The sequence below is a fragment of the Leptodactylus fuscus genome, chromosome 1 (genome assembly GCF_031893055.1).
Source record: "Leptodactylus fuscus isolate aLepFus1 chromosome 1, aLepFus1.hap2, whole genome shotgun sequence".
Lineage (NCBI taxonomy): Eukaryota > Metazoa > Chordata > Amphibia > Anura > Leptodactylidae > Leptodactylus > Leptodactylus fuscus.
Window position 1 is genome coordinate 279,055,762 of NC_134265.1, and position 124,860 is coordinate 279,180,621.

General features: G+C 41.2%; 1 protein-coding gene across 4 annotated transcripts; it reads left to right on the plus strand.

Moving 5' to 3' along the window:
* The first annotated feature begins 39,813 nt into the window (after window positions 1-39,813).
* On the plus strand, window positions 39,814-121,277 carry GAB1 (GRB2 associated binding protein 1). Of its 4 annotated transcripts, XM_075288210.1 has the most exons (12): window positions 39,814-40,351; window positions 83,956-84,250; window positions 90,915-91,125; window positions 95,945-96,022; window positions 98,210-98,799; window positions 100,806-100,885; window positions 100,977-101,280; window positions 111,891-111,980; window positions 114,269-114,356; window positions 115,260-115,383; window positions 116,591-116,713; window positions 119,086-121,277. In XM_075288210.1, the coding sequence occupies exons 1-12, from the start codon at window positions 40,247-40,249 to the stop codon at window positions 119,242-119,244; spliced, it is 2,247 nt and encodes a 748-aa protein (XP_075144311.1). In that variant the 5' UTR covers window positions 39,814-40,246; the 3' UTR covers window positions 119,245-121,277. The 4 variants fall into 4 exon arrangements, with proteins under 4 accessions (XP_075144311.1, XP_075144326.1, XP_075144319.1 ...); XM_075288225.1 differs by lacking the exon at window positions 111,891-111,980; XM_075288218.1 differs by lacking the exon at window positions 95,945-96,022.
* Window positions 121,278-124,860: the final 3,583 nt, after the last annotated feature.

Below are 124,860 nucleotides of genomic sequence, written 5' to 3' on the forward strand. Positions count from 1 at the left end.
TTTTTGAAATTTTCCAGTAGCTGCTGCATTTCCCCCCTAGGCTTATACTCGAGTCAATAAGTTTTCCCAGTTTTTTGTGGTAAAATTAGGGGGGTCGGCTTATATTCGGGTCGGCTTATACTCGAGTATATACGGTAAATTAGCTTAAACCATAATGTATAATACTGTCAGGGCTCCTAGTAACCTATCTATCCAATTTCTAGCTCTCTAAGGCAAACACAAAGTATATCAAAGTTAAAGGAAAAACTGATGGCCATCAGTGGATACAAACTCTGAGTTTAACCATATATTACACTGCCATTCGCTTTCATGCATTTTACATTGTAAACTCTCAAAGAAGTATCCTTTTGGGGGGTAAAAGGTTCTTGCTCATGTTTTTTAGACACACATGGCAGTTATATTGTATATTATAAACCTTACACAAAGAAAACAAATACCAAAAATAGGACAAACAGCAACAGACAAAAAACAGAGGAGGGTGGGTGGAGTGAACAGATGTCATAGACCATGTAGCATACAATAGGTGTCCCAGTGCAAGCAGACGTCATGAAATGCTTCCACTGTGTAGCTGAGAGTTGCAGGCAAGAATTCAAGGGTACGGACATCCTTCATGCGGATGGTGCAGGCCCCGTGGGAGGGAGCACCTCCTTCCAGTGTAGGACAACAAGGGTATATTTGTCCATTTTGATGACTCGTAAGTGCTACGACTTAGTTTAATTTGGGAGACAATTTTGTGTCTGTGAGCCTAGTTGAAAAATTATCAAAAATTGACTTTGGAATGATATGTTGGAACAGGCCGGAGGACATCTGTCTGGCTGAGTGAGGGCAGTAGTGGTAGATGTGGCAACATGAGTGGTGGTACGGCACAGAATTTACAGTTGCTTCTTTTACTCCTGATGCTAAGCTGTGACACTGGCAGAAGAGGTGGAGCACAGACTGAGTGGCAAGGACTGGGAGCAGGCAGAGGTCATCAGGGTACGTGTTTGACTGGCACTCTTTCCTTTGGGAGGCAATGAAAGAATTCCCCCATTTTAGCTTTCTAGTGAGGGTCTCAGAGCACTGCATCCTTGTACGCATCCCTCTGTTTGATGCTAATAATACACTTGTCACTGTGTAGGTAGCAGAGCATACAGCTGTCATCAACATCATCATCATCTTGAAAAAAATGATGTGAATAGCTCCCATTTACTATGTGAATAATGTAGTTTAAATCAACAAATCACTTTCAGGCTTATTCCCACAAAATAGCAGAGACTATGTTTTGGGTGAACACAAAAAAATGCTTAAATAATAACTATTTTTTTTAGATTAGTGCAGGCAGAATTAGCATTTTGCTATTAGAATAGGAGTTTCTATATACTTAGGAAAAAAATGTAAAGTCTTCTTCAAAAAACCCTTAACAAAAGATTTTCCATTTTTCAACACTCTCTATACAGATGAAACTGCTCTACTGCACAACAGACAAAGACAAAATTAGATTATTGGGAATAAAAAGGTTTACTACTCTTTGTCTGTATTAGTGCAATAATGCTGCTGTCAGTCTCACATAGCTCCCATATGCTCCTTCACTCTATCTTATCTATGATTTCTATCACTAATCTGCTGATTAAATCTGACTACATTCTCCTATTCCTAACATTCTCCAGCTCCATTTTTTGCAATGAGATAAATCACATCAAAGTGCGAATCTAAGTGCGCAGACCAGAATTAGGCCAGAATGTAATAGACTGTCATCCAGCATTCGAAATTCTCATCTGACCCTGTCTTCCATCTTTTTTCTCCTATCTGGACTCAGCATCTAAATTCACTCCTACTTCAACCATAACTACACCTCTGCTTGCTGTTGAAGACACCGTCTGTATTCCATGCTGTGTCCTCCTCCGTTTTTCTCACTTGATTGTCTTTGATTCTGCCTCTACCTGCATGTATCCACACCCATATTCACACCTGATACACATTATACAAATTATACAAATGTTTGATAGTTTGTATAAATGCAAATGATAGGTCAGTCTGACCATAGTCAGTGTGATATTAAAGTGTGAATCTACTGTACTTCCTATTCACAGACACCTCCACCATCATCATGGGTAATTTCAACATCCACATTAACACAAACCACCCCTCCACTTCCAGTCTCCTGTCCCTCACTGCCTGGTTTGGTCTCTCTTAATGGTCCTCCTCTGCCACCCACATAAAGTAGCACATGCTGGACCTCATATTCACCCGCCTCTGCTCTCTATGCAGACTCTCTAACTCTCCATCAACACTCTCTGATCTCAACCTGCTTACATTCTCCACCCTCTCCTCTGTAATAGACCCCTCAACCCCTAAACCAAGATGCCCCCACAAGAACCTTAATCGCCTTGACATCCGCATGCTCTCAGACTACCAGACTCTCTCCTACTACTCACTGACATATCCTCCCTCCTCCCTGGGAGACAGCGGAGCATTGGGGACAGATAAGGATGTTTTTTTGTTTTTGTTTTTTACCTTCCCTGGCCTGAAATAAAAAAAATATATAATTATCCTGGACAACCCCTTTAATGGGTTAACCAGGCACTCAACATTATGGCAATGCCCTCAGTTCACTGCAGGTAATGCACTTCAACCTCTACTCTTTTTTCTGAGTGACAGTTCTAATGGGCTCCTGGATGAATGCTAGAGCCATAACTTAATAGCAAGGGACAGGGCTGTGGAGCGCTTACTATAGAGCTGAGGGCACTTCAGCATTAGGGAACATCCAAAGGGCAATTTTCTTAAGTGATTCTGATAAGAAGAACATACACAAAGCTATATTTAAGCAGGTCACCAGGTCTCCTATCTAGCGCTGCCAGCAGTTTTGTGGGATCAAAAACTGCTCACAGACCCCTTTAAAATACTTCATGTACGCACAGCATGAAAATTACATGAATGCTTACTTATAGCTGATTTATGCAATATTATGCATGCTGTCTTATACTTGTCAGTTTTGTTCATAGATTTTTGTGCAGGTGCCCCTACTGCAAGAGGTTAATTGAATATGTGCATACCATTTATTAGATAACTACAGATCTGGTGCCATTGCCTCTGCTGAAAAGATTCTCAGTAAATCTTGGCTGTGATCAGTAACATTCAGCAATTCTCTATAGTGGCATTGTGCAGAATAATGTTGTGGTTGTGAACAGAAGCATGGAGGATTTGTTTGTGAATAATTTAACAGCCAGCTAAAATAAGGAGCTGATTATATTACTACTCTAGAACAATTTCTCTCCATCGATAAGAATTCACATTTTCTTTTAAAACAATACAGATTCCTGTTATCCACATAAGATGTCTTTATTATTCCTGTTACATCTGATAGAATTCTCACATTGCTTGACAAACAGCTAACATCTAAGCTATGTCCTCTTTGAAAGCAATGGAAGCTAAAATTAACCACAGGCAGCCTTCCTGAGCATGTGATGGTGTCCCTGGATAGACAGGAAATGAGGAAAGGCTATGCAGATAAAGGGTGTAGATGCTCTAGTGGACTGATGGGACATAAAACTAAAAACTGTCTAAGTAACCCTCTTGTATAACGCACATGAGGAACTGGTACCTGCAGCATCAGCTCTATCGGGATAAATTTATAGAAATGGAACGTGATCTCATAATGTATGTTGTACTCTTTACAATTACATTTCACCTTTATCTTCTAACATGTAAGTGACATATCTCAGAATATGGGACCTGAAGGTAGCCTATAACCCCCATTAATGGATTGAAGGTAGTTGCAAAACAAGATTTACATATCTCCAAGCTATATTGAAAGTGTTTGCACTATTACTATAATACAAAAAAGAACAAGTTTAAAAAAGTATTAATAAAGTTTGTCATCTTTTATTCTCTAAAATGGTGTTTTCATTTTGAGTACCTCTGGTTTAATGTTTGTGTGTACTCTATTACTATAATATCATAGACTATTATGAGTATTATCTCCACAAATTACTCTAAGATATAACACAATATTGATAACAATGAGCCTTTACTTAAAAGGCTATTCCCAGTTTTGCAACCAGATTTACAGTGGTTCACACATTAAGGGGGAAGGGGCAACCAGCAGGTCCCCTGGCAATCAGGAGAATAGGAGTCCAAAAGTTCTCATAAATCTACATTGTGAATGGAACGGTAGTCACTTGCATGGCCGGCATCCCATTCACTACTACAGGGCTATGAGTGCTGACAAATATTACACTCCCAGTAGCCCCATAGAAGTGAATGGAGTCCTGGTCACACAAGTGCACTGGCATTCCATTCACAAAGAAGCTTTAGGGGGACTTCCGGTCTCTCATTCTCCTGACCGCTGGAGGAACCACCAGTCAGACTCTCAGCAATAGGACATGTTTTCCCTATCACATGGATAGGGGATAAATATCTTTAAAGGGGTATTCCCACGTCACATACTCACCAGTCTTCGCTGCTGTTAAATCTTTTTTCTTCCTGCTTTGTTGCATCATTGGTGGGCGGGGTTACATATACAAAGCCAGTGGCGAGATGACATCGCTTCTATGCCGCTGGCCCTGCGTGCGCGCTCATAGATGGTGAGACCAGTCAGTTCCCCAGCCTTCACAATGCCAATAGAGACCCGGCATCCGCTATAATAGAAAGGCGGATGCCAGGGAGGGTTAGACGCCGGCACAGGTGCCTGCGAAATCGCTACGCTCCTGCCCTGCATGAAGCCAGCAGTGGCAGGAGTGATGCTACTACTCCATTCCTTCGCCCCCCCCCCCTCCGGAATAGCAGCATCACTCCTGCCGCTGCTGGCTTCATGCAGGGCAGGAGCGTAGCGATGTCGCAGGCCCCGGCACCTGTGCTGGCGTCTAACCCTCCCTGGCATCCGCCTCTCTATTACAGCGGATGCCGGGACTGTATTGGCGGCCCCTTCCCCCCAAAGTGTAAACTACCCCCCCCCCCCTCCAGGCTTGCTCCCGTGCACTTAGCCCCTCCTCCCTCCCCCCTGAGAGCAGGCAGATACATCACTTGACTTTTGAGCAGATAAGTCAGGGATGTGTCAGCAATTAATTGAATAAAGTAAGATAGTGGACAAACAAAGCAGTTTTGCTGAAGCAGTGTATTTAGGAAAAGTCTTACATTCACATTAACAAGCAGTATAGATAGGATCCTTGTGATGGGACAACCCCTTTAACAGTACAATTGCTTTAATGCATCTAAAAAGGAAGCAACTTTGAAATTAGTCTTAATTAAAAAGAGTAAGGCTACAGTCATACGACAAAGGTGCAAAACTGCTGAGACTAACGTCTATTTTTCACTGCCGTCTTGCACCCAAGAAGCGCCAATGTTCATGGATCCCCCATACATTTGAATGTATGGAGGGAGATGTGAGAACTGCCAAATCTAGGACATGACCTATACAGTATTTTAACAGTCTATGACGATGGATCATACAAAATAACAGCCATGTAAGTAGCCCTCATTCACTGATACTGAATCTAAATCTGCCATGTGATGTCCATTAAACAAACGGATGTCACAGCCATTAATCACTGTTGTGTGAATGTAACTTAAATCATCAAATCCCTGTCAGGCTTATTTCCACAAAATAATCACAATCCCTGTGGAAGATAAGTGCACTGACTACATACAGTCCTATGAAAAAGTTTGGGCACCCCTCTTAATCTTAATCATTTTTAGTTCTAAATATTTTGGTGTTTGCAGCAGCCATTTCATTTTGATATATCTAATAACTGATGGACACAGTAATATTTCAGGATTGAAATGAGGTTTATTGTACTAACAGAGAATGTGCAATATGCATTAAACCAAAATTTGACCAGTGCAAAAGTATGGGCACCTCAACAGAAAAGTGACATTAATATTTAGTAGATCCTCCTTTTGCAAAGATAACAGCCTCTAGTCGCTTCCTGTAGCTTTTAATCAGTTCCTGGATGAAGGGATTTTGGACAAACAATTCAAGTTCAGTTAAGTTAGATGGTCGCCGAGCATGGACAGCCCGCTTCAAATCATCCCACAGATGTTCAATGATATTCAGGTCTGGGGACTGGGATGGCCATTCCAGAACATTGTAATTGTTCCTCTGCATGAATGCCTGAGTCGATTTGGAGCGGTGTTTGGACATTGTATTGCTGAAATCTCCATCCCCGGCGTAACTTCAACTTCGTCACTGATTCTTGAACATTATTCTCAAGAATCTGCTGATACTGAGTGGAATCCATGCGACCCTCAACTTTAACAAGATTCCCGGTGCCGGCATTGGCCACACAGCCCCAAAGCATGATGGAACCTCCACCAAATTTTACAGTGGGTAGCAAGTGTTTTTCTTGGAATGCTGTTTCTTTTTGGACGCCATGCATAACGCCTTTTTTTATAACCAAACAACTCAATCTTTGTTTCCAAAATGAAGCTGGCTTCTCCAAATGTGCTTTTGCATCCCTCAGGCAACTCTATTTGTGGCGTATGTGCAGAAACGGCTTCTTTCTCATCACTCTCCCATACAGCTTCTCCTTGTGCAAAGTGCGCTGTATTGCTGACTGATGCACAGTGACACCATCTGCAGCAAGATGATGCTGCAGCTCTTTGGAAGTGGTCTGTGGATTGTCCTTGACTGTTCTCACCATTCTTCTTCTCTGCCTTTCTGATATTTTTCTTGGCCTGACACTTCTGGGCTTAACAAGAACTGTCCCTGTGGTCTTCCATTTCCTTACTATGTTCCTCACAGTGGAAACTGACAGGTTAAATCTCTGAGACAACGTTTTGTATCCTTCCCCTGAACAACTATGTTGAACAATCTTTGTTTTCAGATCATTTGAGAGCGGGCTGTCCATGTTCGGCGACCATCAAACTTAACTGAACTTGAATTGTTTTGTAGAAAGAAATGGTCCAAAATACCTTCATCCAGGATCCAGGAACTGATTAAAAGCTACAGGAAGCGACTAGAGGCTGTTATCTTTGCAAAAGGAGGATCTACTAAATATTAATGTCACTTTTCTGTTGAGGTGCCCATACTTTTGCACCGGTCAAATTTTGGTTTAATGCATATTGCGCATTTTCTGTTAGTACAATAAACCTCATTACAATCCTGAAATATTACTGTGTCCATCAGTTATTAGATATATCAAACTGAAATGGCTGTTGCAAACACCAAAATATTTAGAACTTTTTCATAGGACTGTATCTGGAAAACACACAGAACACTGTAAGTTGTATTTTTAAATGAAACCTTTTGGCAGTACATAAGCATTAAGCAAAGCTATTATTTTTTGTGGCAGGAGACTAAAAAAAAATAGTAATTATTCAAAATTTTGGTTTATTTCATTTTATTCTTACATTGCTCACCATACGGAATAAACTACATGCTAACTTTATTCTGTGATTCAGTCTGATTACGGCAATAACTCATTTATAAAGTGGTTTTCTTGTTTTACTACTTTTGTACAATATTATATAAATATTTAGTTTTTGCATCGCCATAACTTTTTAGTTTTTCAATTTCAACAAGCCGTGTGAATATTTTTTGTGAGACGTGCTGTAGTTTTCATCTGTATTCTTTTGGGGTGCTTTCAACTTTATGATCACATTTTTTGGGTGATGAGTAACAAAAATATAAATTTTTGTGTTGACTTTTATTTATTTTTCTTATGGTGTTCACTGTGCAGGTTAACATACTACCGTAGCATTTCAATGTGGTATGTTTCAGCTGCGGTGGAATTATATGCTGGCTTTTTAATTATTTTATTTTTAGCATAATAAAGTATTTTATTAGGGAAAAATGGTGATATGTTTAATGATTTTTTTTACTTTTTTTTCTTTAATATTTATGCCTATCTTGCCTAGTTGTGCCATCTCTATTTGTGACATGATGTGTATGATATGTTTAAAAGGGGCGGTGCTATATTTTTCTATGCTACTGTATCTTTTGCCTCTTATTATTATAGAATTGATTTGTACTAATTGGACATTACTTTGTTAAAGGGGCTCTATCAGCAAAATCATGCTGATAGAGCCCCACATATGCATGAATAGCCTTTAAAAAGGCTATTCAGGCACCGCTAAAGTTGTATTAAACTACCCCCCCCCCACACGTTTTAAAATAAAACCCTAAAAAAGAATGTTATCTACTTATGCATTGTGCATGCTGGGTGGGCATTCAGGGTGTGTCTTCTTCTTCATTCACGCCTCTTCTCCCTCCGATGTCCTCGGGTCCTGTCCTCCTCCGGCGCTCGCGAACTGACACTGATATTAAAAAATGGCCTGGGCGCATGCGCAGTAGCATGCGGCTTCTACTACGGCTACTGCGCAGGCACCCATGCCATTTTTTTTATCAGTGTCAGTTCGCAAGCGCCGGAGGAGGATGGGACCGGAGGACATCGGAGGAAGAAGAGGTGTGGATGAAGAAGACGGTGCACCCTGAATGCCCACCCAGCGTGCACAATGCGTAAGTAGATCACATTCTTTTTCAGGGTTTTATTTTAAAACTGGGGGGGTAGTTTAATATAACTTTTACGGTGCCTGAATAGCCTTTTTAAAGGCTATTCACGCATATGTGGGGCTCTATCAGCATGATTTTGCTGATAGAGCCCCTTTAATGGTTTATGTCCACACAAACTCATGGCCATCGCATGGACGTTATTCACTGACATGTGAATAAGGACCATCTGTGCACTTGTATGGACATATGCAGTCGTTTTTTACTCAGACATTAGGTCCATGAAAAAACAGCATGAACATGTCCATAAGGCCTAGATCTGAACATATATTTCAGGTATCTGTCAATTATCAGCTATCCCCTCTACTACAAACACATTTATGAGGGCAACACGGTGGCTCAGTGGTTAGCAGTGCACTGGAGTCCTGGGATCGAATCCTGCCAAGGACAAACATCTGCAAGGAGTGTGTATGTTCTCCCTGTATTTGTGTGGATTTCCTCCCTGTCACGGAGCAAAGGTATACGTCCTTCCTCCGGAGGATATCTTGAATCAACAGGGACGCAAGATGTCGGGAGACAACAGCAATTTATTGTAATCCACAAAGTTAGTAGCCGGCGGCAGTCACATCAACCATAATAACAATAAGTCCACAGAAGTCACAACTCAATGATAGCTTTGGTTCTTTGGTCCTGTAACTAAATCCTGGCTCTCTGCAGAGCTGTGCACAGGCCGGCTAACACATACTAACTGCCAGCTACATACTATATACTAAGACTGTTACATCCTATATCTGTGGGTGGGAAGGGCTGAGTCACAGATCCTTCCCCCTCACCTATACCAAGGAGAGCAGACTCCCTGTCTCCTGTGGACAATGCACCATCCAACATCTTCTTGGGGACACCGAGCAGATTATCTCCACCCATTGTCCTCACTAGTTAGAGGTATTTGCATACAATGTGCTAACACACTAGACCCTAATCAGCCAACTACACATTGATGTATACAACAGGCTAGAGAATACATTCCACATGAAATATATATTACACATGGCCTATAGTATAGACTCTAAACACCCCGTGACAACCCCTCCCCCTCTCAAAACATGTGCAGGACACAATTGGCCTACACAGGTAAATTGTGGAATGCACATCAGTCTCTATAGCTCATATGTCCTCCTGCCGGGATAACCCATCTGCGTTCTGGTGTTGGCTCCCTCGGCGGTACTGAATGGTAAAGTTGTAGGGTTGAAGGGCAGAAAATCCGGTGGATCCATGTTGGCTTCTCCCTGAGCTTGGCTTCGGGTCACTGCTCCCACAAAGTGGCACTGTAGATTTCCAACATCGTTGCCTAACAGAACATCGGCCGGCAGCCCGCTCATCACACCAATTGTGCATCGTTTTGGTCCATAACCATAGTCGAGTTCCACGGTAGCTTTAGGAATACGTCTCCGAGTACCCCCTGCCAACTCGATAGAAAGGCCAGGGCCCTCCTCTAGGGCCTCAGGTCGCACAACTCGGGGGTCCGCTACCGTTAGGAAAGCTCCCGAGTCCCGGAATCCAACAACTGTTCGGTCATCCAGGAGGATCTCCTGCAAGTGCTTCCGCTGAGGGTTTGCGGGATGTGTGGCAGAGGGCTGAATCCCATAGACCCCTGGAGGTGGAACAGATGGGTCATTCATGGAGTCATCTGGAAATGGGGCCAAACTTTCTGTCCTAGGGGTGGTTCCCAGGTAGTGAATAGGCCGGGATGCCACTGTGGCCCGTGCCCCCATGTTAGCAGGGCAGCTAGCTTGCAAATGTCCAGGCCGCCCGCACCCAAAACATCTGCGCTCTAGAGTTCTTCCAGCAGGTCGTTGTCTAGGGACAGGGTTGTTCATAGCTGGAGGCCGATAGGCTGGGGCAGGGGTAGAGGGGGAATTGTAATCCTGAGGCCGGACACGAAAGGTGGGTGGCTGGCTGAAGTGTGTCTGGGGGACGGTGGTAGTTTTCCGCTCCTCTGCAAACAACCTCTTCCACTGCGGCTTGATGGTCAGGCCCTCATCTGCAAGAGAAGCAGCTTGCTCAACTGTGGCTGGGTTCCATTCCAGCACCCACTCACGGATCTCAGCGGGACACTGGGAAAAGAACTGTTCCTTAAGTATGACTTGGAGGACCTTATCGACTGTGACAGCCTCTTCTCCTTCTAGCCAGCGCTTGCAGGCTTGCTTCAACTTGTGGGCGAACATGTGGAAGGAGCTTCCCCCATTGTAAGACAAAGAGCGGAACTGAACTCGGTAGGTATCTGGTGTGACTGCATAATACTTCTGCACCGCTCTTTTAATGGACTCATAGTCCCGCTGATCACTAGGGTCCATGGCTCTGAGAGCTTCCGCAGCCCCATCTCGTAGGTGCCCCACCAGATACCGGACCCAATCCTTCTCTGGGACTTCCATCAGGTGGCACTGGTGTTCGAAGTCCTGAAAATATCCATCAACATCCCCAGCCGCTTCCTCAAAGGTCTTGAAGTGTTTATGGGAGACATATGGTGGTTCTCTCACTGTTGGGCTGGGGGTCGACGTTTGATTATAATTCCTCGTAGTTATCTCAGCCATTCGCATTTCATGCACCATTCTTTCCTTTTCATGCGCCATTCTCTGTTCCTCCTTCTCCGTTTCCTGAGCCCTCTGTAATGCTCTACTCCTTTGCTCTGCAGTTGCTTCTAGCCCCAGCACTGCCAATTCCTCCTCATACAAAACAACCCATCTGCTCTTTTGGGTCTGTACCTGCCACTCCCGTATCTCTACTGTCTCCTGGGGGCAGCCCTCCTCATGGTCGCTTTGCACGGTCATCTCCTCCAGTGCCTCGATCAGTTGCTCTTTCGTTCTTCCCTGGTAACTCAGGTTTAGTTCCCGGGCCCTTAATTGTAGACTTGCCATAGTCCAGTTCCTGTATTCTGAGGTTGTGGCTCCATTAATCGCTGAGCTGTTGTAGTCCATCTCGCTGTCCGCTGTTGATCCCACCGCTGCCAACCAGTTGTCACGGAGCAAAGGTATACGTCCTTCCTCCGGAGGATATCTTAAATCAACAGGGACGCAAGATGTTGGGAGACAACAGCAATTTATTGTAATCCACAAAGTTAGTAGCCGGCGGCAGTCACATCAACCATAATAACAATAAGTCCACAGAAGTCACAACTCAATGATAGCTTTGGTTCTTTGGTCCTGTAACTAAATCCTGGCTCTCTGCAGAGCTGTGCACAGGCCGGCTAACACATACTAACTGCCAGCTACATACTATATACTAAGACTGTTACATCCTATATCTGTGGGTGGGAAGGGCTGAGTCACAGATCCTTCCCCCCTCACCTATACCAAGGAGAGCAGACTCCCTGTCTCCTGTGGACAATGCACCATCCAACATCTTCTTGGGGACACCAAGCAGATTATCTCCACCCATTGTCCTCACTAGTTAGAGGTATTTGCATACAATGTGCTAACACACTAGACCCTAATCAGCCAACTACATATTGATGTATACAACAGGCTAGAGAATACATTCCACATGAAATATATATTACACATGGCCTATAGTATAGACTCTAAACACCCCGTGACACTCCCATTCTCCAAAAAAACAAAAACACATTTATGCTTGGTTTGACTAAGTGTGATATGTGCAAAATAAGAAGAAGAGAGTAAGCCGCTGGAAAATATGTGCCTGACAGGGGTGAGATTATGTTCCCTCAAATTAAAAGGATCAAGAAGGAGAAAATCCAGCTTCCTTATCCTTCTCTCTCAAAACATCTGCCATTGAGGAAAGAGAGTTAGGAGGCCCTCATGCACATCTGGTCAGCCAGTCCCAAAAAAATTGATGGGTTTGGATGACATTAATCTAGTATAAAAGACAGATGCCTAACATGAATCTTCTGGGCTCCAATGCAAAATGTATAACAGGGCCTCCACTTACTTTGTGCAATTTATAATATTGGTGTCTTCCTATCTTGTAGAGAGGCCCCCTGAGACTCCAGGGCCTGGTAATGACTGCTACCTCTGCACCCCCTATAGTTACGTCACTGATGCAAGATTAACTTAAAGCCTAGTTATGGTAAAATCTTCAAGGGATAATTGAAAAACAATAAAGTACCTTTACTTTTACCATACTACTGTAATCAAATTCTATATAAAACCGCATTGCACCATGAAAACATTTGGCATTGTGTTTCTTTGTCTGTCAATACTTGACCTTAAAGAAATGGTAGATAACATTTTCATGCTATTGGATGTTTTAGAATATACTTCCTGTTCATGTTGACATAAATGTTGTAAAAACAGGAACAAGCTACTACAGGTTGTGAAACTTTTGGAGCCTTTGTGAATAGAGCTATAAAGGTCACTATTCTTAGATTGAAAAATTGGGGCCGGCCTGATACAATGCTCAGCCTGAAGAACAGCACTCACCCAGAAGATGACAGAAATTTCTTTAATAACAAATGGAACAGCACAACGCGTTTCAGACATATGGTAGTCCTTCCTCAAGTGCACAGTCACTGGCCTGGATGGCTCCCAACTATTCTTAGATTGACTTGCATTAGATTATGCTACACATCTTGTGATTTGCTATATCTACAGCAACCTAACAATTACAACGTCCCACACATGGGTTTACAAATCTATACCCATAAATAAAGGGCGCATACACTATATAAATGTACTGAAAAGTGTAGTGGACTTTATATTTTTTTCATATAACTGTATGAAATTTTTTTTTACCCTGTAGCATACAGTTTTGTAATTGAAGTCTATGGCAAACAAATGCAGTCACAATATGGACAAAAAGTTTAATACGTCTAGGGCATACTTTTGGTGGAATGCTTGAAATAGTGAACGTGTAATCTAGCCGTGTACCTATGCCATGCCATCACTAGGATTTTAACTTAAAGTGGATATATCTTACCCTATGTACAGGCAGAATATCAAAGCTACAGGCCCATGCTACCAGTAGCTAATATGGCACAAGATTTTGTTCCATTTAGCTGTTAGGAGTGCTACCCTACCCTACTACCTAAATTTAGTTTACATGACAAGAAGAGAGCTTCCTTGTCTCCCCCATCCCTCTTTTGCACAATTACTACCCTGAGGGGTAGGAGGCAATGGGGTAAGGCTCCTCTATATGAAAAAACTGAAGTTCAACATAATCTTTCAATGCTCTTAGAGTCCAAATAATTAAACATTTTTGTGTAACAATTTTGACTTCAAGTAGTATGGACATGTAGTTTTAATATGTTACCTTAGATCATCAAACTGTTTGGCCTAATCTATTAACCCCTTATTGACCAAGAACGTAATAGTACGTAATAGTAATCTTGGCCACCAACTTCTTAAAGACCAAGGATGTACTATTATGTTTTTGGTAGCTCGCCTGCTCAGTATGTGAGGGCGTGGCATCAGGAGTGGATGTTGGGTGTAACCAACAGTTAACACCCTACTTCATAATCGTCAGTTGGAGTTGAACTTCAATTGGGAGTTCAAACATGACCACGTCATATAAGGGTTGCTTATGTAATGATCCCCGTCAAGAAACCCTCCCCTGCACAATTTCCTGGGGTGACTATATGTATTTTTAGCAGCCTGGGGTTTGACCAGTGACCCCCGGCTGCTAGGACCCCATATACCTGGTTGATCCTGCAGCAATGGGAGAAAGTGGCCTACTCATCTGCAATACATGTCCGTCTATACACTGCAATACACCTGAAACATTACTTGCAGGGTGAACATCGGAAAAAATTCCACTGGAAATAATGATTTTTCACCATCTCACCTTACAAAAAAAAATGCTATAAAAAAAAATGATATGAAAACTATTCCAGCAAAATCTGATTTTTCAAACACCCAGTGTCGCCCCTTCTCTTCCGTGCGCTGCTATGTGCCCAAACATCATTTTACACCCACATGTGGGGTATTTCTGTGCTAGGGAGAAATTGCAAAACAAACTGTGAGATGCATTTTCTCGTTTAACCCTTTGTGAATGTGTTAATTCTAGAGCTAACAGAATGTACTATGGAAAAAAAATGAAATGTCTTAATTTCACATAAGAATAATAATAATAATATTTTTGAAGCAATTCACTAATTGGGGCCTTAGCCTAAAATTGGTCATACAGCTACTATAGAGATGCATCTACAGCCAGGAGCGCACAGTTAATGAGGCGAGATGAGGTGGCAATGTTACCTTTTTTTTTCTAAACTAGCCCACATGATAGACCGCTCTGAAAACAAAACTGATTGGACCTGTCCTGGACTGGCTTAGACCTCAGTATCTCAGAGCAGGTGGCGATGATAAGACACCGTCACGCCTCCTGAGCTGAGACGCAGACGTCTTATGCGTGGCCGGGCCAATGAAGAGAAGGCGGCAGTGGCAGCTCCATCTCAGGATCATAAGTAGGTGAGAATACCTTTTTTTTTTCTTTTTTTTAAATAGACCACTACCTACTGGAGTATCACCAGCAAGAAACGGCCTATGTTCCTATCTATCTCCAGTCCCGCTTATGGCTGCCCATTTCCCCTTCTGCTATAGGATGCAGAAGAGGGGAGCAGAAACGGCTGTGAGCAGACCCAGGCCAGTGAACTCCAACAACTACTGCTATTATTATATTGCAAGGTCTTTTCAGACCCCTGAGTATATGATTATAATCAGTGACTCAAGGGAGGTGAAGAAACATAGAAAACACTGTTACTCAACTCTCCTGGATCCAGTGTTACTCCTAGCAGACTTAGGGCCTTTATGATAATGTCCCAGATGTCACATGGACGGTCCACGTGACGTCTGGGACATTACCATAAAGGCCTGTGCTAAGAGTAACACCGGATCCTGTAGCGGTGTGTTAGTAACAGTGTTTATTATGTTTTTTCACCTCCCCTGAGTTTCCAATTATTATAGTCAGGTTTCTGAAAAGACCCCAGAGTATAATAAAAGTTCATGTATCGGCTACTATGGGGCATAATAGAGGCTGTGTGGGCCACTGTGGGGCATAATAGAGGTTGCAGGGGCCACAGTGGCCCCTGCAACCTCTATTATGCCCCACAGTGGCCCCTGTAATCTCTATTATGCCCCACAGTAGCCCACCCAACCTCTATTATGCCCCACAGCAGCCCTCTGAAACCACACTCCACAGTCTATTGTGCCACTGTGGGGCATAATAGAGGTTGCAGGGGCCTCTGTGGGGCATAATTCCACGTGCAAGGGACATTTATTAACATGTTCATTAGGGGACATTAGGACTAGAAGGGGTATATATATATACATATATATATATATATATATATATATATATATACCGTATTTTTCGGACTATAAGACGCACTTTTTTTCCCCAAAATTTGGGGGGAAAAGAAGGGTGCGTCTTATAGTCTGAATGTGGCGCCTGGCATCCGCTGTAATAGAGAGGCGGAAGCCGGCAAGTGATAGACGCCGGGGCCTGAGACATCGCTCAGGCGCCAGCACAGACGCCAGCACAGGTGCCGGGGCCTGAGACATCGCTGCAATGTCTCAGGCCCCGGCACCTGTGCTGGCGTCTATCCCTCGCCGGCATCCGCCTCTCTAGTACAGCGGATGCCGGGTCAGTATCGGTGGCCCCTTCTCCCCCGGGACCGGTCCCCACTGGCCCCGTACCTGTGAAGTTGCAGGCCGGCTCCTGCGCGGCGATATCGCAGGAGCCGACCTGTTCGGGTGACAGCCGGGAGCCTAATGAGGCTCCCAGGCCTGTCACTGCTATATTAGTATTGCGGCTGGTCTCTATGACCAGCCGTAATACTAATATACAGAATGTCCCATAGACGGCAATACAGTTGTATTGCCGTCTATGGGACTTGCAATCAAGTGACCTCAGGTTCAAGACCCCGGGGGGAAATAAAATAGTTAAAAAAAAAAAAAAAAAAGAAAAAAAAAAAAAAAAAAGCTTTAAAAATATATAATAAAAATATGAAATAAATAAAAGTTCTAAATCACCTCCTGTTTTTTTTTCAATACAAGGTGATCTAAGAAATAGACATTCCCCAAAATGGTATAACTAAAAAGTACATCTGGCCCCGCAAAAAAAAACACTCTATGCGTCCCCGTACAGCTGCAGGGTCACCTGTCAATGTGGCCTTGCAGCTGTTGCAAAACTACAACTCCCATATATTAAATATTTTACCAGTTTTTGCTTCAAAAATTTTTTTCCCTATTTTCCTCCTCTAAAACTATAAGGTGCGTCTTATAGTCCGAAAAATACGATATATATATATATCCTGTATATTGTAATGGGATTAGCTCAGCGATCGTTCCCTCCTCAGTTAGACGAGAACATTTCAGCACAAAAATGAAAGTCCAGTCCAGCCAAATGTGGTGCAACTGGCTGCAACCAGTTTTATTAGAACTTCTGCAAGCAAAACAAAACAAAATAAAATCCTAGCCATTCTGCTTCTACTTTCAACACAGGTTACCTAACTACTGAGAGCTGGACCTACTGCACAGCTCCCTAAACACAAAATACAGCAATGTACTCAGAGGTGAATTCTCAAGAGCAGAGAGAGCCCTATACCTGTGTGCTGTCCGCCCTTATGTACACACATTTCAGCATACAAGGAATTAACACCACACATCCCATGGCAGTCCAATTGAAAGAGACAAGAAATGTGAGTGATTAGTCAGATGTCTCCTGTAAGTCATAAAATGTCACTCTATATTGTATTCACTGTAATGTTACTACTAGAAGCCCCAAGCGGACTCCCCGAACGGAATACCGTATGAACCAGGCCTAACATCATTTGAATTAAACATTGTATGCAGGTTCCTCCGCAAGTAGAAATCTCACTTTATCCAAGAAAAAAATATTGGTCTAGACTAAGAGTTGTGTTATCTGTACACTGTTCAGACATGATTTTCTTCCTGGATACAAATGTGTTATTGACTTTGCTTTTTTATGCTCAGTTGGCATGGTGAAACTTGGAATAACTTCTTCATTTTCTTAGGAATTCTTATATTGGAACTCCTGACTAAACAATTATTTTATGAATCATGAGTAACAAGAGTGCCAGGTCTATGTCACCCACCAGTCAGACTTTTTTCTCATATCAACCAATGGGACTGCTTGGAATAAATTAAAGAAGTTGTCATAAAAGATTGAATAGGGATGAGCATCAATACCAGCTCATGGACATATTGGTCTATGGAAAAAATAGACTTTGGACAACCCTTTTATTTAAATAGTTATTGTTGATTATAGTGTTTTATCTCAAAACAGCTACTGCATCTCTTCATAAGTTTCGATATTTTCTACATCCATGCATATGTAATAAAATAAATATATACAATACAGAAGAGATCAATTCTTAGCAAAATCTGAATTAAGTTTTAGAGTTTTTAGGCATTTCAAAGTACTTTCAATATTTGTTGCGTATCGATAAAAGTAGGAATCTGGTATTCATTCTGCAGAAGCCTATCAGGAATAACTGCATCTATATTTACTTCTAGTTAGTATTCTAATTATAGTTTTAGAGAAGCTGACGTCTGGAAAGAAAAATTTTGGTGCCTTAAAATATAAGAAAACATGGATGCTTTGCTTCAGAAATTGCTTCACTTCCTCTTCTCAGGAAGTAGCATGACGTCCATTGGTCACATAGTCATGGTGTCTTTTAGCTGTTAGGAGTCCTACCCAGATCTCATAGTTTATAAATTTAGTTTATTGACAAGAATAGAGCTCCCTTGCCTCCCCCATTTACACAATTACTACCTTGAGGGGTAGGAGGAGACAGAGTGAGGCTCCCCTTATGAAAAAACTGAAGAATGGTGTATTCTTTCAACGAGCAAAAGACGCAAAGAAAGATTGTTCCAGCTCACCATGTGTGAATAATAATCCAACAGACAATAAGGCACACGGAAAAAGCTCTCAGGACCAACAAGAGCACAGTAACAAGTATCCAAAAAGTGTTAAATTGTTAATACTTCGGGCCGGAGCCCCCGCTGCACTGCAAGGAGGTTGCTGGCCCGCTCTGCTGTCTGCGCGTATCTGCGCTTTCGGTCCTATGGAGGACCGCAACAGTGAACCTCCGCAATAGTCTGCAGGGATTCCAGTCTCCTCCTGGGACCGGAAACCTTACTTCCGGGGTTGGGGAAGTTAGTGGTGGGCCGGAAGCTATTTAGGCCTTATTCTGGCTCCAACCCATCGATGGTTATTCTGTTTTACTAGTGAACAGCTCTCCATGATTTCACTCTCACCTGACCCTGTGCCTCCTGCTCTCTCTGCTGTGCTTCTCGTGTTTTGACCTCAGCCTGCCTTCCAGACTACTTCTCCCTGACCTACTGATTTGATTACTTTCTGACCTCATGTGGATGACCTCGGCTTGCTTCTTGATTACTCCTACTTGACCTCTGTTTGACTACTCCGTGACCTCTTGTGTATGACCCGGTGTAGGACTGTTTGGCCTCGATGTTTGGGGATTCTGGTTGCCCAGGGCTAACTGTCTGTTGTTGTTGCATCAGGTTCCTAACATAAGTATCCAAAAAGTGGCTCCTTACCACTTAAGTGGGGTTTTTCATTTTTTCTGGTATGTTTTTTTTGTTTTAAATGTTTCATTAAAAATTATTTTTTTATTACAACATGACTTTGTAGTCATGCCAGTTTTTACCTTTTTGGATACTTGTATTCTTTCAATGCTCTTAGGAAGCCAAATTGCTCAATATTTGTGTGTAATAATATTGACTACAAGTAGTATGGACCTATAGCTTTAATAAGCTGCCCTGTATCATCAAACTGTTTGACCTTATCCATTAATCTGGACACGGTAAATTTACAATCTGCAATTGTACAACTCATTATAAACCTTTTAGTGTAGGTATTGTTCTAAGGCTGGGGCGCCACGTTGCGAAAAATGCAGCGGCAAATAAAGCTGCGTTTTATAGTACCTGCAAACTGGATGGGATTCTAGCTAATCCCATCCACACACTGCAGAAAATAATCTGCAGCGGAAAAGCTGTGTTTTCAAAAACGCTCGGACTTTCTGCGAAATGCACAGTGAGAAAAACCGCGATACGTTGCCACTACGGTTTTTCCCACAGAACTTTTTTCCAGAAGCCTGCTACATCGACCATAGCCTAAGAGGTCATACAGCTACTGTAAAGATGAATCTACAGATACTGTTACTAACTGTAAAATCTTTTGAAGTAGACATTGTGTGCAAGTTCCAGTAAAAACCCCACTTTATCCATAAACAATTAGCAGTCTAGAAAGAGAGTCACAATGTGTTATGTGTTACCTGTACATTAACATGTTATTGACTTTGTTTTTTAATGCTCAGTTGGCATGGTGAAACTTGGAATTATTTCTTCAGATTCGTAGGAATTCTTCAATTGAAACTCCTGACTAAACAATGAATCATGAATAACAGGAGTGCCAGGTCTATGTTACCATTCATTCAGATGTTTTTCATATAAATCAATGGAACTGCCTGGAATAAATTAAAAGGGGGTCCCGATTTCTGTGAATGGAGATATGGATCTATGGAAAAAATAGACCTCAGACAACCCTTTTATTAAATAATTATTCTTGACTATAGTGTCTTATCTCAAAACAGCTACTGCATCTGTTGATAAGCTTGGAGATTTTCTAAATCCATGCATTTGAGAAGGGTGGGAAGAGGCGTTATCGGAAGTCTTTCCTCCCCGCTGCAGTGAAGCTATACAACCAACACCGAGCTAAGCGGAGATCATTCCATACAGAGAACTGAAAGATCCTTAACCACTTCAGTACTGGGCCAATTTGTGGTCCAGGACCAGACACATTTTAGGTTTATTTTGTATGTGCAGTTTTGAGGGCTGTAACATTTTTCTTGTACGTCTCATTCAACTGATTTTTGCGTCTTTTTTCGTGACACATAGGGCTTTATTTTTATGTTGTTTTTTAATTTCTAATGTGTTTAAAAAAAATTTATATCTGGGAAAATATAAACAAAATAGGAGGGAAATTATGTCTGTTTTTCACTTTTATTTTATTTTTTTTATTTAATAACAAAAATATATAACACAAAGTGCTACTGAAAAACTTTATGAAATAGTTTTTTCTCTCTGTTATGGTAATTTTTATTTTGTATGGTGTTGTCAGGGGTGGGGCTATAACCTTTAATATCGTTTTATTGGTGTATTATTTTACTTATTTTTTAATTATTTTTTTAAACTTTTTTATTAATTAATTTTTTTATATATTTTTTTTTCAGATGGTGACCCATAAAGTCACAAGAGATTTTTTCTTATTTAGGGAGGCTGATTTCCCTTGCAACTGGGGCTGGTGCATTTAGCCCCAGTTGCAGGAGGAATACAGCCTCTTGCACACAGTTCTTTAGATTTACAGACCTGATCTGGGTCCTGTAAGACTCAGCAGCTCTTGTAAGACGCTGATCCCGGCGGATCACGTGACCACCAGGTCAGAGGGCGGCCCCATCATGGCGGCACGCATAGCTGTGTACAGGGCCGGCTCCAGGTTTTTATGGGCCCTTGGGCGACAGAGCCTCAGTGGGCCCCCTTGTAAAGGAGGCGGGGGAGTCGAGACACTGTGCGTCGCAGATGAAGCAAGTGACGTCATGCAGGAGTGTGGTGTCACCAACGCCATACCTCCCAATTTTTAAAGAGAAGAAAGAGGAGCAAAATGTGCGGTGCGCTTTGCTCGCCGCGGCAAATTTGTCTCCACCCACTTTTGTTGATTCCACCCATTCTCATTCATTTATCATGTGCTCCCACACAGTACAATCCTCCTACAGTCACCCGTAAATTATATGCCCCCCTCCATCCCTCCCCCAGTTTCATATACACCCTTCCTTTGCCCCCAGTTTCATGTCCCCCCTCCATCTTTGTCCCCAGTTTCATCACGTTTTCCCCTTCATCTGCCCACAGTTTCATGTCCCCCGTCTCTGCCCCAGTGTCATGCTGTTCCACCCCCCCATCTGCCCCAGTGTCATGCTGTTCCACCCCCCCATCTGCCCCAGTGTCATGCTGTTCCACCCCCCCATCTGCCCCAGTGTCATGCTGTTCCACCCCCCCATCTGCCCCAGTGTCATGCTGTTCCACCCCCCCATCTGCCCCAGTGTCATGCTGTCCCCCCCCATCTGCCCCAGTGTCATGCTGTTCCCCCCTCCCCTTCATTTGCCCCCCAGTTTCATTGGGCCCCCTCCATCTCTGTCCCCAGTTTCATGCCGTTCTCTCCCCACCACCTTCATGTTCTCCAGTGTCATGCCGTTCCCCCCCTCCCCTTCATTTGCCCCCCAGTTTCATGGGCCCCCTTCATTATGTTCCACCTTTATATTTAATACAAACAAACACTTACACTCACCTTCCATAACTCACCTTCCATCGATCCCCCGACGCTCCTCTCTCCAGTCACATACGCGATGCAGGAGCTGTGAGTTCAGCTCCTGCTTAGCTGCGGCCCGGCTTGCGTGTGTATGCGTGATGACGTCATCGCGTCTACACACGCAAGCCGGGCCGGAGCTTTAAAGTAGGAGCTGAACTCACAGCTCCTGCTTTAATCGCGTATGTATTCCAGCTCATCGGCGGACGGACGCCGATGAGCTGAAATCTTGACAGGCAAGTGCCGGGGGGCCCCCAGAGGCTCTGTGGGCCCCGGCACTTGCCCGACTATGCCGTGCGCTGACGCCGGCCCTGGCTGTGTATACAGCGCTCATTGAGCACTGTATACACAGCGATCGAGAAGGAAAGGAAGGTAATAAACCTTCCCTTCCTTCTCTCTGGGAACTCCGGCTTAAGTTACAGTCGGCTCCCAGTATCAGCAGCTGCATGATCTCGTGCAGCTGCTGTGTTCTTACAGGACGTACTGGCATGTCCTGTCAGAACAAGGCAACCACTTTCCGGACATAAATAGTCTATGGGCGGTCTGGAAGTGGTTAACTTGTGTTATTCCTTCTACTATCTTCTTTACCTTTATCTTTTTAGTTGTACCTACTGTCACTGCAATGCCTCTACCATGGTGCTTTTTGTACTCATAAGTTGTATTTTATATTATTGGAATTATCTATGCTGCAGTAACACACTGAATTTCCCCATGGTGAGACCATTAAAGGATTTTAAATTTATCTTATTTGTATTTTTTCATACCCATGCACATGGCTAAGATATTGTTATTGTGAACACCTGCAAAAGAAAATAAACTTTGAGTCACTTAATAGAAAGATTGATATTATGTTAGTATAACTGGTTATCACATAATTAATTGATCTATTTGGTAAAATTTACTTGTACCTATCCAAACCTATTTCCACAGAGTGTCAGCTGAGTTTGTATGCTATTTTCGTATAGCACAGGAGATAAGTGGCTGCTTTACACTGCTATAGCTGCCTATCCTTCGGAAGACAATAGAATCATTTAGGTTGATCATCAGTCAACCCCATTCAAATAGGCAATATCCACCAAGTAAAACATCTAATATCTGAGGCCAGCTTACGTTTTTATTTTACACAAAAGAAAAAGTATTCATGTTATAACTAGCATTAACCACAGGAATGTCAGAATATCCAAGAAAATTTCCACTAATTACAATAGGAAAGCTTATGTACAATCTAACTAGCAGACAATTCAAGGTATAATGCATTTCTCCTCCTACTTTGTGTCAAGGGAAGTCAAAAGTAGATTATAGGAAAATGTAGAGCCATTTGTAGTAAATAATATACAATAACATGTTGGTCCGTGTGTAAAACAGTTGACACAGTGAGAGGAATTTATCATGACCTGAATGCCAGAATTCTAGTGTCAAAAATATATGAATGAAATGAATATTACAAATTTTGGGCTTCTGTGAAAAATTCTGGCTAGCCTAGTCATCTGATCTATGCCAGATTTATTAAATGTGTTTTTTAAACAGTTCCAAAAATGGTTGCAATCTCATTCCATTAGAGGTATAGTATAGTAAGTGGAGTAATATCGCAGGACAGTAGTGTTAGACTTGGGTTGGGGCACGATATCGGTAAGCCCATCCAGACGTTGCGGAAAAAATCTGAAGTGGAAAAGCTGCGTTCTCAAAAACACCCATATTCTTGAAAATTGCAGCATGTCAATTATACGCTGGTGTTTCCTATGTAGGTATAATATGGGCAAATAGTCCACAGAAGAAAACAAAAATGCAATGAAAACCCTGTGAAAAAAACATGTTGCGTTTCCGCTGTGTTTTATTCCACAGATTCTTTTGCTGCGTTTCGCTACATGGGGCCTTAGCCTTAAAGTGGCAATGTCACCTTAGGAAGTTATTCCATATACATAGGGTGTAACTTGCAGATCAGTGGTGGGTCTGACTACTGAGACCCCAACTGATCAGAACACTGTGTTTTTGCTCTTTCCGCTGTTCCTATTAACATTAATGGAATGATGAATATCTATCCCGATCAGGGGACATTGCTCTGCCCGTCTCTTGATTAGTTGAGGTCTCAATGGTCAGAACCTATATAATTTATAGGAGATAACTTCTTAAGATGGGAATACACCTTTAGAGATGTGACAAATTTTACTTTTTTTTTTTAGGAATCTGGTATTTGCTCTCCAGAATCCAGAAATAACTTCATAATTTTTTTTACTTCTAGCTGGTATTCTAATTATAGTTTTACAGAAGCTGAAATCAGGAAGGATAAGAAAACATGGCTGCTTTCTTTCAGAGAGTGCTTAACTTCCTATTCTCAGGAAGTAACATTACATCCAGTGGCGTAACTAGGAATGGCGGGGCCCCGTGGCGAACTTTTGACATGGCCCCCCCCCCATCCCAACTGACGCCGAACACCTCGACCGACCCCCTCCTCCGCACTCTATTATGTCCCTTACTGGCCCCTGCACACAGTATTAACCTCAATAGTGGCCCCTGCACACAGTATTAACCCCAATAGTGTCCCCTGCACACACTATTAACCCCAATAGTGTCCCCTGCACACACTATTAACCCCAATAGTGTCCCCTGCACACACTATTAACCCCAATAGTGTTCCATGCACACAGTATTAACCCCAATAGTGGCCCTTGCACACAGTATTAACCCCAATAGTGTCCCCTGCACACAGTATTAACCCCAATAGTGTCCCTCTGTGGACACCCATAAACAATTATTATACTCTGGGGTCTTTTCAGACCCCAGAGTATAATAATCGGAGACCCGGGGAATAAAAACATTAAAAAAAAAACCACTGTTGCTTCTTACCTGTTCCCCGGCTCCTGTGCTGTGCTGTCCTCCTGTGCTGACCAGCGCTCGCGTCCTTCGTTAATGACGTCGGACGTCACATGACCCGGCAAGCATGCCGGGTTCATGTGACATCAGAGACGTCAGACAACAGTAGGACGGAGGCCTGGCACAATCGTGGAGAGGTAAGTAACAGTTTTTTTATGTTCCCTTATCTCTCCGGTCCGCCGATCATTATACTCGGGGGTGTGCAAAGACCCCCGAGTATAATGATAGTGTCTGTGGGGCCCCTGGTGTCACTTGCCGATCCCGGCCCAGCCAGGATCGGCAAGTGAATAGGGCCCGTAAAAGCCTATTTAAAAAAAAAACGCAGCGGTAGCGGCTGTCAACGGGCCCCCTAATGGCCCGGGCCCTGTGACAGCTGCTACCACGGTAGTTACGCCACTGATTACATCCATTGGTCGCATGGCTATTCTGTTGCTCAGTCCTATCCATGCTACCTAGCCTTGGATCCCTCAATACTTTCAAATATATGTAAATGGGAACCGTCTTACCTTTGAGTGTAATAAGGGATCCATGAAAACAGAAAAAAATTGGAAATGAACTATTTTTTGATGGTCCATTAAAACAGATGTAAAAAATGTGAACAGTTAATTTTTATACAGGTGCATGATAGATGATTTACGCTATCTTGTGAATATAGGCTTAGGGTATGTTTACACAGACAAATCTGTCTAAGCACTTTGAAGCAGATTTTGAAAGCGGATTTTGATGCCGATTCTAAAAAACACTCCATTACATGACTTCTCTTCATCTCAGTAGAACTGTCAGATAGATTCTGCCTGTACAATGTGTAGGCTACTTCTTTTGTTTTTCTTTCTACTAGCTGAAAAACTGCCTCTGTTTCTCTGAACAGGAGGCAAATTTTAGGCCGGATTTGGGGTTAATTTTGAGGCGGAATCTCCTTGAAAATCATCTCCAAATTTCTCTGTATGTCCTTAGCGATTATTCCCATTTGGGCATTTGTAGAATACTAGCCTTTGCCGGCGACTTCGTCTGCGTGTTGTTGGCATCAATGATTCGCCTATAATCAGCAAATTGCTGCCGTCGAAGCTTTGCCTGCTTCGGCGTTTCGGCAGCTGTTAAGCTGTTGTGCTGTTGAACTTGTTCTAGCACCATGCCTGTGATTGTTCCAGCATCTCAGCAGCTCGCTGGGACGTCATATAATGAGCATTTTGTTGGTGTTGATGATCCACCTGCTCCAGTGTTTCGACAGCTGTAAAGCTGGTCTGTCGATAACAGCCCTGGGACCTGAGATAAGCTGCTGCAAGAGCTGTGTAACATAGTATGTGAACATAAATTCATAGCAGTCGTGAAGCCATGTCATTTACCAGGATACAAAGTAGCCTATGTTTTATTCGAGGTTACAAACCATATATGTATCAAATTTCATTCAAATCCGTTCAGCCGTTTTTGCGTGATTGAGGAACAAACATCCAAACACACAAACTTTCACATTTACAATATTAGTAGGATAGTAGGATCCACAGACCATTCTTTGTCAAGAATTGGGACACTGATACAATTAGAGGGGCCACTGATCTTGAAAATGAAGAGTCTAGGACTTGATACAGGGCCCCCTTAGCCACCAAGCTGTGCAGGGATTAATTGAAGGAGCTGCTGTGCTGAATAATTGTTGCCTCCCCTTCATTCCCAGCATGAACGGGGGTCTCAAAAGCCATAAAGCATTGATATTTCATCAATTTATGAGATGAAAATTGCCCTTAAAGAGCCTGCAGTGAGATCAGATGTGCCAGTATTTAAATAATAGGCGTCCTGATTTATATAGATAGCTTGTTTACAGTACTGCATCAAAATGTATAGACAATATAAAAATAGCCAGATCATTTTCACTTATTTAATAGCATAGCATGACTTTAGTAAATTGATACCATGGCTCATATCCAACCGAATAAGTGATATATTTTCTAACGTGATCTTCCTTCTGTGAGCCAAAATACCTTTTAACAATATTATGTAACCTAGTAGTCAAAAGCTTAATGGTTTGTATGACTGCCCTTAGATCTGTACTGATGTTTTACTGCTAACGTATATTTAGCATACAAATCTAATTTATAGAGCACACTAATGCCTCACAAACTTGTAAATTGTATATCCCGCCATCTACTTCATTATTACATACTGACAAGAAAAAACAAAAAAAACACAGCCATGTAAAATATTTCACTTTAGTTCAGTGGAATACAGCGTTTCATTCTGTCTTCAATCTGAAACTGTGAACTTCTGCATCTGACACATGTACAAGTGCAACAGAACAACAACTCAAAATACATAATTCTCCGATTGTTTTGTCTATGACAGTGGTGGCCCAATATTAGATTGTACTGTACTTATATACTTCATAGCAGCGATCAGTAGATATTGTATGTATTTTAGACCAACACACTGTTCTCCTGTTAGCACATAAAAGTAAGAAAATTACATTCTCATAGGTTTGTGTTTTATTGTGTTTATCAACCCAATCAAATATGGGATTGTGATTTGTGAGCCTTGGCCAACACTGTTAGGGTGTCTTAACATGAGGTATCCAGACAGGAGATCACTAGAGCCATCAGTTAGAGCAGAGGCAGTAGTGAACCTAGCCTCTTTGTTGCCTGAGGCGGACTATAGAAAGGCACCCCTCCACCTTTTTTCCCCACTAGGAATTCAGCCTGATCTCAGCCAGGCTGAATATGGGTGTGTTGCTTGGTGGATGGATGAACACACGCTACCATTCTCTTTAATAGGAGTGCTGCAGATGGCCTATATTCAGCCTGGCTGTGGGTGGGCTGAATTCCATGTGTGGGGAAAAAAAACATATTCTCATGTTCAGTGGGGATCTCAGCAGACAGACACCCAAAACATCCCCCCATCATATATCAGATATTTATCCTCTAACCTATGGATAAAGGATAAATACTTTGAAAAGCAATAGTTCATTAATATATACTTACCTCAGGTACTTCAGCTGGAGATGAGCAAGGGGGGCACAGGTAGGGGGCATTCACATGATGTAACGCAGCACTGATTCTTGCACAATAACTCGCATAAGAATCAGCACTGCAAAACAGAATCCCATTGACTTCAATGGGTTCTGTTTAGCGCGCGTAACACATTGAAATCAATGGGTTAAAAAGCCTCCCATTGATTTCAATGTGTTACGCGCGCTAAACGGAACCCATTGAAGTCAATGGGATGCTGTTTTGCAGCGCTGATTCTTACGCGAGTTTTCATGCAAGAATCAGTGCCGCGTTACATCATGTGAATGCCCCCGTTTAATCCGGATCCATGAAGAAGCAGGCCAGCAGTAGCGCTAAAATCCTTGAGAGCAGGGACAAGGAGACTGCGCAGGAGCCACACTGTGTATCCTAGGAGCAACGTGACCTGACGTGATACACGATGAGTACTGTCAGGAGGGGCATTCCTCACAGGCCAGCTAGACTGTCAGGTACACCCTTCCGACAGTGGGCAGAGGTTGGTGCCGAAACTAATGATAACGGCATCAATATTTCCAGCCCCAGGGCACATAACGGGAATGCCGACCATGCACTGAATTCAGAGCATGGTCGGCTTTCTAGTGGTATATAAAACCGCATGTGCCTGAGGACATGAAAGGTCCTCTTTAACTGTTCTGTCCTATGAAGTTACTTCACTTTCTATGATTCTCTCTCACTTGCGACAATTTATAACTTTTAAAAAATTATATTCGATAAATCGGGAGTCAAAAGTGCAAAAAGTTGCAAACCTTTTTGTGTAAATAAGTTCTACATTAGGACGACAATTGAAAAAACACAGTATTTTGGTTGCAGCAGAAACACCACTGGAAAAAAGCGTTGCGTTTTACTTTACCTGCAAAGTGGACGGGAAAATCACAGCATGTCAACTATACCCAGAGAAATGCTGGCGTTTTCCATATAGATATAATAGGGGCAGAATGTCTGCAGAGGAAAACTATGTGGACTTTCTGTGAAAAATGCTGTGGACAAAAACCTGAAACGTTTCTGCCACGGTCTTCTCTGCAATGGTTTTTTTAGCGGTAGCACACTATATGGGGCCTACACCAGAGTTCTGAAGTGCTTCTTGATTCTTGATCATTCCTCCATAGTTGTCCAAAAGGATAAAATGCTGCGCAACTTTTCATATAGTTGGTGCACACACAGACTTAAAGGGGCTCTATCAGCAAAATCATGCTGATAGAGCCCCACATATGCGTGAATAGCCTTTAAAAAGGCTATTCAGGCACCGTAAATGTTATATTAAACTACCCCCCCAGTTTTAAAATAATAACCTAAAAAAGAATGTGCTCTACTTACCGAACGTGCACACTGGGTGGGCATTCAGGGTGTGTCTTCATCTTCGTCCACGCCTCTTCTTCCTCCGATGTCCTCCGGTCCCGTCCTCCTCCGGCGCTCGCGAACGGACACGGATATAAAAAAAATAGCCTGGGCGCATGCGCAGTAGCATACGGCTTCTTCTACGGCTACTGCGCATGCGCCGGAGGACGTGACCGGAGGACATCGGAGGAAGAAGAGGCGTGGACGAAGATGAAGACACACCCTGAATGCCCGCCCAGCGTGCACGATCCGTAAGTAGAGCACATTCTTTTTTAGGTTATTATTTTAAAACGGGGGGGTAGTTTAATATAACATTTACGGTGCCTGAATAGCCTTTTTAAAGGCTATTCATGCATATGTGGGGCTCTATAAGCATGATTTTGCTGATAGAGCCCCTTTAAAAAAAATCCCCTTGTGATAATTTTCACCATATGAGTGTTTTCATCAGAAGAGCATTTGTGACAGTCCCTTCTCAGTTTCTATCTTGAGAGGAACGGGAAGAAGGATCTGATGATTACACCGATAATTTTTGTGCCATCTGGCTAATAGGAAATTAGACTTGTCTTGTACTGTATTAGACAGAGCATCATAGTCTGCAAACAGCTCTGCTTTTAAATTATAAGTTATGAAGAAACAGAACCCACTGTCTTTAAATTATACAGTACTTTATCCTCTTACCCGAATATGTCAATTCTGCATGAGAACAGTCACACTGCGTCAACTTTAAAAAACGAACATTAAGTCATATTATGTGATGACAATGCTATGATGATCTATTGTTTAGGTGGATTCTATTAGATGTAATTTTCTGTTTAGATATGATGGTTACCATCTACTCAACTTTTTACTACTTATCATATCCAAAGGCAATCTGCCTGCTGACAGCAGGGTGTTCTGTAGGGACTATAAACTACACACTAACCATTGAAGGTGCCACTTTACGAGCTAGTTCACATGGGGATTCCGCGGTGCATATTCCGTCGCGGCTGCCACAATGGGATGCCGGTGCAGTGCACGGCATCCCGTCGTAGCGTTCCACTCCGGATTAGGCCCAAATGAATAGGCCTAGAACGGAGCGTGCTGCCGCGAGGCAGATGCCGCGGCTGAATCAGCCGCAGAATCCGCCTGAAGAAAGGGCAGCTTGCTTCTTTTTTCCATATTGCTGCTCACAGAAAAAAGAGCACTAGTGGTCTACATAGACCGCTATTGTGTGGGAGCGGATTATGACGTGGATTCAGCGCCAAAATCCGCCCCCTTATTTTTATATGTGAACAAGAGAAAGGGGGTTATTTGAACTTTTCATAGAAATTCACTGAAGACAAACCTGGTAACCTTCAATAGGTTCTAGAATGTCATTGTAACAAATCAATGATTTTGTTCCAGGAGGTGGCAATCATCGGGTTTGTTTGACCGAGGCACCTGTAGAGTTAATGCCCGCAGTCAGTGAAGGCTCTGATCGTGGGCATTGTCACTGAGCCTACAATGTATAAAAGAGCAAATACCTGGCGACTATATCTAAAGACCTGACATGTTGGGAAAGGGTTAATGTAATGCCACTTACTAATTACTATTCTTTCCTCCTCTGTTCCTTTTCATTCCAATTGAAAGACACTCATAGCAGCCACCTGTCTTCTACGGATGGTGCTGCCATCCATAACATGGTGGCAACTGGAAGACCATGTAATCATTATGCCAAAGTACTACACTGCTCCACTGCAATCTGGAAAGGCACATTGGCATTGTTAGAATGGGAGCAGGGCGTCCATGAACTGTGATGAAAAGATGCAAAGGAGTAAAGAGCACTACATGGCAGTATGTTAACATCGAGTCCATGAGAATAACATTTATTTAAAGTGACCAATGTCTTTAAACTGGCCAAACAAATTACATTAACATAAAAAGTTACATAAAAACACATTAGACTACTGTAATGTTAACTAAACCTGCCAATTTTGGAGAGACTGAATAATCATCAAATGTGTTTGGTGGATTGTTGGATTTCAATATGCCTGATTCTTTTTTTCTGAAGTGAGAACAGAGATGTTCTTCCCTCTCCATGCAGAGAACATATGCATGCTTAGCCAAGCCAAGTGACCATACAGTATGTATGTAAGAACAGTTGACACTTGTGATAGATAATGGTCAGACAACACTCAGCTATCTAATGTATATGGTCAGAGTCAAAGAGTCTATATAACCTCAACAGTTGTTGGTCTAACAGACATGAGACACCAAACGGAATCCATCTGAAATGCAATGCAGAGAGAAGAGAGACTGTGAGAAATGACAACAAAGTATACACATGAGTTATGAAAAAAACGATGATTGTTAAAAAAAAAGTGATGATTTCTCCAGTATATAAAATTACTAGATAAACTACTAACATAATCATGATGGGTGTCCTTCAATATTCTTCTACTAAGGATGCAGAACTGGGGACCCTGTTTTATTCTATTTTATTTTTTTTATCATATTAAACTATTTACAGAAGGGGACAAAAGCAACCAAAGTCATTGGTTATTAGCTCAGAAAGACCAATAGAGCAATATTTACTATAGCAGTTGTGATCTTAGCATAAAATACATCAAAACTTAGTGAAATTTGGTCCATCTAGTTTTACACCAAAATTTTCCAACTAGCTAAAAAAAAAGTAAAAATTTTGCCCAAAAATTGGCACAAATTAGATCAACCAATAGGTGGTGTAAACTTTTAGAAAGAAAATATAAGTTATACTCAGTATACTGTCTATGGGTAGGTTCACAACTGTTTCATTTAGTCCATTCTTCTGGTCTGTTGTAGTTCCAGAAGGATGTATAAAACAGTAAAACAGATATATCAAATAACGCATAACAGCAGATTGCAAGAGACACCATAGAATATAATGGGGTCGTTGGGTATGTGTCATCTTCTCACTGACCACACAAAAATCCGGGCTTGAAGAACTTTTTGTCTGCAAAGTCAGATGGGCACTACATAGAATGGACTCTGATGACAAATGAGAATGTAGCCTAAATATTAATAAATATGGACCAATGTGTTAATAATAAACAATATTGTTTCCGTAAGTGAAAAACAAAGCCTTAAAGGGAGTCTGTCAGCACAAAATTGAGATATAAATTAATCAGATGACCTTGTAGGGCTGCCAACAGTTTACAATGATGTATTTCTTATTCAGGACTGCTGTTCCATTCTTGTAAAAAATAGTCCATTTATCCTATGCAAATGAACGGAAAAATGCTTTAGGAGTGTTGCTGACCATTAATGAGCTTCACTATTTGCTGCTGCTAATTGCTGCTCATATCCATCCCAGTTGTTGACTGACATCTCTCTACTTGGCCTCGGCACACAATACTAACTGTACTGTGCCTGTCTGACTATGTCACCTGGAAGTGAAGGAGACTCTGTCACAGATTCCAATGAAAATCAGGAGAAAAGTCCTGCACGGAGAACTATTTCTCTAACGTTTCATTATAGAAACGGTAGAAACCAGATGGACCCTATAGTAACCTATGGGTTCCGTGGGTAACTCCTGTTTTACCAGACTGGCTAGGTTCACACTTCCACCATGCTCTCCATCGTTCAGGTCCCCAACAGACCCAAATGATGGAGAACCTATTGCAAGTGTGAGCCTAGCCTTTCAAAGTTGTTGGGAACGCAGGATGAAGAGATTTAAGGAGAGCCATTGAAATTTCCCAGATAATCATTTTGTGAGTTAGAGATAATGCATAGACTGGAAACATGTACACTAAGTGGCCAAAAGTAATGGGAAGGAACCGGATGCGATGTTAATAGTGGGTCACCCCTCTGCGAACCCTGATAACTGCAGCAAGACGACAAGGCATGGACTCCACAAGGTGTTGGAAGTTCTGGAGGGATATTGATCCACGCAGTCTGCACTGCAGCCCACAATTGGTCCTGTGTAGTTGGCGCCGGGTCCATGGAGCGGACATTGGTATCCACAGCATCCCATAAATGCTCTATGGGGTTGAGGTTGGGGACGAGCAGGCAGGCCAATCAAAGGTCATGAAGTCACTGGTGTGTTCATTAAGCCAGTCCTGTGCCACCAACAAGCGATGACATGTTGCATTTTCCTGTTGGTACACAGCATCCCCATCAGGGACCTCCAAAACCAGAAAGGGGTGCAGATGTTCTGCCATAAGTTGCACAAATCGAGCACAGGTCATTGATCCCTGCACCTGGACAATGGGGCCCAATTGCAACCATGTGAACACAGCTCAGACCATGACAGAGCCACCTCCCGGCTGGACATGTCCCTGTTGGCATGCAGGATCCATGACTTCATGGGGCATATGCCACACTCTCACACACCCATCAACTCTGTACAACTGTAACCGTGTAACCACTGTTCCGTGTTCCAATGGCGATGGTCGCGGGCCTATGACAGTCTTCCAGTTCTGTGTTGCAGCGTCAGCAAAGAGACACGGGTCGGGCGCTGACTGTTGAAGCCTATGCGGTGCAGTTCTCAGCATACAGTCCTGGTGGAAATGGGGTCCTGGCACCCCACATTCAAATCGGTGGTGATTTGACCCACAGTAAACCATAGAGAGCCCCGAATGACTCTGCGGAGGTGACATGACGTCCGTTCATCAAACACTCATGGTCGACCATTGCGCCGGTTTACGTGGCTGCCAATGTTGTCTTTGCGATTTTGCAGGTCCACTTGAGACACTGTTGACCTCAGAAATCCAAATTCCAGGGTAATCTCCAAAATGCTATGCCTCATGCATCTTGCACCGATTATCATTCCACGTTCAAAGTCACTTAACTGCTCAGATATCCTGGCGACAATAGCGCCATAGGCTGCATCACGTCACACTGTTTGAGTGTCATAGCCGACACCACCGATACTATGACACGCCTTCCCGTGACTTTTGGCCACTAAGTGTAGTTAAGTGGTGATCTGAACAAGATGAAGCCAAAGAGACAGGTTGGGGTATAGATGTAATTGGAGGATTTGTAGAGGGTCAAAGGACAATTTAGGTGAAAGATGGGTAAAGTGATCTAGTTGGCATGTATTAGCATGTGAACTCATGCACACTAATTTTACCAATTTGTGTCATAATTATGATCCATTGTACTTAGTAAGTCTTCTATGTTGTCTTCAATATTTTTGCACAGTTATCTCTCTATGACAACAGATCTTCTTAAGGTATTAGATATTGTTGGAGTGTTTGCAACCTGCCATAAACACCCCTTCCATAAAAAAGCTAACTGAATCAGCTACATCTGCCATGCAGTTTATAATGTGTTGTTTGCTTTAGACAACTTCTATCCATATTCAATATGAGTGCAGAAGGTTTATAGACTTCCTGGCCCTGAGTATCCTGTGGTGGAAAGGCAAAACAGAGCTAATCTTACTTCAAAAACAATGGGGCTAATTGGTTTAAGCTTGTATCATGGGTCTTGTGGCTGAATCAGGCATTTTTTTCAGTGACCCTTGTCGGTCTCTGTCTCCTATTGAAAACAGGGGGAGATAAATTCTTGACTGAATTTTGAGCTGAATTTAAGGTGAATCTGCAACATAATCAGCGACAAATTACTTTTTGGGAACTCACCCTAAGTGGGCATTAAATCAGCAAACACATATATTTTCAATATACATTACCTGTGCATATTACCTAAGAAATACATAAGTGGATCACATCAGAAGAAAATAGTAAGACTTTTACTTCAAACCATTTGAACAGTTTTCTGGGGAATGCCCCACGTATCTGAAAAACAGGGACACCAATGAACAAATTCATGTACTCAGTTTGCTGAGTGAACCCACAGGATGTGAATCTCTAGATTGCACTAAAGAGACATTGAAGACTCCAAAAATAGAAAAAGAATGCACAATAGGATTCATCTATGTCATTCATCCACATTTTCTCTGGGTCCTAAGTGTAAAAAAATGAGTATGTAAAAAGTATTTTATCTGATTGGTATAAATGTTCCACAACTGCAGGTATCAGATTACTGCTTGTATTTAGAGTGGTAAATCTATATTGCAGATATATGACCAGTCAGATACAGATTATGTGTATCAACAAAGTGTACATTCTTCATCCACAGCAAAAATCACAAAGGGTTTCTGAGAGGTCACCCATAATAGTCCCACCTATGACTGCTTCTTCTTCACTTATAAAACACTTGATGGATGATTGTTTAGTCATCCAATTCTTACTTTTAGTATTACAAATCGTTACACCTATGCATCAAATGTAGCCACACACAGTAGGGAGTTAAAAAAAATACTACAAAACACCTCATAATAATGTCTAGTTAGTCAATAATGAACATCCCTATCATACACTCTTGGAACTAATGGGCCTAAGTCAACTTTGGAAAAACAACCCTACTCCACCAAGCTTTACAGTTGGCACGATGCAGTTAGGCAAGTAACATTCTCCTAGTATTAGCCAAACCCAAACTTGTCCAAGAAACTTTTAGATAAAGAAGCGCGATTCATCTTGTTACAGAACATGTTTCAACTGCTTAAGAGTCCAGGGGCAGCATTCTTTATTCCATTCTATCCAATGTTTGGCACTGTGATGTAAGGCTCATATGCAGCTGCCTATGCCCTGAAGCTCCCTGCACTGTTTTTGTGCTGATGTCAATGCCAGAGGAGGCTTGGAAGGCTGCAGTTGCTCACTCCTCATAATCTGACTGATATGCACTATGCGCCTCAGCACTCGGCCATCATAAAGTTAACATGTTCATCAAAATTTGTACAGAAAGCAGTAGACATAACAAAAAATATTATTCAACTATTATTAAAATGAATTAATCCCACCAATGAAAATTACATCTTGCCCCATAATAAGCAAGTCCCAGTTTGGGTATATTGATTGAAGAACCAATAAATGATATGGCTCTTAGGAAACAGCAGTATAAAGAGAAGGTCTTTTTTTAATAAAGGGTTTTTATTGTGCAAATGTGGTAAGACAAAATAACACAGTGTAAATGCAGTGTTTAACCCGATTCAGCTATTGTTCTAATCTGCATTATGGCAAGAACCACTCTACTAAGTAAAGAGAAATGACAAGCCATCATTACTCTAAGACATAAAGGTCACTGATGATTTCAAGAACTTTGAGGATATTTTTAAACGTGGTCATGAAAACCATCCAATGCTATGATGAAACTGGGTGTCATGATGAGCACCCAAAGAACAGAAGACCAAGTGTTAGAAACTGCAAAGAGCACCTCAGATTAGAGCCCACATAAATGCACAGACATCAAATACCATAAACATCTCAATATCAACTGTTCACAGGAGACTGCGAAAATCAGGCCTTTATGATCAAATTGCTGCAAAGAAGCCACCACTGCTGTGGAACATGAAGAAAATTTTATTTGCCAAAAAACACAACGAATGGACATTAGAATAGATGGACTTTGGTCTGAAATGTCAAAAGCTTAGAGTTTTGTGTCAACCACTAAGTCGCTATGAGACTCAGAAAAGGTAACATTTCCTCCACAATTATCCAACCTAAATCCAACTGAGGTGATTTGGGATGAATTGGACTGCAGATTGAAGGGAAAGCAGCCAATAAGTGCTCAGCACCTCAAGGAACTTGCTGAAAACCATTCCAGGTGACTACCTCATAAAGATGAGAAAATACAAATAGATTGCAAAGTTGTCATAAAAGCTTGGTTGAATAAAACCATGAAATGAAAAGGTGTGTCTAAACTTTGACTAGTACTATACACATACATAGCAGTGTATCCTGAACAGTCACCTCAAACAGTAGGTATGGTAGAGAGATCAGTTGACCAGGAGGTCACCTATCACTTCCACCTGTTGAAGCAGGGAATTACATACTGAGCTGCAGTGTTTATGATATTCTGGGGAACTTAATGTGTTAAAAATTTACATAAAAACAATAAAAGGTAAAAATAAAAAAACACATATAGGGAAAAAATCACTGCCAATCCAAACCTTTGATATGATTGTCCTGTTATTTGAGAAAACATGTCATATATTAAAACAACCAAAACCAGATGATATGTTCTTGTTTAAGTTTAAGCACTGTAGGAACTGAACTCATTTGAGAGGTTTTCTGGGTTTCATTTAAATTTATCTAAATGTGAGATCCTGCACCTGGGGCCCAAAACACTCAGAAAAAACTTACCTTTCTCTCTCTTGGGGAGCAATTACTTAATTAAAAAAAATGTGTGTTTCATTGTTATTATATCTCTCAGAGATGATTCCATTACTGCTGAAGCATAAAGATGCCAATAAAATGAACATGGCCTTCTCTCATTTTCTATGGTATAGTAGGTGACCACATGCTCATAAACCAATGGTGACAAGAGATAAACACTGCTATTAAAGATTAAAACCTTGTCCGCTTGTATTGACATCATAGATTGGGTCAAAAAGAGTAGTTTCTAGATGATCTATGTAGCAGAGTCAGTTTTTTGCCCCATGGGATCTCTTTCCCCTTTTCCATGAAACTCTCTTGGTTATCCCCTCACGTTTCAAAACCCCTCCTATTTGTAGGGACACTATTTGTGCAAGGAAGACAACCACGAAGCATTTGCAACTCTCTTATATGGTGTCCAAACATTTACCGCTTTGGTCACAGAGAAAGAGAGAGTTACAGAGAAAATAAATTGTTTGAGGAATGGTGAAGACGGAGAATAATGGTGGAACAACACCTACTTCACCCTGTAGAAGCAAAGTGGTTGACTATGGAGGAGTTGGTGTCCCAGTATGATCTGTGCCTTTCTAGCACATCCAGTACATGCAAAATGCAAGTTTTTTCATAAGTTGTTACGAGATGTTGGATAGGAGATATGGGAAGATAAATTGGACAAGGCTCCTTTTTCAGGTGCGACAGTGATGTCCTTCTCCCATCTCTGTGAGGCTCTTAGAGATGGTTTAGTATTGTTCTTTCCGGATACAGCCTTTCAATCTTGGGAGAAGCAGTTGGAAGACAGGGAGGATGCAGTAAGGATCTTAGCAGGATGGGTTTAGATACGTAAACAAAGTTAATGAGGTATGGCAAGTCACAATTTTGTATTACGCAAAGAGGAATATATGCTTTTGATCTTCCTAGAGGCCAGGGGCTGCCACATAGGTTAATGTTCTGTCCAAAGAGCTCTATCGATAAGACCAATCTTTATAATGACCTTTGGAGCTGTGCACACTCCTAGAGTATCAGGGATCAGGTTAGGCTTTTAGTTAGCAGCATGCAGTTTTACTCTGCTGCTATGCTTTCTTATTTTTAACTATTGTAGAGGGGGACAGTGGACGCCTTCCTCGACTTTTTCATATTCTATGTATTTTGGAGGCAGAGAACCTACAATCTGCTGCTATAGAAAAGTTTATAGTGAAGTGAAGCTCTTTCATTTTGACATATCTAGCTGATCATGAGATCAGACAACTGATGTCCCCACTCACTGATTGGTATCTGGCGGAGTCATTGAAGGGCAGTCTGAAGGTGACCTAGGGATGGGGAAGATAAGGGGTTTTTGGGTTTATGTGCTTCTATGGGATGGAGCAGTTCAAGTGAATGGGCTTGTAAATTTGACCGCCCGTGGCCTGTCTGCGGTGAAACCGTTTTTTTTAGCTGGACATAAAGACCTGCATGTCCAACTAAAAAAATTGTTTCCCTGCAGACAGGCCACAGGCAGGCACGGGCGGTCACCTTTACAAACCCATTCAAGTGAAAGTTTTTTTAAAGCTGACCGCCGGGTTTACATCCCCTGTCCAGTTTCTCTGGGGCTGAAGATGGAAATCAGCCGGATTGCACAAACCGGAGACCGAGTGCAGGTGTGAACGCCCCCTAACGCCTTTATATGTTCATGCTGTTGCTAAAGAGGACCTGTCCCAAGTAGAAAATACTAAATACATCATTTGATTCCCCCTCTGCTCAACAATCTGGTGTCTTTTTCTTTTCAATCCATCGATTCATTCAAAAGATAAAGACCCCGAAACATTACATGGAAACCAGGTCTGATTCTCCATGTGGGCGGGAACTTTTTTATTTTCTCAGAGAAAAACATAAGGTTCCCGCCCACTTGGAGAATCAGAGCTATAAACTTCCAGGGTCATATCTCTTGAACAAGTGGATGAATTGACCAGGAGCGCAGCGACAACCAAAGGATGTACGGCATTCGGTATTTTCTTCTCGGTGACAGGTCCTCTTTAACATCTTGTTCAAAATTGCAATATATTCAAAAAATTAAACAAAAAAAAATTCATCTATTGCATTCTGAGTGTGAATGTGTACAATCTATAATATAAAGGACTATACGATTAAAAACATTTACGTTTTTGGATATATCACCACTAATAAAACAAAAAAAATTATATTGTTTTATTAAATAATAAGCCGCCTTATGTGTCACAAAAAAACTATTGGCGGCCTAAAGAACAAAAAGTTATTCATTTAGGACCAAGAGCTCTGGTTGTTTTCGAGTTAAACCCACATTCCACAATCTGGAAATCCCCACATTGCAGGCTCCGGCGGAGTCCCCGCGCACATTCCCGGTGACCTGACAGGAATTTCGCCTCTCACACCTCGGTAGTCACACGGATCTTTGCTTTCCACATATTAGAACAGTAAACTTTAGGGAAAAGGCGGGAAGCGTGTGTCCTTCTGCTGGACTCTCCAGTGCTGCTGCACGACAATGTCACAGCACTAAACCTGCGCACACTACAGGTAGAGCCGCGGCGTCACACTGACAAGCGCCTAGTGCGAGGCTCCTGAGGGAAGAAGGCGGGACAGGGCTCGGGGAGGGATAGCGGGACGACGCTGACAGCGAGGGGCGGAGGACAAGAGGAAAAGGAGGAGGAGAAAAGAAAAGGGAAAGAGGGAGAAGGAGGAGGAGGAAAGAAACAGATTCACAGTTGGGAAAGAAAAAAAAATGTGTCTCTTCCATAATTTATCCCGTGCGATGTCTCAAGAAGACTGGACATAGTGCGGCTCCCCCACTCCAGCACCATTGCGCGGATCCTCCTCCATAGAGCAGACAAGGGGGCAGACTCGTCTACTGTTATTCAAGGGGGGAAACTTGTGGCCGAAGGAAGAAGAAGACGAGGCGGAAGAGACCGACCGACCGCCCAGCGACTCCTGCCGGGGAAAGGGGCGCTGGAGAAGAGGGAGGGGAGCGACCCACTCCTCAGTCCCCGGATTCAATAATAACACGAGTGGGGGCTAAAAGTTTTCCTAAAGTTCCCTCGTATACGGCAGGAGGCTGTGAGGGTCCGTCGGGAGGGGACACCCTGAGGAGAGCCATGATGATGAGCTCGGGAGGTGGCGGAGGAGCGGGAGGCGGCGGAGAGGTGGTGTGCTCTGGCTGGCTCCGTAAATCACCGCCGGAGAAAAAGTTAAAGCGCTTCGTAAGTAGCTGGTGCACTGTGTGACTGGAGTCATGGAGGGGAGGGAGTGGGCCTCAAAGTGCCCGACAGGAGCCAGGGCTACAGAATGGGGGTGACCACCGCAGTGTCCCTGCTGCTCTGACTGGTGGTGAAACTACAACTCCCAGCATGCACAACAGCTGGAGAGCCGCAGGTATAGAAGCTGCCCTGTATATACTGGCGCAGGATCTGGTCCCAGCTGGTGCTGGTAATACAGGTTGTGCCATCGCCTCTGAGCCTCTCCTGCAGATTCCTCCAGTAAATCATTAGCATGTTGTGAAGCTTCTCCACAATGTTACTGAAAACGCAGCAGCACTGGCCAGTGTGTCTGACACCTTACCACCTGTCAGATTTCAAGACTTCTGTGATTTCTGCTTTAACAAGTCTCCTATAGTTTCTCACCAGTAAAGAGATGCTGTGTGGTTGCATCAAGATTTAATGAAATGCAATCTTCAGATACAGGGGTAGAGTGACATCCCCTAACTGTACCATGGACCTTCCTGTTTCGTTTTATGTTTTATGTTTTATGTTTTGAGATTTTATCACACTTTTATATAATGTTTATAAATGACTTCTTCTAGGCTCTGTTCTCACTTCTGTTTCGTTTCTCAGTATGTTTGTTGCTATTTCTCAATAAAACTAGTGTAGTATGCTGTGCTTCTGTAAAAGGGCTGACCCGGGCTAGGGCTTCAGGCTTAGGTTATCTTCCTTCGGGTTGCCAATCTGGGGACCCCCCGAACGGAAACCTGATCCACATAAAAAAGCAGTTGCCTTAGAAAATACAAGGACCCCATATAATATAATGAAGGCCTTGTGGTTTCTGTCCGAAAAGGGCAAAAAATGTGAAGAGAAAAGCGCTGCTTGGATGCAGAGGGGGAATGGAATCGCCAAACGTAGTACAAGTGCTGGTGTGTACCCAGGATCAGATAAACAATATGGAGAAGATTCATTATTCCTTATATACTGGTTTACTTGTGTACAAGGCATAAAAAAACTGTACTGTTTTGCACAAAAAAAATGCTACTTAGAATCTGTGCTGCCTTCGCCGCATGATGAAGATGGGCAGGGACGTGGTTATCTCCCAAATTTATCATCATTTGAGCAAGAAATGATGGGGAAAAGTACGCCAGCTATGATGTGGCGTATATTTTCCCAAGGGTGCGTGGCTTGGCAGAGAGTGCGCTTTATTTATGGGGATGCATGCTCCTCGTCATATTTGAGGTGCCCTCTCTGTTGGCTTTATGTTGGTCATAAAAGTGTAGTGTTATACATGATCTTCTCTGGTAAAATACAGCGTAATGGACTCCATTTTGGTTAGTAGCATCCATTGTGTCCGATGCTTCTGTATTTTTTGTTGTTTTGCTCCATTATACTAGATGTGAACAAAGCCTTAGTGGGGGAGACAAATCCATCATGAACCTTGAGAATACAAGCTATGATGCCACTTTCTTGTGAGTGGATGAGTGATTGTTAAAGTAGTTGTCCACTATTATTGTTATGTTAGGTATGATTAGTATTATCATTCCATTATGACATTAGCATGTAAGTATAGCCTAGTACACACTTTGCATTTTTATGCAGGTTTCTGCAGATTAGTCAGAGTTTTGTATCTCACACCGGATTGAACGGTAGGGTCTGTATCATCTGACACTGCTCTAAGTAGAAAGGCATCAGAAAATATCATAAATGTCAGTAGGGTGTTTGTGGTATGAATGTCAATGTTCAGTGGTTTTATATGAGAAAACTAGTGTAAATAGATAAATCTGCCACAGGTTGTGATACATTTTTTTAAAATTTTTAATTATTTTTTTAACACTAAAGGGAAAGATAAAAGGGACATGGTACCCTTGTCTGCCGTTCTCTTCTATTCAGCATGGTGTGGTGTCGCCCTAGCCTTGTATTACATTCTTGTCTGATTGGACTGCATTTATGTAACTTGTAGGTTTGTCCACTACTTTTATACAACATGCAAAAGTATTCCCCCCTCCCCCAGCAGTAGAGTAACATAGGTAGCCGAAAGGAACAGCACTGATATCTCTGGAATGGGGGAAGATACAGACTCTGTCAGCTTTTGTATTAGTATATAACTTTCACTATTTTAGGAGACATGAAAGGTTTGGTTTTTTTAAACCAAAGCCATGAGTGGCTATAAAAGGAATGGGAAATGTACAGGAAGTCCTTATGCTTCTCCCTTCTGCTCAAACCACTCCTGGCTTTGGCCCAAAAAATAGCTGCAAAATCTGCAACAAAGAAAGCTGCGTTTCCGCATGGGGCCCCATATGGCATAAAGGCTGTGGTTTTACAGTCACCGCCAAGTTGATGGGATTCTAGCGAAACCCATCCATACATTGCAGAAAAATATGCATAACGAAGAACGTCGATTTCCAAAGCCATTGCGGTTTTGGAAATCACAGCATGTAAATTATACCTATGGAAATACTGGCGGCTTCCCTATAAATATAATGGAAGTAGAAAAGCGCTGCTGGAAAAAAACTTGGTGTTTCTGCCGCATGTTTTCCTGCAGCACTTTTTTTTGCTGTGCCCTGCTATCTGGGGACTTAGCCTTACCCCTTGTTTTCATCTGCCTTTTGTAATCCGTTTGGGGACTCCGCATGGGGATCCCCCAAAAGGACTACCGAAGGCACTGGCAAGCAGTGTGCAGTGAAAGTGCAAGGACCTCATAGACTATAATGGGGTCTGTGTGCTCTCCACACGCTGCCTACACAAATCATGCGTACATGAAAGTAGATCACGATCTACTTTTCTGTCTGCATGTTCAGTTCGGAGAGCACATGGATCCCATTATAGTCTATGGGATCCGTGTGCTTTCAGAAGCTCACCGCTTGTCAGTGCATTTGGTATACCGTTCGGGAAGGGGGAGTTCCCATGCGGACTCTCCGAACGGATTACCAAACGCAGATGTGAACGAGGGGTTAAAGAGGTTTTCTGACAAAGCAGTTGTTATTCTGGGTAGACCATTAGTATCCTATTGGTGGAGACCCAACAACCAGGCCTTGCACCGATCAGCTGACTCCACTGCCTCCAGCTGCCAGAAGTTACAGCCAAGGACAGGACCCAAAGTTTGCAGCTTTAATTCCTAAACACAGGAACATTTTTAATATGATACCAATTGAGCATGTTGCAAGTTTTTCCTGAGCGAGCAAAGAAGCGTAATATTTAATAGTGGGCCAGCCCCTTTCATGAGCATTACACACAGACTGCTGTGTAACACCAAGTGCCTCAAATAGAACTGAGAACCGTGCGTTTCACATTCCATTCTAAATTCCAGTCGGGATACATGCCACCTATGTAGGGGGTGGGGTAGTATCTGTGCCAGTTGTTGTTACTGGAGGGTGCCTGTGTTTGTAGTGTATGCTGCTTGTTATTCAGAGTGAAGAGTTCGATTTCAAAACAGTCTGCTCCTATGAGTAGTAGTCTGAGAGGGAATGTGTGGGAATGTTGGCTGGCAGCGTTGTCAGGAGGCTTCACGTAACGCTGGCTGTTTGCTGAGAGGGCAGATTCCTGCACAAAGTGTTCAGCTATCAGCCTTTCCACCAACTTGCTTTATATACACATGTAAAATATAAAATGTTATATTTCCCATGGATTGTGTATATTTCCAAGCAGCTCATAAACAAATTATTTCAAAAGAAAAAACAAAATCAGTAGCTTATGGGCAATATTCATCTATTGTTCACATGATTCTTCTGAAGCATTTTTAATGAAAGATGGTTAATAGAGATGAGCGAACACTAAAATGTTCGAGGTTCGAAATTCGATTCGAACAGCCGCTCACTGTTCGAGTGTTCGAATGGGTTTCGAACCCCATTATAGTCTATGGGGAACATAAACTCGTTAAGGGGGAAACCCAAATTCGTGTCTGGAGGGTCACCAAGTCCACTATGACACCCCAGGAAATGATACCAACACCCTGGAATGACACTGGGACAGCAGGGGAAGCATGTCTGGGGGCATATAAGTCACTTTATTTCATGGAAATCCCTGTCAGGGTGCATTCAGACTACGTAACGCCGGGCGTGTATGAGAGCCGTACACGCCGGCATTACGGCAGACTGCCGAACACTTCCCATTCACTTCAATGGGAGCGCTCGTAAACGCCGCTGTTACGAGCGCTCCCATTGAAGTGAATGGGAAGTGTTCGGCAGTCTGCCGTAATGCCGGCGTGTACGGCTCTCATACACGCCCGGCGTTGCGTAGTCTGAATGCACCCTCAGTTTGCGATTTTCGCAAGCTAACTTTTCCCCATAGAAATGCATTGGCCAGTGCTGATTGGCCAGAGTACGGAACTCGACCAATCAGCGCTGGCTCTGCTGGAGGAGGCGGAGTCTAAGATCGCTCCACACCAGTCTCCATTCAGGTCCGACCTTAGACTCCGCCTCCTCCGGCAGAGCCAGCGCTGATTGGCCGAAGGCTGGCCAATGCATTCCTATGCGAATGCAGAGACTTAGCAGTGCTGAGTCAGTTTTGCTCAACTACACATCTGATGCACACTCGGCACTGCTACATCAGATGTAGCAATCTGATGTAGCAGAGCCGAGGGTGCACTAGAACCCCTGTGCAAACTCAGTTCACGCTAATAGAATGCATTGGCCAGCGCTGATTGGCCAATGCATTCTATTAGCCCGATGAAGTAGAGCTGAATGTGTGTGCTAAGCACACACATTCAGCACTGCTTCATCACGCCAATACAAAGCATTAGCCAGTGCTGATTGGCCAGAGTACGGAATTCGGCCAATCAGCGCTGGCTCTGCTGGAGGAGGCGGAGTCTAAGGTCGGACCTGAATGGAGACTGGTGTGGAGCGATCTTAGACTCCGCCTCCTCCAGCAGAGCCAGCGCTGATTGGCCGAATTCCGTACTCTGGCCAATCAGCGCTGGCCAATGCATTCTATTAGCCCGATGAAGTAGAGCTGAATGTGTGTGCTAAGCACACACATTCAGCACTGCTTCATCACGCCAATACAATGCATTAGCCAGTGCTGATTGGCCAGAGTACGGAATTCGTACACACATTCAGCTCTACTTCATCGGGCTAATAGAATGCATTGGCCAATCAGCGCTGGCCAATGCATTCTATTAGCTTGATGAAGCAGAGTGTGCACAAGGGTTCAAGTGCACCCTCGGCTCTCCTACATCAGAGCCGAGGGTGCGCTTGAACCCTTGTGCAGCCTCGGCTCTGCTACATCAGAGCTGAGGGTGCGCTTGAACCCTTGTGCACACTCTGCTTCATCAAGCTAATAGAATGCATTGGCCAGCACTGATTGGCCAGAGTACGGAATTCGGCCAATCAGCGCTGGCCAATGCATCCCTATGGGAAAAAGTTTATCTCACAAAAATCACAATTACACACCCGATAGAGCCCCAAAAAGTTATTTTTAATAACATTCCCCCCTAAATAAAGGTTATCCCTAGCTATCCCTGCCTGTACAGCTATCCCTGTCTCATAGTCACAAAGTTCACATTCTCATATGACCCGGATTTGAAATCCACTATTCGTCTAAAATGGAGGTCACCTGATTTCGGCAGCCAATGACTTTTTCCAATTTTTTTCAATGCCCCCGGTGTCGTAGTTCCTGTCCCACCTCCCCTGCGCTGTTATTGGTGCAAAAAAGGCGCCAGGGAAGGTGGGAGGGGAATCGAATTTTGGCGCACTTTACCACGCGGTGTTCGATTCGAACATGGCGAACACCCTGATATCCGATCGAACATGTGTTCGATAGAACACTGTTCGCTCATCTCTAATGGTTAACAATGGCCCATATTTACTAAAAGGATAAATGTATCTGTTAGTAAATTTATTTACCTCAGATTACACCAGATTTATCATAGTAGCTGGTAATGGATGTTCAATGTGGTGTAGGCTCAACCCTTTTTGGTGGCTTACTTTGAGCCAGTATTGTACGACACAATTTTGACACATCATGGCATGTTTAAGCCATGCCCCCTCTACCTGAATTATTTTTTTTATTTTTTTTTTGCCCAAACTAGGTGTGCCAGAGATCTAGAAATTCTATGCCAGCAATAGAACATCTATGCCAATATGTTTGCTTCTTGAAGGAGTTGTCTGTGGGGAATTGAAAAGCCAAGCTTTAAAAACTTATGAGACAACCCAAGGGCATTTTATATGCAACGGTTCTCTATACAGTTCTCTGGGACATAACCCGGGGAAAGCCACCATATGTAATTCCAACCCAAATCACTGTCTATAGACTTCTTACTGAATCCCTAGAATACATGATGTTACTTTGTACATAAACCAGGTGGACGTTTGAGCCTTAGGGACGTTCACACTGCCATTGGTGTCCGCTTAGCAGTGTCCGTGGCTACTGTCCGTACAATATTTTAGCAACAAACAGTAGCTGGTCCGTTTGCAATTTCCATTCATTTCAATGGGATTTTATCTTGTCCTTTAGTATCCGTTTACAACCATGTCTGTTTTTTCAAGCAGACAAAAAAAAAATCCTACATACAGGACTTTTCTGTCCGTTTGAAAAAAATGGACAGCAAGTGTCTGTTTTGTTTTTTTTTTGTTTTTTTTGTTTTTTTTAACAATGCAGTCTATGGGCAACGGACATATAATGGACAGTAACTGATCAGTTTGTCTCCGTTATGATAGGTGTCCTTTTTTTTTTTTTTTTTTCACCTTCTGAACTGAATCCAACGGTTGTGTGAACTCTACCTTTGTTTTTGTGATATCCACTTGTTTCCTCTTATTTAATTGTTTTTATCTGATACTGGTATTTAGAGTTTTGGCTAGAATCCAAACTTCTGCATGCCTTGGTTTTTATGTTGACCATATCCTAGTAAATTTGGTCTGACAACATATTGGCTTATGTTAAATTCACAGGTCAGCTCACTATTATAAACCATCATAGGCGGATTACGGGCAAAATTTGGAGAAGGCTTAGAGGGGGAATACACCTCAAAATCAGCTCCAAATTTCTATACTTTGTGAAATAAACACATTTCTATGGGAGTAAAGAGCAGATATATTCCTGTTACTCATGTTCGCTAGAGAGGAAAAAGTCTTCAGGTGGATTCTGCCTCGCAAACCCCATTGAAATGAATGGGAGTCACAAAGAACGCTAGTGTCTTTGCAGCAGTTTTTGGACTTTTTTTTGTAAAAAAATGAAACTGCTTGTGAAGTTTTTTTCTGGCTCCTATTCATTTTAATGGGCTTTACAAGGAGCAAAAGCCTGATAGATGGGTCCTGATGTTTGAGGTTTTTTTTTTTTTTTTTTTTAATGTATATCTACCTGCAAAAATCTGCCTGACTCCAATTGAAATGAGTGGGTAGTAAATAGTATTAGAAAGTTGTATAATTTTACAATTAAGTGGTATTTACATAAGACTGGAAAACACCATAAACCTTTTAACCGTCGAAGGAAAGTGTCATGAAACGGCTATAACACTAAAGAGTAAAGCATCTTAAACCAGCAAAAAAAGTAGGCTGGTTCATCTTCATTGCGGGGTATTCACTTATTTCTCAATCTGTAAATGGACAATCTAGAGCACTGAGGGCAACTGAGTTGTTCTAAATTATTTCTCAAACTGCTCTAATCCACCCTCCCCTCTTTCCCTTTCTTTGAGTGACAGGCTCAGGTGACATTTTAGGGGGAAGGATGATGTTTTTAGAGCAATAAGGGTTGAAGCAGTTTGGAGCAACGGAGATGCCCTTGGTGCTCCAGAAGGGTCATTAACATATTCTGAAATAAATATCTGCAACAGAGGCAGAAATTTTCATGGGGAAAATAGGCCAGGCTCACCTAAATGTAATACAGTGTGTATGTGTGTTCTCCGTACTCTGCATTCATTTAGATCAGGTAATTATAGTTTGATGATAAAGGCTTGGACAAACAGTCAAAGCCCTCCACAATCTTGTTGAAGAATACCGGAAGAGGCAATAAGAGACAGCAGGTAAAGCTGATGAGAGAGGGAGATGGGAAAACCCCTTTAATTTATATAATATTCTAGCCTCTTAATAAAACTGGTGCATCTTGAGAAGCCCAGTGTAACAGAACTGAAATTGCCAGGGGTAATTCAGATTTTAGCTATAACTTGCACCAGTTTTCTGCTGTGAGTTATAGAAAATCAGGCAAAAACATCCCTGGCCTGCTTTGATCCATGTCCAGCTCAATGCCTTATATAGTGGCAGGCAGAGCAGAAAAATCAAGAAACTGGTGCATCCTTGGTGCAAAATGGAACCATGCACTGTGAAGAATTGGAGTTGGGCACTACCTTTATGCTAAGGCTCCCATCTATAGTACAGGAGTTTGCATTGTAGGCTGTAGCTCTGGCTCCTGGAGTGCAGGGCACTTAATATGAGTAACATGGATTATGTTGGTTCTTTGCTTTTATTTAGAAACAGTATCCGCCATGCAAATTATTTAGAAAACCGATTAATATGCATAGTATTGTGATATGATCATATCTCTATTATTCAAGGTGTACTGCGCATTAAAGCTGTTAAACATTTCTTTGAGGCTAGTGCTGTGTCTTCTGCTTACTTCAGATGTCATTATAGTCAGCAGCAGCTTGCTCAAGAAGAGATTAGAGAGTGTTTTCCAGTCACTTGACCCTCACAATGTATGTAAACCACTTAGCCATCTTGTAGAGATGTTCACTGTTAATGGACTACAAGACCACACATTTTCTGTCAGTAACTTGATTATTGAGGTTGGAAAGTACTTGCACACATTTTGATGTTTTTGATATATAGCTATAGATACATATTGGAAGGGTGCATTGTAACATTTTCAGATGTCAGCAGTGTGTAACTCTGTCTTGACCATACAAAATAAAGGATTGACTAGACATTACTGATACCATTGGGGAAATTTCTAAAGACTGTCCTGCAGGTATCATAGTTCCTCCTCATAAATCTGGTGCCGCCTCTGATTTCAATGCCAGCTCATAGCTGGTGATGTTTCCAAGCATTGTTTATGCCAGTTTCCTGGTATAAATTAGAGCCGGGCAATTAATCAGAAAATAATCTAAGTAAGGCTCCGTTCCCACGAAGTAACGCACCGCACGTTCAGACCTGTATACACGTGTCAGAGTGAGCACGCTCAAAACAGATCCCATTCACTTCAATGTGTGCCAGCTCATTGAAATCAATGGGTTAAAAAACCTCCTATTGATTTCAATGTGTAGCGCCCGTAAGCTGGCACCCATTGAAGTGATTGGGATCTGTTTTGAGCACTGACACTCTAATTGCAAACGGTTGTTGCTGGCCGCTGGTTGTGATTGAATGGCATTCGTGTGCCACACATGCACTAGGCATGCTTCCGCGGCCCTATTCGTTCAGTGAATAGAAGCCGCGACAGCATGGCTGCAAAACCGGACAGGAATAGGACCTGTCTTGAGTTTTGATGCCTGGACTGTTGGCTCGCACACAGATCCATGTAAAACAGTTGTGTGCATGAGCCGATTGAGATGAATGGGTTAGTGTGCTATCAGGGTCCAATACTTATACTCTCCCCGCATGAGTCAGCTGTTGTTGTAGCCTCCATGGTCCAGAAGCTGCTAGTGGATAGGTCCCTGTCCCTATGGACTCCCACAGATCATATGCTGATAACCCTATCCTATGCATTGGTCATCAGTGTATAAAAATTTATTAAAGATGGAAAAAGTTCAATTAATATTAAAGTTAATACTTTTTAATAAGTTATTGAACAATGAAAAAAACCATATTTGATATCCTTATTTTCAAAACAATGAAGGCTGTGGATTCAGTCACAGGAAAAAAGTTACTGACTCCAACCATATAGGAGGGCGAGTCTATGGTTCGGCCTACCAACTCCACTGCACTGAAAATGATCATGTCCGTTCTAATCGTAAAAAACCTGCTGCCTTTTCTGAAAAGAAGGTATTAAATAACACAGTAAATGTACAAAGAGGTTTCTAAGAGTTTACAAGAAGTCAAGAGCAAAAAAAGGAAAAAAAAAAAAATCTTTGGTTCATAAAGGGGTTTTGCCACTGACTGTGGCCTCACCGATTTTGAGAATGAGTTTCTGGATGAATGTAACAACGAACACACATTTCCATTGCGCTGTATTTACCTCTGTGGGACTGTCAGAGATACTGGCACTGTTACTTGGCTATCTCTAGCAGACTGCTGAATGGAGGACAACCGCTAAAGAGTTAAAGGACCCTGTGATACTTCAAGTTGATAATTATCCACTTTCTTGTTAATAGACAGTTACCCTTAGTTGTACAACCCCTTTAAGCTGAAATACATATGAATACAAGATGTGGTTGTGAAATAACAAGTTTGCTGTGTCATGTAACTTTGTATCCTTGTTATCTTCATTAGTTTGCATTGCAGGCAGTTTACATGGCATCTCTGCTTGATGGAAATAATGAGACTTCTTTAGAGAGCATTCACATCAGTTCATTTGGAAGTCATTTAGTTGGGTGGAGTCACTATGGTGTTATGTGGGATTTGAACATCATTGTACATGACATCTATAGTTATTCTTTTTGGGCTTTTTTTCACATTTGTGTTTCCATTGTTCTGTTATTCTTGCTTTTCTGCCCCTGTCATGAAGCCGAAGTGCCAGGTCTGTTGCATAATGGGTACGAATAGTACCTAAGGGAGCCTTCACACAGAGTTTACGCTCCTCTCATTCTGAACGTAAACTCGTTCAGAGTGAGCAGCGTAAAAAACAGATCCCATTGAGTTGAATGGGTGTCGGCATACGCACGCTACCCATTGAAATCAATGGGAGGCTTTTTTTTTTACCTATTGCTTTCAATGTCATACGCGCGTATTCCGGCTCCCATTGAAGTCAATGGGATCTGTTTTTTTACGCTTCTCACTCTGAAATCGTTTACGTTCAGAATGAGCGGAGCTTAAACTCCATGTGAAGGCAGCCTAAGGATGATAATTATCTCAGTTTTCCATTGGGGGCCTAGCATTTCAGCAGAGAGAATAATATGTAATCAATAGAGAGGAGCATTGGACAGGAAGTCTCTGCAAGTTGCCTGATGTTTGTTCCCAAGAAGATGGTTGTACCAGACGTGCTTTTTCCACAAGATGCAGCTGAAAATATCCAGCATGGCCACATGATAGTCTGCCATTGTGAACAAACTGCTCAAACTTTTTGCTATCTGACATCTATATCTTCTGCTGACAAAAAGTTATTGTCGATGGCCAGTTTAGAACTATTTGTAATTTTAAAATGTAATAAGTAAAAAAGAGACAAAGGGCGTATCGATGTAATATTTATAGAAATCTGTGTTTATAAAGTTAAACATTTCCCATGGCACATCATCCTGTATACTATAAATTCAGTTTTACTGTATGATTCCTTTTTAACAGAGCTTGAAGGCTGAGAGTATAGTTTGGCTCCTATGTAGACCACACATGCAGTCGTGTCTACAATTTCTGCCTAAGTATGCTGTGGCTGGATTAAACCGTTAAGGGGAATGTCTCACTCTAATAAATTACACTAAAGTAAAATTGTCTGTAGAAGAGAATTCATTTTTTTAAAGATTTATTTTGGGCAGCTATATTGAAGATACAAGCTTCCTTACTGTGTTGTATGTACAGATAGTACAGCAGGTTGTGTGTGCTTTTTCGTCTGATTGGGTTCTTTGGGAGACCAAGAGATGGACTGCTAAGACAGCAGTTACACACCAAGCTCGGCAGAACCCATTGACTGAAATCTAGCCAGAAATGTATGGGAGTTTGTTGTCGGAAATGTCATGGAGCGGGAGTCTAGCTCCTTCCTCTAAACACTTACAGGAGGGATTGTTTGTGTACATAGCATTACCATGCCAGCTTGAGGGCCTTTTACACAAGTCAGAGTTTGTAGGAATGCTCATAGATATCTACTTGTGTAAGACTCCACAGAAGTCAAACAATTAAACTTTCCTTTGTCAGATTATCACTTCTATTTTATGTAAAAAAAATAGCAGCAGCATATCTACCTGTGCGACCCCTCGTTCACATCTTGATTTGGTAATCCATTCAGGGAGTCCACATGTGCCCCCCCCCGAACGTACGGAATACCAAATACCACATTAGCAAACGGGGTGTGCAGTGAAAGCACATGAACCCTATAGACTATAATGGGGTCTGTGTGGTGTCTGCACAAAACATGCAAACAGAAAAGTACTTCTTGATCTACTTTCATGTCCGCATGATTTGTGCGGAGAGCACATAGACCCCATTATAGTCTATGGGGTCCGTGTGCTTTCACTGCACACTACTTGCCAATGCGTTTGGTATTATGTTCAGGGTGTCCCCATGCGGACTCCCCAAACGGATTACCAAACGCAGATATGAACGAGGGGTAAATGTGAATGTGTTGCTAGCAATAATGCAAATTGTTTGTGGAAGAACCATCCTCTTAATAATCCTAATTCTCTGGTGTGGATTGGGCCATATAAAAACTTAAAATCTGTTGGTGCTCCTTAAATTATCATTAACTGGCTATTGTCTAGCCTGTGGCAGGACAAGGGAAAAAGTGCTAGAGGGAGTATTGATTTCTCCCAAGTTCTTGTCATAAACATTCTAAAAGCAGCTAAGAAAGCTGGTAGCAAAAAAACAAAAACAAACTTGTGTTCCTTGCTGTAGGGTTTACCTAAAACCTGGTAAAAGGTGTGTCTGCTGGAGTAAGGAGAGTTGGGTGTAGCTCTACTCCATTCGGCCACTTCAGGTTTTTGGAAGTGTGTGCATATAAGGCTCTGTTCCCACGGAGTAACGTGCCGCTCATTCTGACACGTAAACGCGTGTCAGAGTGAGGTGCTTCAAAACAGATCCCATTGATTTCTATGGGTGTCAGCATACGTGCGTATCACATTGAAAGCAATAGGGAAAAAAGCAGCCCATTCATTTCTATGGGGAGCGCATGTATGCCGCCTCCCATAGAAAGCAATGGGATCTGTTTTAACGCCGCTGATTCGGAACGTGTTACACATTCAGAATCAGTGAGCGTATACTCCGTGTGAAGGGGTCCTGACCCTGTAATGAGCATAAAATTTCTCTGCTCATTCTGTCCCCATTTATTCAACAAAGCTGACAAGGATAAAAAGAAATTTTAAGTCTACAGTTAAAAAAAAAAAAAAAAAAATGCTACAGAAAAGTGGCAGAATTGTTTGTGGTACAGCACTAAAAATCCACAACACTTTACAATACAACACATGTGCATGTAGTAAGAAAAATACCAATAGGAAATAATCTTATTTTATATTTTCTGGTCTCTTAACTATACTCGGAAAGCCAGAATAGGTCAGTCTATTTAACGAGCAGACCATAGGATTTATGTTGGTTACAACTGTATTACCAGACCTGTAGACATTCTTGTACTGGTTAACGCCTTCTCAACATCCCCTGTAATAGTATTGCTTTAAAGACGCCCCCGCCCTCCCCCGTACCTTTTAACGTTGTTACCATGGCGGTTGCATGCCTTATGAAGGCTCCCACTTCTGCCATAGAAATATTAGTATTGAGGCTGGTTCTAGACCAGACTAAATAGTAAAGTAGTGAAACTCCCAAAGACTTCAATACAGTTATATTGCAGTCTATGGTACCTGCAGTCAAAATATTGCAGGTTCAAGCTCCCTAAGGGAATTAATAAAATTAATTAAAATTAAATTAAAAATTTTTAAATATAAGAAAACTAAAAATTTAAATCACCCCCTTTCTCTAGAATACATATAAAACAAAAAAAAAAAATTACTGTGAAACGCATACACATTAGGTATCCCTGTGTCCAAAAACACCCAGTCTACAAAACTTATAAACAATTTTTTTTTTCCTGTATTGTGAACGCCATGGGAGGAATCAAAAGTACTGAATCACAGTTTGTTTTTTTTCACAGTTTTGCTTCTTGTTTAAAAATTTTAATAAAAAGTGATCAATGCAATAGATATTCCCCAAAATGGTACAACTAAAAAGTATAACTGGCCTCGCAAAAGAAGACTCTCTAGGCATCCCTGTACTCACAAATCTAAAAAAGTTACGGGTGTCAGAATATGGCCACATTAAGAAAAATTGGTGTCCCCAGAATTGTACTGACCCATAGAATATGGGAATATGTCATTGTGGCTGCACAGTGAATGCCGGAAAAATGAAGCCCTTAAAGTCACACAAGTGCACTTTCTCCAATTCCACCCCATTCTGATTTTTTTTTTTTTTTCCCCAGTTTCCTAAGACATTGTTCAGAATAATAAATGGTACCATTATGAAGAATAATTTGTCCCACAAGCATTAAGCCCTCATATGGCTCTGTGAACGGATAAATAACAAAGCTATGGGGTATGAAAGGCGGGGAGTCAAAATTTAAAAATGCCACTGGCTGGAAGGGGTTAAAGGTTAGATGGTCATCAATCACAGTTATAATGGCACCCAGTTCTAGGTGCATGGGTTCCTTCACTAATAAGTGAAATACTGATTCATTCCCAGCTATTTCTTATTACTGGCCTTATTAGCCACAAACCCTCAGTCAGTAATGAGAAATGGCTTGGGATTAACAAGTGCTTATAAGGAGAAGCATCTGTGGTCCCAGACGTGACTGCGTTCAGTACCCAGTGTGTCACCACTCTTAGGTTCCAGGCCTCACATGCTATGATACGTGGTAATTGCCTGGTATTACTAGGATTACAGCAGCCTGTTTAACCAGCATTAGATAAAAACAGGTCATTATATTAATTGTAGCTATTGCAGGTTGTGAGATCTCTTTATAGTTTGGTCACCTAATTTGCATGTATAAAACATGACCAAAACAATATCTAGAACTAAGGAAAATATATTTAGGAGCAAAAAATGTTTGTGTATGTATGTGTATATATATATATATATACACATATATTTATGGAGCGAAAGAGTCTGAGACTAGTGTCTAATGCAAACACATCAGATTATTCTCGGCCAAAATGTGCGATAGAGAAGAACTGGGCTGTTGAATTTCAGAACACGCAAACTCCAGGCCAGATTGAGTCCATTTTTATAACAAGGATACAATGGTATTGAACACCTATAACTAAACCTGCATACTAGTACGGCTGGTTGAAATTACAACGAGAAACTTGTTGATTTTAAGAGGAGAAAAAAAAAGAAGCATTGCTACTTCATCCTTAACCAAAAAATTCTGACATTTTTGCAAATGTATTCTTTACATTGATTCCCAAATGACTCAGTGGAGAGAAGTCTCTAGCACTGAAAATTTACTTATCTGACAAATGTTTCAACTTGCCACAGCTTTGCCCTAAGACCTGCATTTATACTATGTAATTGAAACTTGATTTTCTGGTTTGGTTTGCTTTGTGGTAGACCGTCTTGGGCAGGTGATCTGTCTCTTGCTTCTCAAAAGAAAACCTCTTGAGTGCTTTTTCTTGTGGCTAAATAAAAATGTGGCTTAGACTTTTGATTAGTGAAAATACAAATGTTGTTTCAAGCTCTCTTAGTCTTCAACTTCATCCTAAGTATTTAGCAAGTTTATCCCAGATATGTCCCTCTTCCCCCTTAGTGCATTAAGTTGTGGAGTATATAGCTGCTGTAATATTACTGTATGGTGAGGTAGTAGGTGCAGAATCTGTGTCACAACGCTGTGAACAACTTTGTTTTTAAAAAACAGAAGACAATAACTATTTTTTGGTCACATCTCCAAAAATAAATAAATAAGTTTAAATGGTAATTAAAAAATCGCATATAACACAAAATGGTACCAATAGAAACCACAGCTCGTCCCACATAAAACAAACTCTCACAACATTCCATCGGCCAAAAATAAAAATAAGACTCGCAATAAGGGGAGTCTAAAGCAAATGATGAGAGGCAATGTTTGGCTCCACAACCAACAGTTGTTGGATCCCAAACAGAATCTGGATTTGTCACTAAAGATGACACTATTACAGTCTGTAGCATTTCAGGTTTCTCATTCCTGACACCTCTGCAAATGGAGGCTGGCTGTTAAAAGCTGTACACTAAGGGTAAGCTCATACACAGTTTTTTGGTCAGGAATTTGAGGCCGTATTCGCCTTAAAATCCTGACCAGAAAGACAGCTCCCATTGAAATCAAGACCTGAAGTCGGGTCTTTTTCCTGGGTGCCGGTTTGTTCCCGGAAAAAGAAGCTTGATGCTCATTCTTCAGGCTGATTCTCCTCCTCCCGACTAGGCCCATTCATTGGGTCTAATCTGGAGCTGAGTGCGTGACTGGATGCAGTGCACAGACATTCATTCGCGGCTACCCGTATTTTGCATTGGAACCTGAATGGCCTCCGCCTCAGGTTCTGGTCCAAAAAACCCTGTGTGAACTTACACTTAATGAGTGTTGTGACACCAAATTGTGTTCTGTAAGAGCCTGGAAATGTGTGAGGTGGAAACTGGAGGTCTGTGTAATGGAGATGTCACCTCTGTCTGGATGGTGGACAAGGAAAATGTGAGAGTTGCTCGTGCTTGTCGGCAGATGAAACCATCCTTTCTACTGCTAGTGTCTTAGCCATCCAGGACGTTTTCACCTGCCCTTGTATAATCACTGCTCCCAGCATCTCCTAACAGCTAGGCCAGAACTGCCTGGATGACAAGCAATTTGATGAACCCTTCATCCAGCTTCTGTGGCCAATGGCACATCCCCTCTGTCATCTGATTTTGAGTGCATCATAGTGCATGTTTAGCAGATATATATGATTAGTATAGGGGAGTAGGGGGGAAGCAGTTTTGCGCCCTCTTGTGGCTAGATTGATGTCTTATTAAGCCACCCCTATAATAATTTACATACTGTCTAAGACATAACTGCATGCAGACTGTGTGTGTTAAAAATAAGATGTAAGGTTGAGTTGTCCATACAAGACTCTTAAGACTCTTAACATTGAAGGACTTTGTTTAACTATGTGGTATGTGGCGTATTTGGTTCCTGTTAATACTATGTTTTCCTGCAGTGGGATGTCTGCCTTAGCTTAGGCATGTAGTGACCATCTCATCAGTAGGGGCCAGCGATGGTATTGCCTTTACAGGCGTAAAAAAAATTGATGAGTTTGGAGGGGGGAAAAATGATGCATAGGAGATTTCAAAAGATTTCAGCGATTTTATATAAATAAGTCAAAATTCAGTGATTTGTATAAAACATTGATCAAATATATTCCCATTATTGTATTGTATTTTGCATTATTTGTATTGCTGTAGTTTTTCCCATTCTGTGATTTATCCTACGCGTAATGCCCAGCACCAGTGCACACAAGGCTTATTGTGTGTCTTGGAAACGCAGAGTCAGATGAATACAGAGCCAGAATTGCTTCACATTTACCAAGAGCAAACAATCACCTACTTGTTCCATACAATGAGTAGTGTTTCAAGTATTTAATACAATACACTTTAATATTAGAAGTGTGCATGTGGGAAAAGAGAAGGGAAATTGAGAAGACTTTGGCTAGGGTCTCCAATGTGGCAAGTTTCTCTGTAACCTCTATTACAAAAGTGTCTGACCCCTGTATAAGTAATGCCGCCCCTGCTACCTCTTGTGTCACCCCCTCTACCTCATAGATTGTAAGCTCTTGCGAGCGGGGCCTTCAGTCACATTGTGTGAAATGACTTTCTTTGTAATGTATCTTTCTGTCTTTATTTGAACCCTACAAATTGTACAGTGCTGTGGAATATGTTGGCGCTATATAAATAAAATTTGTTATATTATTATTTCTCCATTGTTATGAGTTATCGTACTTTATATGAAATACCATAGTCATTTCTCAATACTGTAAATATATGATTGAATACACTTTGCACAACATAAAATGTTTATACCTTTATTTCTCTATAGATAACCCCCCCCCAAAAAAACAAAACAAAAAAAAAGACCAGCAAACAAACAAAAACTGAAAAGCTTAACCAGCCATTCTCAAGCGATTTCCAGGCAACTTTGATGTTTCTATATAAGAACAAGGTAGTGACTACTATAGACTGCTTACGATAGGTTCACACCTGCGCTTGGGTTTCCATTTTTTGGGGACCGAAAAACGGAAACCCAATCCACTTAAAAAGAAGTTACCTGCAGACTATAATGGGGTCCGCTGGGTTTCTGCCCGAAAAATGCGAAAAGTCCTGCTTGCGAATGGGAAATGAGTGTAGATGTGAATCCAGCCTTAGATATCCCAGTCATTAGAAGAAGTAATTGTGACTTGTCTCGTGTAGTTTTAAAAAGTTGTCAGTGCATTCTACAGTAAATTTTTTGTTTTTCCGGTGTCAGCTAAAGTCTTGATCTAGCCCTAACCTAAACTTTACAGAAGTTCCACCACATAAAATATTTATCCTCCACACCCCCATTATAAATGCACTGCTGTGAAGGCAGTTGAACCCCCGGTTGACCAGATAGTCCCCTTCTTCCATTCATTTCAGTAGTCACGCCAGAGATAGCTGAAGTACAACCCTCATACTGAAGTGACTTATTTCTGCTTCATTTCTCCCCATTTCTCCTCACTTCTTTACACGTGCATGGAGTTCTGCAGTGTCTCGGGAAACTTGTGTGTAGTTGGATAAAAGGTTTGGTTAGAGATTGCACATGGAGAAGGTGTACCGTATATGAAGGGCTGATCATCTGCGGCAAAGCAAGATGCTGGAAATGTATTGGGTTTTGTGGCTGTAACCAGAGGCTAGAATATTTGGATTGAAAATGTTCTTTAAGGCTTTTATGGTAGCTGGTTGTTCTCTGGAAAGAATGAGAATGCTGCCAAGCAGAAAATTTTCAGTATGTATTTTTGGCAATTGTGAATAATCTGTTGCCTTTTGTATGCAGATGTAAAACTGAATATGGCACTTTTAGTAAGAGGTTTATTCAGGTTAGTTGCTCAAGGACAGATATCATTCCTGCTATTGAAGATTGCATTTTATAATGGTTTGCTGCAGTTTCATAATCCAGAGAATAGGTTGATATTGATGGGGTTGAATGGTGGAGGGAACTGAGGGGACTAGGCAGATTGATTATTCAGAAATTATGTACTTTTAGAATTTTTTTCTTTAAGTATATTCTGTTCTGGTTAATGTACATGTCATGATTTGTATATTTTATTATTTGTGTCCTTTTGGTATTACAAATTCTGTGGAGCCGCTGTGAGGCCCGGTTCGCATCTGCGGTCAGGTTTCCGTTCGGCAGTCTGCTTGGGGACCCCCTAAACGGAAACCTAATTCATTTATAAAAAGCGGTTACCTTAGGAAACCCGTGGACCCCATAGACCGAAATGGGGTCCTTGTGGCTTCCGCTTGGTTTCCGCATAAAAAAATGCAGAGAGAAAAGTGCTTCTTACAGAACTTTTTCTCTCCGTGTTTTTAAAGGGGTTGTCCCATCTTAAGCATGCTATCTATACTGTTAGCTTATGTGGAATTAAGACTTTTCCTAAATACATTGCTTCAGCAAAACTGCTTTGTTTGGCCATTATCTGAGATTATTCACTTCATTGTTTACACTGCGTTTCCATAACCACAGACCTGGGGATGATCTTATCTCTCTGCCCAGGACAAGTGACTTAGCTCCCTGCTCTCAGGAGGGGAGGGGGAGCTGAGTGCTCCATGCTTGTATTTCTGAGCTGTTTATTTCCGGCTCTCCCAGTTATCAGTCAGCTAATTGAATTTTACGTTTAAGTTTGGGATTCTCATCACCTAACAAATCCAGCTCTGCTACATCAGCTTCATATTGTGCATCTTCCAGTGATACTGTGCTAATTTATTTACAACCATCCCTCATTACTGACTGCAAACATGTACTGCTATGAAGAGCGATAGCAGAGCTTTGTCTGGGAGACGGCAAGTGAAACCCCGCCCACCAATTTACCGAGAAAACCAGGAAGTGAACAGAGCATACAGCCTGCAAGCCTTTAATGCGGGGAGGGGAACAGAAAGGCCCGAACGCAGATATGAACTGGGCCTAACATTGCAACTTCTTTCTGGACCAATAATAGGTATCTTCTCTTTGTTTTAGGTTCACACTAGTATCTCTTCTCCATTGTTCAGGAGGATCAGAACAATGGATAGGTAGACCACCTAAAACACCGGTAACATCCCTAGTCTGAAGGACCCCATTAGCTATAGTGGGGTCTGTCGATTGTTTGTCATTTTTAAACTGAAGTCAGCAGAGGAAAAAGTCCTCCATGCAGGAGGAGAATACAGCACAGGTGTGAACTTCGCCTTATTCACTTTGATCCTACTGCTGATAATTTGATTGACAAATGTGCTGCTGACTCCCTATAGCTATAAAGTGTCTTTCCATCCATGTCTACTTATGGATATTTCACTTTTTTCCAACTTCTAGGCAAATGAGCTGTGTGTACTGGGCTGTGAATATATCTTTAGGTACTTGCTACTGCTGTTGCACAGCAGTAGCTACTTCCCATGACCTTTTTGTTGTTCAGCACACATTTTCAAAGTGAAGGATTTATGTAGCCTTGGTTATTATGTTTCTATTATTAATTGTGAGTAGAGCAAATTGTGTGGCTGCATTATCTCTATGCAAAGGAAGAACTATCCTAGTCCACCAATCCTCTTATGCTCTCTCTAGTCCCATGTGAATTGCTGCATTTGTTTTATTAATATACAGTAGTTGAAGTCACTAACTTTGACCAAGGTCAGTCATCCATTGTGGAGTGCGGCTTCTGCAGACTGACGTGATACCAGATCGTAGAGACACCATGGCAAACAGGTTTGTCTTCTGCTATGATTTCTCAGTATGCAGCAAATTCTACTTCTGCTATTATAGACTGGGTTCAAGTGAGTTCATTACGCTGGTTATATGCTGCTTTACTGTCTCATGATGGTGGCAGGTTTCTTGGAAGTTTAATCTATACATGTAGTTTAAAGCTCACAATAGACATAGATGTTTTTGGCCTTTTGATAGCATCTGGTCATCTCTGTGCAAATCAGATGCAGACTAATAGATTATATATAATCTTTTTTTATCTATTGTCTTAAATGTTATTTGGTTGTAACATGTAATGTGTAGCACAAGTAACTGCTGTAAATGGCCAGTGCACAGTGCTTGTGGTCTTGCAATGTTTGCCTATAGATAGATGGAAGTGTATGTAGGGACATCTTTGTACTGCAGCGTTATAAAGTTTGGTAAATGCTCTGACTCTGTTAGTGTACTGTATTAGTACTTTAAATTCCATTCATACAGGTTTAAGAATTTTCAGGATTTGCAAAGGATGTTGAAAGAAAATGTTCCATTTTGTAGCATCTGTACATAATCATTGTATAGAAGACAGTATACATGTTTGAGTGTTTGCTTGCGGTTGATATTCAATGCACTTTATTTTCTGAGCTGATGAGAATCTTTCTACCTTATGCAATTTTAATGAATGTTAAAACCTTTCAAGCATCTGTAATGGCATCCGAGTGCGTCATGTCAATCATAAGGATGACTTGCGCAGTGGATAGATTTAAAAAAAAAATAAATAAAAATATAGATCTCTATATAATTTTTTTTAAGTAAATAGTCGGCCACCCACTAAAATCCCACTAAAGCTTACTTGTGGACTTGGTATGTAAGATTAGGTCACATCCATATGGAGAGCAGAACAAGCTGGCTGCTGGTGGAATTTGACACAGTTTGGCCTCCCCCCTCCTCCCCCCAGCACAGTCCGTAGAGCACATGGCCTTGTGTTACGCACACAAACTGATAGCGCGCTGCCTCAGCTCTGCTACATCTGCTAATTTGGATTTAAAGGGCTTGTGTTGTGCAAGACTGTCTGAGCAGCTTCTGTGTTAGATACTGCTGAACGGATGTTGCTGAAATGTGCAACAGTTCTCCCCCCTCCCCCATCCAAGGCAGAACAACAGATTTCCCGTCCTACTTACTGAAACTCTACAGCCGATATACTCCTTGGCCATACACAGCCTGTATGTTCTGTAGCCTCCTGATCTTCCATGACACTCCATTTTCTTCAACTTTCACACTGTCCGGCTCCCTCCTGTTTAGCTCCGCCCACCAATTTAACATGTAGCTCCGCCCACCACATAGCGCGATCCTATGGGACGGCTGGTGGTGCCTGTGATGATATCATCAAAGGTCCTCAATCGTAGTGTGTGTCTAAATTCATGCTTAAGTCATGTAGTGACGTCATTTACCGGGATAAAAAGTAGCCTATGTTTTAACCAGGGTTCCTATCTATGTATGTTGCAAATTTCAGCCAAATCTGTTCAGCCTTTTTTGCGTGAATCTTGAGTAACAAACATCCAAGCACACAAATATACACACTTACACATTTATAATTTCACATTTATTTATAACTAGCTGGTACCCGCGACTTCGTCTGCGGTGATTGTAGAAATGGGTATATACAGGCGTGGGTAAGGTTTTCGTACTGTGTATAAGGTATGGGATATGAAATGTAACTTTGTATCTTGTTTTTGCTGTAATTCAGAGAATACGTGAGACTTTTGTGTTGAAGTTAATTTGTATTTGAGCTGCTATACGGTGTTGTGAGAAATTTTACATAGTGACTTTGGGACAGAAGTATTTGAAGTTAACCCTTTCCCGCCGATGGCATTTTTTGATTTTCGTTTTTCTTTTTTGACTCCCCTCCTTTTAAACCCCATAACTTTTTTTATTTCTCCACTCCGAGTCATATGAGGTCTTAATTTTTCCTGGGACAAATTTTTCTTCATGATGCCACCATTGTTTATTCTATATAATGTACTGGGAAGCAGGGAAAAAATTCAGAATGGGGTGGATTTGACGAAAAAATGCATTTCTGCGACTTCTTACGGGCTTTGGTTTTACGGCGTTCACTGTGCAACCAAAATGACATGTCCCCTGTATTCTGTGTTTCGTTACGATTCCGGGGATACCAAATTTATATGGTTTTATTTACATTTTGACCCCTTAAAAAATCCAAAACTGTGTTAAAAATTTTTTTTTTGAAAAGTCGTCATATTCCGACAGCCGTAACTTTTTTATACGTCCATGTACGGGGATATATAGGGTGTCTTTTTTTGTGGGGTCGGGTGTACTTTTTAGTTCTACCATTTTCGGGAAATGTTATTGCTTTGATCACTTTTTATTCAAATTTTTATCAGAATCAAAACAGTGAAAAAACGGCGGTTTGGCAATTTTGACCATTTTTCCCGCTACGGCGTTGACCGAACAGGAAAAATATTTGTATAGCTTTGTAGAGCGGGCGATTTCGGACGCGGGGATACCTAACATGTATGTGTTTTCACAGTTTTTAACTACTTTTATATGTGTTCTAGGGAAAGGGGGGTGATTTGAATTTTTAATCATTTTTATTTGTTTTTATATTTTTTTTTACTTTTTTTTAAACTTTTTTTTTTGCATTTATTAGACCTCCTAGGGGTATTGACATGGGTGGGCGGTGTCGCGGATTGTCAGAGCGGTGGGGGTCGGCAAACATGGCTGCTCCAGAGCGTTAAAGAGAGCCTCCTGGAGTATCGTTAAGGTGAGGGGCAAAGTGGTAAAGTATATGTATATGTGATTGTGTGGGGTTAGGGGCTAAGCTGTAGAGGGCAATATGAATTTTGTGGCTTGCTATGGTCCAAAGTGTGTGAGATTGCAGAGATGGTGGTGTGAGTTTGGGTTTTGTGGGGGTCCTGGCACAAACGTATGTGCGCTATTGTGACGAAAAGTAGCCTATTGCGCAATGGGGTGTATTAACTATGTTTGTGGAAAATTTCAGCCAAATCGGTCGAGCGGGTTTTGCGTGATTGAGTAACAAACATCCAAACACACAAACCCACAAACATCCAAACTCACAAACTTTCACATTTATAATATTAATAGGATATTAACCTGAAATACCTCTGTCCCAAAGACACTATGTACAGTTTCTCACAGCACAGTATAGCAGCTGAAATACAAATTACGTTCAACACAAAAGTCTCACGTATTCTCAGAATTACAGCAACAAGATACACAGTTACATTTCATATCCCATACCTTATACACACTACTAAAACCTTACCCGCTCCTGTATTTACCCACTTCTACAATCACCGCAGACGAAGTCCTGGGTACCAGCTAGTTTATAATATTAGTAGGATTAATACATTCACATCTGCCTTTGGAGACTCCATCACAAGGTGTGTCAAAAAAAAAAAAAGTCTTTTCCTTCCAGCAGTTTCAGTTTTAAAGAAGGGACACCTGGAGAGTTCCATTATAGATAATGGGGTCAGTCGGATTTCATATGCTATCACTGTTATAGCAGTCCGTGCTAGTGTGAACCTAGTGTCGCTGTACTGACAAATGTTAACACTTATTTTTTGTAGCAGCAGCGAAACAAGTTTATGCGTTTGCATACTGTTTTTTAGAATTGCTTGTCGTAGTAAGAACAGGTTCTTAAAGAGGACCTGTCAGCTCTCTGGCCATTAGTAAATAATTGTATTTCCCAAATATCTCCGTTTACTGCCCTGCTGCAGAATAAAGTTGGGGCCATTCAGACTCTTAACTGATGGAGAAGTATTGCACAGCATTAAAGACTCCAATAATCATGACTAAGTCCCCAACCCTACTTGCTAAAATGTAGCCACAATTTTGCAAAGAACTTCACTTTTGCCTGGAGACCCTCATTATTGTACCACTGTTCAGCCCTTCAACAAAGAATTTGCCTTCTGTTACAGCCAAATATCTCAAAATTTGACCTATTGGCTCAAATCATCTGCTGCCATTTTTCTGCACCTGAATTCCTGTTTTTGTGCATAGTTGAGTTTTTTGGCCTTGTTTCCACTTTGAAGGTATGGCGTTGCAATTCTTCTATAAAGCCCATAATGGACATGGGTGTACTAGGGTCCTATTGGCTTCTTCCAGTTCTGAGGATATAACACTGCTGAACAACTTAAGATTTTTGAAAGGAAGTATACACTGTGTGTCTTTCATCTGCTTCGCTAAGTTTTCTTGGCTCACCACTGTATCTGCCTTCCTCCTCCATTCTCAATGCTGCTTTAGATTTGGATGTAATAGGAGGTAGGGAGGCGTCTGGCTCCAAATGTAATCTGCAGCAGAACAACCAGGGCTTGCCGAGTCGGTAGACCAAAGCACAAACTCAGATTCTGCTATTTTTCCATAACCAAATCCAACTTTTTCTCAGGCTAATAAATGTGCTCCAGGTCACAGAAAGTCAGTGACTGAATTCCTATGGAAGAAAATTCAATAATGTAAATGGCAATAAATCTAAAACTATTTTATTTTGAACCCAGAGTCTGGTAACCTTTTTTTCCAGCTCCAACCAACAGTGGCCCCCAACTCTAAACCACTGCCCTGAAGACCAGGATCTGAATATGTTGAACAGATATCCCTGTATCAGAAGGATAGGGCCTTACAGCTCAGCCCCATCACCCCACTGTACTCTTCCATAGCACATTTATGTTTTAGAAACTTCAAAAGTAATATTTGTAATCCTATCCTATCCTACTATTATAAATATGAAAGTTTGGATGTTTGTTCCTCAATCACACATAAACAGCTGAACGGATTTGAATGAAATTTGGCACATAGATTGTAACCTCTATTAACACACAGGCTGCTTTTTATCCTGGTAAATGACATGGCTTCACGACTGTTATGAATTTATGATCACATACTATGTTACACATCTCTTGTAGCGGCTTATCTCAGGTCCCAGGTCTGTTATCTCTCTATGTAAACACACGCTAACCCTCAGTGGATTGTGTAGACACCTTCGTATATTATCTGATCTGCTCCAGGCAGTGCTGATAAACTGACATGGCCAAACACCTTTAATCCAAATTGGCAGTTTGCCAATTTTAAACTGTAATTTCTGTGGAGATGTGTTCTCTTGTATGTTAAAAAAGAACACATCTCCACAGAAATTACAGTTTTACAGAATGATAATCTACTGGAAATTATTTGGGTAGTAATTCAAGGGAAAAACAATGATAAGGACATCATACTAGGCGTTTATTACAGACCACCAGGACAGACAGAAGACATGGATGAGATTTTTTCACAGCAAATGACCACGCTCTCAAAGAAACATGAAATAGTGATCATGGGAGACTTCAATTACCCTGACATTCATTGGGAAACCCACACAGCCAAGAGTAAAGGCTCCATCAAATTTTTATCCTCTCTAGCAGACAACTTCATTGCCCAGCTAGTAGAAGAAAACACGAGAGGAACATCCATTTTGGACCTAGTCCTAACCAACAAAGAGCACATGGTTAAGGGACTACGGGTAGCAGGGACACTGGGATTCAGCGATCATGCTATACTTGAGTTTGGGGTTGCAAGAAGAAGAAGAAGACCTGAGAAGACACAGACTTCAAGGCTCGACTTTAGCAGGGCAGACTTCAAGAGCCTGAAGGCAAGGGTTAGCAGAATTCCATGGTGCAAAATTCTTAAGCACAAAAATGCACATGAAGGGTGGGAAATCTTCCGTAGGGAAATCATTAAAGCACAGGAACTAACAATACCTAGAAGGAAGAAAAATGGGAAGCACCTAAAAATATCAGGATGGATGACCAAAAAATTACATAACCTGCTAAAAAGGAAAAAGGAAACATACAAAAAGTGGAAGATGGGAACTATACCTAAGGAAGAGTACACAGCAGTCTGCAGACTCTGCAAGACAAGCATCAAAGGAGCTAAGGCTGAACACGAATTGAAGCTTGCAAAAGAGGCAAAGAGTAAGGTAAAAGGATTTTGGGGATATGTTAAAAGCAAAAGAAAAGTGAAGGAGACCATTGGAGTCCTGAAGAATGACAAAGGAGAAGCAGTTAACATGGTGGAACAGCAGGTGGAGCTACTAAATTCATATTTTGTATCCATCTTCTCCCAAGAAACTAATGGAAATATCGGCATTAATGGTTATGGAGATGAGGGGAAGGAGGACTCCAAGCTGACTATAAGCAAAGGTCTGGTAAGAGAGCACTTAGCCAAATTACAGGAAACCAAGTCCCCAGGACCAGATGATTTACACCCTAGAGTCCTGAAAGAGATAGCAGAGGAAATAACAGAACCCCTTGCTATAATCTTCGGTAAGTCATGGGAAACAGGAGTTGTCCCTTTAGATTGGAAAAGGGCAAATGTTGTCCCCATCTACAAAAAGGGGAAAAGGGACGATCCAGGAAATTACAGGCCGGTAAGTCTGACCTCGATAGCAGGAAAAATCTTTGAGAAAATTGTCAAGGAACATTTACTTCGGTACCTGGATGGGAAGGCATTAATTAACCAGAGCCAGCACGGCTTTATGACCAATAAATCTTGTCAGACTAACCTGATTTCCTTCTACAACAAAATCACTGAATGGTTGGACCAAGGGAATGCCGTGGACATAGTATATCTTGACTTCAGTAAAGCATTTGATAAAGTATCACATAACCTTCTTATTGAAAAAATGATTAAGTATGGCTTTGACAAAAAATCAGTTAGGTGGATTCACAACTGGCTTAATGATCGGGCACAACGAGTAATACTAAATGGCTACACATCCAACTGGAAGAAAGTCAAAAGCGGGGTGCCGCAGGGCTCTGTTCTGGGCCCAGTACTTTTTAATATCTTTATAAATGATCTGGACAATGGAATTATTGGGGAACTCATAAAATTTGCAGATGATACGAAGATAGGAGGAATAGCCAACACTAGAGAGGAGAGAGAGTATATTCAAAAGGACTTAGACACACTGGAACAATGGGCTGAGGCCAACAAAATGGTATTTAACAGGGACAAATGCAAAGTTCTACATCTGGGTAACAGAAATGTAAAAAACATATATAGTATGGGAGGAATAGAACTAAGTGATAGCATAGGGGAAAAGGACTTGGGCATAATAGTAGATCACAAATTCAACATGAGCCAACAGTGCGGTGCTGCTGCAAAAAAGGCTAATAAAATTCTGGGATGTATTAAGACAAGCATTGAATCTAGATCAAGAGAGGTCATTATTCCGCTGTACTCTTCCCTGGTCAGACCACACCTGGAATACTGTGTACAGTTCTGGGCGCCTCAATTCAAGAAAGACATCGATATATTGGAGCAAGTCCAGAGAAGAGCAACCAAAATGGTGGAAGGTCTGCAAACCATGTCCTATGAGGAGCGGCTAAAAGAACTGGAATTGTTTAGTTTGCAGAAGAGAAGGCTGAGGGGAGATTTAATAGCAGTCTACAAATATCTGAAAGGTAGTCACAGTGCAGAGGGATCTACCCTATTCTCATTAGCACAAGGAAGTACAAGAAGCAATGGGATAAAACTAAAGGGAAAGAGATACAGATTAGACATTAGGAAAAACTTTCTGACAGTGAGGGTAGTGAGAGAGTGGAATAGGCTGCCACGGGAGGTGATGGGCGCTCCATCAATGAAAATCTTCAAGCGGAATCTGGATAAACATATAGCTGGGATGATTTAGGAAAACCTGCACTCGCAGGGGGTTGGACCCGATGGCCCTTGAGGTCCCTTCCAACTCTACCATAAGAAAAAAAACAAAAACATGACATGCCGGGGAAAAAAGAAAATCTAACTTTTTGCAAACAACGAGAGCTATGAAGGTAGCCAGAAGTCATCGAGTTCTCCTCAAGCGGAGCTGAGGGGGATCATTGACGCCAACAACACATGCATTATATGGTATCCCAGCGAGCTGCTGAGATGCCGGAAAAGTCACAGGCATGGTGCGAAGAACTACTTCAGTGCCAGGCCAACTTGAGAGCTGCTGAAACGCCAGAGCAGGCGGATCATCAATGTCAACAACACACTCACTCATTATATGGCATCCCAGCGGGCTGCTGAGATGCCGGAACAATCACAGGTACAGCGCGACTAACGAGTTCAGAGACAGGCTAGCTTGAGAGCTACCGAAACACCGATTTATCAACGCCAACAACATGCTCATTATATGGCTTCCCAGCGAGCTGCAGAGATGCCAGAACAATCACAGGAACAGCGCGAGAAACGAGTTCAGCGACTGACCAGCTTTACAGCTGTCGAAATGCCAGAGAAGGCGGATCAACACCAACAAAAAGCACATTATATGACGTCCCAGCGAGCTGCTGAGATGCCAGAACAATCACAGGCATGGTGTGAGCAACAAGGTCAGCAGCAGGACAGCTTGCGAGCTGCCAAAATGCTGAAGCAGGCAAACCATTGACTGCATCAATTTGCTGAATATAGGTGGATCATCAACGCCAACAACCCGCAAATGAAGTCGCAGGCAGAAGCTAGTGAACTATATTTTAGAACACTATTTTCTTGTTTCTTTTAATCACTAGTCTTTCCAGCTTGTAGTGCAATTTAGGAAGAATCACAATTTTGCTTCTTAAAGTACAACATTGTACATTGTACTGGGGGGGGGGGGGGAGATTACAAAGCAAGGCCCAAGCCCAACCTTGTCACTTCCCCATTTTGACATGTATAATGCATCCTGTTTAGTAGGTGGCTTCCAACTGAGGAGCAACTTCCTGACATTGCACAGAGTTTCTAGGGCTGAATTCTGCATGGGCTGTTAACAACTAAAGTTATAATTGGACAACACAGTGACATAAAATACAGACTTTTATTGTAGTGCATAACATCTGAATATTTTTTGTTAAAATGTTCTCATAGTTTATTCATTTAATTTGCTCCTTTTTTTTTTTTTTTTTCTTCTTTTCTATATTCTTTCATTCTGGCAATTGTCAGGATCAACTATAGCTTATCAGCTAAATGGTATTATTTGCCAGTTTGCTTTATAGGAAGACAAGGAAAGCAATCCTTTCTCACTAGTGTAGTAAAGAGATTAGTAGATGGCATGGCTACATTAGGATGTCAGGGGAGTAAAGTAATGGCTTAGCATCAGCGCAGCGATTACATCATCTCATTAGCTGAGTGAGTCCAGGCCTCAAGATCATACAGCTGATCTGAACATGAGCTGGATACACTCAACACTGGGTAGTTTTATAGATTTGCCAAGGCTGTAGTCATATGCCTTCACTAACAAGCACCTAGATAAATGGGTTGTGTGAACCTAAACACAACTTGAATCTTGGCATTTGTGTGTGATCTTTGTGGTTACCTTCTCTGCCTACACCACGGCCACAAGGATAAAAAGATGTGATTATATGAGCTGTATTTTTTTTAATTAATAATATGCAAAGAAAATGTATATACATCTTTAAAAAATTTGTAACATTTTGCCATTTGTCTTTTTAAAATGAAGATTTGTCAGATACCCAATATAATAAAGCAAACAAAAAACATTGTCCTGTTTGATCCCATACCAGTGTATGTCTACTCAGCTGCTGTGGTGATGTGCCCATATTTATACATGGGGCCCATTGAAATGGAGGTGTTAGGGCCCGTTCACACGGGAACAGAGGGGGTGGATTATGGCCGCGGAATCCACGTCATAATCCGCCCCTCACAATGGTGGTCTATGAGGACTGCTAGTGTTCTTTTTTCCGCTAGCGGCATGTTGCCTCTAGCAGGAAAAAAAGAAGCGAGCTGCCCATTCTTCAGGCGGACCATGGTGTCTGCCTGGCGGCAGCAACCTCCGGGGGTCGGCCCGTTCATTTGAGCTGGCTCCAGAGGGGGAAAACGCGACAGGCAGGCGGGTTTTGACCCGAGAGTGATGCGGCTCCCCGCGACACTATCGGTGCCAAAATCCGCCCCCAGCCCTTAAAGTGACAGGGATTAAATGTCGGAATAACTTTTTTTTTTTTTTTTTTCTTAAATTAAGTCTTTGCCTTTGGATTGATCATGTGATCTCATATTCCTCAAAGTGCTGGCCCATGTGCTTCTGCCCTACCTCTTCTGAGAAAGTGGCCCTGCCTGTCACACAATCCCCAAATTATAGCCCATTATCTCGCATTTATCCCATAGTTTTGTCCCTCTCACAAAGTCAGGCCACCATGCGCCCATTACCTTGCCCAGTTTTATCAGCAGCACTTGGTACAGCTTTGAAGACCTATAGTAACATCATTCTCTGTCACAGTCATCATGGCGGCAAGTATGTAGTACTAGCCTCTGCCCGCAACTTCGTCTGTGTGTTGTTGGCATCGAAGATCCGCCTATATCCAGCAAATTGCTGTCATCACTGGTTCGCCTGCTCCGGTGTTTTGGCAGTTCTCAAGCTGACCTGCTGCTGAACTTGTTCCTTGCTCTGTGCCTGTGATTCTTCCGGCATCTCAGGAGCTAGCAGGGACGCTATATAGTGTGTGTTGTTGGCGTTGTTAATCCGCCTGCTCTGGCATTTTGGCTGCTCTAGGAGCCGATTGACGTCTCTGCGTGAAATCTGGCTATGTTCATAGCTCTCGTTGTTTTAGAATTTTGCCGTAATTTTTTTTCGCCAGTTTGGCTTAAAGGTGGCTTTCCTATGTCGATGTCTCAGTACTGGAGCAGATCAGATAATCAAATGTTTGTACACGCTGGACTCTGTTATTTGTATGTTTACATAGGGAGAAAATAGACCTGACTTTATCAGCAAACTGCAATTAACTGATAGTCCTGGCAGCAAGAGCAGTTTAATATAGTATGTGAACATAAATTCAGAACAGTCGTGAAGCCATGTCATTTACCGGGTAGCCTATGTATTAACAGAGGTTACAAACTATCTGTGTGCCAAATTTCATCCAAATCTGTTAAGCCGTTTTTGTGTGATTGAGGAACAAACATCCAAACTCACAAACTCATTTATAGTAGGATAGGATAGAATTTTGAGCTCTGCAGTGTTTTGCACAAACAGGTAACATACATGATTAGTGTTACTAGACATGGGTGACCGCATCACATTTTTAATTCGCTTCCATGACAACCATGCATATTTTAAAATGTAATTTACATTGTGTTGTAATAACTCTGTTTTACGTGTTTTTTTGTTTTGTTTTTGTTTTATTTTCAGTATATTCTCTTCTCTCCTGACACATTTGTTTTATCAAACAAATTTCAGTGAAATCATTTTGGAGAAACTTTTTCACAGTGCATAATGCTACATGGTGTTTAACAGCTGCTCAAAATTAAGATCTCAAATGTTAAACATAGTGAAAGTGGTCACATAGAAATCCAGCACAGTTTGATTTCTGCTGACTGTTGAATCACAGGCATGGCAACGTATTAGTAGTAGTACATATTTAGCATCACTTTACTTGTAGGGTTCAAGTACAGACAAAATGAGACATTACAAAGTAATAAGTCAATTTACACAATGGGACTGAGGGCCCTAATTACAAGACCTTACAATGTATGAGATAGATGGGTGGCAAAGGTGGTAGCATTACCTATACAGTATTCAGCGGTGTGGATTTTTTTTTTCGTCATTTTATTTTATTTTTTTAATGTAGACTGTGGTCCCCATAGAGGGCTCATAATTTACATTTTCCTTATCAATATGTCTTTGAAGTGTGGTAGGAAATCCACACAAACACGGGGAGAACATACAAACTCCTTGCAGATTATGTCCTTGGCAGGATTCGAATCCAAGGCTCCAGCGCTGCAAGGCTACAGTGCTAACCACTATGCCACCGTGCTGCCCCGGTCATTTTCATTTATGAGCCATCACCAGTCATTGAGCAGATGGTGCCTGGACATATAATTTTACAGTCCGATACAGCATCATATTCTGTGGGATAATGCGTAAGTGTGAACATTAGAAAGTTAGTTTTAGGGAAGGGCTTAGACTAATTGTGATAGGCCTGTCTGAAAAGAAGTGTCATTAGTTTGTGCTTGAAGCTTTAGAAATTGAATGTAAATCTGATTGTCCGGGATAGAGCATTCCAGAGAAGTGGTGCAACTCGGGAGAAGTCTTTAATAAAGGAATTGGAGGTTCTGATAATAGAGGATGTTAAACTTAGGTCATTGAGTGAATGAAGAGTTGGGTGATAGAGGAAATGAAGGGGGTTGCAGCATTATGGAATGCCTAGGCAGCCAATGTAGTGACTGACACAGACTGGAGGCATTGCTGTAGCACCTAAACTGATAGATGAGCCTGGCCGCTGCATTCAGAATAGATTGTAGAGGGGAGAATTTAGTAAGGGGAAGACTGACCAGTAAGGGGTTACAAGTAGTCAACACTTACCTATAGCAGAATACATTTTCAATATTGACAACATAAGTCACAAAAAATTGGGAGATAGTCCTTTCGATACCATTCTGCCAAATCCTACATGACAAGGCTCATGCCTACCCTGACAATGTCCTATTATTTCAATGTATGCCTTCCCAGTCACCTGCTATTAAACCAGATCTATGTATTCTGGGGAGAGACGCTGTTCTTTTTCCTTCACCCCTCAGCTACAAGAGGGGAGGCTTCCCCCACCTCTCATGCATTATATCATACTGGAGGATTGCAGCCACTGTTATTTCCACTTCCATTGTGTCTGCTTCCTGTTGGTCAAAGGTTATAAGGATGGGGTACTGCATGGAGATGGAAAGCTTACAGGAAAGAAAGCCTCTGCTGCATGGTTAAACTCTCTTCACTTAAGGCTTGTACATCATTTTGGTTTTCTGCTGGGAAAACAAAGGTAATTTGCTCCCCCCCATCCCCCAGTGCTTGCTCTTTTCTTTCAGTAGCAAAGAATGCTCATGGTGAGGATGCTGATGCTGCTGCTGGACGAAATCGGGCTTTCAGACGAGCATTGACAGCGTCCTGTTGCGTGAATGAATTCTGCTTTTCTTATGTTCACTATTAACTCCTTGATTGCTGGAGTGCCTGGGATGTATTGTTTCCAAGACTTCGACAGATTCCCTTGACTAAGAGCTAAGGCTGTGTCTTTATTACACCAGTAGCCGATCATACAAAACTGCTTCAGTAGGAAAAGAGGGCAGTGGACTGGGCTCCACCCTTGCTTTGTATTTCTCACTGCTGTGTTTCAGTACTGTTGTATGGTATGGTTGTGTTTTTTGTTTTTTTGTTTTTTTTTTTCCTCTGGTTAATATGATTTTATTATTCTTTGTGATTGCAGTTTCATTTGTCAAAGCACATGGTTTGTAAAGATAGCATGTTTCCTTGAGCAAAGGGAACTCGCTGACACCAATTGAACCTACAGTACAGTCATAACTGGTGGAAAGTCGATTCTCTGTAAAGCAGCGTACACAGTCTGAAGTCTTACGTTTACACTTGCTTTGGAGTTGTAGTGCTTGAATGGATTGATGAACCTACAGGCGTTGAGTAGGAGTTTAAAATATTAAGTAATTCTATATCTAGTTAATTCCAATATGTCATATTTATAGCTGTATCATTTTATGGTAATAGGATTTTGTTTGTTTCTCTGTGTTCACATGCATGTTTTATGTACACTAGGAAATGCCACCAGTATGTTGACTACAGAACCTATATATCAGGGGTAGGCAACCTTTGGCACTCCAGCTGTTGTAAAACTACAACTTCCAGCATGCACACTTGCTCTGCTGTTTCTGGACCTCCCATGTAAGTGAGTGGAGCATGTTGGGAGTTTCACAGCTGCTAAAGTGCTGAAGGTTTCTGACACCTGCTATATGTGATAAGTTTCCTTCTGCATATGGATAAGTGATGTACTTCGGCACACTGCCCGTTAAACTTTGTAGTCCTTATGCTGTAAATGTGTGATAGATGTAGATCCCATAGAATCGACAATTCTATTCTCCACCGATGATCCTTGTCTTACAATTGTGCCCAATATTTCTCCTGTTGCATTTAGTAGAGTTACAGAAACAGAGCAAGTTGTATTTGGCTCATTCTGTAACTCATAGGCATCAGTAGAAAGGCCTGTTGAATGTGAACTTGACAGCAGATGCACAAAATTGGGGGAATCGAAAATGGGGTCGGGTATGTCTGTTCTTACAATAGGCACTGAGCCCCTATGGTGGTGCCCACACCTATCATTCCTTTATCCAGCAGATATACCAAAAAAAGTGTAAGCTGGAAATACCTCTTCAATGAACTTTTTAACTTTTGAAACCTCCTATTTTTTTGTTTTGCACCTAAATGCATGCTCCAATCCATGGCCTCTTCTATTATTTGGAGGTTAGCAAGAAGGAAGTGGGACTGATAAATGAAAGCAGAAAACATGTGAGTGTAGAATTGAGATATACATATTGTTTATTTGAAGTTTGTGGTCATGGAGCACAAACGTCTGGAATGAAACTGTGGCTATAAAATGTAGGATTTTTTTTCCCCCCTAATGAATGACTCAATGATTTGAAAAGTTAAAGGGGTTGGCCATTTTCACACCAATATTGGGAAACAAATTTTATTGTTTGTACAGTAAAAAGATATAGAATTTTCCAATATACTTTCTGTATCTTTTCCTCAGTTTTCTATATTTCGGCTTGCTGTCATTCATTCTGATACTTCTAGAGGATAAAACTCTGTCCATGGTCATGTGATTTATGGTCCATGGTCATGTGATGAGCACACAGGTGCACAGCTGATTACCAGGCAGATGTCTGATTACTGGGCTGTGACTGTAACGAGCGGCACCTGTGTGCACATCACATGACCATGGACTGTAAATCACATGACCATGGACTGTAAATCACATGACCATGGTCAGAGTTTTATCCTCTAGAAGTAACAGAATGAATGACAGCAAGCAGAGATCTAGAAAACCGAGAGGAATTGATACAGAAAGTATATTGGAAAATTGTATATCTTTTTATTGTACATTTGTCTCTCAATATTGGTCTGAAAATGGCCAACCCCTTTAATTATTTCATTTTAGATGCATCCGTGCCACAAGAAATGCAATGTTGTACATACCCTGTGAACCACTTATTTATACTTTACTGACTTTCCTGTGAGAAGGATCAGTAGATGTGTTGCCAGGTATGTGAAAGGTCATTACGCATACCAATAAACAGTTGAGGGTTTTTTGCTTCTTTTGTTTTGATATTGCTTAACCACTTACGGATTGCCCATAGAGTATATACGTCCCAAAGTGTCTTAGGGAGCCTTCACACGGAGTATACACGTAAGAACCAGCTCCCATTGACTTGAATGGGTGCTGGCATAGGAGCGCTCCCCATTGATATCAATGAGAGGCTTTATTTCCTATTGCTTTCAATATGATACGCGCGTATTTTATGTTTAACATAAAACACATCAGAGAAGATTTTCAGAGGAGTTTGTTTCATTTATACTTACAGGAGAACCGCTGGGGCGTAGGTATAATTGACATGCTGCGATTTCCAAAGCCGTGTCTCTCTGTACCACAAAATGAGCATGGGATTTGCTAGAATCACACCCACTTTGCTCTGACTGTAGAACACCACAATTTTTTACGTCACATGGGGCCCCGGTCTAAAAGTGGCTTGTGTGGGAGAGTTGTGTGGCTGCAGCCTTCTCCCCTCTCTACATAGTGAACTTAACCATCACTTTACTGGCAAGGTTTTACATGGTTAGAGCTACAAAAAAAAGATATCAGCTTGGACTTTGTATGGATTTAATATTAGGTGTTCTTTGGCTATCTACATGCTTGCTATCATATTTATTTGATGTTTCAGTTTCCTCCTGAAGCAGCTTAAGGACCAGTCAGAAAAATGAATTGCCCTTTTTGTATAAAAGATTCTTCAAATAAAACCTATTGTAAGAACACAGTGTATGGCCACATTCATCGTGCATCAGCCAAATGTATAAGATTGGTGGTTGTACGCCATGAATTTAGGAGCCCCTTTTGTGCTGCTTTTCTTGGCTCATCTACATGACTTCAGACATTCCTACATTCCTCCCATGTTTTGGGTTGGGAAGAGAGGTATATATTCTTATAGAAACCTAATCCGCGGCCTGCTCTCTCCAAGTCTCCAGCTGCTCTTGCATGCTTGAACCTGCAGTTAATATCAACTTCTAAATTAATTTTGGATGTTTAAAAGTACAAAATGCCGAGTAGTTTAGTACAGTATGATATAATGGTGATGGGTATAACATGGGTGCATATAATAGAATTTGAAGAGGCAGGTGGGTGGGGGGATAGCGGCATCAAATGTTCTAAATTTACAAAACATTACACAGATTTTAACGTGTACCTACAGTTATTAAATAACTCTTCAAAAATTATAAGGATATTTGAATATAAGAAGCATATACCGTCTTAAGGCTAAGACCCTACCTAGCGGGCCACAGCAAAAAGGAGCTGCGGGGAAAAACACGACGGCAATGCAGCACTTTTCACTAAGTCTGCAAATGTTTCCTCTCCTGACTTTGATTCCATTCTAACTGTAGGAAAACTATATAGGTATAATTTACGTGTTGCAGTTTCCAGAACTGCAATGGTTTTGGAAATCGCAGCGTCTCTGCTGCGTGTATTTTTTCACAATGTGTGGATGGGATTCGCTAGATTGTAGTGACTGGAAAATACAGTGGCGTTTACGCCACATGGGGCCCAGCCTCAAGAAATGTCTCCTTCTCCACGTATTAGGCGGCTCTCCTTTTATTGGTTGTTTACAGCTCACACACAAGTCTATGGGTAGGGGAGGCTGGTTGATTTATTGACTCCTCCTGTGCTGAGTTAGTCTTCTCTTGAAGTGTCAGAAGTGTGCTCTCTCTCAGGGTAAGTTCACATGTTTTGTTTTTTTTGGTCCGGAACCTGAGGCGGCATCCAGTCGCGCACTCCACTCCGGATTAGGCCCTAATGAATGGGCCTAGTTGGGAGGGAGTGTCTTCAGGCGGATGTCGCGAGGTGAATCTGCCTGAAGAATGAGCATGACGCTTCTTTTTACCGGGAGCCAGAACAAACGGCTCCCGGAAAAAAGAACTGACTGGCTCCCATTGATTTCAGTGGGAGCCGTCTTTTTTGATCAGGATTTTGAGGCCGTATCCATCTCAAAATCTTGACCAAAAAACCCTGTGTGAACTTACCCTCACTGTGTAGTAGCAGTTATTTGCCTGCCTTTCCAGCCCTCTCCCCTTTTCTTAGACCTCTATGTATAAAGTAACCTGCCTGAAAGTGGAAAAGGAAATCTATTTCTTTAATAAAATCTATATTTGTTATGAAGTTTATGGTGACAGATGCAAATCATTTATAAAACATTTGTATAAATCCTTGTTGATGTAGTGTAGGTTCTTTAGTGGTTCCTCTGTCAGGATGCCAGTGATGACGTTCTGTACTTGCATGTGACAACTGCAGCCGATCGGTGGCCGCCACAGTCACATGCTGTACTTATTGTCATTACGGAGCTCTTTTCTGCAGATCACCTCTTTATGCATCTAAAGATCTAAGTAGTATGAGGGTGTGTTATCAGAATGATGTTTGTGACGTGACCAGTGCCACCTGGAGGAAAATCAACATGGCAGGAAAGTTTACAGTCCTCCTTTAGTAAAGTGAAAACCAATTCTAACATACATCAGTCATTATTGCCTATTTATGCAGCTCAGCTAAAGTTAGAAGCTGGTGGTGACAATAGTATGAAAAACAGGAAATGTTATCCAAATGTGCATGCGGAACAGATGATCAGGATGGTGGTTAGTGGAGTGGAAACTTCCATTCAGCCTGTTTTTTCCTTATTTTGTTCAGTTATATATTGGTTTTACTTCCTGGAAAACAATTTCCTAATGTGTTAATTAACATATTTCATTTATTTGCATTTGCCTTGTCAACAATCCCCTCTTCTGCTTATTACTCGTAACTACTACTTCATGGTCACACAAATCATATTCATGTTTTCATTACATAAGTTCCATAAATCCTAGGCTTGGCTTGCATTACCAGAATTAGAAACCTATACTGATAGATTTACTGCTTTCCAAGTGGAAGTGTGTTCTGAGGTCATTCAGAGCAAAATCTTCTATTCTCTCATGAGAATCTCCAAGAAAATTGTAGCATGTGTCACTGCATTTAATGGAGATGGTATTCTCTGGAAAGAATTCTTAGGCAGATTTCAGTGCCTCATGTACTATCGCTGATCTGTGATATGTAGTGTGCAAGTATATAATAATAATATACTCTTGTACAAGTAATCGCTGAAACATGCGCACGTCAACACCCCCCCCACACACACACACACACACACACACACACACAAACAGCCTCATTCTCTTGTGACTGAGAACTGCACCTGACATCTATCATTCACTTCATGGCATATTCTATGGTTATGGCAAGATGAAAAGGGGTTGTCCAATGTCAGGTAAATGTATTCTTCGTGTAATCAAAAGTTGTGCAAGTTTTTTGGAATCTCTGTTATCATTTTTATTTAGATCCAAAAAAGAACAACAAAAAAATCAGTCCATGGTCATGTGATGGACACACAAGTGCACAGCTCATTACCAGGCAGATGTCTGATTAAGCAGCGTTCACACTACTACTTTCTGACGGAACCCCTGTGGTGGACAGCGGCGGTAGTGTGAACCCAGCCTTACTGTGCTGTGTAATGTACAGCAAAGACCCGCCGCTAATGCTCATAGACAGTGCCTGCACAAGGCGTAATTTGGAGAGGATTTTCGGTCCCTGTAATGTATTGCATTTGAAGGGGGGTCTTTTAAATACAGTATTAAAAAAATAATACATTTGAATCACACACGCCCCTCCCTTTCCCTAGAACACATATCCTATCCTATCCTGTCCTACTAATATTATAAATGTGAAAGTTTGTATGTTTGTGTGTCAATCACGCAAAAATGGCTGAACGGATTTGGATGAAATATCGGCACATAGTTTGTAACCTCGATTAACATATAGGCTATTTATTATCCCGTTCACGTCTGTTATGAATTTATGTTCATATACTATATTGCACTGCTCTTATCTCAGCTTCTGAGAAAACCAGGTCAGCAGCAGGACAGCTTGAGAGCTGCTGAAACACCGGAGCAGGAAAACCATCGATGGCAGCAATTTGCTGAATATAGCCAGATCATCAATGCCAACACACCCGCAGATGAAGTCGCGGGCAGAGGCTAGTAAACATATAAGTTTAAAAAAAAAAAATACTGTAAACATATACACATAGACATTAGTTATCCCTGTGTCTAAAAACTTAGATACATTTTTGGTGAACACCTTAGCAGGGAAAAAATAATCAAGAGACAAGCCACTGTTTTTTTTTTTGGTTTTTTTTGGCCGTTTCGCCAAATTTGAATAAAAAGTCATAACGTCATAGATGTTCTTCAAAATGGTACAACTAAAAACTAAATCTGTCCCCGTAAAAAAAAAAAAAAGAGACCCCTATGCATCCTCCTTCCTATACATGGAAATATAAAAAAGGTACAGATGTCAAAATATGGGGCTTCCAGCTTCCCAGTACATTGTAGGGCATATTAAATTGTGCCATTAATATTAAGCCCTCATATGAATCTGTGAAAAGAAAAAGTAACTGCTATGGGATTTGGAAAGCGGGACGTCAAAAGCGTATTTTTCGGACTGTAAGACGCACTTTTTTCCCCCCAAATTTGGGGGGAAAAGAAGGCTGCGTCTTATATTCCGAATGTGGCGCCTGGCACCCGCTGTAATAGAGAGGCGGATGCTGGCAAGGGATAGATGCAGGGGCCAGGGCCTGAGACATCGCTGCGCTCCTCTGCCCTGCATGAAGCCAGCAGTGGGAGGAGTGATGCTATTCCGCTCCTCCGTCCCCCCGCCGCTGGCTTCATGCAGGGCAGAGGTGCGCAGGGATGTCTCAGGCCCCGGCACCTGTGCTGGCGTCTATCCCTCGCCGGCGTCCGCCTCTCTAGTACAGTGGATGCCGGGTCTGTAGTCTGGATTGGCGGCCCTATCTCCCCCGGGGCCGGTCCCCACCAGCCCCATACCTGTGAAGTTGCAGGCCGGCTCCTGCGCGGCGACATTGCAGGAGACGACCTGTTCGGGTGAGAGCCAGGAGCCTAATGAGGCTCCCAGGCCTGTCACTGCTGTATTAGTATTGCGGCTGGGTCTATGACCAGCCGTAATACTTATATACAGAATGTCCCATAGACGGCAATACAGTTGTATTGCCGTCTATGGGACTTGCAATCAAGTGACCGCAGGTTCAAGCCCCCGGGGGGGGGAATAAAATAGTTAAAAAAAAAAAAAAAAAAAAGCTTTAGAAATATATAATAAAAATATGAAATAAATGTTCTAAATCACTCCTTTCCCTAGAATATATATATAACAGTAGAAAAAACACTATGCGTCCCCGTACAGCTGCAGGGTCACCTGTCAATGTGGCCTTGCAGCTGTTGCAAAACTACAACTCCCATATATTAAATATTTTACCATTTTTTGCTTCAAAATTTTTTTCCCCTATTTTCCTCCTCTAAAACCTGGTCTTATAGTCCAGTGCGTCTTATAGTCCGAAAAATACGGTAATACCTGTGGTGGGAAGGGGTAAAAATAAAACTGGTGTCACGTGCCCATTAATCGTGTGAATGTGGCTTGGAAAGGAATGCAGAATATTTATGAAACATTTATACCTCGCCCTCCACTCCTCTCTTTGGCTAATTAAAAAAACAAACCAAAAACTGGCAAAATCTTCAAGAAAATAAACAGCTTTTCCAAAGGGTTTGACCTTAGCCTAAAGCTGGCTTCACTGTGATGGTCCTTTGGTTGCCCACAAAAAAGCCAAAAATCTAGCTTCTCCATGTAATAAGTACGGTATTTTCAATTTTTCTTGTTTTTCCTTTTAAATATGTATTCTGCTGTTTGATGTGCAGTTCAGGGAATCCTCAGACTGTACATGCCAATGGCTTAGATGAAAGTAGTGTATACTGTGGTTTTTCTCAGCACAGACCAGCGGCCTATGCTAAAAGCTGACATGTGAAGTAGCCTGTATACTATATAGTGTGTCAGTGTTTGTTTTACTAGTGGTTTTGTTCATGGCAATAGTCCTTCTCTTGGTATATCTTATACGTGTAACGAAATGTTGTCATTTGTATTATAAGCAAGGTTCTTGGTTTCTAGTGTTTGAATATGCATGACTTTTTTTAATGCATCTTAAAATGGCCTGGGAAGCTGTGGACTATGGTCCTGAACATGTTAAATCCAAAAATAGAAGCGCTGTAAGAATGTGAGAGATTCTCAAATAACAAAGAGTAATTTATATGGAGTTTTGTCCAATCTGACAGAAACAGAGCCACTTTTGTCCTATGGCTAGCATGGGTGCTGATGTCAGTTTGCTTGTCTGGCATTAAGCTTTATGCTACTACTAAACTCTTCTTTGTACTTTCAGCCAGAAGACCTTTGTATATGCCCTATTAAAGTGCACACTTAGTAATTTGCTCCCCCCCCCCCATTCCCGTTTAGTCTGTGCCAGCCCCAATGAGTGACTCATTTATTGAAAGGAACCAACATAAAGAGTAGCAGGTGCTTATATCCTAAAGTTAGCAGTGTAGTTATGTACGGCGCGAAGCAATTAGACATCTGAGGGAAGCACAAAGCCAGAAAGACTCATTTTGATGAGTAATCCAAACTATTCAGACATTATTTTTTGGGGAAGGGGAAATTGAGGATGTGTTGAAAAGGATGACTAGTTTGTAATGAAGTGACATGTTTGGCCTCTGACACCAATTCATAACCTAACGCTGTTATGAAGTTGTATGTCATGGTATTTTATATATAGTGGCAAAATATTTCTAAAGCCTTAACATTACTGTGCTGCGTCCCACTGGAGGGAAAGTAGCAAGTTACTGTTCTTTCCCCCTTCTCACCTTTAACTTTCCCATAATATATAATATAATATATCTGCCAACGCTAAGTGATTTTTTTAAATTTATTTATTTTTTTTAACATGCTTGTGGCACAGATTGCCCAGGAAAGGGAGTACTAAGCTGACGCTTGCTCTGAGCGGAGCTTTCTGTGGCTAAAGTTGTTCAGTGATATCTGATCATCTAAATATGGGTCCAATCTCCAATATGTACTAGATTATTATTAGTGTTATATCTATAAATAACTTTGCAGATGAAAAATGGTTAAAAAGATCCTATTTCATTGTACATGTAGTCCAATCAGTGGGCATGGTAGACCTGGAGGAGTTGGGCACATTGTTATATAGTTTTGTGGGAAATGACTGCATATAACTGTTTACCAACTATCCTGGAACCTTCGGGATGCTCCCGAAAAAAAAAAAGGGTGACTTCCTAGGAGAGCTGGCAAGTCTCCTGGGACCAGTGGATGGCGAGCTAGGAGTCTCTTCATATGTGACTTTTTGACATTTTGTGCCAGTCATGTCTGAAAAGGAGGCTATCTCATTCTGTGGTCATGGTGCAAAAAGTAGGTGCGGTGATGTCCAAAAGGCGCCGGACTAGACCTGTAGGAGATGTGGCCACTCAGAGGGGTGTGGCTCTAATTAGAAAAAAAGCTTCATGTGCTGTTCTCCCAGAAGTCACTTGCCAAATGTTAGCAAGTATGCTTATAGCTTGTATTCAGTTAAATCTCCCCTTGTTCTATTTTTTGGTTTACAGTGGGTGGTCCTACTTGGTGATTTTATGGCTATCTCTGCGGGTACAGTCATACAGGGGAGATTCACTAAGTAGATCCGCCCACTGGACTCCTAAGCATAGAAATAGCAGAGATAAAACTAATAAAGTACAACCTCTACTCAATATTTTCCCACAAAACTGAATAAAACTGAACTGGAGGAACCTTGCATGGAAGATATCAGACTGAAGAAAATTAGAATTGCGTATCTTTTAAATTTGCTGTTTCATATACTTTAATCTTCCCTGGGAAATGCATTTATTTGTATGTTTGTGTGTGTGTGTCTGTCTTTCCTGAACAGGTGGTCTATAGATGACTTATACTTTTTTTGTCTGTCTTCTCTTCTAGGCATGGAAGCGGAGGTGGTTTGTCCTTCGCAGTGGCCGTTTAACAGGAGATCCTGATGTGCTAGAATACTACAAGAATGACCATGCTAAAAAGCCTATTCGTATTATTGACTTGAACCTTTGTGAGCAAGTTGATGCAGGACTGGTTTTTCCCAAAAAAGAATTTGAACATAGTTATATTTTTGATATTAAAACCATTGACCGGATATTTTATTTAGTTGCTGAAAGCGAAGAGGAAATGAATCGGTGGGTTCGAAGCATATGCGACATATGTGGATTCAACCCCACTGAAGACGGTAAGACTGGTTATGAACACTTTTCTCTAGGTCATCTTTAAGAATGCACATATTGAATGTACATATTATTTACATGGCAGTGTTTTGGTCACTATTTTACATGAGTTTCTGTAAGCCAAAGCTAGAGGCTGATTGGAAACTCAGAACATGCGCTGATTCACACGGAGTATTCTGGCTCGTCATTTGGTAAGTAGACGCCGCGGGAGGATTTGCGGGCCATATACGCTCCCATTGTTTTCATTGGAAGCCGGTACCGTACACGCGGCGCTATTTTGCGGCCGCCGCAAAGTCACGGCTGCAAAATAGCGCCGCGTGTACAGTACCGGCTCCAATTGAAAACAATGGGAGCGTATACGGCCCGCAAATCCTCCCGTCTACGTACCAAATGACGAGCCAGAATACTCCGTGTGAACCCGGCCTTACATATACTTTACGACTTTCACCCTCACCTTAACGATACTCCAGGAGGCTACCTCTTTAACCCTCCGGAGAAGCCATGTTTGCCGACCCCCACTGCTCTGACGATCCGCGACACCGCCCACCCAGCCACTCCACTGTGTTGCTAGGAGCATGCGCATCTTAGCCACCTACAGAACGTGTTTCCTGCACGCCACCATTTTGCTCCTCCACTGTAGGCCACAGCACCCGAACTACTCTCTCCAGCCCGCCACACTCCCCGACGGCACTCTCACCTCACTGTTGTTTTGTCTTCACGATCCATCCCCCTTCCCTAGGTCTCCACGCCAATGACACTGGTAAGTTCCGATAGCATGTTTGCATTGGGACTACTTCTGGCCTGTATACTCCGATGTACTCTTTCAACACACCACGGACACGTAACGGTCGATAATAATGTCACCAATCTGCCTTACTGCCCACCTTACAATTACCCGGCGTCCCTTCACATAAACTAGAACTCAAGATTGGCGTCCCTGTTCTACTCAGGCGTAATCTGGATGCACCCCGATTGTGTAATGGCACGAGGCTACGTGTCACACTACTAGGAACAAATATCATTGAAGCCACTATTCTTACAGGAGCAGCTACAGGTGATAGTGTTAATCCCACGCATTCCAATTATACCAAATAATTTCCCATTTCAATTCAAACGACTACAATTTCCCCTTAAGTTGGCTTTTACAATGACCATTAATAAATCCCAAGGACAAACGCTGAAAGTGGCAGGAATACATTTGGCTACACCAGGCTTCTCACATGGACAACTTTATGTTGCTTGCTCAAGAGTATCCTGTGCCCAAAACTTACATGTGCTGGTGGAAAATAAATCGTACAATGTCGTATATCGAAGTATATTAACCTGAAATACCTCTGTACCAAAGACACTATGTACAGTTTCTCAGAACACCATATAGCAGCTGAAATACAAATTACGTTCAACACAAAAGTCTCACGTATTCTCAGAATTACAGCAACAACAAGATACAAAGTTACATTTCATATCCCATACCTTATACACACTACTAAAACCTTACCCGCGCCTGTATTTACCCACTTCTACAATCACCGCAGATGAAGCCGCAGGTACCAGCTAGTGTTGGATAATTCTCCTACGGGGAAGTTACTTTCTGCATCTTCCAAAACCTTCCAGTAAGCCTCTATAAACTGTTGTAAAGGGCATTACAGTAACTTGGTTATGGACCTTCTGGTGTTAGGAATAGTAAATACATACAGAGCTTGTGTTGTTTCAATGGCTCCCCTGAAAAGTCTCTGTTATGTAATAGTCTGTTTGGTAATGTTGTTTTCTACTAAACAGTTAATTGGCTCTGACCTGTCCCTATTCCCAAAATGCTCAGAAAAGTTGCGTTTCTGTTTCTCTATTATGCAGAAGGAAAAAAGGGAAAGAGCGCCTGGGAGGATCGAGGGGAAGAAGAGAGTAGAAAGAGAAGATGGAGGGGGGGAAAGGGTAATCAGGGGGTTAAAAATATTAAGGGGGGTGCGAGCGAAAGGCAAACCAACTAGGTGGTCCACATCTAGTGAACCACTGGTCCCTTACCAGGAGAGGAGAGCAACAAAACTGTAGGAGTAAAGATGCATCTTCCCACGGCAGCCACGAACAGGGAGGTGTAGAACCCAGGAGCGTCCGATACTCCCCGTTGAAAGTTGAAATTCAAACCAATAGCACCAGGTCTTAGTGTAGGCCTCAGTCGTGCCATGCAGGAAAGAGGTGAGGTTTTCCATACACATGATCTCATTGACCTTCAAAATCCAGAGAGAGCATAATGTAAACACGGGCAGCGAGGACCAGGAATTGAATCAGAGAGCGCTTATAGACTTTCACTGAAGACTCGCAGTGATTGTGTAGGAACAGAGCCAGGCCTAAGTGATGAGGAGTCTCCGTTAATCACAAAGTCATCCGTTTAACACAGTCACAAAATGAGGACAATGCAGGGCAGGACCAAAACATGGAGCATATCCCCCTCCACCTGCCCACTTCTCCAGCCCAGTGGTCAGTTTGAAAACCCATTCACTTGAATCGTTTGCAAATGTGACGGCCCATGTTCGTCTCCCGTCTGTCCACAGGGGAAACCGTTTTTTTTTTGTTTTTTTTTATATCCGGGCACAAAGTCCAGCATGTCCGATTGTATCTGCCTAAAATAATGCACAAATAATGTGCGGAGTGCACAAACTGGACAAAGAGCGCAGGCATGAAAGGGGCATAAATGATCACGAATCAATGGGATTTTTAACAGATTTTTGCCGGATCTCTTTGTGTTTGTTAGCCTTGTCTGACAGATGCTAATGGACATTAACTGTAGTGTAAATGCCCCCTAATAGAGATGAGCGAACAGTGTTCTATCGAACACATGTTCGATCGGATATCAGGGTGTTCGCTATGTTCGAAAAGAATCGAACACCGCGTGGTAAAGTGCGCCAAAATTCGATTCCCCTCCCACCTTCCCTGGCGCCTTTTTTGCACCAATAACAGTGCAGGGGAGGTGGGACAGGAACTACGACACCGGGGGCATTGAAAAAAATTGGAAAAAGTCATTGGCTGCCGAAATCAGGTGACCTCCATTTTAGACGAATAGTGGATTTCAAATCCGGGTCATATAAGAATGTGAACTTTGTGACTATGAGACAGGGATAGCTGTACAGGCAGGGATAGCTAGGGATAACCTTTATTTAGGGGGGAATGTTATTAAAAATAACTTTTTGGGGCTCTATCGGGTGTGTAATTGTGATTTTTGTGAGATAAACTTTTTCCCATAGGGATGCATTGGCCAGCGCTGATTGGCCAGAGTACGGAACTCGACCAATCAGCGCTGGCTCTGCTGGAGGAGGCGGAGTCTAAGATCGCTCCACACCAGTCTCCATTCAGGTCCGACCTTAGACTCCGCCTCCTCCAGCAGAGCCAGCGCTGATTGGCCGAATTCCGTACTCTGGCCAATCAGCACTGGCTAATGCATTGTATTGGCGTGATGAAGCAGTGCTGAATGAGTGTGCTTAGCACACACATTCAGCTCTACTTCATCGGGCTAATAGAATGCATTGGCCAATCAGCGCTGGCCAATGCATTCTATTAGCGTGAACTGAGTTTGCACAGGGGTTCTAGTGCACCCTCGGCTCTGCTACATCAGATTGCTACATCTGATGTAGCAGTGCCGAGTGTGCATCAGATGTGTAGTTGGGCAAAACTGACTCGGCACTGCTAAGTCTCTGCATTCGCATAGGAATGCATTGGCCAGCCTTCGGCCAATCAGCGCTGGCTCTGCCGGAGGAGGCGGAGTCTAAGGTCGGACCTGAATGGAGACTGGTGTGGAGCGATCTTAGACTCCGCCTCCTCCAGCAGAGCCAGCGCTGATTGGTCGAGTTCCGTACTCTGGCCAATCAGCACTGGCCAATGCATTTCTATGGGGAAAAGTTAGCTTGCGAAAATTGCAAACTGACAGGGATTTCCATGAAATAAAGTGACTTTTATGCCCCCAGACATGCTTCCCCTGCTGTCCCAGTGTCATTCCAGGGTGTTGGTATCATTTCCTGGGGTGTCATAGTGGACTTGGTGACCCTCCAGACACGAATTTGGGTTTCCCCCTTAACGAGTATATGTTCCCCATAGACTATAATGGGGTTCGAAACCCATTCGAACACTCGAACAGTGAGCGGCTGTTCGAATCGAATTTCGAACCTCGAACATTTTAGTGTTCGCTCATCTCTACCCCCTAACAGACAAACTAAAGATTTTAGTGGGAAGTGTTTTCCCTTTAGTTGGATGCACCTAACGTTTTGGTGCGTTGTGTGCATTACTCCCTTCCCCCCACATCTGATATTGTCTTTTCTGTTTTCTGCACCATTAGTGGTGTCATCAGTTTGTCAGTTTTAGTATAATAACTTTACTTGAAGCAATAAATACTGCTATAACACTGTCACACAGTCTTTCTCCTCGCTGCCTTTTTTTCACATGTGTAAAGCAAATAGCTGGTGTTGGCAGGCTACAATTATCGCCATACAAGTAACAATATCACCTTCATATGTTTTGTAAGGACTAGGACACTTAAAACACTGTGTGAGGTTGAAAATGGTAAATTTTATGAACAATGCAGCTTTGTAAACTCCTTCATAGTTATGATGTAAAAAGATCAATTGTATATGACTGCTTTTCTATCTGTTGTTCCCCGAGCAGGCTTTCAGCCAATATATATGGCCAGGTATATGTGGCCATACACTTTCAATAGTTTTTGGCCAAATGCTTGTTCAGCTGGCAGCTATTCTTTTCAACTTCCTCTCAGCTACACAGGCACGCTCTGTTCAGCCAAGTATACATGTGTTTAGTGGGGAAAGGGGAGTGAGCTGCAGCTGCTTATCTCCCTGAGAAATAAAGAAAGAGGCATGTTGATATTCAAGATACCTGATACATCTTTTCCCCAATATCATCCTTGGGGCACTCGGCACAACTCTATAGGCATAAGACTGACCGGTCCCGCTGAAGTCTAACGACAAAACAAAGCACAACCACCTTTAAAAACAGTGGGCAGAATTTATTGCACCTATCGAATGATGCAGAGAATTGGAGTTGTGAAAGGCCCCCTCTACAGCATACGGTGCGACAAGCCCACGTACTGTGTGGTGTATTGGCCATATAGTGTGGAAGGTCAAATGACATCTAGCAGCTTATCTTATATGGAGCTCAATACTGTAAATGTCCAACTGCATGTGTAAGCGGGGTGTCTGCTATACTGTCTAACATTGGACCTGTAACTGAGCACTGAAGTGTTTTAATTAAAAAATTACTTTTAATTTAATTTAAAAAAATCGGGATTTAATATACACTAAAGGTCCTCATTCTTGTTCTGGTAAATATAACTCCAAAGTGTTAGTATTTCTGGTGGATGTATTTGGATATGTATCCCTCCATCCGCGATGTGGAATCTAGCTCATTAGAGAGTCTTGCAGCTTCCTTTTTACGATGATGTTCATGTTTATTAAATTAATGAGACAGGCTAATGGCACATGAATAATACATTACAGATACAAGTACATAGTAGTAAACTCCAGCAATTTCAACCTATTTTCAGTGTTGTATCGATCCTGACAAACTCCTTGTGATGCAAGGAAATGTATATTTTCCAGGTATGGCGGTCAGAATACACCCTGGGATCAATTACCCATATCAAGGCAGACTAAACCTGAGAGCGTGTCATAGTTTAGTTTTTTTTGTATTTTTTTTAAGTTTTTTTAAATCACTTTTCAATGACTTAAATGTTATTTGGACATAGAAAGTGATGGTGTATATTTGGCGTATCTAGGATATGCCACTAACTTCTGATCAATGGGGATACGATAGTTGTCACAATATCAGAATTTTGAATTTAACATCAATACCAAAATGGTAAATAAATCACAATAAAGACATCGCTGTGTTCTATGTGTGGTTACAGCAATACAATGATATATATCTCTATATAGCACTACTCTCTAGATCAGGGATCCTCAAACTGCGGCCCGCCAAGCACTTCTGTCTGGCCCCGCCGACAACGCCGGCAGGCGTGCATTTATAATGAAGCTCCTGGGGAGCTCGGGCCAGGCCATGGAGCGCACTTCACTTTACCTATTGGAGGGCACCGCTCCCGATGTCTGTGCGACCTGCACTGCCTCCGGCCCACTATTTAAAAAGTTTGAGGACCCCTGCTCTAGATAGTCATTAACAGGTCATCAGTATAAAAACTCAGTTGGGGTCTGCTAATTGCCTGTGAGATCAGTGGAGGAGGGAGTTGGTGAGCGAAATTTTGCTTCATCATCTGTCATCAGTGACAGTAAGTCCTGGTTAACCCCTTTAAGCTGCTGCCAGGCATCTTTAGTTTGTGATTTATTTCCCTTGAGAATAAAAGGATGGGGCATGTAAAATTCAATATGCCTGATCTTAAAATGTATATAAGTCTACACTGTGCAGAACAATCCCTTACTAAATATTGTAATTTGAAAATATTAAAAATGTAATCTTTTCTCCAGTGCAAGTCACTACAGTTGTTTAAAGACAAACATCCTCTGTATTGTGGAGAAATGAAAGCGCTGCATTCCTGGAACTTTTTCACTGGCAAAAAATCCTCCAACATCCTATTATAAGACACCGCTAGCTAACTGCTTGTCAGAACATGCCGACAGTGGGAACTCGCTGTTTATATTTCATGTTCATTTGTTTCTGTAGATGTGAAACCTCCCAATGTTCCTGTGCAAGCACCCATCGAGATTCCCATGACTGCAGGTTCAGAAGTTTCTGTTCATTCACACCATGGTCAACTTCCTCAGCCCTACCAACTTCTCAACGTACCACCTTTAGAGTCTGTCAACAGCCACGACGATCCCCCCGACTATTTACTGTTAATCAACTGCCAAAGCAAGAAACCAGAACCATCCAGGTAAATGCCTCACAATCGGGGTATATATATATATATATATATATATATATATATATAAAATGTATGTATACACAATACATCTGTGCCATTCTTTACGGTGTCTATACTTTTAGCTTAATGTTAAAGCGTAGCTAAACTTTTGATTAACTTGATTTTCTGACTGCATTTGTCATTATTAAACTTTGATATACTTTAACACATTTTGCCTCCTTTCTGTGAAATCCTGCATCTCTTTTTATTCTTTCCTTTGCCCCTGTATCGAGAGCGGTTACAGCCTCTCACTGAGCAACTGTGTATGGACTATGGGCTCGGCATATGGGGTTGTGTAAACTGTAGAGAAGATGAGGGAAGAGTCACTTCGCACAATTATCTCGGGCGTTATGAAACATCATATGAAAGAGGGGATTCTCTTTCATATAAGACTAAAGTTGCAATGTAGCTATACTTCTAGAGAGATCGTTGTTTGAAAACACAGTTGAGATTAGTATATTAACATACAGCTGCATAATATATAGGATATACATATCCCAATTCCGACTGTGTTATCAATCAGTGATATCTCTGGTATGATATAAATAGTACTTCTACTTTAGTCTCGTATGAAAGAAGACATTGTCAATATTTAGTGAGAGACAGGATCAGCTCTCAATACAGAAGCAAGGGAAAGAATAAGGAGATGCATGATTTCAAAGAAAGGAGGCAAGATTTAATAATAAAGTATGCTAAACAATTTGTTAATGACATAGTTCCTGCTAGAAAATCAAAGTATATCCAAAAGTTTAGTTACACTTTAAGATAAGCCACCAATATCAGCAGAATGAAGTCTTAAGGCTCGTTCACGCTGAGTTCTTTGGCAGCGGATTTTGAAGCGGAATCCACCTCAAAATCCGCTGCCAAAAATGGCTCCCATTGACTTATTTCTGTGACTCCTTTTGACTTCTGCCCCTTCTTCCTGCGGCTGACTCAGCCACGGTGTCTGTGGTGTGAGACTCCCTCCCGATTAGGCTGATTCATTCGGGCCTAATCAAGGGCGGAATGCCACGACGGGATGCACTGCACTGCATCGGCATTCCATGGCAGCTAGCCGTGCGGTATGTTCACACGTGGAATCCATTTTCCGCCGTGTGAACATACCCTTATTGGAGGCAGATATTTGGGCATTTGGAAAGAGCAGTACTCTGAGTCCTCCCAATTGAATTATATTTATGAAAAGGGAGATGGATGTTGGGCAAAAGCTTGTTTGGCCGACTGTTATATAGCCAGCTTTAGGGCATGACTGCTATGTAGAAAAGTCTTACAGCTATGTTTTATAAAATGCACCCCATTTAATAAGTAAAAAGTGTTCGATTTTTGTTGTGTCTGTGAAACCATGTATTATTTGTAGGAGACCATGTTTGCCTTCCAAAGCTTTTCTTTCCAAGATCTTTTCTTTGCAAATTTTTACATTAAACTTTGAAGTTTATTACATTATATGAATGGTGCAATCACTTAAAGAGGACCTTTCATACACAAGAAAGCAGACAGTGCGCTGAATTCAGCGCACTTTCAGTTTTCTAGTGGTGTACTACACCGCATGTGCCGGAGGACATGAAAGGTCCTCTTTAATGGATCATTGGGTTGATGTGTATATACACTCACCGGCCACTTTATTAGGTACACCTGTCCAACTGCTCGTTAACACTTAATTTCTAGTCAGCCAATCACATGGCAGCAACTCAGTGCATTTAGGCATGTAGACATGGTCAAGACAATCTCCTGCAGTTCAAACCGAGCATCAGTATGGGGAAGAAAGGTGATTTGAGTGCCTTTGAACGTGGCATGGTTGTTGGTGCCAGAAGGGCTGGTCTGAGTATTTCAGAAACTGCTGATCTACTGGGATTTTCACGCACAACCATCTCTAGGGTTTACAGAGAATGGTCCGAAAAAGAAAAAACATCCAGTGAGCGGCAGTTCTGTGGGCGGAAATGCGTTGTTGATGCCAGAGGTCAGAGGAGAATGGCCAGACTGGTTCGAGCTGATAGAAACAATTTGCACAAGCTCATCGAAATTGGACAATTGAAGATTGGAAAAACGTTGCCTGGTCTGATGAGTCTCGATTTCTGCTGCGACATTCGGATGGTAGGGTCAGAATTTGGCGTCAACAACATGAAAGCATGGATCCATCCTGCCTTGTATCAACGGTTCAGGCTGGTGGTGGTGTCATGGTGTGGGGAATATTTTCTTGGCACTCTTTGGGCCCCTTGGTACCAATTGAGCATCGTTGCAACGCCAAAGCCTACATGAGTATTGATGCTGACCATGTCCATCCGTTTATGACCACAATGTACCCAACATCTGATGGCTACTTTCAGCAGGATAATGTGCCATGTCATAAAGCTGGAATCATCTCAGACTGGTTTCTTGAACATGACAATGAGTTCACTGTATTCCAATGGCCTCCACAGTCACCAGATCTCAATCCAATAGAGCATCTTTGGGATGTGGTAGAACGGGAGATTCGCATCATGGATGTGCAGCCGACAAATCTGCGGCAACTGTGTGATGCCATCATGTCAATATGGACCAAAATCTCTGAGGAATGCTTCCAGCACCTTGTTGAATCTATGCCACAAAGAATTGAGGCAGTTCTGAAGGCAAAAGGGGGTCCAACCCGTTACTAGCATGGTGTACCTAATAAAGTGGCCGGTGAGTGTATATTTCAGTGATCAGGAGATGTTCCTGTAAATTCTTTGAAAGTTAAGCTTACAATTCATAGTTTATTAAATACTGTGATTTATGCATTTAAGTGTTGGATAACAAAATGGGTTTTATATTTAAAGGGGATATGTTACACAAGTATTTTTCCTATGGGTAATAAGCTTAGTTTTACTAAGGGGCCATTTACCAGTCTCTGCGATCACGTAATAGTCATGGTAGTCGTAAGCTAAGCCAGTAGCACAGCAGCACAATGCAAAAATAAAACTTGACATCTTACACTAGGTTCACACTAGCGCCCGGAGTCCGTTCTTTGCTTTCCGTCTTCTACATGCAGAAGATGGAACTCTGTCAGACCAGGTCCGGCCGTGTGCGCCGGTGAGCGTTTTATGCTCTCTGCCGCGAAACCGTTTTTCTTAAACCGGACACAGAGTACTGCATGTCCGACTCTGTGTCCGAATTAAAAAAGATGGTTTCGCGGCGGAGAGCATAAAACGCTCACGGGCGGACATCTTTCAAACCCATTCAAATGAATGGATATGAAAGAGTCCTGCAGCTTTCCGTCTCCTGCTCTGTTTTGTGCAGGAAACAGAAACCTGCATGAACGGAGACCGGGCGCAGATGTGCACGAGCCCTTACTGTTGTTGTCCAGCTTCAGTAAATAACTGTTGTTGCATAATGAAAAGTTGTACAATTATCCAATATACTTCCTGCATTAGTTCCGCGTGGATTCTTAGATCTCTGCTTGCTGTCATTCATTCTGCTTACGTCTAGAGCAGAGGTTCTCAAACTTATTTTGTCTACCGCCCACTTCGAGAATTAATTATTTTCTAGCGCCCCCCCAAATTTTTTTTTACTTTACTACATCTTAAGAATCACAATCGCAGTCATTATGTTAATAATTAAATTATGTGTGTCATGTGAAAATAAGACTTTCTGATGAGGGTAATGTAAAACACCATTTTGTAATATTAGGAAAACTTTTATTCATGTTATTAAAACAAACATTTCAATTTTAATTTTAAAACTAATCTAATGTGAAGGATGAATTTGATGATTTTTAACAAGTTTGTTAATATCAGGCTCGAATTTACTCAAAAACAGCTGTAAGTCACCGCGTTCGGTAATCTGCAACCGATTTGCAAATCTGCAAAGTTTGTGTTAAAAGCAAAAAAACAATTTTAAAGGGGTAGCCTCATGAAGCTTGATCTGCCTTCTAAGCTACCTAAAAATCTTCTTTCTTCCTGTTTGCTCGCGTCAATTATCCCCACCCCCAAATTAGCATGTAGCTCCGCCCACCACATAGCGTGATCCTATGGGATGACTGAAGGGAGGGAGTTACGTCGTGTGGCTCCCTCAGCAATGAGCAGGGGGCCAGGTGCTAGTGTCCATAATTAAGTGAATAAAGTAAGATAGTGGACAAACAAAGCACATTAACAAGCAGTATAGATAGAATCATTGTGATACCACCCCTTTAAATTAGCCATCGCCCCCCTAAACCGCTTCAACGCCCCCCAATCTTCTCTGTGCCCTTTACTGCCCCCCTATAGGCCTCCAGCGCCCACAAGGGGGCGTTATCGCCCACTTTGAGAAAGACTGGTCTAGAGGATAGAAATCAGTCCATGGTCATATGATACAGTGGTCATGTGATGAGCACACAGGTGCACAGCGCATTACCAGGCAGATGTCTGATTACTGTGCTGTGACTATAACGAGTCATGCAGCTGTGTGCTGATCACATGACCATGGACCGTATATCACATGATCAGATTCTGATTTTTATCCACTGGGAGTAATCAAAATGAATGGCAGCAAGCAGAGATCTATAAAATCATGAGGAATTGGTACAGTATGTATATTGGAGAATTGTGTAACTTTTTATTATACAAACAATAACTTTTCGCTCACTATATTGGTCTGAAATCGGTCAACCCCTTTAAGAGGCAGAATTTATTCTTTGATACTTTAATAAATTGTAAATCACTGAAATGAAGCTGAACCTGAAAAGATTGCCCTGTAGTTTCTGTTCCTTTAGCTACAGAGAAGTGTTCTAGTGCAGTAAATGAAATCTTGTTTAATTTCATGTTGTCCTGTTCATACCTATATGATTTTGTTAATAAATCAGACATGGGTCATCGTCTCTCGCATCAGAGGAGGACTATCTACTACTTGAAGATTTTGAGAGCAAAAAGATTTCATGGCCGTGAGTGTGAGGTTATTGTAATACCAGGTGCACTTTGCATGGTATAGAGTCACTCACGTGTAGATTTTGGATTGAACATGTAACTGGTGATTTTGTGCGTGGTTTTCAGAAATGATATTGCTGAAATGCATCACCCCTTATGTTTCTTATTATTTTTATTACTCATCGTTGGTTCATTGGCCCTTAAGGGCATGCAGATATATTGTCATGTTTTATATTTATTATCTTCTATGTGATTAACTTTTGTTCATTTACATTTTTAAACTTCTTAACAATGTGTTCACATCTTCTGTGAAAATTACTGATATCAGCGACCTATACTTACTGTAAGTTGGACAACCCCTTAAGTGCTAAACATGGTGTAAAAGCTACACTGGCTTGAATAGTCCCCTGCCTGTCCTGGCTTAGAAGCTTCTTGGATCCCCACCAGTTTCTCCTTCCTGGTTTCTCACACCATGGAAAGTGTATTTATTCAGCCCATCATTGGTTTCTGTGAAAGTCTATGAGCGTGTTACATCCAGGCTGTCAGACTTGCATGGAAAAAGTGGCTTTTGGTTGTTGTGTACAATCACATGAATCAGCCAGGGGACTTGAGGCATGACTAAAGAGTAAAAAACAAAAAATAAAAAATAGAAAATAAATAAATTAAAAATACAGGGAAAAAAATTAAACAGAACAAAAAAAAATTCAAAAAAAAATATATTACACACACTCACTCACATTGTTACACTGGATGGACAGCCCCTTTACTAGCAATAGGAATGGTGTATGCAGCTCTTCTCACAGCGCTGCTTTTTCTTTAGCTGCTGTTCACTAAGTACTGAAAGAGATTAAATTCACGGTATAGTTAATTTTGTATAGTATTCCTGCAATGGTAGATAAAATATTAAGGTCTTGAATAACATGATCTTGGTAACTGGCTAAGAGTTATACTTTGTATCAATAAAAATCACAAACCTTTAGAGGAAAACTTGTGTATTTCTAGACTTTATTGTAGCAATTTTAATAAAGACATCCATTGACTGTATTGGCAGAATTTAGTGAACTGAAAAACAATGTGCACTATAGAGGGAAAAATGAGATATTCCAAGAACCTGTTCACACAATGGAACATGGAGAGGAATTTGAGGTGAACCTCTACCCAGGATTCCTCTGCCTGAGCCTTTCGACATGATTTCTGTGGATGAATCAGCCATAGACTTAGCAGCAAATCAAACTGGAGGGAATCTGCCTCCTGCTGAAAATAATGGGAGGCAGATTCAGGCTGGACTTTGGAGATGAATTTGAGGCAGAATCTACTTCATAATCTGCTGCAGATTAATCTGTGCGAACACTCTAAAAGTTCTGACTTCTTTTACTAACCTGACATATATTTATAAAACTGTAGAACTCCCCTAAAGCTGCTAATCCTTGAGATCTGTGCTCGAAGATGTTTTTGCTTATCTGAAATGAACAGCATTTTAACATTCTCCATACTTTTTTTTTCTCCTGTGCCGTCTCCTTACTGAACTACTGTATATAAAATATCTCATCTTTTTTTATACTATTGCAGTCTGATTGCATTAATATAAAACGTTTCTGTGTTTGGAACAGACTGTGATCTGATTCTCTTCTGAGACACTATCAGCATATACCTGCCCAATAGTAGTCCATGGACAGTGTACAAAATGCATTAGGACACCCATTAGTAAACTACCCACTGTATATAAATGCATATGGTATGAGGTTTTGGCTATTCTGGCGGCCCAGGTCCTGTGTATAAGAGATTAATTTCTCTGTTATATACTTTGCTGTCAGTTGAATAGCTGGGAGTAAAATTGAGGGGAGCCGGACGTATTAGGAAATTGTTGTGTCCCTGATATTTCTGAACTCATTTGGCGAACTAGTTATGACAACAATTAGGAACAAGCAGTTTTGCTCAACATAAAAGTCTTGGGGAGAAAAAAAAGATCAAAATGCATTATGGACAGAATCAATTTTCTTCCTGAAAGTTCAGTGAATCTTACAAAGTAAGCTAAAGTATAAAGGCACAACATTTCTTTGCAGTGGAAACGGCACATCAGAAAATGGATTCATCTCTACTAATATACAGTTTTTGCTTGCCAATTCAGAATAATTTTGTTTTTTGCATTTGGCTTATGATATTTTTGTATATGATAAATAATTACATATCTATTTCATGTTTAGATCTCATGCGGATTCCATAAGGTCGGTACCATCTGAAACAGACTGCAATGACAACGTTGCTACTCATAAGAGTTCTTCAGCGCACAAGCACACCTTAAATGGATATTTCCAGCAATCTAGTGTATATGACTCTCCATCTCGTGCTGGATCCTGTTCAGAGTCTAGTTTGTATAACTTGCCGAGAAGCTATTCACAAGACGTTTTACCAAAAGCAGCATCTCCTTCTGGTACTGATGTGGATGGGGATCAGAGTGTTTTTAATATGTCTGGAGCATCCTTATTGGAGTCACAGCTAAGGCAAATGTCTGTAAGCTATGACATTCCTCCCAGCTCGGGAAGTACTTATCAGATACCCCGGACCGTTCATGAAAACTCTTTAGGGCAGTCTACATCCAAGTTAGAGACTATTGCAGATGTTCCCCCACCAAGACCACCAAAGCCTTATTACTCTTCAGAGCGCTCTCCAGCCGAACACAGTTTAACCCGTACAGCATCAGAGACTGACAGTAACTACTGTGTCCCGACAGGAGGAATGGCTGCATCACGTAGTAACACAGTTTCTAGTTTAGAATTGCATAAATATAGGAAAGGTAAGGTTTCATCTTTATATTATGTTTTATTCCAATGAAAGAAATATAACAGGTTGGCCAGTACAGATTCCGGTTTGTATATTGAAAACTGGGATAATGGACACGTTTCTTTGTTTTCTATGGAAGTGCTTTGTAAACTCCATGCTTTGTCTGCAAATATTGTATCTAAAATACACAAGATTCCTTGATCAGCAGCCACTGTCCATGTCCCTAGAATACATTGAATAGGCTTTTGAATCGTGTAATCTCCCAGCTAGAAAATGCTGTGCAGGTATTTTCAGTGACTGAATGGAGGCGCCTACCACACTTTTCCTAGTTTTTGTTTAAAAAAAAAAAATTCACAAAATAAGCATATCATGGCTACGAGGACTTAAGTTATAACACACTTTGGGTTAGAATGAATTAAACAGGCATTTTGTACACTAGTTTTAAATTAAAGAGCACTGGAGTGTAATGAACCAAATTATTAAGAGGTGCAAGCCTTATAATGAATTTGGTGCTTCACTGGCTTTACATTAGACCAGTTCGGAGCAGACGTAGGTTTTCTCCTTAATATACACCAAGGTCTGACATTATCTTTAGACTGCCAGTATGTAGAGGCCTGTCCCTTCCTCAAAACTCTACACCATTTTCTATACACAGGTGAGAAGTGTTGAATAAAAGTGCAAAATATTGGGAAGATGGTTATGGCACAATCCTTTATCTGTAACTTTGTACATTACAAAAGTTACCCAAATGGTATAATGGATATTCTGTTATACGATTTGTCATTTCCACAGAATTTGCATAAATAAATATTTGCTGTTATTGGGCTGATTCTCCACATCCCTCTCACCCTCACTAAACTGCGTTTCACTCTGAAAATTCTGCTATATCTGTCTCGAGATAAACTTGCATGTGGGGTGATTTAGAATACACAGGTCTATAGAGTCTATAAGAGAGAGGGAGGAATGAGCAGGAAGAAAGATTGGCTTCATGTGATGCTTGAACTTTAAACTTTGTTCTTAGTAATCTCTCTCTTCCTGCATAGAATGTGCCTGACTTATGACTAGGTGAAAGTTTCATAAATTGAGAAGGGCCTGCATCTGTACCGAAACTTACACCACCTTCAAAAGTGACATAAGCCCTTAATAAATTTGTCCTACTGTGCACAGTGTATGGTAGCTTGTTTCCATCAGCTCAGAGAGTAATGTAACTAAGGTATATATTGATCATGCAGAGGGGGGAATGGCCAATAACTGCAGAATATAAGTTATATAAGTTTTTATCATAATTTGAAATCTGTCCTATGGTTGTATAAACCTTCATATTTGGTTGTCTAGCTGTTTTTTCTGCTGCACTTAGCCAAATATGTGTGCACAGTAATGAACAGTCTGCTTTTCCCTCACCCAAACATTTACTGTTGCTAATACCACTACGACTACATCTACATGTAACTCTGCCTGGAGAAACTGTAAATAGTAAATAGCTGAGAAAAGCCAAAATGAACATAATGTAGGAGAACTAGGGACAGTGGACTCAGAGTTCTGGCTATGATGCAGCTAAAATGATCACAGACACAGAAAAAAGAAATCTGAGAATAATAAGGAAAGCTGCTTATTGTCTATGACCTAAGGCTGGGTTCACATCTGCATTGGAGCCTTTACCGTCCCACTCTGTGTTCTCATGTTGAACCTGCTGGTTTCTAAAGACAGATCTTCCTTAGTGTCAGGGAGTGAACAACAAATCAGCTAGGAAACATCTATTGATAGCAACTGTGGGGTTTTTCTCAAGCAGAAAATGGCAGTATATTTTGGTCAATAATCACATACTCTGTTAAATGAGACTGAGCTGTCTGAAAAGTTATTGTCCATTTTTAAATGAAGGCTTTACATTTCAATTCTCAATTTTACAATGCTCAAGTCAGTTCATTTTCATAGTTGTCATCCTGTGCCATAGAACTTAATTTAAGATGACTTTTTGTCATATTAAACTTTATAACTAATGTTGTGCATCTGAATTTCTAGATATGAGTTCTCAAGAGTTGTATGATGTTCCACGTCCATTCCCGAGTGATAGATCTAGCTCACTTGAGGGAGTTCATTTTGTAAGTACCTGTATTTGCTATAGATGGCATTTTATGCTTAAATTTATACTTTTAAGCATCATTTTTTAAATGTTTAACCTTTTCCTTTCAGAAAAACAGAAGCATGTTGGCGATGGGAAGTTTCTCCACAGAGGAATTAGATGAAAATTATGTTCCTATGAACCCAAATTCCCCTCCTCGGCAGTATTCCAACAGCTTCACAGAACCAATCCAAGAAACCAACTATGTTCCCATGACTCCAGGCACGTTTGATTTCTCTGCATTCGGGATGCAGGTTCCACCTCCAGCTCACATGGGGTTTAGATCCAGTCCCCAGACCCCACCAAGGAGGTCTGTACCCTCCACTGACTGTGAGCCCCCACCTGTGGATAGAAATCTGAAACCTGACAGAAAAGGTAGGTTTGGGTTACAGCATGAACTACTGCTTTCTGCTGCCTCTACTGATCAGTATTACCAAATGTTGCTAAAGGTTTAACTTGCTTTTTAAGAGCAACTAAAGACTGGTAGCGATGACCGTTTGGTGTGTAAATGTGCTATTAGAATCTAATGCAAAATGACTATAAACTAACTCATTGTGTGTTATACAGTTGGATCAACAGTAACCCCTCATTCTTGTAACGTCCTCTTAAATTCACTCAGACTAGTTATTACCAAACTAATAGTTATCTGCACCTGACTATTAAAGGCATGTCACCCTTTTATTTACGGCCAACCTGTCACAATTGCAATGCAGTCCAAGGCCTGCTGAAGGATTAGACATTGACCTATATGGTAACTACCCGCCATGGGTGCCATCTGAGGCAGCTCTTGGCCTCTTCTGCGTTCTCTACAACCTAGGAAACCATTATATGCATTCACCTATACCAGTCACTGCTGTCCATTCTATGTAAAATGCCTTTAAATGACATCTAATGAACGAAGAACTTCAGGATTTTAGTTCATTTCATGACAAGATGAGATAACTGTAACCCATCTGTATATCCCGCTAATAACTTTATAGCTGCTGTTTTCTTTCATAAAAGTTAAATGTAAGGGCAAGACCAAACACAGCAAAATGCTTCTGAATGTCAGGAACATTCAGCAATTTTTTTTCACTGCAAAATCCAAATGTCCTTTTTTTTTTACCTGCAGATTACTCTAAAATTTGCAGTAAAACCCTCAGTGTTAATAAAACCAACTGCATAAATCTTGTTACTCATCGTGTGACTTGTTTCAATGCCACCCACTAATTTGCAGTATAAAATTACTGTGCGCATATAGAACTGTGTATTGCGGACTGTATTCCCCAGCGCTGACTAGCTTATCACTATTGAAAGATGCTTAGATTCAATAACACAATTAGACTTTTGGAACTAGATGGCAATAGGCCCTTTTTGTTAATACTAAAGTTGTTTGTGGGCTCTGGTAACAGTAGAGTGTCCATGACTTTTGCAGACCACTCATAGGTCACTTTTTTTTTTTACATTTCTCCTTGTAAATTCATCTCCGCATGTGACAACTGAGCAGACTCTGCCAGCTGGACATGCATGTAAATTGTGTTTAAAGGGAGTCTACCGGGTTTGTCCCTATGTATCTAATGGCTGTGGTGTGTAATCTCCGACACGTCTCTCCTACACCTTTTTAGCTCAGATGCATAAAGAATAAAAGCTTTAGTTCTGCAAACTGACATCACTGAAGCACAGGAACTGCAAATACTTTATAGAAAAGTGGCTGATGATTATCGCTTTAAATTAAGACTTTTATGGAAGGAAACTGCAGTTACAAAAAAACCCCCCCAAAAAACACATTTGCCCAAAATATGTGTTTTGTCGTCTGTCCCCCTCTCCCCCTAACCAGTTATTTTGATATACCTTGCAATTCTGTTGTTCTGTTGTACAGTTAAAGTTTGTATGTACTTAAATTTGTATGGAGCGGTTCCCATTTGCAGTTTGCTTACGTGTGGGTGCAAAACAAAAACATTGGGCTTTGTGCAAAAGACCTTGCAAGCTGGACCTTATTTTCTGGATCGCACAAGTTGGGAGTTATAACATTTAAGTCAAGGCCACACACTGCACATCTACAGAATTTCAACAAGGTGGTGCTGCAAAATCCACCTAAAATTGGGTCGTTTATGCTGTGGCAAACCTGCAACATTCTCTCTGGTCCCTCACGACTTTAAACTTTTTGCTGTGCAAAAGCTAAAATCTGTGGCTAAAACCTGCATCACAAGTCACTTTGCACTGCTAGTGTTAATTTGAGTATGTGCATGGGACTTGTTACATTCTCAGCCAAATTTCTGCCTCTGTAGAGTGAAAGGGGTTAACTACTGCGATGACAGCCGCCGTGTGGCCTTGGCCTTAATGATGAGGCAACATATGCAATCTGTACTATTGTAAAGATATTGTCCTGGATCAATGACAATCTAAGCACAAATCCCATTGTTTATATGCTTTGCTACTGTGTTCATGTCAAACAGTTCCTTTTATATCCAATCACATTGTAGGGAGGACATAAATAAGCGCCTTTAAAAAAAAACAAAAAAACGACTTTTTTTTATGCCTTGTTCGTCAATCAACAGATAGTATAGCTAATGTGATAATGTACAATGTGTTAGTAAACCAGACGTTTTGGGAGCTGCATATAGGCAGCAAATTTTAACTTTCTGGAGAACCCTTTTTTTTTTTTTTTTTTTTTTTTTTTTTTTTTATACTGCTTTGAAATGTTTACATTTTATTCTGTTGCTGTAAGATTTTTATTTTTATTTTTTTGTCAAAAACTACACTTGTTTTGTATATATGAACAGACTGTTCTGAAGCCAAATAAAACATATACTCCCCAAGAATGACAATTGATATTTAATATTCCTTTTTTCCCCCCTCTTCTTGTCATTGTTTCTTTTGTCTAGTAATCGTACTATCTATACCGTTTCAGTCTATATAATATAAAATCTATATACACACAAATGTAGCAGAGTTAGGGGGGCATTCACACTACCGTTGGTGACAGTCAGCAGTTTCTGTAGCTATTGTCCATTACAAGTGTCCATTTGTATCTGTTTATACCCAATCCATCAGAGGTCGTTTTTATTTTCCAGCGGACAAAAAAATCCTAAATGCAGGACTTTTCTTTCTGCTAAAAATAAAAAAGGACAGCAAGGGTCTGTTGTTTTAACATTGAAGTCTATTGGAAACTGACTTATAACGGACACTAACTGATAGCCATCAGTTACTGTCCGTTATTTTGTGTCTCTTTTTTTCTGCGCAAGCTCAGAAAGCAGAAACAAAAAATCCCAAAAACAAAACAGACACTAACTGACAGTAATGGACACTAATGATGCTAATGTGTCCATTTTTCTTTATTGATCCATTAAGTGGATCGTTAACCCCCCCCCCCCAAAAAAAAAAAAAGAGATATTAACATCAGTTAATGTCTGTTATGAATAACGGAATAACGGAATTTAATGATAGTGTGAACCAAGCCTTAAAGATCAAAGTGTTAACAACATGTTTTGTTTTATTTTTAAAAGACTTTCCGTTGGCCTTTGTGATAAGATATCACGCTGCAGAAAGTCAGACTTTGCTACATCTGTATCTTGGTTGATATCTTGATCATGAGAAAAACAAAGTACACAGACTAGTCTTTTAAGGGTATGTTCTCACGGCGGAATTTGCATTCTGCGTGTGAACACTTCTGTGCGGCTAGCCACAATGCGATGCTGGTGCAATGCAATGCACCAGCATCGAGTCGTGGCATTCTGCTCCAGATTAGGCCCGAAGAATGGGTCTAATCGGGAGGGAGCCTCGTTCTGAGGGGAATCCGCGGCAAGATAGGGCAGCTCCCTTCTTTTTTTCGAAAAAAAAAAAAAGTGAGTGGCTCTCATTGAAGTCAATGGGAGGTGGATTCCTTGTCAAAATCTGGTCCAAAAAACTCCGTGTGAACATACCCTTAAGGTTTTAAAGTCAGTTAAAAACAACACTTAAGGCCTGGTTCACAGCTGTGTTACGGTTTCCGTTCGGGAAGTCTGCTTGGTGACCTTCTGAATGGAAACCTAATCCACATAAAAAGTGGTTATCTTATGAAACTCATGGACCCCGTAGACTATAATGGGGTCCATGTGGTTTCTGGCCGAAAAAGGCGAATAATGTGGAGCAGGGAAAAGAATCCTCGAACGTGCTACAAGTGCTGGTGTGAACCCAGCTTAACAGATTCCACCATATGAATTTTATATATTATTATTATTATTATTTAGAAATATATATATATAGAATTTTTATTTATATGTTTTTTGCAAACCTAAAACCAAAATGGGAAAAGCCCTATTTGAAAAAACGGTACACCCCACAAATCAATAGGTTAAAGAACCATATCAGTCTCTCACATCATTCTGTAGAATTTTTGGCACAGTCTTCTGTTACAATGTTGCTTCAGTTCATTGAGGTTTGTCGGCATTTGTTTATGAACTGCCCAGTTAAGGTCCCACCATCGCATTTCAGATGGGTTGAGGTCTAAACTTTGACCACCACCCTCACCACCCTCCACCACTGTGCTTGACAATGGAGCTATGCATTATGGTCAGACACCTCCACATTTGACATTGTTGCGCAATTTGTAAGGTTTGTTCCAATACTGACAGACCAGGGACTTGGATGATCTCCACTTCCATTTGCTAAATTGTTAGCGGTCACATGAGCAAAAAAGTCTGGACATTAGACTACGCAGCCCCTTGCAGTCACGTGAGCTGTGGTGATCTGACACCAACAGGAGACTGGTTGCCCTCACTACTAGCAATCACATGATGTGGAAGTCATGTCGTCATAACTGGGATGAAGGACACTACTTGTGCATCATGTGACTACTGACTAACTTATAAAGGTTATGTATTGTGTCCCAGATGACCCTTTTCATTTCTATGGAGCCACTAAGGTTGTATTTACTTCTTCACACGTTGCTTTTCCATTTTGGCTTCGTTTTTTGTAGATTACAGTGTCATTTGCTGTGTGGTGTTTGTCATATGTGATTGTATTTGATGTTGTATCAGATGTTTGTTTTTTTTTTTTTGTTTTTTTTTTCTGAATGGCCATCACGTAATACTACATTTGCCTGTCTATCCCAGAGATTGTATTCTGAATGGGATTGTCACATATCACATATCCACTTTGATATCCACTTCTTGGCTTTTTAGTGAAGTTGCTACATGTGGGACTATGATGCCTTCTGGAAAGTTCTTGTGTTTAAACCCAGGGCTGTGGAGTTGGTGGGCAAAACCACTGACTCCAAACATATACATCTAATCATACTAATTAACTGTATAACACTAATAATTGTAGAATTAAGTAGTTTATACTGGAGTCAGTAACGTTTGTCATCTCAACCCAAAATTCGTCCCGACTCTCCCATCCTTGATGATCCTTTGACTACTTCACTGGATACAAATAATCCCCTAAGGCTCAAAAACAAAATATGAACCCCCCACTACTCTAAACTCACTCATATGCCACCTTCTTCTACCCAGCCCCACTCGTATTCGCTTTTAGTGTAGTTACAAATTTGACAGATTTTAAAGAAATCTCTGTTACAAACTCTATTCAGGTATATGGAACAATATATATAGAAATTCTACAGACACATCCCACCCCCATTCAGATGTACAGAACAAATTTTCACAAAGTTGTCACATGTGAACATATCCTAAAACATTTGTGCTCGGGTGCTTTGGACCCATTTACAGATCCCAAATACCCGCTAAGGACAGAAGACTTATTATCATAAGCCATTAATTTAATGGAATCTACCATGAATGCTTTTTCTTATTTGTTACAGAATATGACAGAAATAAAACCTCTGTATGAAATCAAAGCAAAGTGCATGGGGTCACACACCTCTAATGGAGACCCCTCCAATGGAGACTCCAGCGCAGATGTAGACCTAGCCTAACAGGGCCGATGTGCATAAGGCATTAGGGTAGGTTCAGGTGGCGTTTTTAAGCCAGAAAAAAATCTTGAAGTACAGTAGGTTTTTGGAAGTGGGTTTTTTTTTTTTTCAAATCCCTATGGTGTTTGAAACATAACATTACCTGCAGAGTGAATGAGATTCTAGCTAATCCCATCCACACATTGCAGAAAGAATCCACAGCGGAAATGCTGCGATTTCAAAAACTCCTGTGCTTTTATGTTGGCATTTTCCGTATCCGTTTAATAGAGGAAGAAAGTCTGAAGTGGAAAAATTTGCGGATTTTCTGTGATAAATGATGCGGAAAGAAACGCAATAAGTTTCTGCCGTGGTTTTTTCCGCAAGGTTTTTTTTTTAGCTGTGGGTCCCTATGTGGAGCCTTAGCCTCGGGCTGAATCCTTCTGAAGATGAGGCACAACGCTTCCTTTTTGCTGGCAGAAAGAAAAATGTGACTACCTCTCATTGAAATGAACAAGAGACAGATTGTAGGTGTCTTTTCAGGTTTACATACCCTAATGCCTCATGTATTGGTGCCACATGTGCAGGTCAAGGGTGCTGTTTTGTTTTGTTTGTTTGTTTGTTTGTTTTTAAAGGAAGGCACTCTAATGACATCTAAGGTTGACTTTGATGGGCAGTTCTCATCCGATAATTAATAGAGCATGTCCTACCTAAATCTGTGAAAACGGAATTGACCAGCAGAACATCCTGCGCAATCACACTTGGTCATGTGCATAAAGCCAGAGTTTCCATTCACACAGTGAAATCTGACATTGATTTTGAGGTGAATTCCACCCCAAAATAAGCTGCAGATTCCACCCTGTTTCTGCCTCCCATTGCTTTCAGAGATCCGAGCTGGTTGCTGAAAAAATGTGCCCTGTTTTATCGTGCCACAGATTCTTCAATTTGACTACTTGGGGCCTGAAAATGATTCCGAGGCAAATGTCAACCTTACGTTCCTCATTGTTTTCCAGCATATGAACAGGCCCTTGAGTTTTTTTTATTTCCATTTTTTTTTTTGCTGACATGCACATATAACTTCAAACTTGTCCATATTGAAAAATCATTCACTTGAAAATCAAATCCACCATAATCTAGAGATCGCATAAAGTTGTACGCAGAAAATGCATGCTGGGAAGGATTTCTTTTACAGAACATTTCAAAGGGTAGCAGCTAGAATGGAGAGGGTAAAATCAGGTGCTGCCTGGTATGCAGTGGATCCAGTAGGTGGCGCTGCCTCCTACTAGTATGAGGCACCACCTGCTATATCCATGTCAAACCAAGCAGGTTAGAATTGCATATAGGAGAGGCATATTTGGCCTCTACTTCAGAAATGCAACACCTGAATATGTAGAGACCCCGAATCTGCTAGCTGTGATGGGCTGACAGGTGGAGCCTGCCAGACCATACAGCGAACATTCCTGGAGCCAAGGCAGCGTCACCTACTGGGTCCATGACACATCTACTAGTTTAAATCACTCAAATCCAGTCTCAACCAATTTCAATGACAATCCTTTGTCATTGAGATAATCAACACCTACTGTATAAGTACCTGGGTGTACTCCCAATAATAAACTGAACTGGGCTGATCACATGGATGCATTGCACAGAAACTGTCACAGCAGGCTCTACCAGCTCAGGAGGCTGAGGGCCTTTGGAGTCCAGGGGCCACTTCTTAAGACCTTCTTCAACTCTGTGGTTGCTTCAGCCATCTTCTTTGGTGTGACCTGCTGGGACAGTAGCATACCAGCCATGGACAGAAATAGACTATACAGCCTGATTAGAAGGGCCAGCTCTGTCCTGGGGAGCCCCTGGACCCAGTACAGGTGGTGGGTGACAGAAGGATACTGTCCGTGGTAAGCTCCATGCTGGAGAATAAATTCCACCCCATGTATGAGACCTTGACGGCACTTGGTAGCACTCGGTGACCGACTGCTTCACCCCAAGTGTGAGAAGGTCCTTCCTCCCAACCACGGTCAGGCCACATAATCTACATCAGGCCAAGTGAACAACAGTCCGCACAGAGAACTAAATGATCCTGAAGTCGTCTTTTCTATTTTTCTTTAGCTGCTATGACTCCTAGTATTCTTCTCCTATCTGCTATTCTGAGCCTAAGTGTGTCTCCTTCTGTAATATACTACTGTTATTATCCTGTATTCATATTATGTGGCTGTAACACAGTGAAATTTCCCCATGGTGGGACTATTAAAGGAATTATCTTTAAATCAGTGGTTTCACACTTGGCCAGGCAGATGTGCTGCACATAGAAAAAAAACTTTAAAAGGCTGCATTCCTTTCAAATTCTATACAATTTGCCCTACCCTGAAGGGTGTAATAAGTACAGTAAAAAAAAATTCCAAAAAAATAATTAAAATTAAAATATACACCCTTTCCCTACAACCTAAATACAAGTAAAGTAAAACAAGTGATCAAAGCGATAGACATTCATAAATTGGCATAAGTACATCTGTCCCTGCAAAAAAAAAAAAAAAGTCTTATGCAACCCTGTACACACAAATATAAGAAAGTGATGGGTGTCAGAATATGCCAATTCATTTCATTTAATTTTTTTCCCACAAAGTTATGGATTTTAAAAATGCAAAAAAAAACCCATAAATTTGTTATCCCTACCAATAATTAGAATACAGATGACATTTCATTTTGGCTGCTCAGTGAACGCCATGAAAACAAATCCTTCAGAGAAATTTGTGCGAGCACAGTTTTTTTTTTTTTTGGTTTTTTTTTTTCCTTCTACTCTATTCTGAATTTATTTTTTTTCCCCCAGCGCCTCAGTACTTCAGTCCAAGTATACATGTAGGTAAAGGGAAAAAGAAGAAACACACAGCCCACTCACAGCGTATCCAGAGCTTGCTTGTAGTTCAATTGTGCATTAACTCCATTTAATCAGGAAGCTCTGCACGGATTTGTAGACTATGAGTAAGGAGGTTTCCTCCGAAACACGTCAGCCGGACGCAATATATGGACATGTTGGTTTAGGAGGTTTTTTTTGTTTTTTCCTAGGTTTTTTTTTTCCCCCTTTCATGAGATTTTCATTTTTATATGTTTAATTAAAAGTTATGTTTTAGTGGATTTCACGCTTTGCGTGAATTTTTTCCTGTTTTTGGATGTGCCTCAGTACTTCACACAGAATATTAAATGGCACCACTACAACGTACAATATGGCCCTCAAAATGCCTGTGGCAGGAAGGGGATGATGATTTTTATAATGTGTACTTTTTTTTTTTTTTTTTTTTAAGATTTGCTACATCTGTTATTTCTCTGAGGCCGCTCATCTTTATCCAGTTAAAGTAAAATCCTTAGTCGTCTTATTGTCAATTAGCAGTAGGTAGTTTATGTAAAAGGATTTGCCTATTACTTTCCACATACATACATCTCTTTGTGAAATACTTCCTGAATACATCATGGAAATGCCTGATTGGTATTGATTTTTATAGAAATGCAAATGCTCTTTTCTCAAAATTATAGCACTGAATGCTGTGGGGATAAATGTCCCTTTTATTATTTTCTGTGTTATGCCTTCAGAACCATAGTGCTTATATTATTGTCAAGCATTCATATATGTTAACAAATAAAAATTATTTTAAGACTTAAGAACAGCTTAAATTGGGTTGTATTTCTTGCAGTCCTCCACATTGTGCTCTTTAAAGGGGCTCTATCAGCAGATTTACGAGTTATGAGCTAAATATAAGCCTGAATAGCCTTTAAAAAGGCTATTCAGGTGCTGTTATTAGTTTGTAAAAAGACACACACCCCCTTTTTTTTTTTTTTTTTTTAATTACCTTGGTAATCAATATGTAAATGAGCTTGATCGTGCACGGTGGGCGTTCCGTACACCCCTTAGCGTCATAGCTTCTGGATGCCCACCTCCATAAGCAGGAGGAGGGGGGCTTGGAGGCAGAAATGGGTATTCATAAGCTATAACGCTAAGGGGTGCATGGAACGCCCACTGTGCACGATTAAGCTTATTTACATATCAATTACCAAGGTAATTAACAAAAATGGGGGTCTTTTTACAAACTAATAGTAGCACCTGTGTAGCCCTTTTAAAGGCTATTCAGGCATATCTTTAGCTCATAACCTGTAAATCTGGTGATCGAGCCCCTTTAAGGCTGCTGTGTCACAGTACTACAAATATAACTATAACCACTTTCAGTGCCGGCTGCCGATGCTTTCGCTTCTAAGTGCCTGAAATACTGATTTGTGACAGCTATATTTACAGTGACTGTAAAACCTTTCAGCTGTAGCCACATTCAGAACACACCATGTGTATAGCTTAGAAAGCCTTCTTACCCCAGTGAGCAGGGGCAGCTTTTTTTTCTTTGGAGGTGGAAGTGCTTGTTGTGCTCTTACATTATAGCAGCAGAATAGTAGTTGACTTTTTTGGTTTTCAGACCAGTTTAGTCCTCTAACTGTAGCTCCTATTGCTAAGCAATTGCCTTATTAAGGTGCTACCTAGACAATACGGAGGCATTCATTTGTATTTTTTTCGAGTAGAATGGTTTTTTTTTATTCAATCCTGTCCATGCACAGTTTTGTCATCCTAATCTAATTTAGTTATATGATCACATTGGTAGTAAGTTAGTCGTAAATAAAGGAAACCTGTCATCAGAATAATGTTGCTTATGATTTGGGTAACATGAAATCCTGGCAGGGATCCTGATGACGGAGACCTTGTTAGGCTTTTGTGTTGGCCGATGACCCCTTGAAGTAATCGCAAAACCTGTGGGTGAGTATTTGTTTATGAAGAATCACTGTGTGGGGTTTGGTTCGCAGAGGAGGGTGTCTGATGTCCTGAATTCTTTTGTTGTGCTGGCTTCAGAAAGCTTCTGGCATGTGGCAATATTTTTCTTTTCAATTTGGTGCTTCCACTTTTAGCATGAAAGCGGCTCAGTTGTGAAACTTTTCTGGACAGGGTTGCTTTTGCTGATAAAATTAATCCTGCTGTGCCGCCTGGATTTTCCTGCTTTCCATGCAGAACTCCGTTTTTTGCTCCTCCTCTTTTTTCTTTTTTTTTTCCAGACCACTGTGTTATTAAGAGAGTCTTCTTTTTGCCAATTAGGTCAAAGCCCTAAAATTTTAAGACCTAAACCTCATGGTTTAGAGCGAACCGATTCACAAACCATAGGTGAATTTCCCCGAAGAAATAAGGGTATGTATTTAGTTCTCCACCGTATCCTGTATTCATCTGTTATGCACATCAGTGTGACAATGCAAAAATCTATAGTATATGGTAAGATCATAGTGCCCCCTATCTGTGGCTTACTAGAGATATTATTGTGTATAATGCAATGTGTAATACAGTGAGTGGATGAAATATAGACTGTTAACATATTTAACTTTTTTCTAAGTTACTACTGTCTAGATATATAATATATAATCTTGTACTTTGTTTTTAGAGTTGTAATCCTATTGAATTTGTATTCTTAAGAAAAGATTTCAATTTCATTGTGTTTTTATATAACTTGAATGATACCCTATCTTTGACAGTAGACAAGCTATAGGGCCCATAAATGAGGGGAAAGGAATCTGTACCCAGCGATGGTTTATCGCAGGGGTGCACATATACAACCCACCATACCAGTTTGTGCTACTCTTAGCATGGAGGTTTATCTCTGTTTCTCAGAGATGAGGTTGTGCATGAATGTTACTCAATTGTAGTTTATGAAAACTATGAAATCTTTGGCTGGCTCATAAATGCTATAAGCTACAATGGAGAGAGACACACGTATGCCTGTCCATCATTGTTGCCCCTCGATGGAGTGCTGAATGGGGGAGCAGGTGGAAGTCCCAAAAGTTGAAACCCTTACCTTTCAGATATCTCTGGCATATGCTTTCAATATATCCTAGATGCAAATACCTCTTTAGGTTGAAGCCCCACATGATAAACAGCTTTTTTTTGTTGCAGATTTTGTTGCGTTTTTTTGTCAGTCTGGAGTGGATTGAGCAGATTGTAGAAGTAATAACAGCTTCGATATATTTCCCATTCTTTTTGTAGCCACTCCTAGGTTTGGTTCAAAAAGCGCAGCAAAATTTGCAACAAAAGTAGCTGTGGTTCCGCAACGCGAGACCTTAGAATAAGAACCCATGAGCCGGAAACGCTGCGCTAAAGTGCAGCGAGAATGCATCACAGTTCTTCACACAGCGCTTTGAACAGAAAGTTCAGAGAGTTTTCCTCTGAGGAGTTTGTTACAATTATATCTATGGGAAATCTACCTCCTGGATTTGGCTTTCTAAAAATGCTGTAAAATCTACGTTTCTGCAATGTGGGGCCTTAACCTTAAACTCTAGCCTTTGGGAGTGATTACAGGCCAAAAAAGCTAACCCCTTGTCTATGGTATTATAAACAGGACTGAAAAAGGCAAAACACATTGGGAGGAATTTATCAAACCCTGCACTCCATAATTCTAGTGTCTTTAAAAAAACAAAATTCATAAATTACGGTAATAGTATATGTGAAAATAATAAGCTTTGAGTATTTTTAAGAATTTTTTTTTTCTCCACTTACCAGGCTGAGTTACAGAAATCTTTAGAGGTATGGGGAGGCACTGCTACACTGTGAGAGCTTATTTAACACTCCTATATTTCTAAATAAGTCTACCACTCCATAGACTTGGGCAATAAATTAACATCCTTGTTGTCACTCTCCCCTCTCCATAGACTTCTATATGAGAGATAAATACAGATAAATACCATATATGCTATACAGCCTTCTGTGCCTGACTTTACTATGGGCAGGAGACCTAACAAGGTTGCCTTTATTACAAATTTATACATAATATGCCTAGAATATGAAATGTGCCAAGTTTATTAATACAGAACATGTGTACAATATACTACTTATTTTGCACTCCATTATCTAGTAAAATGTACTTGTTTAGACAAGAACTGGTTGTTTTAGAGTAACAACCCCAGTTCACATGTATTAGAACTTATGGACGTCATAGTGTAGTGGCTTACTCGGGATCCCCCTTTATGAGCCTGAACAGAAAATGGTTTGACAGACTTGGCCCATTTACCTGATGAGTTGAAAGCTGTTCTATTGTTTTCTGTCTACTCCAAATTATAAAAGTGATCATTTACAGAAGTGTAGATTCTGGAGCTTATCAAGACTAAATGATACATATCTGATGTCAATGTTCATTTTTGCTGCTGCTGTCCCCTTTTTTCCAAGTTGATGTTTTGCTGGGTAAGATTTAAGGATTGAAAGTGGTAGTGATCATATATTTTTATGGAGACAGACATTTGTTGCAGCTATCTGGTCTATAGAGTTTCTACGGATGGTGGATGTCAGAATGTTCAACGTATGGGGAGCAAAATGATAAATTTATTACGTTATAAAAATTGCATTGAAATTGGACTACAATATTACTATGAATTTTGTTTATTTTTCTAATTGATGTCAAAATTATTGTCATGTTTGTTTTTTCCTCTGTTCAGTAAAGCCTGCACCTCTTGAGATCAAGCCTCTCCCTGAGTGGGTGGAGTTGCCTGTACGCTCTCCAGTAACCAGAAGCTTTACACGAGAGTAAGTATTGATAAAACATACAGGAAGCATGCTGGTGTGACCATATCTAGTGTCTTTGGTTTGTTTTTTTTTTGCCTTTACTTTTTGGGTAGTAATAAAAGGCAAGACCTATTTAGGCTAAGACCCCACGGGCCGTAAACGCAGTGATAAAGCGCTGCGGGAAGAACCGCTGTGTGATCGCATTTCGGTTCTTTCCGCAGCGCTTTGAAGAGAAAGTTCACTGAGCTTTCCTTTGCGGACTTTCTCTTCCCATTATATCTACGGGAAAGCCGCCGGCGTTTCCGTAGATATAATTGACATGCTGTAATTTGCAAAGCCGCAACAGCTTTGCAAATCGCAGCGTGTCCACACTGCATTTTTTTCCGCAAAGTGGGAATGGGATTCGCATGAATCCCCTTTGCTTGCACTGTAAAACGCCACGATTTTTCCTGCAGCGTCTCCACTGCGGGCAAATCGCCGCGTTTACGTCCTGTGTGGCCCCAGCCTTAAACTGTGATTTTGCAGTGTTACCTGCAGCGTGATGTGCAGACATTACTTCTGTGTAGATGTTACTTCCTGTATTCAGTTGTCAACTTTTTCCTAATGAGGTCAGAAAGAAACTGCCTTTTCAGGAAAGGGCTTCTAAATGTGTGCTGCAGATAGACATTCTGCCCTATACGTATTATGAAAAGAATTACACATGTTTTATCCTGCCTATACCATTCTGATGCTTCGCAGGTCCCTTTTTGATCAGTTTCATGGTTCCTTATTTCTTTATTGGCTGCACAATCCCCTTTAACCTGTTGTCTTTTTATAAGTGACATTTCTATATAGGAATTTAGATTAGGTTATTTTTCCTGCAACTAGACTTCTGTTATGTTTTTATGTTTAAACCCTGTATATCTAACATTGTGTGTTCCTTAGCTCTTCCAGGTTCCCTATGCCTCCCAGACCAGACTCTGTTCATAGCACAGCTTCAAGCAGTGACTCACAGGACAGTGAAGAAAACTATGTACCTATGAACCCAAATTTACCCACAGATGGCCCGGTATGTAAAACTTGAATATTCATTATTTAAAGAGGATCTGCCTACCACGTTGGAATTGCCTTAAGAAAGGCTATTATCCTACCTTTAGATGTCTTCTCCGCGCCGCCGTTCGGTTGAAATCCCGGTTTTCGCCAGTATGCAAATGAGTTCTCTCGCAGCACTGGGGGTGGGCCCCAGCACTCAAACAGCACTGGGGACGTCCCCAATGCTTTTTACACTGGGGGAGTCCCCAATGCTGCGAGAGAAATCTCCAGTGCCGCCTTCATCTTCGTCTGGAATGGTCTCTCTTCACGTCTTCCTCCGGAGCTGCATTCAAACTTCTAGGCCTCAAGCAAAGCCAAATGGCCACTTACATTTTCTTGTGGCCGGCGGGCATGCGCAATTTGAACCAAGCGCCGGAAGAAGACGCGAAGAGAGGCCGTTCCAGACGAAGATGAAGGTAGCTCTGGAGATTTCTCTCGCAGCATTGGGGACACCCCCAGTGCTGTTTGAACGCTGGGGCCCGCCCCCCAGTGTTGCGAGAGAACTCATTTGCATACTGATGAAAACCAGGATTTCTACCGAGTGGTGGCCCGGAGAAGACATCTAAAGGTAGGAGAAAAATATCCTTTCTTAAGGCTATTCCAATATAGTAGGCAGAAAAAATACTATTTTAATGATAGAATCCCTTTAAAGAGGAGCTTTTGTGTCCCTGGAATGCCGACAGTGGTAAACCGATATATCTCCACCGTCAAAAAGCCATGCCTTTCAACTTGGCATCATCGCTGGCCTATACTTCTACAGCCTTATTCTGTCAGGGGGTGTTCCTCACAGCCTAGCGATGAGATCGTTGCTGAAACTAATATCTCCAGCACCCAGGCGCATACAAGGAAAGCTGAGAGTGGGCTGAATTGAGTGGTATTAATACAGCACAACTGAGGTAGTCTTTTAAGTGATATTGGCAAATCATGTAGTTTGCATGATGGTGTCCCGACAGCAAAAAGAGTGGATCAGGCATGTTGGATTTCATTGTGCCTAATCCTTTATACTTTTACTATCCCAGTGAAGAGCATTTGTTTGTATGTGAAGGGCCTGCTGCTGATTTTCATAGTATTTAAGAGACAAAATACCAACTTGAATGAAAAATAAATTTGGACATGTTTTTTTTTCCTATTTCTGTGGTACTTGATCTATTTCCTTGCATAATGTTATGTATTTACAATTCTAGTGCATATTTGAGAGCAACAGTCTTGATGGAGGGAACAGCCCCATGGTAAAACCGAAGGGTGACAAACAAGTGGAATATCTAGATTTGGATCTGGACTCGGGCAAATCAACACCTCCAAGAAAAGTATGTAAAACAACTTCATAAATGAGAAATAATCAATATTCTAACTGGTCACCTTTTTTGTGCTGTGTAAGTTACTCTACAACCATAACCAAAGTATCTCATTGTAATTCTCATCATTGTTTGTTTGACCTGGCAATATGTTATATCTTATCATTTGCAAGCATTTTACCTATAACTGATCTTTTTCATGGCATGGTTTTTCTGACTTATCAGATATCTCAAAAACACTATTGTTGGCCGTTGTCCCTCATTTTTATGTGTAAATTTGCCTACTTTTGAACTGCAGTTTCTCATAAGGGAACATTAAACATTGAAATTGCACAAAAAGAAATTTTAATAATCCAGCAATTTCTCAATTTTAAAGGTTGTTTGGGACTTCTTAATTAGAATTGGTCAGCATTTGAATTTCTGTGACAGCTGGGACCCCACATGGATCACTTGTTTGAAGTGGGATTGGTACTCCCTGAGTTCCTTTTCCACTACACAATCCATGTGACGTCACATTCAACCGTCACTTGGCCTGATTGCAACACAGCCTCGTTGCAAATGGCCTGAGTACTGAAGAGGATGCAACAGCCAAGCAGACACTGCAACTTCTTCAAACAGCTGATTGGCGGGGGCCAGAGTGTCAGAACAATATGGATAAGTCATCAGTTAAGAAGTCCAGGAAAACGCCTTTAAGTCATTCTTTCTTTTAATCCAATTTTATCTCTTACTACAAAGTAACCTATAAAACCTATTGAGTTTCAAGAAATTAGTGTTTCTTAAGAGACCAACCTAGTTTCCCCGCTTCCTTCTTACTGCCCTGTACTTAGCTCTAAGACAAATGGCTGGAGCAGGAGTCTCCCTACTGTCTGCAGTAGGACAAAATTCCTTCATGCATTCCTTTTATATAAGCCTCACCCCAGAGATTGAGCAGATCAGCAGGGGTTTATCTCCTTAGTTCTTTGTTACATAGTAGATGAGGTTGGATAAAGACATAAGTCCATCAAGTCCAACCTATCACCCTACAATGAAGGAACATGCTCAGGAAAGTCATGTGCAGAGAAAACACTATGCAGGGCTTTTCCTTACTGAAGAGCCAGCAAAATCAGCGAAAGGGGTCCAAGATAATCAACAGCTGTCAGTGAACATCCTGGAGGGAGTTTGCACCTAGAGAACACTCAGGAGCATAATCAGGACAACTCCTCCGCAATGGAGGATGGCCAGAAAAACTCAGGGAGGAGAGCGTCATGGCAAGCGATGGGCAACAGGAAGCCCGCAGACTACAAGTGGAATCTGCAGGCACTGAAAAGTCCTGTTAAGCCCCTTCAGGTCCAGGAAGAAAAGAGCTGTCCTTCCAGAAACAGGGACAATGACTAGGGCTAGTCAGTGGAAAATTGACTTCTGCAACAAGGAGGCAGCACTTGGGCACCTCTGGTGGAGAGTAGAGCTAGTTCCTCCATAGCTACAGTGATGAACTAGGCAGGGGCTAAACAAGGAAACAGCGTGTCATGAAATGGACCCAAAAGGAGCAGTGCGATACCACAGAAAAAGCAGTTGGCAGGCAGAATGGCGAGTTTCGGAGAAGCATCACACAAAAAACCTGGAGGCATTGACAATTTGACAGACAAGCAGCTGAATATCCTTGTCCATGCCCCTGGAGGGGGACAACGCAGGAGAGACCCTTATAGAGCCCAGAAAATGCAGGCCTTGATGCCAGAAAGGCACAAAAGAAGGTCACAGGGATGAGCCAGCCACTATGAAGACTGCCTAGTGGAAAAAGTGTCCACCCTCGAGCAGAGGGAGGCAGAGAGCTCTTCTAAAGACAGGATAGCAGACTGAGAGAGCAGAGCCAAAGCGGGGAGCACTCATACTCTCCCATCTTCATCATACCTGTCTGACGTCTTCAGGTGCTGCAGGATCACCCCCTTAGTTGGCCCTCGCATGTGGGAGTGGGTTCACCAGTAATCCGGTCGCCGATGCAGTGAGTGCGGAGCAGGAACTGGGTGACCGGCGAGGCACTCTTTGCAGAGCGTTGTACTTGCAGGCGGTATGACTAGTGTGGCACCTGAAAGAGAAAAATAAAAACGATGCTAGTCACTACAGCTTATTTTCCGTTCAAGTGAATGGGAGCTGATCTGCAGTAACCTGTTCTGGCCACTACACACAGAACAGTGCTGTCTGCTTCCTGCTACATTCTTGATGTATGAGCTGCTGAGATGAGCTGTTCAGTGGTGATGCCGCCGTATGCCAGACCTCAATGGATCTGATATGGATGATATATCCTTTACTATAGGTTATCATTATTCTTACTAAAGTGCTTTTCTGAGGGACTACAAATAAGTAAGGTTTACTGTTGGCAAAAGCTAACTGTTTCTTCTTTGTTTTAGAAAAAGAGCGTTGCGTCTGGGAGCAGTGCAGCAGAAGAAAAGGTGGATTATGTTGTGGTTGACAAGGAAAAAACCTTGGCACTGACAAATACCAGGAAGGCTTGGACTGATGAAAGACAGTCTACCGAATCTGAAACTCCAACTAAGAGTGTCAAATGAATGTTTCTAGAGCTGGACATCGAATTTCATCATGACAAGCTAGCCAAGTTTTATATGGTGCATCATTATGTCATCTGTCATTCAAAATCAATGGAACTTGTATTTTTAGAAATTTATCAGATGACTCATTGTGACAAAGACTGAATTGTGCACTGTGCAGCCTGGATCACTCACACATGTACATAAATTTACAACAATGGAGCAAGGACCATTTGTTTGACACATTTAGCCATGTTTTGTAGTATTACTATGTTTTATGCACTTTGTGTGTTTGAAACAATGGTTCTTGAGGCTAACACTTGTTTTTCCATTAACACATCTAATTTCTCTATTAGTTTTATTTCATATACTAATATAACTAAAAGCTAAATGGAACGGAGTAATAGATAGGCCACATTGCAGTGCATAGTAGCATAATACAGGCCTTCTAGAACTGTCACAACTGCAATTGTTGTATCCTCTGATTTTTAGATGTTTATGCTTCCTTTTACGTTGTAACATGTGGCTTTTTTTAACAGATGTATAGTTCCAAATTTGGGAGTGTCAATGTCCATACCTGCAGAATCATGTGCTCAATTTTTTTTATTTTTTTTTTATTTAATTTTTAATTTTTTGTTTTAAATTAGAGATCATGAATTTAAAGCTACTTTTTTATCCCATAATGATATATTGCCAGCCCCGTTCCCAAGTGTAGGAGTGTTGGTGTTTCATTTGAATACCCATAATACAGTTCTGTGTTTGGAGCCATTTATATTGTGCAAAAATAGGATCATATTACATCACGGCAAAACTGAATATGCAGTCTGCTATTAGAGACTCTTAGGACATTTTGATAATTTTGTTAATGGAAATGTTTGACATTCAAATTTTTTCAAAAAATAAAAGGGTGGAGAATGGTAAAACTACACTAATGCCAAAAACGGTGGAAACGTTTTAAAACAAAAGTGCATTTTTGATGTTAAGTAGCTCATAACTCGTGTTATTTGTAATAATACCATAAAATATGATCATTGATCACTGGAAAGATAATTTAACCTAGAAAGTAATGTAAGAAAGAATTCGTAGTAGAACAGCAGTGTTAGACTAGAAAAATTAAATTTGTATAAAAACGCAATTTCTAAAACGCTCATCCTGTTAGTACATGGTTGAAAAACCTTTAGCCTTAAATTCTGCATTCCAAGGACTTGAATTACGTTGTTTTTGTTTTGTTTTTTTACTTCATTGGGTGTCATAATATGAAGCCAAAATTGTATTCTTGCTGCTGTTAATTTTTGGTTTATTTTTTGTTTGTTTTTAACAAGTTTCTTTAATCGGCCCCCTATGTTTTCTATAGGTCAGGGCTATTTTCAGGCCATTCTATGATTACCCTGAAACCACTTTTCCAAGAATCCACAGCAGCAATGTGATACACAGCTGAATCTTGTTGAAACGTAACAGCTTCACGGTAGCTGTAATACAATCTACATGCTAATCTTCTCTAGTTCTTTTCCTTATGTACTTTATGACATCATTACTGAATATGAATATTTTGGTCTCCTCACTCCAGATGATTCTGTCCCATGGTTCCTCTGTCCAGCTAGCTTGGGTTTTAGCCTACTGTAATCTTTTCAATCTTTGAGCAATGGAAATGGCTTTATTTGCGGATTCCCATCACTTTAACCAAATTCTTTTGGTCTGTGCCAAATAGTTCTAGCACTCAATTTCAAGCCCCATTGAGACGGTTCACTTTGTATAGAAACACGTGATTTTCTTTTGTTATCTAGACAGTCTTTTCATTTTTCTATCACCACCTGCTCTTGTGCACCGTCTCCTGCCTTTACCAGTCTGGTTTTATAGTGTAGATTCTTTCTATACCTACTCAAATGTTGAGGTTCCCTCTTTTCTTCTAAGTTTATCACAAGTGTGGCTTTATTCGCTCAAAATTAGTATTTTTCATGATTTTTGATTGGAACAATTTAAGCATTTTCACTTTTTTTTTTTTTTTTTTTTTTTTTTTTACCCATTTTACTAAATTCTAAAAGCCCATTACACAAAGGAAAACAAACAAAAAAAAAACTTTGACAACCAAGTAAAGCTGGTTCATATCAACTGAAAAGCATTGTGTTTACTTGGTTAGATATGACTTTGGACAGAATTCACATAATTGAACAAAGTGCATCACCTTCTACATGAAATTATCTTTCCAAGGATATATAATGTTATTGTATCATTCCAAAACCTTTCTTTGCAGCTATGGGTTATCAATAGAGATGAGCGAGTATATTCCATCGAATACCTCCCCTCCATAGACATTGGTGTGTGAAAAAAAAAAAAAAAAGCGACTGGGGAGGTTGGAGGGGAAACGAATATTTTCCGCCTTTCCGCGTGGTATTCGACTGAGTCCACCAATAACTATGCAAATGGAGGTTTTTGATCGAATACTTCTATTTGATCGAATACTATTCGCTCATCTCTAGTTATCAAATGTCAGAAATGTACTTTTTCCACCATTTTGGCCACTAGTTGAAGTCCTTTTCACCCTATCAATCCACACTCTTGTCTCTACTTCCTTCCTCAACACAAAAAGAATGACTGCACAGCCAATCATTTGCTGAGGCGGCACATCACTGTCGCCAGCGATAGGCAGGAATGGTGTATACCTTTATTTTATGCCATTTTTTTTTCCACCAGGACATCCCCTTTTAAAGTAGTTGTTCAACATCACTCAATACGAGTCAAAGACCATTATGATCAACTGCTTTTGCTAAAGTTTGCTCTAGTGGTTAACAACTAAAAGATTTGTTCCATCATTCTGTAATCCCCATATTGTTGACTGGGGCTGCGGCAAATCTAGCATTTATTACCTATCCAGTTATATTACTGGCGGCAGTGCCCCTTAATGAGATTGCTATTCAGTAGGATTATAAGAAACTAGTTAGTTTTGTAAAGTTTTGTGGTGTGTGAGCTTTTTATTATTCCATCTCACATTATCTAACGCCGTAACACTGTTTTATGTTCTGATCTCTAATATTTGGGGGCTGACATATACTTGTAATCTGTAATGTGTAAAGCAGCTATGATTACATTATGGTAGTCCTTCAGTTATGTTGAGCATTTCTTACTATACAATATTGTATTTTTATTTACATATTCTATGTCCGTTTGGTGGAGATTCTGCAGGGTAGGATCTTACACTAAGATAATAAAATAATTGACATGATATGGGGCTAGGCTCACATTTGGTGTGTGTGTATAGTCTTCATGTCAGGATGTTTTTAAGTAGCATATTTTTAATGTGGGATACAGAAGGTGGATTATTATTAATCAGGTACTTAGACAGCACCGCGGTGCTAATACAATGATCAGGTTGTTACAGTAACACTTAAGCTTGTAAAATGTTCTGATACTGTAATGCTCTTTGGAGACAGCTGCCATTAACGTTTCAGCGCAAGTACAATACTGTGATTTGTGTTCATAAGCCAAGTATAGAATGTTTTTTGACACCACTGTGCCCTTTGCATTGGCATTTTTTAAATTAACACCTGCTTTGCCTTATACTGAAATTTTCTATGCAACTTGTTTTGTATAAGCCTACTTATTTACCTTTTTTAATGTTTTATTTAATAGTTCCCATAATTTGCTACAGTCTCTTACTAGCTGATGGCCTGGCACTGGTGTACACAAGTAAATATCTTCATAGTGTGGGGGGACAATTGTCAGTTATCCCATTTATCCAATTATCCCAATCCTAATTTGTTAAAGGGACACGATTAGCAAAAACGACATTAGGTGTGACTGTAAGGAATTTATCACTTTCCAAATCATGCAAAATTTGTTTATTTCCTAGGGATGGTCCTTTATAGGGGTTGTCTCTTGCTAACTGTAAAGCTGGCCATACACATTAGGTGTTTGCCACATCGCTCTTCTGGCTGAAAATCTTACCAAATTTTTAATTTGTTGTTGTCCTGATTCCACCTTCCCCAAGAGCCTGGACTTTAGTATGTCCGATCATTATGCCCTTGGGAGATTAGTCAATACCGCGGTGTCTGGCAGTGGCTTTCTTCTCAAGATTTGCACACACAGCCCAATTTGGGAGTATATGTGTACAGGACGGACCAGATGAATAAGTGATTGACCACAGTTGTCTGATGTGTATGGCCAGCCTGATTCTACCTGCCAGTTATAATGAAGCCATGCCATTGCTGACTTAGGGCTCATGCACACTTGTGTATGAAATTAAGGATCAAAAAGGATGAAATATGAATGTTTTGTTTGGATTTTTTTATATTGTTACATATTTTGTTCCTGTATTAACTTGTTTTTGTACAATATTGTGTTCTGAATTAGCCACGTATCTGTAATTGTTCCGATTTTTTTATTTTAACTTTTTGTTTTCTGTTTTTGTATTGTTGCCAAAATATGGATGATCAAAAGTGAAACAAATACAGACATGAGAACCAGGGTTTGGGAGATTATGAACTAAATCAATAATCATGATCAATTGGAAGTTTCCCCTCAGTTACAATACATGAACGATTATTTTCAGCACTCCCCTTTTTACATGCCACACCATGCCACGGAATTTTGGTTTGGGTAATTCAAATATCGGTAATCCTGATTGGATAGCATACGGTTAGTGACATAACCTTTAGCCAGTGGCAGTGTGAGACAGAATGGTATGGGTGCATAATAACCGAAATGATGCGAGCAAGTTCACGTCGATTAAATGACTTTCAATTTCAGTTCTTTTGCGATTAAATGCCCGGCCCTAAAGGGATGCATGCAAGCACTGAGCTTGTATTTTTAAAGGGGCCCTATCATTGGGAAAAGTCATTTTTAGCTAAGCACATCATTGCATAGCCTTTAGAAAGGCTATTCCACACCTACCTTTTGTATGTAAATTGCATCAGTAGTTTTTTTAATAAGTCAGTTTTTATTTATATGCTAATTAGTAGAGATGAGCGAACACTGTTCGGATCAGCTGATCCGAACAGCACGCACCCATAGAAATGAATGGAAGTGTCTGTGTCTGCTATGAGAGCAGAGAGATGAGTCATCGGCACAGCAGCCTCTCTGCTCTCATACACGTAGAGAATAGAGGGTGCACAGAGAAGGTTAATTAGCATATGAATAAAATCGGACTTATGCAAAAACTACCGAGGCAATTTACATACAAAAGGTAGGTGTGGAATAGCCTTTCTAAAGCCTATGCAAGTATGTGCTTAGCTAAAAATGACTTTTCCCAATGATAGAGCCCCTTTAAAGTCAGTTGATAATTAAAAAACAGTACCCATTTGAATCTAGTAGACGCTGGTTCATATTGAAAAAAGCAAGGCGCATGTGTGGAGAAACAGGTGAATAAAACCATTTAAATTCAATGCTAATATTTTTCAAAGAAAAAAATGAAATGAATACAGATCCATCATACGGGAGTGTGAGTGAGCCCATAAAACAAGCAGCCAGTTTGGACACTAGATGTCCGCATATGTGAAACGTAGAAACTAAAGTCATTTAGCACTTGTATATACAAGGATGGACAAGACAAATTAGAAAACATACACTGTCAGAAAGCTTTAATAAGTAATAACTTAGCAGATATCAATGGTGCTAGGTGTCCTATTAAACTCGATTTTTTTT

Bases quoted from the DNA above. Each gene is read 5' to 3' on its own strand.
- GAB1 (XM_075288210.1), top strand. From the start codon at position 40,247: ATGATGATGAGCTCGGGAGGTGGCGGAGGAGCGGGAGGCGGCGGAGAG. The intron at 98,800-100,805 runs GTAAGGTTTCAT...CTGAATTTCTAG, and splicing joins ATTGCATAAATATAGGAAAG to ATATGAGTTCTCAAGAGTTG. The intron at 111,981-114,268 runs GTATGTATTTAG...TCCTCTGTTCAG, and splicing joins ATTTCCCCGAAGAAATAAGG to TAAAGCCTGCACCTCTTGAG.